Here is a 120857-nt window from a genome sequence, read left to right as displayed (position 1 = left end):
AGACGTTTCAGCACACGCCAAGCCTCACACGCAGATTCAACGCCCTCCAGGTGCTGTTGCAACTTAGCATGAACACCTGCTCTTAACATGCAGACCTCAGCTCTCATAGCTTTCTCCCTCTGCATTTTCTCCTCCAGAGAAACAGATTTTAGCTTGCCTGCATCTCTGTCCACCAGTTGCACTGGTTCCCTCTGGGAAATGTCCCAAACTTCCGTGGCCATGAACCACGCCCTCACCCTTTTTGTCCAGGTATTCCACGCTTGGACGGTGAGTTCCTCAAGCTGTTCAAACGGAGCTTGAATCACCTCCTGGCCATCTGCCATGTTCTCCTGTTCTCCCGACGCCCCAAGCTGTACTCACAGAAATCACCAGCTCCCCTGGCGTGGAGAAACGATTCCTTGCTGCTCTTAGCTCTCAGCAACACAGGCACTCTCTGCGTCTTGCAGCTTGCTTGTTTGCTTCTACCTCCGCCTTCTGCCGTCTCTGCTCGACACCGCAGATCAAAGCTTTTCCGCAGCCTCCCGTGACAGGTTTACAAGCGATGATTTAGGACATCCATAACCTATGGCAATTTGTTATCAGGCGTGACTCCCGCTAATTGATTTATGGCCCTCAATTAGCTCTTCACTGCCCGGCACACTTCTCCTGCCGCATGCTCTGCTCCGAGCTCTCCGTCACGCCATAGCAGAGTTTCGCACAGCGGTGTAAACTGTCACGTGGCTTGATTCAGCTTCCAGACAAACACACAGAGAGTCCAGGTTTGTCTATTTACAGCTTTTATTCCGATATTTCTCAGGAATTTCCAGGACTATTTGCAGCCATCACAGCACTGCATCCTTTCCCCACAGAGTACAGAGTGGGACTGGCAAACTTTGCCCAAGCTCCTCCCGAGCTTCCAAAATTGACGTCAGAATGGTGTGGCATCATGGGAAGAACTTAACCTGTTAAGTTCCAACTCCAAGTTTATCGTTTGAAGTTAAATGACGCAACAACTCCCAAGTTGTTAAATCACTCCAATCTGGGCTGTTGTCCAAACCTTTCTTTTGAGATTTAGTGACGCAGTGTCTTCCATGTTCTTGAGTTGTTACTATAGATTGTTGGGGAGACTGTTTGCAATATTGCAATGTAAATGAATTGTGTTCCACAGATATAAGTCATTTGGTGATAGATCAGCCTTCTCAGAGACCACACAATCTCCCCCCTCTGGGCCCTAGAGGGAAGGGCTGCTAGACATCCATTCAGCCTTCTCTCTCTCTCATAGTGAAAAACTTCTGCAAACAGCTGCACTATATGTTATCCCAAATGGTTATTTCAAGATATTACAAAGTCAGCCAGCAAATATTTCCTACTCCCCTCGAAAAAGGGGGGAATTCTCATCTTTCCGTGCTGCATCATATTAACAAACGCCATCTTGTTTCTTCTTTTATGTTTATCAAGTCTTTCATGTCTGAGTAAAGCTGCACAGTTGAATACTTAATTATAAATAGAAGCCCATCTGTACTCTTTTTTTAAAAAAAGTAGGTTTCTTAATGAGGCATAGAAAACCAATTGTAGATGTTAAGAAGAGAAAAAAGACATACCAAATACCTCTGTAATCCAAACGCCATGATGAGAATCTCTTTGAAGCCCGAGCTTAAACACCAGGGACTGTACAGTTCTGCAGGTTTTCTCTTAATCTTCTTCGGTCCAGACTATGTCTGTTTATTGTCCAAATCCAATTATTTTATCAAACAGATATTTCCGGCTATGAGAGTGACATCGGAGAATTCCAGCCGTGTCGTGCTCTGGGACGCAGTGTCCTGCCGCTTGCACCTTGATGCAAACTGACAATCTCGGACAATCTGCGGGTCTACAAGACATACAAGACAGTCCTCCCCCACCCTGGGGAGTCTGCCAGGGCTAATTACCCCCCTATCAGCCCTGAATTACCAGCATGGCTGGGATTCGATCGTATGGGAGTCAGCCATGTCTCACTGCCAGAAACAGCAAGCGAGGGACAACTTTTGTGATCCTGTCCAACACAATGCTATTTCTTCATTTTATCCCCGCCCCCCATAAAAAATGACCTCTACCAAAGGTTGGCATATCTGATGGGTAGGGTATAAATAAATCATCATCATCATCATCATCATCATCATGTGTAGTGATGACAGACTCCCTGTGGTTTGATTTTGAATTGGGTTTTGTCTTAGAATCATTAGAAACAGGACATCTGGTTTCTCTGAAAGTTCTCTTCTGGCGCCCCATGTGGGACCCATGCTTTCCTCCTAGGAAACAGTATGTGTTTTCGGCTGCTTGGTGCCCACCCCGTTCCACCAGCCTTGCCAGAGGCTTTCCTGGAAAACTTCAGATGTGTCTGCTTCTGCTGGTTCAAAGGCTGTAGTTCAGTAGCACAGGATTTGATTTGCAAGCAAAAGATTGCCGATTCAAGTCATAGTATCTCCCGCTGGGGCTGGGAATGTCCCTTGCTTGAGACCCAGGGTACTGAAATCACTCATCTTCCTTTCAGATGCAAACCATTGCACCGAATGTCCAGAAGATCAGCACTCAAACAAGGACCGAGATCAATGTGTTCCCAAGATTATCACTTTCCTGTCCTATGAAGACTATTTGGGGATTCTCTTGTCTTCCTTTACCTTGTTATTCTCCTTAATCACATGCTTGGTGTTAGGAATTTTCATTAAATACTCAGGAACTCCCATAGTCAAAGCCAACAACAGGGACCTTTCCTACATCCTCCTTGTATCCCTCTTGCTCTCCTTTTTGTCTTCCTTGCTCTTCATTGGCAAGCCAAGAAAAGCCACCTGTCTTCTCCAACAAATTGCATTTGTCCTCATCTTCTCAGTTGTTGTCTCTTCTTTGTTGGCCAAAACAATTACTGTTGTGCTGGCTTTTCTGGCCACAAAGCCAGGGAACAGGGTGAAGAAATGGCTGTGGAAGAGTCTGGCCAACGCTGTTGTCCTTTCATGTTCCAGTGTCCAAGTTCTCATCTGTATCACCTGGCTAGGGACCTCTTCCCCATTCCCAGACACTGATATGCACTCCCAACCTGCAGAGATTATCCTGCAATGTAATGTAGGGTCTTCTGCCATGTTTTATGGTGCCCTTGGCTACATGGGCTTCCTGGCTGCCCTCTGCTTCACGGTGGCTTTCCTAGCCAGGAAGCTGCCTGGGGCCTTCAATGAAGCTAAGCTGATCACCTTCAGCATGCTGGTCTTCTGCAGTGTTTTGGTGTCCTTTGTGCCCACCTACCAGAGCACCAAGGGGAAATACATGGTAGCCGTGCAGATCTTCTCTATGTTGGCCTCCAGTGCTGGGCTTTTGGGCTGCATCTTCCTTCCCAAGTGCTACATTATTTTACTCAGGCCTGGTCTGAATACAAAGGAGCATCTGACGACAAAAAGCAAATATGCCATCTGAATCTTTGTACATTCTTTTCCATTGTAGGGATCTGTGAACAGAATGGCCATAATAAAACGCAGCTACTTGCAGGTATAAAATGAAATATTCAAATGTCAAAAAGCTGTGGAGTGATGATGCCCAACATATGAGTCAAGAGAGGATAGGAGGTGACGGGAGAGTTAGTTTAAATCAGTATTGATTTCAAAAGTTTAATACGTTCTGTACTGACCACCATAAGACACAGAAGTCAGTTTAGTGCTTAGAAGCTAACCTCCTCTTTCTAAAATGACATTTCATTTTGATAGTGCTATCACGGAACTCCAGCAGGGTTTGCTCGAACAACCACCATCACATTCTTAACTATGGATCTTCCTCACTTCCCAAGGGCAAATGCAGGCAATTTTGCACAATTGGCAGGAAACCTGCACAGCTTAAGCCCCACCCAAGTGAATGAGCTGTTTTCTTAATAATTACTGATTCAGTGGAGCTAGAACAACAGAAATTCCTAATGGACTGGGCTGCTTGTAAGCAACCAGCTTTCAGGTGGAAGTGCTTATTTCCCAGGAACTCAAATCCAAACAAGGTACTTCATAAATATGTATTCATCCAGTATAGCTAATGTAAATATGATTGCTTATATTGCACTAAAACTTAATATCCTAAAAGAGTAAAGAAATCAGGAGTTGAAAAACTACAGAGAAGTGTTCATTTTTTGACTAAACCCTTAAAAACGTGCCCCTTGGAGCTTATTCACAAATAATATCTGGCTCACAACTCCTTCCACAGTCCCATAATTTCAGGCTTTTCACCTGTGGAGCAGCAAAACATGTACAATGTACTAAAAGGTAAAAGGTGTTTTTTTAACACTATTGACTTTGTAGATTATATAAGGCAGTCTCCAAGGTAAGTCAACTCTATCCTTTGTTGTTGTTTAGTCATTTAGTCCGACTCTTCGTGACCCCATGGACCAGAGCAGGCCAGGCACTCCTGTCTTCCACTGCCTCCTGCAGTTTGGTCAAACTCATGTTTGTAGCTTCAAGAACACTGTCCAACCATCTCGTCCTCTGCCGTCCCCTTCTCCTTGTGCCCTCCATCTTTCCCAACATCAGGGTCTTTTCCAGGGAGTCTTCTCTTCTCATGAGGTGGCCAAAGTATTGGAGCCTCAGCTTCACGATCTGTCCTTCCAGTGAGCACTCAGGGCTGGTTTCCTTCAGAATGGATAGTTTGATCTTCTTGCAGTCCATGGGACTCTCAAGAGTATCCTCCAGCACCAGAATTCAAAAGCATCAATTCTTCGGCGATCTGCCTTCTTTATGGTCCAGCTTTCACTTCCATACTCTATCCTAAGACAAGTAAATAATAATCTCTTTCGGTACAAGCAGCTTTTCCACATTCACTACTTCCAAAGTTTGAGTAAGGAAGCCACTGATTAGGTTAAATTGGCTCCTTCACATCTTTCCAGCTTTCTTATTCACATGAGCTTGAGCTTGAAGAATGTTAGGGGTTTCCTCCATAACTCTGACAAGCAAGTTATCAATGTAGTCTTCCAGCTCGCGCACCTGCTGATCTCGCTTTGCAATCACATCTTTCTGCTTCAAGACCAGCTGGATCAGCTCGCTGTGTGTCAGCTGACCATAAGCATAGGCGGGATCTGAAGGATCACATTTCTTTAGGAAGGAAGAATGAACAGGTTAAAGTCATTTTGATATCAAGCACTGATGCAAGGATCAGAAGGAAGGTATAGAAACCTTTGGTTTCTTTTTTAAAAAAAAGATATTTATTAAAAGTTTTTAAGATATGACAAGAAAAAAGAAAAATAAACATACAAAATAAAAAAACAGTTAAAAACACACATTAATTTTCAATAACATAACTTCCATACACTTATTTCCTCGGACCTCCTCATACCTCCCTTCTTTGTATTCCAGTTCGATTTGTTAGTTCAGCAAATCCTTACCATTAAACTTTTACCCATTTGTAAAACCTCCCCCCCTCCATATCTCTTAAAACATTACAGCTGGAAACCGCTTAGTTTCTATCCAACATCCTTCTAACATTCATTAATTTTACAATGTTTCTGTAAGTAGTCTTTGAATTTCTTCCAGTCTTCTTTCACCGACTCTTCTCCCTGATCTTGAATTCTGCCAGTCATTTCTGCCTTTATATCGGCTTCATTTTGGTTATCCAAGATCTTTGATGTTATGCTCTGGTTTTTTGCAGATGATTTGCTTGTTGTAGTATGCATTGGTTTCACAGGATGAAGTCTGAAAGAAGCACACACAATTAGTTCAGGCAATCCTATAGTACTTTGTACCTGAACAATTTTGTGCAGTTCTCCTTTTGGTCTGAAGGGACGTGGGTGGCGCTGTGGGTTAAACCACAGAGCCTAGGACTTTCCGATCAGAAGGTCGGCGGTTCAAATCCCCGCGACGGGGTGAGCTCCCGTTGCTCGGTCCCTGCTCCTGCCAACCTAGCAGTTTGAAAGCACACAGTGTAAGTAGATAAATATGTACCGCTCCAGCGGGAAGGTAAACGGCGTTTCCGTGTGCTGCTCTGGTTTCACCAGAAGCGGCTTAAGTCATGCTGGCCACATGACCTGGAAGCTGTACGCCGGCTCCCTTGACCAATAAAGTGAGATGAGCGCAGCAACCCCAGAGTCGGCTACAACTGGACCTAACAGCCGGGGTCCCTTTACCTTTAGCTTTACTTTTGGTCTTGCATGAAGCACCGCATGCACACATGTTTCTGCTTTGGCTTCTAAAAAGAATAAAGTACATTTTCCGCTTCTATGTACCTCTACTAGTGCAAGTTTAGATTTTATATTTACTGTTAAAACAGAAGATTTATTCTGCCCTCTTCTCTACACTTCAAGACTGATTTAGAAGCTCTCAAATGAAAAGTTTTACTTACCTATTTATTTATATCCCTTCAAGGACCCTGAATACGCCCCCCCATTTTCCTCACTACCACCCTGTGAAGTAGGTTAGACATAGAGATAAGAGACTGGCCCATCACTGAGTGGAATCCTAGTCTGACACTCTTGATGGTTCAAAACATCTGTTCCTCCCCCCACCATAAAATAGGGTTGGTTGCTTGGATATTTGTGTAGTTACCCAGATGTTTAGCAAGTGTAAAAAATAGAGTTTTCAACAAAGTTTATTGCAAAAGTTTGCCTTGATTTCTTTTTTAGTTAAATTACACCAGTGGAACACTTCAGAAATCTAGGTAACACAAAACCTGTGCCGCAGTAAACTGCACTGCACTTATGATCACAACTAACACCGCTTTTTTAAAAAGTTAAGCATTTATCCAACTGCTGCTTTCACTTATTTTGGCAGAACATGAAAAATATATTTAGTATTTTAACAGGACAGTGGGTTTAAAAAATAAAGTAAAATTAGTTTGTAGGGCAGCAGTTGAAGAAGGAGCAAAAAGGGTTTTCTTGTGTGTGTGTGTTTCTTGTGGCTGATTAGCTCTTTTCCCTGTGTAAAGGTCAGAGGGGGCAGGGTTTCTGTTGAGGCAGGGGATTAGCTGTGGGAGGAGCTTATCAGAGTTTGTAGGGCAGCAGTTGAAGAAGGAGCAAAAAGGGTTTTCTTGTGTGTGTGTATTTCTTGTGGCTGATTAGCTGTTTTCCCTGTGTAAAGGTCAGAGGGGGCAGGGTTTCTGTTGAGGCAGGGGATTAGCTGTGGGAGGAGCAGTTATATCCATCTTTTAGATTTAGGGGAGCTAGTCTCAAACGTTTGTTGGGGGAGACCTAGGTTTGTTTTTTTTTGTGTGGGCGAAGTTATTTGTCCTGTCTTCAAGCTTTTTATGATGGAGGACCTCTGTAGCCACCCCCAACAACACGATCTCAAGATGGAAGGGGAGGGAACAGCTGCAGTCGCCTGCGATTCCTGCGCAATGTTTGCCATCTTGCCAAAGGTTGCAGGCAGCTTCACCTGCAGCAATTGCATGTTGATTGCCCTTTTAAAAGACAAAGTCCAGCAACTGGAGGAACGTGTAGCTACGCTCCAAAGAATTAGAGAGCTAGAGCTCTTCTTGGAAGCAACAGAGCACACCGTCCCCACCAAGGAGGAGACAGGGGACTCCCCTGAGAAGGAGGCTAGTTCATCAACACAGGAGCCAGATATATGGAGAAACGTGACTCAAAGAAGTAGGAGGCCCAGGGTTCACTCTGATTGTTTAGAAATACACAATCGCTTTGAGGTCCTCTCCCCTAGCATGGAAGACGAAGAGCAGACTCCATTTGAGGATCTCTCCCTCATTACAGTCGATCAGGTATATGAAGACGAGCAGCAAAGTCAGTCCTCAGGGAATGTGCAGGCGACCTTGGAACGGACAGCTCACGGAAGAACCCCGACCAAACCCAAGAGGAGGCGTGTAGTGGTGATAGGGGATTCCCTACTGAGGGGAACAGAAGCAGTGATCTGTGGGCCTGACAAGATGTCTCGGGAAGTGTGCTGTCTCCCCGGGGCTAAGATCCAAGATGTAACTGAACGACTGCAAGGAATCATAAAACCCACTGACAAATACCCCTTCCTCTTGGTTCATGTGGGAACCAATGACACTGCAAGCAATAGCCTCCAGAAGATCAAAAGAGACTACGAGGCTCTCGGCAGGAAATTAAAGCAACTAAATGCACAAATTGTCATCTCGTCTGTCCTCCCAGTTGAACGACGTGGCCCAGGGAGAGAGGGGAAAATAGTGGAAGTGAACAGCTGGCTTCGCAAATGGTGTAAACAGGAACGGTTTGGATTCTTAGATCACGGACTGCAGTTTCTTGAAGATGGACTTCTGGCAAGTGATGGGCTGCACCTCACAACGGTTGGGAGGAATGTTTTTGCCAAAAATCTCAGAAACCTCATCAGGAGGGCTTTAAACTGACTAATGTGGGGGAGGGAGACAGTGCTCCTGAAGGTAGGAGTCTATCAATTAATGAAGATGATCATCCAAATGTCATAGACCAAATGGAGCAAACAGCACGCGGACCTAGTGGTGGGAGGAAAAAATCCTTAAATAAGAGACACGGGGGAATGATTAATGGACTTCAATGTCTGTACACTAATGCGCAAAGCATGGGAAATAAACAAGATGAGCTTGAGCTCTTGGTACAGCAAACTAAATATGACATAATAGGCATCACTGAAACCTGGTGGGATAAGTCCCACGATTGGAATGTAATAATGGGGGGATACAATCTATTTCAGAGAAACAGACCAGACAAGAAAGGAGGAGGAGTGGCGTTATATGTCAGGGATGTGTATACCTGTGAAGAGATCCAAGATTTAGAACCTCAAAGCCAATGTGAGAGCATTTGGGTCAAAATTAAGGGAGAGAAGAATAACAGAGACCTCATTGTGGGAGTTTACTATAGATCCCCAAGCCAAACGGAGGACATAGATGATGCCTTCCTGGAACAGATGGCCAAGCATGCAAAAGGAAGGGAGATAGTAGTAATGGGGGACTTCAATTACCCGGATATTTGTTGGACGTCAAACTCAGCCAAGAGCATAAGGTCAAACAGATTCCTCACTGGCCTTGCAGACAACTTCATTGTCCAGAAAGTGGGAGAAGCAACAAGAGGAACAGCCATTTTAGATCTGGTCCTAACCAATGTTGATGACCTGGTTAGTGGGGTAGAAGTGGAAGGATCATTAGGCGCGAGTGATCATGCTCTTCTGAAGTTTACTATACAGCGGAAAGGAGCAGCCAAGCATACTAGGACTCAATTTCTTGACTTTAAGAAAGCCGACTTCATAAAACTTAGGGAAGTGCTGGGTGAGATCCCATGGACAGCAATACTAAAAGGAAAGGGAGTTCATGATGGCTGGGAGTTTGTTAAGAGGGAGATAGTAAAAGCACAACGTCAGGCAATACCAATGAGACGGAAACATGGAAGGTGCCTAAAGAAGCCAGGGTGGCTATCTAAAGAACTTTTAACTGAATTAAGATTAAAAAAGGATGTGTACAAAAAATGGAAAAGGGGGGAAACCACCAAAGAGGAATTCAAACAAATAGCCAGCACGTGTAGACACAAAGTCAGAAAAGCTAAAGCACAGAATGAACTCAGGCTTGCTAGAGAGGTTAAAAGCAACAAAAAAGGCTTTTATGGGTATGTTCGTAGCAAAAGGAAGAACAAAGAAACAGTGGGGTCACTCAGAGGAGAAGATGGTGAAATGCAAACAGGGGACACAGAAAGGGCTGAACTCCTCAATGCCTTCTTTGCCTCAGTCTTCTCCGATAAAGAAAACAATGCCCGACCTGAAGAATTTGGAGCAAATGATTCAGCAAAGGAAACACAGCCCAGAATAACTAAGGAGACAGTACAAGAATATTTGGCTAGTTTAGATGTATTCAAGTCTCCAGGGCCAGATGAACTGCATCCAAGAGTATTAAAAGAACTGGCAGATGTGATCTCAGAACCACTGGCAGTCATCTTCGAGAAATCCTGGAGAACAGGCGAAGTCCCGGCAGACTGGAGGAGGGCAAATGTTGTCCCTATTTTCAAAAAGGGGAAAAGAGAGGACCCAAATAATTACCGCCCAGTCAGTCTGACATCAATACCAGGGAAGATTCTGGAGCAGATCATTAAGCAAACAGTCTGTGAGCACCTAGAAAGGAATGCTGTGATCACCAATAGTCAGCATGGATTTCTGAAAAATAAGTCATGTCAGACTAACCTGATCTCATTTTTTGACAGAATTACAAGCCTGGTAGATGAAGGGAACTCAGTGGATATAGCCTACCTTGATTTCAGTAAGGCATTTGACAAGGTGCCCCATAATATTCTTGTAAAGAAGCTGGTAAAATGCGGTCTTGACTCTGCTACCACTCAGTGGATTTGTAACAGGCTGACTGACCGAACCCAAAGTGTGCTCATCAATGGTTCCTCTTCATCCTGGAGAAGAGTGACTAGTGGGGTGCCACAGGGTTCTGTCTTGGGCCCGGTCTTATTTAACATCTTTATCAACGACTTGGATGATGGACTCAAGGGCATCCTGATCAAATTTGCAGATGACACCAAACTGGGAGGGGTGGCTAACACCCCAGAGGACAGGATCACACTTCAAAACGACCTTGACAGATTAGAGAACTGGGCAAAAACAAACAAAATGAATTTTAACAGGGAGAAATGTAAAGTATTGCACTTGGGCAAAAAAAATGAGAGGCACAAATACAAGATGGGTGACACCTGGCTTGAGAGCAGTACATGTGAAAAGGATCTAGGAGTCTTGGTTGACCACAAACTTGACATGAGCCAACAGTGTGACGCGGCAGCTAAAAAAGCCAATGCAATTCTGGGCTGCATCAATAGGAGTATAGCATCTAGATCAAGGGAAGTAATAGTGCCACTGTATTCTGCTCTGGTCAGACCACACCTGGAGTACTGTGTCCAGTTCTGGGCACCACAATTCAAGAAGGACACTGACAAACTGGAACGTGTCCAGAGGAGGGCAACCAAAATGGTCAAAGGCCTGGAAACGATGCCTTATGAGGAACGGCTAAGGGAGCTGGGCATGTTTAGCCTGGAGAAGAGGAGGTTAAGGGGTGATATGATAGCCATGTTCAAATATATAAAAGGATGTCACATAGAGGAGGGAGAAAGGTTGTTTTCTGCTGCTCCAGAGAAGCGGACACGGAGCAATGGATCCAAACTACAAGAAAGAAGATTCCACCTAAACATTAGGAAGAACTTCCTGACAGTAAGAACTGTTTGACAGTGGAATTTGCTGCCAAGGAGTGTGGTGGAGTCTCCTACTTTGGAGGTCTTTAAGCAGAGGCTTGACAACCATATGTCAGGAGTGCTCTGATGGTGTTTCCTGCTTGGCAGGGGGTTGGACTCGATGGCCCTTGTGGTCTCTTCCAACTCTATGATTCTATGATTCTATGATTCTATGATTCTAGAGGTAAAATATGAAGTGCTGGTTCCAGTTTATGATACCTTTATTGTCATGTCACAACAATGTGAAAATAGAGTCTGATTACTGCCTAAGCAAAACAAACCTTTGCTCAATTTTATTCCTTCATTGACATTGCTACAAGAAATAGATACAGATCAACAGGGAAAGATTTTCGCCTGTCCATAGGACACAAAATCCCTTACTGCGTTAAAAAGGGGAGGGAAGAATCAAAGCCACGCACAGTATAGCACTTGAGCCTTTATCTTTGCTCCTCCCCCCCCCCGCAATTCCTCTCACTGAGCTTAGCAGGATAAGTTCCGTCACTCTGCAGATTCTGATTGGGATGTGTTTCAGAGGGTGAAACCCATGCCTGGAGCAGCTTCTTCTTGCCAGAGGGATCCACTTTGGTACCCAAGCCCTCTGCTGTAGCTTTTTTCGTAGGCTCTGCTCTATTACAGCCAGAAGCATCAGATTGGAAAGAACTAATAGAGTGAGAAGAACTGGGCAGAGGGGAAAGATGAACAGGCTTAACAGAGAACTCAGGACTATCACCCTGTCTGGATTCTTGAGCCTTATCAGAGGAAACTGGCCACTCTCCAGGCACTCGGCTTGGAATCCTTGTTGACCTCCCCGTCTGCGTCTCCCGGCAGGATACAGGCTAGGTCACTATCAGTGATCCTCCTCAAACGTGAGAAGGACACACCACTGTTCTCCCTTCCCTGCCTCCCCCAGGGAGGGGAAAGAGACAGACAGAAATGTATTTACATGTCTTTATTTCTGTCTTTGCAGCAGTACAGAGAAACGTGTCTGCACTCATCAGACTCCAACAGTAGAGAGAAAAAAAACTCCACCCCTGTACTTCCAGTACAGGTCAGATGACACTCTGAGCTAACATCCGGTGCTCAGCACAGTGAATAGACTGCCCCTTTGTTTCCCCGGTACAGTCCCAAACATTCACATCCTGTTTTGCTTTTCAGCCACCTGCAGCTCACTCCCGCATTGCTGCTTTTCCGTAACACTCAGGACTATCACCCTGTCTATTTTCTTTTAAGCTGTCAGCATTCTTCTGCTCCAATCCCTTTACCTCATGGCTTGCATTTTCAAGGGCTAGTGCTGAAGGTGCAACCAATGGTTTGTTTAGTTCAAATCCATCATCAGGAGCACTTGTCTTCATGAGAAGCGATACAGTCTGCCTCCCACCAGTCGCCTTTTTATTTGCTGTCAGCTCTCCCCCCTCAATGGAGGACGGTAACTCTGAGGAACCATCTCCACTCCTGGACAAATCTCCAGAAACTGCAATCTTTTCAGTTGTTGTTGTTTGTTGTTGTTGTTTAGTCGTTTAGTCGTGTCCGACTCTTCGTGACCCCCTGGACCAGAGCACGCCAGGCACTCCTGTCTTTCACTGCCTCCCGCAGTTTGGTCAGACTCATGTTTGTAGCTTCTTTTCAGTACCCTGGGGATAATCACTCAGCTGCTCATCATCCAATCCCACTTCTGGAATAACAGAAAGGGTGGCGGGTTTTTACATTCAGATCTCCAGGGATCAAATTGCCAGGATCTATCTGATTAGTTAAACCTTCCTTTTGGGGCTTCTCTGAAGGCACAACATGAACGTGCTTGGAATCACCACGGTTCCCTGCTAAGGAGGAAGTAGAGAAAGATGCTGGAGGACTGTTAAAACTTTCAGAGTCCTCTCCCACTTTAGACACGGGAGGATTATCAATATCAGAAAGCTGAAAAGCAGAAGGCTCCAACTCAAGAACAGAAGTTGCAGGAACAGCCAGGGGAGACTTAGCAGAGTTTGAAGAATCCTCTATCTGGGATTCTTGTTCCCTTTTAGGAGCAAATGGTTTATTTTCATTCCCAGAAGCAGAAGAGGCAGCAGCAGCTATAAAGCATTCAGTATCTTGCTTGGATTTCTGTCCCCATTTCGTAGTGAACGGATTGTTGTCACTAGCAAACCTATCAGTGTCCCGAGGTTGCTCTTCTGGATCAAATTTAGAGACAAAAGGGTTGTTTTTATTAGAGTGATAGGAAGGAGAGAAAAGGGCAGCAGAAGGAGGTGCAGAAATAGCAGAAGTGGCTTTGGTTTCATCCTCTGAAGACACGCCCAGTCTGTAAAAAGGGACAAAATAAAACCTGAAAGTCAGTTGCAGATGCAACGTAAGACAGGCAGAAACATTTTGAAGACCAGTTTAACAAGGCTGCTGCATGTTAAGCGAATAGGAAAGGTGTAGGGTTTTAGCAAATGTTACGGAAATTACAGGGGGGGGGGGCACATCTTTAAAGTTACATATTACAAATATTACGCCTGAATGTATCCTTTCAACTTGACAGCTCAGGGAAGTCACCTAGCTTTAAAAATAATATAAAATCATCTCCTTTCCCAGTTTCCTCCATTCCAAAGCTATTTTCCCCTTGAAAAGGGACTCCAGGAAGTTCTCAGAGGTGACAATTGCTGGGCTCATTGTTAGCCAAAGGAAGCCAAATCTCACCACCTGACTCGCCTCAGGCTCCAGACATGCAAAGGAACTTCTATTGTACTTTTGGGTGGTGGGTACTTAAGACATATTTGTCTATGCTAATCTTAAGTCTTGCCCTGCCATGTCTGCTTATGCTAATCTTGTACCAAGGACTTGTCTGGACATGTTTGCCAAGGTTGAACTAGTGTAACCCCTGTCTACCCCTCCCCTTTTGTGACATGCGAGTGATGTAGCAATGATGCTGTACGAACTGTATTCTGGGATGTGGTGGGAAAGTTTTAAAAGTCTTTGTCACCCCATCCTCGGGGTTCAAATTTGCTCTTTGAACCTATTGTGCAATAAACTTTGGTCTACAGCTATTTGCTCTGGTTGGCTGGACTCCTTCCTTTATTCTGCAGGGACCCACGGGCTCTGCCGGACGAGGAGCTGGGTGACTGAGGAGCCTCACTCCTAGATTTTTCCATAACAGCAAACCACCCCCTTCATATTATAATTTACCTTTTAACAGCAGCAAATGCTTATAAAAGAAAACAACACGTTGCCTGAATGAAAGTATTTTGTACATTTAAAAAAATCTATCAGTAACATCTCTTTTCAATAGAACACCTTTTTAATCCCAATTACATTATAGTATTATCACAGTATTAGTAGTACAACGAAATATACAAAGCACCAAGCATACGGGAGTCAGGCAGGGAAAAGAGTGGGGCCTCTGTGACACACAGCTTCCATGCAAAAGCAACGTTTTATCCAAAGGTTGCATTCCACCAAGCCATAAAAATCGCATTTTAGATTGCGAACGTTTTTCGCCCCCCACAGCCAGAAAGATTCCTGCTCCAGTTTGTCTATCTCCTCCTTAAAATGCAGCAACTGGAACTGGACAAAGTACTGAACCCTGCTAATCCTACATTGACACAACACTCTGGCACATTTCCTCTCTCTCCTTCGAAGTTAAAGCATACCCTTATCCGCATTCCTTCAGAAGTCCTGCTATGACTCCCTAAATAAAGAAGAAGCGAAAATCAGATGCAACGGGTCATATTTAGGAGGCCTCTCTAGGCAGCGCCTGGCGCCAGCCCCCTCTCCCTCCCTCCCTCCCTCCGCGCACGTGCCCCACGCCCCAGCAAGCAGACTGCCCCTGGCAGCGGGAGCTCCACGGGAGGCCCCCGCTCACTCGCCCTCCCCTCACCGTGTGCATGTAGGGACAAAAATTAACTAAGCAGCTCCATTAATCAGAGTGACTGACTCACCACCTCTCTTGTGACACGGGTATGATGTTCAGGAACCACCATACCATGTTCTATAAAGAGATGCTTGCAAAGCCACAACTTTTTCTTCTGGATCTAGGTTTAAAGCAAGCATGTCTGAAACAACCTACAATTAGATTTTCACAGTTCTCTTCCACTCTCTCATGCCTAACTATGAGAACCATAAGTAGACCAGACAAACATTCATTCAAGTCAAACGCCAACTCAAAGAGGTATTTGTTGCTCAGGCTGGCTGACTGCCTCCACCCAACCCTTCTGTGGAGTTGGGAACTGACAGGGTTAAAACTCCGTGGTGTCCTGTATATGGGAGGAGCTTAACGCAGAGAAGTGCGTCACAGTCTGTGTCGCTGTTCAGACTTGCTTTCGCTTCTGCCTAAGACGCAGCTCAGCTCAGAGACTGCGTGTGTGCTTTTGGAGCACAGAGAATGTCGGAGGTTTCTGATGGATTTACTGCTTTGTAAATAAACGCTTCTAGAGATAAGAACCAAACTGTCTCCTGACTTGATTTATCCCTCATCTCACACGGACGCAGGACCGCTGCTACTCTGCTCCCCTGCCAGGTCAGCTCCCCAGCAGAGCCACACAGGGAAGCCTGACTGGACGCAGGATTATTTACCCAAACCTTCAAGAGTGGATACTACTTCTCACCCAGAGATACGCCAATCTTTACACCAAACGTTGTCCTAAACAGCATGCAAACCACTGCAATGTGGCCACTTCCTGTACCTCTTGTCAGAGTTGAAGGAAAATAATCAGACAACCTCGCCAACTGGTTACTAGTGGTCCCCACCAGTAACCAAAGTTATCCAGGCCACCCAAACCTGTCTTTAATTATTACCACAGTAGGGTGGAAGGAGCCATGCCTGAAGGATGCGGGAGATTCTTAGTGGGACAGGAGAGCTGGGGGAGCGGGGGGCAGGAATTACATCTGGCAACCAATGAATCCCTTTGCTTCAGACAGTACATAGGTAGACAAGTCTAAAAAGCCCAGGACACAGATTTTCACAATCCTCTAGTGGTTATGATGGCTCATTTACCAGAAGTAATGTATTTAGCATTAACTTTGGAAGTGTATACTCAATTCTTACCAAACTAAGCCACCTAGAGCAAAATATGTATCAGAAGGCTATTGCTTGCAAGCCTGTCTGAATCACTTGCAGAGACTCTCCTCCTGAAGAGAGGGGAGTGGTTGTGGGTGGGAGCCCGAGCCCTGCCTCTAGCAGGGGGCGTTAGCCCCCTGCCTCCCACTCACCCGGCTGGCGCCCACACCCATCGGCAGGCACCCAACCAGGTGCCTCCAAGGGGCGTGTACAGCAGCCTTAATACTGCTGCGCCAGCCCCTCCTCAGCCTCACTCTTCGTAGACCCGTCGCGATTCACCCACCCTCTACTCCCTTTGAGCTCAGGGTCTTAGTTTTCCTTGGCCTTGCTATGGACCTTAGGTTGGTCGCCCTGGTTGTCCGGGGGGGCTGGTAGGAATTTTTCCATTTGGCATTAGGCTTTTAGGTATTTTCGCCTACCTCGTAGCAATCGTCACAACTTTTGTGGTATTGGTGGGTAGGTTAGGCATTGGAATAATGTGTCGTGGTGTCGAAGGGCTAGGTGTGGCCATCGCGTATGCCTTCAATTTTTGGGTATTCTGTTAAAGGAATCTGGCGGTCGTGTATTCTGTCCGATGCCTGCTTGGCGGGAGGCCATGGCACGACCCTCGGTGACATCAGGGAGGGGAGAGCTTATAGTTGGATTAGCATCAACAGGCTCCACCTACTGGTGAATAACCCCCCCCCTTGTTTCAGACTCACCCCTCTCTGAGGGGGTGGAGTCAGCTGACGTAATCCAATGCCTAAGCCAATACCTTTTCACTTGCTGTAATCAATAAAGTTGTGGCCTTTTCTTGCCCATTAACCTTATATCACGTGTCCTTGTATATTCATTCCACTTTGGGGGGGATCGGGTCACCAGCCACGTGTCGCTGGCAAGTTCCACCATCTGGATAGTCCTTGCCACCAGCTGCTCCTTCTCTTCCACAAACTTGGTCAGGACGCCGAGTGAATTCTGGAAAATCTTGAAGCTGGAAAGATGAAACAAGCCATTTAGATAGACTTACTTGGGTTGGGAGATGTGGCAGGATGGAGAAGACAAATAGGTGAAAGAGGGACATGAGCTAAATAAAGCATTCTGTGAAAGGGCAAAGGGCAGAAGGCCCTGCATTTTCCAATGACACCAAAAAGGCAAGCTGAGCAGCTTGAATCAAAAAAGCAAGCATCTTCCATTAACCAGCACTATATGGGCAGGGCTGAATTTACACTATTCCTAACTTGTGTTCAACAGAATTCTGTTTGTTGGCTTCTTGCCCTTAATAATAATAGGAAGGATATCCAAGCAATTACGGGATTGGTAGCAGGAGCAGAATTCACAATTCTGAGAATTATTTGTTTAAAAAAGGAAGTTTGCTGCTAAAGAGAAAAGCCTGGAACTGCCTGAAGTGCCTCAAATGAAATCTCAGAAATCAGGGAGTTGGAGTATACATGCACATATGAAAATACCCATTTCTTCCATGATGAAAGCTCACAGCACACACAGGGTTCCTATATCCAAGCACTGACCCTGCTGAACTTTAAGAAGCTTGCTGTTTCATCGGCCTTCCAATCAATATACCACACAGTCCGTATGATACTTGTAAATTCTGTCTCTGAACGATGGAAACTGTGCACCAGCTTTGAGAAGTATTCTCAAGGAAAGGGCATAAGAACTTCAACATACCTGTTGAGGTGGGTTTTCACCATATCCATCAAGCTGAGAGTAGGCACATCCAGTGCCAGTTCCTTCAGGAAGCGTAGCTAGGTCTTTGCAAACAATCCCTTGTCTCCATAGAGTAGCAGGCAGACTGTGCCCATGGTCAGGGGCCAGTTGTACTGGCGGCAGGTCACAAAGACGCAACAGCCCACAAGTATCTCCTTCTTCTCCAAGCTGACTAAACTGAAGCAGGGACGTTTGATTGCCTGCTGGTAATAGGACACGGCTGTATCTTCAAAGAGAGAAGGAAGCCGCAGAACTTTGCAGAGATTTGACTCATGTGGGGGGAAATATCACAGCAGTACTTAAGAAATGTTTCCACATACACATTTATCAGTGACAAATCTAACTGCAGGGTAGGTCTTTGCCTGAATGAAGCTGCCCATATACTAAGATAATCTGTGGAGGCTCTGTTTCACATGCTCCCACTTTCAGAGGTTAGATGGGTGGCAATCATGGGTAACATATTTTCAATTGTGGTTGTGTAACTGGAGTGCCCAAACCAAGCCTACTTTGGCTTTTTTTGGATATTACGGATAACTTTTTTAAATGAAAGTCTTTGGGGGCTCTAATTGAGAATGGCTGTTAGTATTGCTGTTTCAACTTCATATTTGATTTTAATTTGGCTTTTAGTTATGTATTGATTTTTATTTTTTGCAGCTGTACACACAATTATAATGGCCATTTAATGATAATGGAAACAGACTGGTCCATGGTTAACCAGTCTGTCAATGATTCAGCTGAGATTTGATCAGGCAATCAAACTGAACTCTGGACTCTATGCACCTCTAAAACTCTAAAATGGGTTGTTTTGATGTTGGTCCCACAGCAAATGGGTAAGACTGTTTTAAAAATGCAAATTTCTCTTTGCTTTTAGAAAGTGAAACAATGCATCTCTTGTGGATGACAGGCACATTAATTTCCACAAAGCATCAAAAGAGTAATGCGGAATACGTACCTCGCTGTACACAACGGCTCGTTTGCTCATTCTGACCAGTACTCCGTGAATATGTGGCTTCTATGAGATAAAGACACAGATATCAGCCAAACTTTGGTCCAAGCTCTCAAACATGCACCCATTTTTAAACTGTTGAATGGTGTAGGGCCTGTCTATATTTGAGAACTGCTTGCAAGTCGTATCTCAAATCCTATGTATTTGTAAGATACAAAGAGTTTTCAGCTATTTTGCTATTATTTGCCTCACCTTGTAAATGTTCTTCATCAGCATATGTGGTTGTGAGAAGCCCTTCAGTCAGAATGAAGCCACAGTCTGCGCACACCAGCTGGTTCTGAGCTAAATGAGAGTCCTCTACGATTTCCAAGGAGCCACAGTCTGGACACTTCTTTTGGCTCGACATCTTAGCAGCCTGAAAGCATAAATCAAGTCCACAGTTGGTCACTGATATTTTGGTATTATTTAATTACTTCCATGTATTACATTTACCGTATATCCCACCTGTCCTTTGAAGAGCTCAAGGTGGTATAATGGTTCTTTCCCCACTCAATTTTTATTCTCACAACAATTCTGTGAAATTAGTTGGTTGTATTACTACTACTGGGACGCGGATGGCGCTGTGGGGTAAACCACATAGCCTAGGACTTGCGAATCAGAAGGTCGGTGGTTCGAATCCCCGCGCCGGGGTGAGCTCCCGTTGCCACATGACCCAGAAGCTGAACACCAGCTCCCTCGGCCAGTAAAGCAAGATGAGCACCGCAACCCCAGAGTCGGTCACGACTGAACCTAATGGCCAGTGGTCCCTTTACCTTTATTATTATTACTACTACTACTACTACTACTACTACTACTACTACTATTAATTGAGTTTATATACCATCCTATACCCAGGGCTTTCAGGGCGGTTCAAAGAATAGTATCAACCTAACCAGTTGGAAATACCCACAGAATTGTTGATTTTTTTAATCATTTACTAAGTATTAAAGTATATCAAATTCTATTCGAAAACCACAGTCACTGCCGGGATGTTAGAAGACATACCGTATTTTTCGCCCTATAAGACGCACTTTTCCCCCTCCAAAAATGATGGGGAAATGTGTGTGCGTCTTATGGGGCGAATGCACCGACCCCTCTCGCTCTCCAGGCTTCAGGAAGCTATCCGCTAGCTGTGGGAGACCCAGCTCTCCCACGGCTAGCGGAGAGCTTGCCTGCACCCAGAAGCTTGGGGCGCGCTGAGCTCAGCACACCCCAAGCTTCTGGATTAGCGCAGCGGTCCGCTAGCCCTGGGAGAGCCGCGCGGCTCTCCCAGGGCTAGCGGACTGCTTGCGCGCACCCAGAAGCTTGGGGCGTGCTGAGCTCCGCACGCCCCAAGCTTTGGGATTAGCGCAGCGGTCCGCTAGCCCTGGGAGAGCCGCGCGGCTCTCCCAGGGCTAGCGGACTGCTTGCCGGCACCCAGAAGCTTGGGGCGCGCTGAGCTCAGCACGCCCCAAGCTTCTGGATTAGCGCAGCGCACCTGGGGGGGAAATAAAATTTTTTTTCCTTTATTCCCCCCCCCCAAAAAAAAATAGGTGCGTCTTATGGGCCGGTGCGTCTTATGGGGCAAAAAATACGGTAATAGGACAAACAGTATGGAGAAGACAGAAAAACAAAGTCTTTTTATTTCCCTCAAAATCAAGGTGTCTCCTAGCTTGAAGGCCTACCATACTCTCACATTTGAAAAGTATCATCATAAAATCAGTCTGAGGATTCTACAATACAGCGTTACATTTCTGAAAAGAGCTACAAAGCCTACCAGAGATTTGTCTTCAGTTCTGTTATGCAGAATGCAGCTTTGATTAGGAGGGGAAGGAAACATTCTCAAAGTACTCAGCTCAAATTACATAGGGCCTGATCCTGTCTTGTCATTGGAAACTACTGTATTTAAAGACTATTGGTAGGGGTGGGGTGTCACAGTTTGTCCAAAATTGGAGGGAGACAGGATGTGGGGCTTAAGGTTTTTCCTCTCGCATTTGAAGCATCACCAGCATTTCCATTAGAGTTTGGTGCTAAGAAAACACCTAGCACCACGGACACTTTTCTGGTGGCCTGGCAAGACTTGCCCCACAGCCATTCGCTAAACAAGTGCTTCGTAATCATTCTCTTGCTTTATTATATAAGGGGCAGCGCAAGATATAATGCATAAGGTCCTCTAACTTCAGGACATCCCCTAATGCAAATAAGTTCATTTATTGGTATGCCTCTGTGTCTCCCATTTCTATAAGCAGAGTTTATTGTATTTAATCGTAACTATGTAAAAGCTTTCCAAAGTTGTGCAAAAGTCAATTCATTAAAATAAGGTGTATGTTCATAGACCTCTCTAAGTTTAAAATATAATGGGGCGCATGTAGATGTGTACATAGAGAATAGCTCGTTTTTAGTTGCCACTGCCCTTATGGTTTGTTTAAATATATTTTTCTGGGAATATAAGGGACAAACTCTAATGTTCATCTTTCACCTAATGAAATAAGCATCATGTGGTAGCAAGTTGTGGGGTGGGTTTCTTTGGTTTGCAAAGAGGCCTATGAATTCAAAAGTGGTGGTAACGCCGATCCAAAAAGAATAGCTTGATCCCAGCTCATCAGACGGCTGTTCTCAAATAAAGGGCCACTCTCCAGGGTCACTTTCCCCCTCCCTGAACTTTCTCAGAAGATGCAGTGACATCAGTGAGATCCTGCAAACATGTTTTCCTTCAGCACCTGTTCCTCCAGCCCCACCAAGAGAGTCCTTGACAGGGCAGAGGCGATGCTTCCCCTTGCAATTATCAGAATCACAGTGATTTATTCCTCTTTCCCCTGCAAATACCCAAGGGATCAGCCAGCCAAATGTCACCTTTGAGACCAATAACAGACATCTCAGAGTGGAGAGCAGCATGAGGCAACTTCAAGCAACAAGTTTGTATTTAAGTCTCTCATGTGTCACTGGGGGCTTTTGTGGCAGGCAGGGACTCTGCCAATGTGGAGGTCCCATATCGTCCCTCTGTTTTGAAATGTCACTGGGGTCTTGCTGGAGACTTTGGGCTTCTTCTCATTAGCTGCTTATGAAGTTAAGAGCAGTGACAATAGCGGCCACGACAGCTGTCAGACCCAGAGTGATGCTCTTTCTGCTGTTGCTGTTCCTTCAGCTGCTACCCAGTGCTGCCTCTGGGATGCTGAAGGCAAAATGCTCGTTGAACCTGAGGAGGGACTATCCAGATGCGCTGAACTATTACAAGCCAGGAGACCACATCATAAGCGGGCTCATATCTACAGTGCAATCTATGCTGTCAACGTACAATTTTAGCATGCCCCCACAAAATGTGGTTATACGGTAAGCACTTGAAAAGGAATCAGAATAAGGCTGTTAAACTCAGCTATGATTTTGTCCAATGCCCCATCAGTCCACAAACATTTCCTTAACATGTTTGAATATTGCGTACTCCCTCTTTACAGTGCTCAAGTGCCCAAATGTATTGGCCATCTGTCATGGATGCTTTAGTTCAGATTTCTGCACTTTAGGGGGATGGAGTCCTTTCCATCTCTACAATTTGATGATTTTTGTCTGTCTTTGCTTCGGTGGCAAGCAGCTGTTTGCCTTGTATCAAGCACACTTATGGCAGATTACGTGATGGCGATTTGCTTCATGCTTAGATCTGTGCGAAAGCTGTGGTGTCATTCTTTGAGTAAAATCCAGAGGCTGAAGATTAAGAAAGCAGGGATTCGATATGATTTCAGCGAATGGAGAATGACATGAGAATAATACATTGTTTTATGGTAGGACTGATGTCTCCTACTGGTATCTCCTGTCGTTGCAGATTGCTGTTCATGAGATAAATCAGGATCCTGGGATCTTGCCCAATGTCACCCTGGGCTACGACCTCTATGAGAACTATTTCAATTCAAGAATGACTTACGACGCGATGATAGATCTGCTCTCTCCTGGCAGGGCAAATGTTCCAAACTACAATTGCGGAAGACAGAGCAAGCCCCTGGTTTTCATTGAAGGGCTTGATTCGGATACCTCTGCCCAAATTTCAAGTTCGCTGGAAATTTACAAAATCCCCCAGGTATGAAAACAAAAGCATAGGCAGCCTGCAGGAAACCACTGCTTTGTTGCAGAAAATGCCAGGAATTGTTCAGAGAAGTAAGGGCTGCCCTTTCCATCAGAGGAATCACACAGCCCCTTGTTCCAGTTAATAGTAGGCATGTGCTTAGAGAAGCTCTCCCACCCTTAGTGAAGGGTTTGTCCAGCTGTGAGAAGAAAAGTCCCACAAAGAGAGTTCACCAGAGCACCCTTGTAAGAAGGGAAACAATCCTAGCGGTGCAGCAGCAACATTGCTAGCACATTTACAAAGCTAAGCAGGGCCCAGTATGGTTTCAAATTGGATGGGAGACCGTGCGTTGAGATTTCTGCATTGCATGAGGGTTGGACTAGATGACCCTTGGAGTCCCTTACAATTCTATGTTTCTATAAACAGAACACTTATGAGAACTACACTGCTTAGCAGCTTAGTGGGGAAGTACAAGGGGAAATGGGGCATGATAAAAAGACACCTTTTAGGGGTCTGCCTGGCACCAATAATTTTGGAGTAGATCTTCTGAGAAGAGTTCTTCAGATCCATTAAGGTTATATCTTTACTACCTTCTTCCAGCTGCATCTATTCCTTTCCTTTCCTTTCCTTTTTCCTTTCCTTTCCTTTTTCCTTTCCTTTCCTTTCCTTTCCTTTCCTTTCATTTCATTTCATTTCCTTTTTCCTTTCCTCTCCTTCCTTCCTTCCTTCCTTCCTTCCTTCCTTCCTTCCTTCCTTTTTGATTTGGCAGAAGTAGAGGGATGGCACATTTACACTTTCCCCTTTCAAAATCACCTATCAGTGTTACGATCCCTGCTTCAGAGCTGCTCCAAATACCCAGAAAAGTGTGGTGCTTTCTCACATTGCCAGTGGAGCCCTTTTCCACTGAGAGCACCAACTGCTCTGTGAGATATCATCACAGTTCAAAATGGCATATATAAATGTAATGCACCAGGTAGCTTCTCCGCAGTGCTCAGGTGAGAAGCAGAAAGTGAAATGAGTTCAGGTGGTAGGACCTTATGCTGAAGGCTGATAAATATAGGGCAGGAAAAGAAATCTATAGAACTGACCTCACACGGAAAATGTGAAATATCTATTAAACAGCTGCTTAGGAGCACCACACAGAGAAATGCACAGGACATGACCCTTCCTGAGCAGAATTCCAAGTTAATTGATAATATCAGCGCTTTACTTTCTATCACCTTTGGTGGACGTGCCCGAAGATTAAGGCCTTTTGGGAGATGATATATAATGAAATGAAAAAGGTACTTAAATGTACCTTCCCTAAGAAACCAGAGGCCTTTCTCTTGGGCATTGTCAGCCAATTGGTGTTAAAGAAAGATAGAACTTTTTTTATGTATGCTACGACAGCAGCAAGAATACTCATCGCAAAGTATTGGAAGACACAAGATCTACCCACCCTGGAAGAATGGCAGATGAAAGTGATGGACTATATGACACTGGCTGAGATGACTGGTAGAATCCGTGATCAGGGGAAAGAGACGGCGGAAGAAGATTGGAAGAAATTTAAAATCTATCTTAAGAACTATTATAAAATCGATGAATGCTAAAATGTCGAGGTTTTGAGAAAGAAAAGGAGATTACAGCGACATAAGATTAAGTTGAAGGAAAGATTAAGAAGACATATATTTGATAAAATTATTTAGAAGTTGCTGAAATAATTTTGGAAATTGGGATGCAGGAAGGGGAGGTATGGGGGAGTCCGAGAAGTGAGGGATATGAAAAAAAGGTTATGAAATTATACATGTTTGTATGTCTTTTTATTTGTTTGTATTGTTTAAAAAATTTTGTAAAACCAATAAAAAATTTATATATATATATATATAAAATATCAGCGCTTGCCCTGAAAGCAAAAGAAACTCTTCAATCTTTCCTTTCCTTACTAGGTAAGTTACATTTCCGTTAATCATGCTCTTGGCAAAGCACAGTTCCCTTTCATCTACCGGGTGATCCCAAATGAAGAACCCCCAAGCCAAGGGATTGTTCGTCTACTTCTGCATTTCAGGTGGACATGGATCGGGCTCATTGCTCCTGACACGGACAATGGAGAAAGGTTTCTGAGCACCTTGACTCCCGTTCTCATTAGGAGCAGTGTCTGTGTTGCCTTCTCACAAAAAATCTCACGAGAGGATTTCATTGTGCCCGATTTGCTTGACAAGATCCTGCACAAGATTTTGTTTTCCATGGACAGGAGAATCAATGTATTTCTGTACTATGGGGAGTCTCTGTCTTTGGTAGACGTATTAACGACAGTTGACGTGGTGGGTGCAACCCTGACTCCAATTACAGGGAAAATTTGGATCACAATAGCTTTGTCATACTTCAACTCCAACCTATCTCCCACAATGCTTATGAACAAGCACATCTATGGTTATTTATCATTATTTATCCAGACCAAAAAAAAATCGAAGCATAACCTGCCAGTTATATATCATGGTAATATTGATATGAATACAATCTGGGAAAATGGATATCATTGCTTATATTCAAAGCATGTGTTATCTGTGAAAGGCCAGAACCGATGCATTGCGAAGGAAAACCTGAAGAGCTACCCTCAAGATGTCCTGGAAAGAAGCCTTTTTCAAGACACTTACAGCATTTACAACACTGTCCGATCTCTGGCACGTGCCTTAAATGCTGCAGACTCATGCAGAGCCAAGTGGGTGGAGATGGTGGGCAGAAAGAGATCGGAAGGTGAAAGAATCCAGTCATCACAGGTATTCCTTTTTATTCTAGTGACGTGGCTGTATATGGTTCCACTTGAACTGACAATCAGTTCCACTCTGCAATTGACATTTTACTTATATAACAGGTCCAGTCCTTGGGGTCTCCAAGAACAATGTTGTTGTTCAACGTCTTAAGAAACGACTTGCATGAAGGAATTGAGGGGGTGCTCATCCAATTTGCTGATGATACCAAACTGGGAGGGGTAGCTAATGCCACAGAAGTCAGAATCAGAAATCAAAATGCCCTTAACAGATTGGAGAACTGGGCCCAAGCTAACAAAATGAATTTCTATAGTGACAAATGTAAGGTTATGCTCTTAGGCAGGAAGAACCAGATGAACAAATATATGATTGGGGACATGGGGCTTATTAGCAGTAGAGGAATTCTTGAAGAAACTGGGTATGTTTAGCCTGGAAAAGAGGAGACTGAGAGGAGATATGAGAGCCATCTTCAAATATCTTAAGGGCTGTCACATGGAAGAAGGAACAAGCTCATTTTCTCCTGTTCTGAAGGGTAGGACTCAAACCAATGTCTACAAGTTTTAAGAAAAGAGATTCCTTATGTATAAGGCAGCTTACTATCTTGGAGCCAGTCTCTGAGGTGCTTTCAGAATTAGAGGAGAACTGAGGCAACATTTTACCTATTCTGAAGTCACATTGACTCCGACTCCTCCTCGGCTGCAACATGTGAGCTTCTACTGGTGCCTATTTATCATAGAAACCTAGAATCATAGAATTGTAGTGCTAGAAGGGACCCCTGGGAGTCATCTTCCTACATTTCCCTGTAATGCAGGAATCTCAACTAAAGCATCTATGACAGATGACTATCCAACCTCTGTTTAAAAACATCCAAGGAAGGAGACTCCACCACTTTCCAAAGGAGTCCGTTCCACTATGTTCCACTGCTTGAAAGAGGGCCCCATTTTCCAAGACCTCAAGTAAATTGGGGCCACTAAAAAAAACAAAAAAAACTTGTGTGGCCACTATGGTGCTGACAACACCAAGGTTGCAGGTTCAATCCCTGTAAGGAACAGCTGCATATACCTATATTTCAGAGGGCTAGTTCCATATGATCTTCAGGGTCTTCCAGCTCTATGATTCTATGACCCTAAGCCATGTGCAACAGCCACGAGTCTTATTTTTTTAAAAAAATATATATTATTCATTTTTCTTTTTCATTCATTACACACATCTCATATTCATAACATTTGCTATGCATTCCTTCCTCCCACCCTTCCTAGGCTTCCCCCAACTTCCGCTTCTGGTTTGGTTCTCCTTTCACCCACTTTGCTGCCTCCTAAAAGAAAAAGTTACTAATAACATATTTATACAATAATATCAAACCTAAAAACATAAAAATAACAATGAATACACCATATTATTTCTCTATCTTCTACACATTTTCTAATACTAACAATGTGAATGTTTATTTAAATCCTGCCACCAAGTCTATCGGCTTTCTTTGTTTCTGCAAGTATAATATAAATGGTTCCCATTCTTTTTCAAAGTCACTGTTGCCTTTTTCTCTTAATCTGTCTGTCATTTTTGCCAGTTCTGCATAGTTCATCAACTTCTCTTGCTGTTGTTCTTTAGTTGGTATTTCTCCAGTCTTCCAGTTTTGTGCAATCAACATTCTTGCTGCTGTAATGGCATACATAAATAAAGGCCTTGCTGCTGTAATGGCATACATGAAAATAGTCCTCTTTTCTTTCGGTATATCTTGGCTTAAAATACCTAATAAAAAGGCTTCTGGATTTTTTACAAAAGTTATTTTCAACAACAGCCATGAGTCTTAGAGCATGAGTCTATTTTAATCCTTTTTCTTTCTATCCTACCTCTTTCTCTTCTTTCTTTCTTTCTTTCTTTCTTTCTTTCTTTCTTTCTTTCTTTCTTTCTTTCTTTCTTTCTCCCCCCCCTCCTTTTTGTCTGGATCTGTCTTTTTAGCTACATTAACATTTTAATTTGGATCAAGTGATATTTGATAATAATCTTTGTATCTCTCTTTAAAATTCTAATAAAGTTTATTCAAACAAAAAAGAAAGAAAAGAAAATACTTTGATAAATGCCAGGATTTTCTCTGTCCTTCTAGCTTCACCCTTACCTGAGAAACGTCAGATTTTATAATACTTCTGTGGACGGAGTTTATTTGGATGAGAATGGGCAACTGGCCGCTGACTTTGATATTGTGAACTTTGTGATTCTTCCCAATAACTCCCTTCATGAAGGGAAAGTTGGGCGTGTGGAGAAACAGGGATCCCAAGGAGTACAAGTCACCATCGACCAGGATGCCATTGTGTGGCCTCCTTGGTTTAACAAGGTGGGTTGAGCCATTCAATTAATGTTATTCTATTGATCATCTGTTAAGTTCTAACAATACTTCTGGTATTGTTGATTATTGAAAATACTCAGGAAAGGTTCTTCCATATTCACTCATTCTCTAAAAAGCATGGCGATTCCAAATCAGAGCTCCTCTGTTTTGAGCTACATGTTAAATCATGGGCAGGCAACCATTTTTTCTCCCAAGGGTCACATTCCCTCAGAAGGAAATGAAAGACGAATCTCTCAGGGAGCTGCAGGCAGGGATGAGGGTGGGATTGGTCTTCAAGGTGGGCAGAGCAAAACATGAAAGAATTCTGGATCAACAAATCTGGAATAAAAATTGCCTGACTTCATTTTTTAGAACGCAGGCTGGGTTTCTTTCCTGATTACAGGCTGGATTTCATTCCTGGAGAGAAACAGGGTCTCGCGGATGCCCCTTTGAAGGTCACCCTCTAGCTTTGCAAAAGTGGATGGATTTTTCAGATATCTTCTAATACCTTAAGTTTTACTTAAGGTTCCTAACAGACTTGAAGGAAATAACAAATACAGAGATGAGGCAGGGATCAACTTAGATCTGCATTCATAGTGGATCCACGAGGTCAGCAGATTCAGAATACCATGGAGCAGGTTAGGTTGAGAACAGCAAACTGAACCAGCTTCTTGCAGAGAAGTCATTAAACTGCATTTTTATACATATAATTAGCCAAAATCAAGGTCTAAACTGCTTATGATATCCTGTTGAAAATACCTCCCATAACCCCCTTACTTTCCCTTCCTATTACTTCCTGTGACTTTGCATGATAGAAATAGCCCTCACTATTGATCCTTTGTCTATGAGTAGATGGTGCCTCATTCCAGATGTAGCAAGAACTGTCAGCGTGGGTATGTCAAGGTGATCCGGGAAGGAGAGCAGCTTTGCTGCTATGATTGCGCTCCCTGCAAGGAAGGGACAATCTCTACCCAAGAAGGTAAGTGTCTCCAGAGGAAAGGGCAGCCTTTAAGGAATGGGTAAATTATATTTAGATATTTTTGGATGAATTAGACCTTTGTGGAGTTGAAAGAAATGGCCTTATGTGTAGACTGGTGGGTGTTTAAGGATCCAGAAATCCCAGGCACCATAATGTCATTTCTTTGTATCATCTCCATTACCAATGCCCCAAGTGTTTTACATGTGATTGGTTGCCATTTTGATGTATCCGCTAGCCCTTTGCAATTCAATTAACACATTAATCTGCATTACAGTGACTGGAACAGGCTATTAGTCTATTTTTCAAATGTAGTTGGAATGTAAATTTTCACAACAAAACATGTCTTTTGTGGAATGTAACAGACTAATTGCGCACATATGAATGATGCTGAAGTCATCGTTCTTCTTTTCAGATGCAAAGCATTGCACCAAATGTCCAGAAGACCAGCATCCAAACAAGAATCAAGATCAATGTGTTCCTAAAATTATCAACTTCCTGGCCTATGAAAAACCCTTGGGATTAATCCTGACTTCCTCTGCCCTATTCTTGTGCTTAACCACCATCTTTGTGTTAGGAGTTTTCATTAAATACAAGGAAACTCCGATAGTCAAAGCCAACAACCGGGACCTCTCCTACATCCTCCTTGTCTCTCTCCTTCTCTCCTATTTAACCTCCTTCCTCTTCATCGGCCGGCCAAGGAAAGAGACCTGCCTCTTTCAACAAATGGCCTTCAGCATCATCTTCTCTGTTGCCATCTCTTCTGTCTTGGCAAAAACCATCACTGTGGTGCTGGCCTTCCTGGCCACAAAGCCAGGGAACAGAGTGAGGAGATGGCTGGGGAAGAGTTTGGCCAACTCTATTGTCATTTCCTGTTCCAGTGTCCAAATTCTCATCAGCACTATCTGGCTGGGGTTCTTTCCCCCATTCCCAGATTCTGACATGAACTCTCAGCCTGGAGAGATCATCTTGCAATGCAATGAAGGGTCTGTTGCCATGTTTTATACTGCCCTTGGCTATATGGGTTTCCTGGCTGCCATCTGCTTCACGGTGGCTTTCCTGGCTAGGAAACTTCCTGGGGCCTTCAATGAAGCCAAGCTGATCACCTTCAGCATGCTGGTCTTCTGCAATGTTTGGGTGTCCTTTGTGCCTACTTACCTGAGCACCAAGGGGAAATACATGGTAGCTGTGCAAGTCTTCTCTATGCTGGCCTCCAGTGCTGGGCTTCTGGGCTGCATCTTCATTCCTAAGTGCTACATTATTATTCTCAGGCCTAACTTGAATATAAAGAATAATCTGACAACAAAACTAAAGATGGCATCTGATTCTTAGTAGATTCCCCCCCCCATCTTACACACCTGTGTTCAGCAAAGAAGTAAAAAAAAAAAAAAAAAGCTATTTCACTTGTGAGTGATTATTATGTGTTGCTATTTTAAATATTTTCTCTTCCCTTTACTAATGTCCCAAAGGCTATAGGTCATGGCCAATGAAGATGAGGCTATGGTGACCATGGAATGCCCACAGGTTCTATTGATTTAATATTTTGTAGGTATCAAATATGCAAAAAAACTGTGTGGTATGTTGCAGATCTCTCGCTTGTCATTCATAGTTGGCCTCTGATAAAGAAGTAAAATGTCAACGTAGAAACTATGTCACAAAATGCAATTCTTTCCAGAAATCAGGGCATGATGAGGATTGGTGTAAAGAGGGGTGGCCAACTCCCAAGAGACTGCAATCTACTTACAGAATTAAAAACTGGCAGTGATCCACCCCCGTTTGTGTGGGGTTCAGGTCAAAGTTGTTGACCTTTTTTTAGGGAGGAGGAAAGTCCTGTTTTTAAGGGTTTTGGGGGAGAAAGAGGAACAGCCACTCACCAACAAATCACTGTCAAGACTAAAGGCCTCACTGAGTAAACTCCATATCCTGTTCTGCATTTCCGTGGAGGGCAGGACGAGGGGACAGGGACGGATTCATTTTTAGCAACGCCAAGGAAAGTGACCCAGTGATCGAACGCAATCTACCAAAACCTCCCGGGGATCTACCAGTAGATCGCGATCGACCTGTTGGACATCCCTGGTGTTAAGGAAGCAGTGTACTGTGTGATACAGGTTCATCACAAAGGAGAAAAAGCACCTCTGCTACATAACCCCTATTGGGAAACCAATGGTATCTGTAAGAGACATGTTTTATGACTTTGCATGTCAACAGTTGTGGCATTCGTACGGAGCCCCCAGTCTTCTCACAGACCATTGACCCGTACACCACTAATCCGCTGCCACCAACAAGGTTCTCTCCAGTAAATCACTTAGACTCAGTCAGGTTCTTAAGTTAACAAAGAAGAGTGTCGTTTATTGCAAACACAAATATTGGGCCATTATAAAGAGATTTTGTGGTTCTTAGTTGATCGGTGATGTGGTAGTGTTATATTGTATTATTTATGCAAATTGATTTTCTCTGGAGTTAAAGATCTGACTGGGACAAACCTTGTTATGCTGAGCTCGTATTTTGCACAATTTGTATACGGTGTTTGTTTGATAATGTGTGGTTTGCTATGCCTAATAAAGGATTGACTTTTTAAAGCAAACACAAATAAACTTTAACTGCATTCAAAACTCTTTACCTTCTTAGTCTTATTTTAGTCTAACTCTTCTACCTCCCCTCACAAAAGAACCAACTGCACTAACTGTCTCTCTGTTTCCAACTGCCTTGCAACTGCTTTCCCAACTGCCTTTCTCAACCAACCAACCAACTAACTCAATCTCGGACTAAGCCCTTTTATAAACAGGTAGGCTCCGCCTCTGACTTTTCTATTGGTCTACCTATTAACCCTTTCTCTCCCCTGTACAGACATTTCCAAAAGAACGGGCAAACGCCACAACAGTCAATTGGTATTTAGGTACCAAGTCATTGTTTTGTGTAAGGGTTTGCTGAGGCCCCCCAAAAAAATTCAAGGAGGGGACCAGAACACCCCCAAAATCCACAGCAGATGTGTGCACATGCCATGAGACATGCTCACCTTAACTGAGCAGCCCATGTGGCATTCGGGTGGCATGTCAGCATGTTGGACGACATGTGCTCACAGCAAGAGCAGATTGTGCAATGTAAGCTTGATCCTTGTGTATGTTGTGCGGCAGCGCCCCCCTTAATCATGGCGGCAAGGTGGTGCTCTTGAGACTGAGGGAGGGAGGCAGGTGGGAAGTCAGGCAGGTGGGTGGGTGATGGGGGGGGGGAAAATATTGAAGGGACTGATCCCCTAGAAGAAATTTATTAGGGGGCAAGGGACCACGGACTCCTACAGTTGGCACCTATGCTAAGTTCCTCTGCTCTGCCTCCATGGTCTTAGACAGACAGCAGGAGGCAAGGGTGGTTTTGGGCTCAGTGCCTGCTTCCCACAGGTGTGGGAACAGAATACTCAATGATATGTATGTATGTATGTATGTATGTATGTATGTATGTATGTATACCCCACCCTCCCTGGCCAGAGCAGGGCTCAGGGCAGCTAACACTGGTAAAATTACAGTAAAAACATAATGGGGGGGGGGACCAATTTAAAATACAGGTTAAAATGCAATTTATAATGCAGCCTCGTTTTAAAAGTAGCTGATAAATCAAGACCATAAGGGGAGGGAAACATAAGGGCCAGACTGAGTCCAAACCGAAGGCCAGGCGGAAAAGCTCTGTCTCACAGGCCTTGCGGAAAGATGTCAAGTCCCGCAGGGCCCTAGTCTCTTGTGACAGAGCATCCCACCAAGTCGGGGCCAGTACTGAAAAGGCCCTGGCCCTAGTTGAGACCAATCTAACCACCTTGTGACCTGGGACCTCCAAAATGTTGTCATTTGTGGACCTTAAGGTCCTCCACAGGGCATACCAGGAGAGGCGGTCCCGTAGGTACGTGGGTCCTAGGCCACATAGGGCTTTAAAGGTCAAAACCAGCACCTTAAACCTTAAGCTGCTGGCCAGATCGAGCAGGCTCTTCTTGTGTTCTTACATTGGCCCGTATCCCCAGCCCCATCGAATAACATCTCACATCTCAGGTTACAGACGAAGCCGTCTCACCTCTGCAGCTACCCTATCTTGCGATCTCAGCTGGAGATCTTGAGCCACCACTGCTTCCCTGAGGAGACCAATATTGTTCTTGGTGACTCAGTTTCACATTTTAATGATGCTCAGCAATGTGTGGTAGGTCACATATACACCCTGAATGAATAGATTGATCCTGGCATATCACATGGTGAAGCTTTTTAATGTTGAATGTTTTATCAGGCTTTTGACTATAGCCGTACCTTGGATCTCAAACTCCTTGGCTCCCGAACACATCAGCTCCCGAATGATTGAAACCCGGGAGTGAGTGTTCCAGTTTTTGAACAATTTCTGGAAGCCGAACATCCAACGGGGCTTCCATGGCTTCCAATTGGCTGCAGGAGCTTCCTGCAGCCAATCAGAAGCAGCACTTTGGTTTCTGAACATTTTGGAAGTCGAACGAACTTCTGGAATGGATTCCGTTTGACTTCCAAGGCACGACTCTATGCTTGATGCTGCCCAGAGTGGCTGGGGCAACGCAGTCAGATGGGCAGGCTACAAATAATAAAATCACCACCACAACCACCATTCTCCACTAAAGGTCAGACCAATCTCACCTTTCCCCTCCCTGACCCTTCTCAGAATCCGTGTTTCCACCAACATGTTTTCCTCCAACTTTGCAGCTGCTCCTAGAGCCACACGGAGAATCCATGAAAGTGCAGAGCTGTTAATTATAATTAAAAGTAAATAAATCACAGTTATTTGTTACTCTTTTTCTGGTCAAAACTTCACTTGGAGACAAATCACAGTAATATCAAAAATGAGGCAGCATGACGCAACTCCATTTCACATGCCTGAAATGCCTCCTGCACATTGAGACCTTTGGCTGTGATTTGGGGCAGGCAGGGACTCTGCCAGTGGGAAGGTTTCATTCCATTCCTCTCTTGTAATGTCTCTGGGGCATGGATAATAAATCATAGAAATAATGATGGAAGATGGATGATTTTGGAAGATTTCTTGGTTAAAGGTCCAGCCTGCCCCTCTGACCTATCCCAATATGGGAGAAGTTGGGGGGCAGGATTCCTCCCCCCAACAAGTTCCACAACTGAACCCGCCCAGAAAGTCCAGGAGGCTGCAGAGGTGATGCATCCCATGCTAGTTATCAAAATTGTAGTGATTTATTCTCCCTCTCCTTGCCAATGCTCAAGGGCATTCCCAAAGATCACAATTTAGAGCAATAACAGAAACATCAGAATTGACAGCAAGGAGGTGAAACTTCTTGCAGCAACAACCCTGCGGCATAAATACCTCCTGCACCACCAAGAGCCTTGGGTGAAAATTAGGAAGGGGTGGGGAGCAGGGGGCTGATTCAGGTTGAGACGTCCTATGTGGCGCTGTAGCCATGACTAGATTCCCTCTGTGAGTCATTGCAGTCTCAGCTTTGCCCAAGGGTTTTGGCTGCTTTTCATAGCATGGAGAGCAGCCCCAGAGCCAGCAGCTGTGGCAGGTATATCCAGATTGTGCTGATGGTGATTCTCTTTTCCCGGACAACCTGTGAGATGCCGGTGGCAAAATGCCCCTTGAATTTCATAAACAACCAGACAGACCCCTTGAATTATTACAGAGCAGCAGACTACATCATTAGTGGGGTTGTATCTGCCACCAATGTCATTCTACTCCCGATCAAGTTCTCCAAGACTCCCTCTACGAGATATTACCCGTAAGTAATTAAGGGGCGTAAGTAATTGCAGGGACGCGGGTGGTGCTGTGGTCTAAACCACCGAGCCTCTTAGGCTTGCTGATCAGAAGGTCTGCGGTTCGAATCCCTGTGATGGGGTGAGCTCCCGTTGCTCGGTCCCTGCTCCTGCCAACCTAGCAGTTCAAAAGCACGTCAAAGTGCAAGTAGATAAATAGGTACCACTCTGGCGGGAAGGTAAACGGCGTTTCCATGCGCTGCTCTGGCTTGGCAGAAGTGGCTTAGTCATGCTGGCCACATGACCCAGAAGCTGTCTGCGGACAAACGCCGGCTCCCTCAGCCAATAAAGCGAGATGAGCACCACAACCCCAGAGTCATCTGCGACTGGACCTAACGGTCAGGGGTACCTTTACCTTTAATTAAGGGGCAGTGGTGGATTTGTTGCAATTCCTGCTGATTCTGATTTCATATGTTCCAATTGTGCCCCAATCTCTCTCTTTTTCTAGTCCTAAAACTGAACAATATCCCCTCTTTTGGCAGAAAGTTGTTTATTATTATTATTATTATTATTAGGATTTATATACCGCCCTATGCCTGCAGCTCTCAGGGCAGTTCACAGGTTAAAATCAGAATATACTAAAACCACAAAATACCTAAATTAAAATATCATCATCATCATCATCGTTACTTTTACTTAAATTTGTATGCGCAGCCTTCGCCTGAAGATCTCAGGATTGTTCACAGCTTTAAAAAACACAAAGCAAAAATTTAAAAATGTAAAAATTGTAAAAAAATGCATGGCAAGGGGTTGGACTATATCATTTCCCAGAATGCCTTTATTACCTCACAAGACCACCACATATGATAAAAGGTGCCTTCTTTTTCTTTATATTTCCAACAGATATTTGTACATGTCTTATACAATTTTGCTAACTTACAGGGAGTCAAATACCATCTGTACATCATTTTCATACAGTTTTCTTTCAGTGTACAACATGCCGAGAATTTCAAATCAGTTTTCCATAACCTTTCCCAATCTGAAAGTTGGATATTGTGTCCCCAAATCCCTTACTCAGTGTATCATTACAGATTTAACTTGTTCATCCTTTGTATGCCATTCCAAAAGCAATTCATACATTTTCAACAGTTTTTTTATTATTATTTTCCAACAAATCTTTTTCAAATCTTGAGGTCTCATGACTGAAACCCCTCTTCTTATCTGTCTTGAAAATATCATTTAATTGATGAAATTGTCGCCAGTTAATAAATCCCTTATCTCTTCAAAATCCTTCAGCTTTTTGGCAGTTTTTCAATCTGCTGGCATGCTCTGTATTTTGTATATATTTGTATTTTGATGTTTTGAATGTTGGCTGTAAGCAGCTTTGGGCACAGCTCATTGTGGGAAAATGACATATAAACATGGCATTTTTATCAGCCGGAGCTTGCCGGAACTCAGTCACGGCTCCTCTCAAGTGGGCGCCATTGCCATTATAAGAGAATGAGGGAGGCGTTCATGGTGACTGGTGACACCTCTTTTTCTAAAAAAATAGCAGTGCAGAAGTAAACTCAATCGATCAATCAAACTCATATGGCATACAATATATGTCGCTTCACTGACTGGTGTTGTCATTGAATAATGATGATGATGATGATGATGATATATTATTTATACCTCTCCCTGGTTTCCCCTGGTGAACTTTTGAAGTGCTTTTGCCTGTTGCACAGCTTAGCAGAGTATAGCAGAGTACTGCAGCGTTTCTTAGGCAACTCTTGAGATGTCTCAGGCAAGACGACAATCAGGAACAAAGCTGATGACTAGTAGCTTGATTCTTGTACTTCATTATATACAGCAGCAAACATACAAGTCTATCTACAAGTTACTATTTACAACACAACTTCTTCACTCTCAGGAACTCCTCAACACTCACCAACACTCACCACTCTAACAAGCAGTGTCATAGGTCATGCTGCCTATCTGAGGGACCTCAGCCAATCACAGAGCTGTTGCTGGGTCTCCTTATCTCTAGGCAGATTCCTTTCATGCTCTGTCTTCCCAGGCTGTGGAGACACTAATTTGCAAAGCTGCACATAAACCATGGATTCCAACATCCCCAGCCACTCTAGGCGGCTTCCAGCAAAATATTAAAATACAATAATTCATCAAATATTAAAAGATTTCCTAAACAGGGCTGCCTTCAAATGTCTTCTAAAAGTCAGATAGTTGTTTATTTGCTTGACGTCTGATGGGAGGGTGTTCCACAGGGCGGGCGCCACCACCGAGAAGGCCCTCTGCCTGGTTCCCTCACTTCTCGCAATGAGGAAACCGCCAGAAGGACCTCGGAGCTGGACCTCAGTGTCCGGGCTGAACAATGGGGGTGGAGACACTCCTTCAGGTATACTGAGTCAAGGCCATTTAGGGCTTTAAAGGTCAGCACCAACACTTTGAATTTTGCCCAGAAACGTACTGGGAGCCAATGTAGATCTTATGTTATGTGGTCTCAGCGGCCGCTCCCAGTCACCAGTCCAGCTGCCGCATTCTGGATTAGTTGTAGTTTCCAGGCCACCTTCAAAGGTAGCTCCATGTAGAGTGCATTGCAGTAGTCCAAGTGGGAGGTAACTAGAGCATGCACTACTCTGGCAAGACAGTCTCAACCTGTGTAGCAGATCAGAATTGACCTGGGCCTCCATGAGTAGCTGTGAGTCCAGAATGACTCCCAGGCTGCACACCTGGTCCTTCAGGGGCACCGTTACCCTGTTCAGGACCAGGGAGTCCTCCATAGCAGCCCACCTCCTGTCCCTCCAAAAACAGGATTGTCAGGATTCAACTTCAACCCGTTGGCCACCATACATCCTCCAACCATCTCCAGATACTCACACAGGACCTTCACTCCCTTCACTGGTTCTGATTTAAAAGAGAGGTAGAGCTGGGTATCATCCGCACACTGGTAAACACTCAGCCTAACCCCCCTGATGATCTCTGTATTCTTCTTCATGCTCAGGCTATGAACTAAAACATTAAGTTTGCTGGAGAGCCAGGTTGCTGGTGACCTAGTTGCAGGAGTAACGTTGGCCAGTGACGTTACCATGGATGAATGCAGATGTATCATTGTGACATCAGTGTATGATGTCACAGACAGAATGAGCTTCAAACACCAGCAAAGTGAGAGACAGTTAACAGTCAGAGCCAGGCTGAATGCTGTGGGTATTCGTCTAGCTGGATGGTCGTTAAACGTGGGACACAAATTTTGTTGCAGGTTATCAAACGTGCAGTTCAGGCAGCTCCTGCCCTTCATATTTGCCACTCAGAGAGTCAGCAGGGATCCTGGGCTCCTGCTCAACATCACTCTGGGCTACAACATCTACGAAAACTACTTTGATGCAAGGACGACTTATGATGCTACAATAGACCTTCTCTCTACTGGGCAAGCAAACATCCCAAACTACGGCTGCGGAAGGCACAATAACCTGCTGGCTGTCCTCGAAGGGGCTGACTCTGAAATCTCTGGCCAGATTTCAAATATGTTGAGTGTCTACAAAACCCCACAGGTAGGAAATGGGGAGTGCGGCTGGTACTGTGATACCTTGGTTCCTGAACTTCTTAGTTGACAAACAAATCGGCTCCCAATCACTGCAAACCCAGAAGTAAGTGTTCCGGTTTGAGAACGTTTTTCGGAAGCCGTACGTCCGTTTTGGCTGCTGCCATTGTTTCCGGGGCCAATCATCCAATCAGAAGCCACACCTTGGTTTGCGAACGTTTTGGAAGTTGAACGGACTTCCTTTTTTTTATATAAAATTTTTTATTGGTTTTACAAAATTTTTAAAACAATACAAACATATAAAAAGACATACAAACACGTATAGTTTCATAACCTTTTTTTTTCATAAACCTTGTTTCTCAGACTCCCCCATACCTCCCCTTTCTGCATCCCAATGTCCAAAGTTTTTTAGCAACTTCTAGATATTTATGTCAAGCCTCTGTCCTCTTAATCTTTCCTTCAGTCTAATCTTATATCGCTGTGACCCTTTCTTTCTCAAAACCTCGACATTCTAACATTCATCAAGTTTATAATAGTCCTTAAGATAGATTTTAAATTTCTTCCATTCTTCTTCCGCCGTCTCCTTTCCCTGATCACGGATTCTGCCAGTCATCTCAGCCAATGTCATGTAGTCCATCACTTTCATCTGCCATTCTTCCAGGGTGGGTAGATCTTGTGTCTTCCAATACTTTGCAATAAGTATTCTTGCTGCTGTTGTAGCATACATAAAGAAAGTTCTGTCTCTCTTTGACACCAATTGGCCGACAATGCCCAAGAGAAAGGCCTCTGGTTTCTTAGGGAAAGTACATTTAAGTACCTTTTTCATTTCATTATATATCATTTCCCAGAAAGCCTTAATCTTCGGGCATGTCCACCAAAGGTGATAGAAAGTACCTTCAGTTTCTTTACATTTCCAACACTTATTATCAGGCAAATGGTAAATTTTCGCTAGCTTGACTGGGGTCATGTACCACCTGTAAATCATGACTTCCAGACAGGATTGAGCAGATTATGTACTGACACCCTGTATTTCCAAGGCTGCTTTTTTAAGAAGTATAACCACATGTGAAGCAAATGTTAATGCATAGTGTAGGGTTTTGATTGCAAAATCACACACACACACACACACACACACACACACACACACACACACACACAATAAATGACAACAGCCATTTCAATAGCTAGTTGTGATATTTTAGGTTTGCAAACACCTCGGCTTTATCCTGAGATTCAAAACCTTCCTTTTCTCCACAGGTCAGTTACGATTTTGATTCTCCAGCTCTGAAAGACAAATCTCAGCTCCCTTTTGTCTACCGGAAGGTCCCAAGCGCTGAGACCAAATACTTGGGCATTGCCAAACTTCTGCAGCATTTTGGATGGAGGTGGGTTGGCCTCGTCGTTCCAGAAAATGACAACGGAGAGAGGCTCATGAGGACTTTGACAGAAGTGCTGGCGAGGGAGGGGATCTGCGTGGCCTTCTCGGAAAAAATCCCAGCACTCGTTTTGTACAGAAACATTTCCCCCATGATTGCGTTCCTTGTGCAGAGGCAAGTCAACGTCGCCATTTTCTCTGGGGACTCTCAATCTGTTTTTGGTTTAGCTTACGTCATATTCCGGGCTGTGAGGAGCAAGCAGCCCACGGCAGGTAAAGTTTGGATCATGACGGCTTTGCAGGACATCAACCTGAGTGCTCTTTACCGCATGTTTGAGATGCAAAACATCCACACTTCATTGGCCTTCCTAATGCAGTTCAAAAAGGGGACGAGGTATGAGAACGTCAAACCGCGGTTTGATAAGAAAGGATTTCGTTGCTTTCATTTGAAGTATGCGCTGACGGCAAGAGGTCAAATGAGATGCGTCGAGAAGAAGGAGAGCATTTATCAGGAGGTTGATGAAGGCAGCTTGACCCTGGACAGCTACATGATTTACAGTTTGGTCCGGGCTCTGGTGCTTGCCTTAAGGGCTACATTTGCATCCAGATCCCGGAGGATGGTGAGGGGAGGTGGAAGCGACTTGGTCTTCCAAAGGGTACAGCCATGGCAGGTATTCTTTTCTCCTTCACTGCTAACATTATTGCAAGTTCATTTAATACCTTGATTCTATGGGAGCCAGTGTGATGCAGTGGTTAAGAGCGGTAGTCTCGTAATCTGGTGAACCGGGTTCGCGTCTCCGCTCCTCCACATGCAGCTGCTGGATGACCTTGGGCTAGTCACACTTCTCTGACGTCTCTCAGCCTCACCTCACAGAGTGTTTGTTGTGGGGGAGGAAGGGAAAGGAGAATGTTAGCTGCTTTGAGACTCCTTAGGGTAGTGATAAACTGGGATATCAAATCCAAACTGCTGCTACTACTACTACTACTATTCTTCTTCTTCTTCTTCTTCTTCTTCTTCTTCTTTTTCTTCTTCTTCTTCTTCTTCTTCTTCTTCTTCCATTTGTGTTCCTCACAAGTTAGGTTGTCTGCCTTTCTTTAGCAACATTTAGCAGCCCTCTATCGGGAAGTTTTCAATGTTTAATGTTTTATGTTTTTGCATATGCTGGAAACTGCACAGAGTGGCTGGGACAACTCCGACAGATGGGCAGGGTCAGATAATAAAAATGTTCTTGTTATTGTCAGTTTGCTTTTCTTAGTGCACAAAGTACTGATCTGATGTGTAGTAATCTTTCCTATTCTAATTCATTCAAGAGGTTTCTGGAAGCTTCTCTGTACAAAAGAAGCTTCGTGGTTGTTTGGGTTATACCTTCAGAGAATCTGAGTACAGCTGGCTTGAACTGGTTTTATTATCTCTTCCAATTAAGGGCATATTGACTATAAATATGGGCCAGAAGGAGCCTGGGTCTCTCTTCCTCCTGGTGTGATGTTCTGTATATTGTATGCTTAGTTTATAAATTTTTGTAAGTGCTTCAACTGGCTTTTTATGAACTGTGCCAGTCCTGAATGTACTTGATTTGTGACCATTATGCTCATTTGCCTTCAGTAGCAAGTAAAAGGTCTATTTTTTGGGAATTCTGCTACGTGTTTAAGTTTTTTTTCTTTCCCAGAAGAGGCTGGGCAACAGTTGTTGTTGCTGTTGCTCATGAAACCTGATGAAAACATCATGAAAATTCTCAGCAATTTAGTGTGAATTTCTTCTAATTAACACATTTTTGTATGCGGTTTTGATTAATGTACACAAACCTGGAAGCAAGTGCTCCTAAATTAACATGTTGTGTGCTATTTTCATGGATATGGCACATTTCCCCCTAATAAACAAATGTTCATGAATGTTGTTTGGTTGGAAGAACCGCATTGCGAAACTGGGCTTAGTGCAGATTTGGAAGGCTGGCTCTGCTCCGGTTCTCTTATTGTTTTGGAACGTGCAAATTTGATAAATTCATCTTTGATCACAAACTGAAATTGAATTTCTCCTCCATCCCCAATAGGCTGAGAGTTAGTGAGGGCCCAAAGTTCTTCCAGTGGGCATCATTTCCTCCTTAGCTGTGGTCATTGGACCTCATAAGGCAGGAGGCAGGGGGTAAATGGCAGGCATAGTCAAATGAATGTTTCATCCCCATCCTCTTCCTCGATGAGTGTAGGAGTGCAAATATCCAGAGTGTGGGGTCAGGTGGGATTACTATGAGGAATTATAAAATATGCATCAAGCCATTGTGTCCACGATTAATGCATTGTGTTGACTGGGTTTGATACATTGACAATAATTTCTGATCAAATCCCACAACCCTCTGCATCTCTGGCCATTTTCTCTACTGCCCATCTCTCTTGCTTGACAAGTCAAGTCACGTACACTGCCAGTTGCTTCGCCAGGCAGGAGTCCTGGATCATCTAAGATAGTGGGCAAGCTTCTTTGAAGTAGCTTTCTGATATGTTAATCTTAGGATGTTATCTTAGGGCCAGGAAACAGGTTTCACATTAAGGTGATAATGATCACTGTCCTCCTGGCCATCCTCCTTATCATGTATATTGCTTGTTTACCACCTTTGGGGTTGCCAGGTGTCCTCCTCTGTAGTTCTGAAATATGTGTGCTTAATTAGTTTAACTTGTCCCCACATGGGTTTGTTGAAATGCTCAGAAGAAATCTGATTGGTTCTTACGAACACTCTGTAAAAAGTTCTTTTGTGAATAAAACGACCTGGGCCGAGGGGACAGAGATTATTATACGCACCCTTCCCAGAGTCTTGCTGGTTCAAGCCTCTGTGTGCATTCTTATTAATCAGAGTTCAATCCTTCCTTTACTTTGTGAACGCCTCAGATGAGTTCTACGAATGCAACATTCCAAAGCGGAGGAAGCTGAGAGGCAATGCCGGCCATTGGATTGGTTAAAAGTAAAAATGCGCACAGGGAGCCTGGCTGAAGGTTGGTGGGCTGGAGCCCCATTTGCTCTAACTGACCAGCCCCCATTGCTGTCTGCGGCACTGCATTCCAAAGGCTGCCCCTTGGACGCATGGCTAGACCAAAGAGTTCTCGCCAGTTCACTCTGCCCTTCTCTGCATGATGGGAAGGGCCACGGGCCACGCTGGGAGAGTCAGGACAGACAAAAGAAAGCACTCCTTCATGCAACCAATAGTTAATCTATGGAACTCACTCCCACAGAAGGCAGTGATGGCCACCAATTGGAATGGCTTCAAAAGAAAAACAGACAAGTCCACAGAGAAGCCTATCAATGGCTACTAAGCCATGATGACCCTGTTCTGCTTCTAAATACCTGCTGTGGAGAGCATTGCAGGTGTGCTCCGGTCCCGTTTGTGAGGAGAATCAGAGCTTACAGGTTTAAACAGCTCAGAGTAAGCGTCTTGCCCACTGGGGAGTTGTTTCCCTCATATGGAAATATGTTCTTTGTGTTCAGTCTCCTTTCAGTTTTGACCAAGATGGGAGACAAGATGCTGATGGGAGCCAGGGTGGTGTAGTGGTTAAGAGCGGTAGACTTGTAATCTCGTGAACCGGGTTCGCTTCCCCACTCCTCCACCTGCAGCTGCTGGGTGACCCTGGGCTAGTCACACTTCTTTGAAGTCTCTCAGCCCCACTCACCTCACAGAGTGTTTGTTGTGGGGGAGAAAGGGAAAGGAGAATGTTAGCCGCTTTGAGACTCCTTAGGGTAGTGATAAACCGGGATATCAAATCCAAACTCTCCTTCTTCTGTCTCTGGAGTTTCTGATTTATTGCTGCTGTACATAATAAAGCTTCTTAGATTAGTGAAGAAGCTGCGTACAGACTCTCTTTTCCTGCATGCTCAAACACAAAGCACATGGTGTGCCTACACTCTGCTACAGTCCAGAGAAGCTGAGCAGTGGCAGTGGAAGCATACCGGACCTCATTACTTCACACTGTTTGTGGGTTTCTGACAGGCATTAGTTTGGCCAATGGGAGAACAGGATGCTGGGCTGTTCATATTCTAGGACAATGTTTCCCAAACTTGGGTCTCCAGCTGTTGTTGGACTACAACACCCATCATCCCTAGCTAGCAGGACCAGTGGTCATGGGCAATGGGCACTGTAGTCCAAAAGCTTCTGGAGACCCAAGTTTGGGAAATGCTGTTCCACAACATGCTTGCTTATTGATGCTCAGAAATTTTGGAGGTCCAACAAGGCAGGTTTGCAATACCAAATGCTGCTGTTTTCTTTGCCATAATAGCTTCACCCTTTCCTGAGAAACTTCCACTTTGACAATACTTCCGTAGACGGGCTGCACTTGGATGAGAACGGACACCTGGCAGCCGCCTTTGATGTTGTGAACGTGTTAGTGCTCCCCAATAAGTCAATTGAGAAAGTGAAGGTTGGGAGTGCAGAGAGACACAACCCCTCAACAATAACGTTTGCTATAGATCCAGATGCCATTGTGTGGCCTGGGTGGTGTAACCAGGTGAGACCTACTTAATTTTCTTTCTTTTTTTCACTAGAAACTCAAAGCCAACAAGTGAAGGGGACAATGACAGACACAATAGTGTCCCTATTTCCTGGGGACAGTCCTGGATTTACAGAAGCCACCCCAGTTTCTGATTTGATCTCAGAATGTCCCACTTTTCCTTAGGACACCCCTATTTTCCTTGGGTGAAATTTTGGGGGGTATGGAGTTATCCAACCCCAGAGCCAATGAGATAACTAGACAATCTTTAGAAGCCATCTGAAGGCAGCCCTGTATAGGGAAGATCTTTAATGTTTGATGTTTTGTTATGTTTTTATATATGTTGGGCAGCCCAGTCAGCTGGGTGGGGTATAAATACTATTGTTAGTACTACCACCACCATTATTATCATCATCATGGAATAGGACATCCCTATTTTCATCAGAGAAATGTTGGAGGGTATGCAATGAACGTCCTTGCCTTGTGTTGTCCAATTTTATCTTTTTATAAGCCGCCTTGAGTTCCTGTCCGGGCAAAAGCCAGGGTATAAACAAATACCGTATTTTTTGCTCTATAAGACTCACTTCTTCCCTCCTAAAAAGTAAGGGGAAATGTGTATGTGTCTTATGGAGCGAATGCAGGCTGTGCAGCTGTCCCAGAAGCCAGAACAGCAAGAGGGATTGCTTCTTTCACTGTGCAGCGATCCCTCTTGCTGTTCTGGCTTCTGAGATTCAGAATATATATTTTTTCTTGTTTTCCTCCTCCAAAAACCAGGTGCGTCTTGTGGTCTGGTGCTTCTTATAGAGGGGGAAATACGGTATATAGTAGTATAGTAATGTTAGTATTCTTCCCCGTGTTGCAGTCATGGGATTATTTTATCACATGACAGTGTATGTTTTCATTCCACATTGTGGGAAGTGACGGAGACAGAATGTTTATATTACTGTGTTCCGTGATGTGGGACTGTTGTCCTTTGTTCTTTCTCTTTGCTGTCTGATGAGAAAGGGGAAGGAGCTAAGTCAGAACACTCCAAGTGTGTAAATAAAGTAGTTTAGCCAATATTGCTGTGCTGTTGAGTCTGTCACGCGGACTGCTAACACTCTGCTGATCCTAAAGTGTGCTGATGCCTCTTGGTTGCTGTAATGTTCGGGCTGGAGAAAGCTTTTGAAGCTCCCGAAGAATCGACCAGGAAAGAGAGAACATGCTAGCCGTGCATGTGTCTCTATCGGATTCCTACTCACGTGTAGGACGTTCCTGACAAGTAAAGGCAGTACAAACAAACAACTGGATCTCCTTTCAGCCTCTTGACTCATGTACAGAGAGACTGACTGGCCAACCTAGGCTTTCCCATAGTCTTAGCCATACAGTGGTACCTTGGTTGTTGAACGGCTTGGCTCCCAAACAAGTCGGCTCCTGAACACCGCAAACCCAGAAGTGAGTGTTCTGGTTTGCGAACATTTTTCGGAAGCCAAATGTCCAGCACGGCTTCCACAGCTTCCGCTTTAGTGCAGGAAGCTCCTGCAGCCAATTGGAAGCCGCACCTTGGTTTTCGAACAGTTCCAGGAGTCGGAGAATTCTTAATTTAGAATGGGGAACATTTCAAGACTATTTGAAGAACTATTGCAAACCAATTAAAACACTAGCAAGCTTGAATTAAAAACGAGCAGTGAAACAATTTGAGTATAAAGGATAAATAACAAATGTATTTAAATTGGATATGCAGTGATAAGAGATATGACATAAGCAATCGCGGAAAGGGGGTGGAGGGGGTCAATATTAATATTTGGTGATTTAAATTGGATGTGTAAATATGTACTGGTATAAGATTTTAAAAAATTAAAATTTAAAATTAAAAATTAAAAAAATTTAAAAATTAAAAATTAAAAAAATTAAATTTAAAATTTAAAAAATTAGTGCCCAAGTTCTATTGTTATAAAAGAAAGATAAAAACTTTTCTCTGTTCGCTTTCTCCACCCACTTCCTTCCTTTTATGAACAGACCCCGCCTCATTCAAGGTGCAGCAAAAGCTGTCGCCAGGGATACACCAAGGTAATTCATGAAGGCCAACCCTTTTGCTGCTACAGTTGCTCACGGTGCATGAAAGGGACAATCTCTGCTCTGGAAGGTAAGAGGGGAGCCCCTGGAGAAGGCAAAGAGAAGGGATTCATATGTCAGCGCCAGCATTTCTGATTATGTACACACTGATGGGGTCGGGGTGCCTCCTTCTTCCCGTTGAAGTGAGGTTGGACAGCTATCTGCCAGAGGTTCTTTAGTTGTGGTTCCTGCATTGAAGGGGTGTGACTCAGTTGATACCTGGGTCCCTTCCAACTCTTCAGTTATATGAATCTATTATTCTAACTCCTACTGGACACTAAATGGCTCGTCACATCTTCTCACTCCTTCTCCTGTTGCATGTAGGACTTCTTAACATAACAGAATGTAATACAGAACAGAGATAATAGTGATATATGAATGATGCTGAACTCACTGCTTTTCTTTTCAGATGCAGACCACTGCACCAAATGTCCAGAAGATCAGCATCCAAACAAAGATCAAGATCAATGTGTCCCTAAGATTATCACCTTCCTGTCCTATGAAGAGTCTTTGGGGACCCTCCTGACCTCCTTCACCCTATTCTTGTCCTTAACCACAGGGATTGTGTTAGGAATCTTCATTAAATTCCTAGACACTCCCTTAGTCAAAGCAAACAACCGGGACCTCACCTATATCCTTCTTGTCTCCCTCCTGTTTTCATTTTTGTCCTCTTTCCTGTTCATTGGGCAGCCAAGGAAGATGACCTGCCTTCTCCGACAATCTGCCTTCAGTGTCATCTTCTCAGTTGCCGTCTCTTCCGTGTTGGCCAAAACCATCACAGTGGTCTTAGCCTTCCTAGCCACAAAGCCAGGGAACAGGGTGAGGAGATGGCTGGGGAAGAGTTTGGCCAACTCCATTGTCATTTCCTGTTCCACTGTCCAAGTTCTCATCTGCACCATCTGGCTTGGAATGTTTCCACCATTCCCAGATTCCGACATGCACTCCCAGCCTGGAGAGATCACCCTGCAGTGCAATGAAGGGTCTGTTGCCATGTTTTACATTGCCCTTGGCTACATGGGCTTCCTGGCTGCCATCAGCTTCACAGTAGCTTTTTTTGCCAGGAAATTGCCTGGGGCCTTCAATGAAGCCAAGCTGATCACCTTCAGCATGCTGGTCTTCTGCAGTGTTTGGGTGTCCTTTGTGCCCACCTACCTGAGCACCAAGGGGAAGTACATGGTGGCTGTGCAGATCTTCTCTATCTTCGCTTCCAGTGCTGGGCTTCTGGGCTGCATCTTCATGCCCAAGTGCTACATTATTGTATTCAGACCTGAACTGAATACAAAAGAGCATCTAATGATGCAAACATCTGACAATAGGAACTAGAAATGGAGACAAGTTCTGTCCCCAATGATATCTAGACCAGAACCATAGCTTCTGATAAGGCCAAATCTTTATCTAGGGTGGCTCCAAGACGTTATTCCTGTTGTGAAATTAACAAGGCTGTGGTGTAGGGTCTCCTCTGCAGTGGCTCCAGCGTTATGGAATTTCTTCTTCAAGGAGGTCCACTAGAACTCAATGTTCCAGTGAATCTTTTAAAACCTTCCTCACTCACACTGAAGCTCCTTCCACACTCTGTGCATTTATATGGTTTCTCCCCTGTGTGGATCCTGCAATGAGTATTTAATTCTGATGTGTCTAAATGTATGTTTTTAAAAATATTTTTTTAAAGAATTTAAACAAAACATACTATCTTAAAACATATCATCCTTGATTTTCCCCCCCTTCCCCCTTCCCCCCATAAAATGACCCACCCTCCCCTCCCCCCCAACTTCCCTCAGCTCCAGTCTCTGATTTCTCTACAAATGCATGTTACAGAATTGTATGAATCCTTAATTTATCTGACTGGTTATTGTCAATAAAAAGTTTGTGAGTGCTTATTCAAAACCTGCCAAGGAGTCCGATTCACTTTGTTGTTTCTTTAAGTACTTTGTAAAAGGTTCCCATTCATCTTTAAAGTCACAGTTGTCCTTGTCCCGTAGTTTATGTGTCAGTTTTGCTAATTCTGCGTAGTCCATCAGTTTCTCTTTAGTCGGGGTTGTGTCTAAGTGTTTTAATATACACTGGACTCATTTTTGTTTCTGTCATCCGCACCCTGAGAAGTAGAGGATTTCTTCTTCCCATTCTTTGCCTGTTTCCTCTCATGCCTGTCTGGGTTTTCTTTAATTTCCAAACATCTTCCTTCCTGCTTCCTTCTTGCCTGTTTCTGACCACATCATCAGATGCTTCATATAATCCACATTGTTCTTCCCATCATCTCCTGGAAGGGGTAGACCAGGAGAAGAAAACTTATAATGCTTGTGGGTTTCCTAGAGGCATCTGCTTGGCCACTGTGAGATCAGGATGCTGGACTATAAGGGCCATGGGCCTGATCCACCAGGACTCTTCTTATGTTCTTTCATCTGCTCCATCTGAAGCTACACACACACACACACACACACAAACCGCATGCACCCTTCAGCAGCAACCTGCTTTATGAGTTTGCTGCTCAACTGGCTGCTCAACCCTAATGCTGTTTGATTTTGGCCAGTTGGAAAACTAAAATGCACCAGAGAATATAAAACACCAAAAATAAATGGTTGGATTCGCACCACATCCCACCCCAGAAATGCCCGCAGAGATATGCTTGGGACATGACTGGAATCAAAAATAGGGTTCTCTTTTATTTTATCCTGTAGAGGGAAATTGAAGCCATACAGAAGGGTCCCAAAATGAAAAGAAAAAACAACAAAGGAGGTTCCTGAGTTTGTAGCGATCCCCTCTTCTTCCTTTTGTTATTCCAGGTTTTGCCAGAGCAGGCTGCAGTTCAGACCTTTGGGACTATCAAGGGGTGGAATAAACAAATTGGGCCACACACTTCCGCTTGTCCCATTTCTAGAAAAAATCCCTTTACCCCACTACTCTCCCTTGGATAACCCTCTCTTGAGCGCTAAATCAGAGCAAACCTCAGGATGGAGAAAACCCAATCAATGTTTGCTCCGACTCAGCGGTAAAAAGTGGCTTTTTCCCAGGGGAAAGCAGAGATGTGGATGAGCCTTGCATTTGGAGAAATCCTTCTTCCCTCTTCACAGCCACTGCTCTGTCCCAGCTGCTCTGTCCCCCCTCCTTATCCGGTGGAAGGAAGATAATCATAATAATAATACTTTTTTATTTATACCTTGCCCTTCCCGGTTCAGAAAACTGGGCTCAGGGCAGCTAACAACAAATTAAAAACACTTAATTGATGCAACAAGAAACAGCATAAAATGCAGTATAAAACGTGAGTAACAATAAATTCAGAATTAAAAAATCAATTTAGGGGGGAAATCCATCCAATAAACATTAGACGATCACCAGGGCTAGCTGGCTAAATTAGCCCTATTTGGGTCAGCGAGGAGAGCAGACGCCAGCAGAGTCCGCCTGGGAAGCGATGGGCTGCATTCTTCATCATTCATTCCCCTGTTTAGTTTCGGCTGCAGTGGAGGAAAGAGCATAATAATCTCCTTTGGCCAAGCATTCACCCACAAGTGTCCCAATATGCTCTGGGGAAACAGAGGCAGGAGATCCAGATGGCAACCCCCCTCCAACCCCCCCCATATGCCCAACTACTGCCATTTCATGCCCTTCCCCAAACCTGGCAGCCCAGGTGTGGCCCCTCAACCTGCCCAACAGGAGGCCTGGCCTCCATTCAAGTCGCTTTAATCCAGGACGCTAAATCCTTGGTTCCCAAAATGGGCAGTACCATGCCCTGGGGGGCAGTGGGATGACTTGGGGTGGTGCTAAGAGGCAAGTGGGCAGCAAGGGGGGCGGTGCTGGAAGTGTAAATGACTATCAGCCTTTAAAAATCTGGCAGCACTGCATCAAACTCATCCGTTTTGTTGAATCAATGAAAGAGTTGAATTGGGTTTTGCATAAACATGCAATTCATTGCCACTGTTTTGAATTTTATTGTGTTATTGCCTTCATTCGTGGGTCGTGAAAACTGCTGTTTTGAATAATGCTTTTTATAGGGTAGGGTAGGACATAGCTGTCAACTTTTCTTGCGAGGAATCCTATTCGGAATAAGGGAATTTTCCTTTTAAAAAGGGAAACATTGACAACTATGAGGGGAGGATGATTTTTGGGGAACCAAAGGGGCAGAGGCCCTAAAAGGTTTGGAAACCACTCCCCTCTATCATGTCCTACCCCCCGAAGAAAGCTGGATTATGGTCTGGGGTGGCCTTTGGTAGTTTCGAGCCAGTTCAGATTTGCACAAGGCAATCTCTGTTCATACTCTACCTGTACTGCAGGGGGCGCTGTACTCTGCATCAGCACCTTCATCTGGAAAGAGAGGGAAGCAACAGAGAAAGATGGTCAGGCCAGCCTCTGCCCCCCAGAGCTTTCTCCATCACCACTTTTAGACAAGTGGGTGGTTTTTCAGGGGTTGGTTGCAGAATGCTCATAAAAGCAGCTATTGCATGACGGTTCTGAATTTTGCTTTGGGAGTTAACTAAGAAGTGGGATATGTGAACCTTAATGGTCTTCAATGTGGGGGGCCTTTCTCACCTGTTTCATAGTAATCATAGACTCTTGCCACAGCCGGCTTTAAGTTCTGGACAGGCACATCCTGCTCCACAGTGAAGGTGTAGCTCTGGGTCATGTTGGTCACCTGTGGACAAGCAGGTGGGATCATCACTTGAGATACAGAATCACAAGACGGCTGAGATTCTGTGTCCAGGGCAGCTGTCTACTCGCTCCATCTGGTGCACAGGCTGAGACCTGCCCTGCCCACAGACTGACACACCAGAGTGGTGCATGCTCTGGTTATCTTCCACTTGGACTACTGTAATGCGCTCTATGTGGGGCTACCTTTTAGGTGATCCAGAAACTACAACTAATCCAGAATGTGGCAGCTAGACTGGTGACTGGGAGTGGCAGCCGAGACCATATAACACCAGTCCTGGAAGACCTTCCTTGGCTCCCAGTATGTTTCCGAGCACAAGTCAAAGTGTTGGTGCTGACCTTTAAAGCTCTAAAGAGCCTCTGTCCAGTATACCTGAAGGAGCGTCTCCACCCCCATCGTTCAGCCTGAGGTCCAGTTCCGAGGGCCTTCTGGCAGTTCCCTCACTGTGAAAAGTGAGGTTACAGGGAACAAGGCAGCCCTGTTTAGGGAAGTTTTTAATATTCTGTTGGGAGCCTCCCAGAGTGGCTGGGGAAACCCAGGCAGATGTGCAGGGTATAAATTATTATTATTATTATTATTATTATTATTATTATTATTATTATTATTAGTTCCAGATATGAGTCAACTGGCAGCTAAGACAGACCTTCACACACCCAGCAAAGAAATGGTGGAGGGCATGAACAAAACTTTGTCTTTTCTCTAGGACGGCTTCTCCAGAAGGTTCATTTCCCCGTATCTGATCGGCCTCCTTCTGCAATGGGTGTATAAGGAGCACTGGTGGGATTGTTTAGGGCTTCTGGTTTGTCAGTGCCTCTCACACACACAGTTACAATCTTCCCCATCTGATGCCCTGCACATCTCCAGCGGCTGCAATGAGCAGCATTCAGAGCGGTACCCTGAATGCCAAGCCTTCTCTCCCAACAAACTCCAACCTTCTACGCAGGAAGGAAATCTCCTCCACAGGCTCCCCCCCCCATCCCTCTGTCCTTGAGGTGAAGAAGAGGAAGGGTTTGAACAGCACCATCCTCTCTTCCCTCCTCTCACATAGCCAAGTGATTGTGGAATCACAGAATCAATATTGCAGTACTCCCATTATGCAGTTTGGAGGTGCAATGGCTGGTTTGCAATGAGAGAGAGAGAGAGAGAGAGAGAGAGAGAGAGAGAGAGAGAGAAGCTCAACCACTGCCCTGGTAGCTTATCCATGTTTCCAAAGGAATGAGTGTGAGGAGCAAATCCCACCTTCCTCTCACTCTGCCCCCCGGTGCACCCTGATAATAATAATAGTAATAGTAGTAGTAGTAGTAGTAGTAGTAGTAGTAGTAGTAATAATAATAATAATAATAATAATAATAATAATAATAATAATAATAATAATTTATTTATACCCTGCCCATCTGGTTGGGCTTCCCCATCCACTCTGGGTAGCATCCAACAAAATATTAAAATACTGTAATACATCAAATATTAAAAGCTTCCCTAAACAGGGCTGCCTTCAGGTTTCTTCTAAAAGTCTGGTAGCTGTTTTTCTCTTTGACATCTGGTGTGAGGGCGTTCCACAGGGCAGGTGCCACTACTGAGAAGGCCCTCTGCCTGGTTCCCTGTAACTTGGCTTCTTGCAGTGAGGGAACCGCCAGAAGGCCCTCGGCGCTGGACCTCAGTGTCCGGGTAGAACGATGGGGGTGGAGACGCTCCTTCAGGTATACTGGACCAAAGGAGAGATTCTCCTGCCTCCTGTCTCTGCCCTCTTTTGTCAGGGACTGGACAGAAGAGGAGGGCTAGGGATCGCCTCCTCTTTCTCTCCTGCATCCATTGGAGGAGGAGGGGGTGGGGGGATCGCCCCCCCTTTCTCCAGCAGTTTCAAGAGAAGAGAGAAACAGGATTGAATTACAGCAGAACGCAGAGCTGCCAAGTTATGAGGTGTTAGGAGAAGGAGGGGGAGAACTGGCAACAGAGACAGAGCATAGAAGCACCACCATCCCCACGGACTCTCCGCTCACTTAGAATTCAAGGGCAAAGGGCTCAATGACATTTGTCTTCTGAGGCCCTCCATGGAGCCAGGTACTGTCGCTGGGGAGAGACGGGGAGGAGCTCAAAGCAAGCAACATCACTGTGGAGTTCAGGGCTGGGTTCTTTGTCTTGCAACACAATGACTGAATAAAACCATAAATACGAACTTTCTTGTTTCTTCCTTGATTCTCCCGGGGGAGGAGAGAATTGCCCAAGCCTGACATCTTTGCTCACCTTCTCCAAATACAGCAGGACGTGACTGATGCTCATTTCCGTGCGCTGGACCAGATTGTGGCTTTCCAGCTGGTGGGCGCAAAATGAAGATTGTTGTTGTTTCTTTATTTCATAAAATTCGTACACTTATTGACTGTAAAAAAGCAACCTCAAAGCAGTTCATGAAAAAGATAAAATCATGATTCTCTGAATAAGAAACATCAGCAACAATAGTTTGAAACTTTCAAAAAGTTAATATAGCAGTAGACTGCTATAACAGATTAAAGCAGATTAAAGCTAAAACAGATTAAAACTCGCATTAGCTTCCTAAGCCCCTGGGCTGGTTTGTCAAAACAAGAATGTTTTTAACAGTTGCCTGGTGTCAAGAGGCAGGGAGTTCCACAGTGCAGGTGCTGCCACACTAGAAGATTGAGTTCTTACAAATGCAGAACGGGTATTATGCGGCAAATGTAACAATGCCAGTTCTACCAGTCGAAGGGGTCGAGTGGCCATATATGGGGAAAGGCGATCTCTGAAGACTCAGGGAGAGCAGCATAGTCTACCTTAAGGTGAGGGCAAGGAGAGCCTTCTCTGTAGTCCTGGCAGATGAGGTTGAGCTGTGTGGTGTCCTGGGCTTATACGCATTCATTCATTCATTCATTCATTCATTCATTCATTCATTCATTCGACTTATTAGTCACTTGCCACCCAAAGGTCTCCAAGTGACTTACCTAGTGGCTAGTGGACATTGCAAGCTAGTACAACATTCGCAGCCCCAAGATATGATTATGCCCGTTAGGTCAGCTGACTTTAAAACCAAAACGGGATTGGACAATCCCATGGCCAATTACTGTATCCATCAGCTGTGAAAGCTCACTGGCGCCTCTGTGAACAAAGGTTGCAGGCCTCAGAGTAGCAAAGTTTGGAGACAGCCTAACAAACGCAAGGAGAAGTCCCATTTGTGAGACACCCAGAGGGATCCTCGTGGCTGTTTTTGGAGAGAGGATGCCTGGGGTAGGTAGGCAATATGGCAAAGGCAGCTCTTTTCTTCTCAAGTCTCCTACAGCCAAGGAAGTAGGCTGCTGTTTGTGGCGGGGCCTTCACACACAAACGAAGCTCTTACCTGCTTTACGGATGGCTTCACTGGGACGAATCCTGAGAGCATCTGAACATCGACGATGGCCATGTTGGAGGCCAGTCGGTTGCCGGTGTAACTGAGAACCCAAAGAGAGAGGGGAAATAATCACACCACTCTTCGCCCCTGACAGCCCACCCCGTAACCATCTATCCATCTTCTAATACAGCCTTTCTCAACCTGTGGGTCCCCAGATGTTGTTGAACTACAACTCCCATCACCCCTAGCTAGCAAGGCCAGAGCGCAGGGATGATGGGAGCTGTAGTCCAACAACATCTGGGGACCCACAGGATTGAGAACCTCTAATACATCCTGATTGTGGGGTGGTCCAGATTCCCAAATAGCCTTGGCCAATGAAGGGGACTACCTGACATTGATGGCAACGTCAAAGGTTTTGTGGGCTTTGGGTCCAGCGCAGGTCTCTGGAACTGTGCGCACCTCCAGCGTGAACGGTGCCTCTTCCTGGTGTGGATGCACGTTGTATTTCAAAGTGGTCTGGAAAGGAAACAGGGCTCTAATAATAATTAGTAATTTTATTATTTATAAATAACTCTGGGTGGCTTCCAGCACACATAAAAACATAGTAAAACATCAAACATTTAAAAAATTCCCGATACAGGGCTGCCTTCAGATGTCTTCTAAAAGTTGTGTAGTTCTTTTATCTCCCTGACTTCTGATGGGCGGGTCTTTATCTCTCTCTCTCTCTCTCTCTCTCTCTCTCTCTCTCTCTCTCTCTCTCTCTCTCTGCATCAGGCATGACCTAGGTTTCCAACAGTGACTTGGACACCAACTCAGAGGGTAGGAGGCCTCTGGAACCAGGAGGGCAGTAGCACAGCCAACCAAGGTGTCAGGTGTGCGTGCAAGAGCCAGGCCCTGTGACCAATAGGACTTTGCAGGACTTGTTCTGAAGAGGCAAGGTGCGGCCACACAGGTGAGGCCAATTGGTAACTCAAAGCACCTGGTGGCAAGAGCTGGGAAGGGATATAAGGTCAACATTCGGCTCTTTGCCACAGTGACACGCTTCCTGCCTTGCTGTGTTTGGCTTTTTGCTTCCTGATCCTTGAACCTTGGCTTCTTGACTCCCTGCTTCTTGATCCTCGGACCCTTGACTTCATGACTCCCAGCTCTCTGACCCTTGGGCTCTTGGCTTCCTGACCCCCGTTCCTGCTCCCACCTGGTCATTTTGCCCCTGGTCCTGATGTCCCCTGCCAGGATTTCGATCACCTGTGAACCAGACTGTGACACAAGGGGCTAATATGGATCTTGACATCACTGAGCCCATCAACCAATGCAGCCCCCTAGCCAATACCCCCAGGTGGGCCAGAGTCCTCACACCTGAGGGCTGTATGAGAGTTAACAGAGAGAGGACACAGGCCCCAGCTTCAGGCTGGAGGTCTGCCCCTTTAAGGGTGGAGGGTCTTAGAGACAATATAATGGTTCGGTTAGCATCTAGCCTTTGCTGGGACAACTTATCCCTTCATTGGCACATCTCTAGGATTCTGAATGACCTATTTCCATTCCCTGGCTTGCTAAGTTGTGATAAGCCCTTGCTTACTGGCCATAGAACTATAGTAGAGTTGGAAGGGATCCCAAGGATCATTTGTCCAACCCCATGAAATGCAGGAATCCTAGCTAAGGAATCCCTAACGGATGGCCATCCCAACTCCATTTAAAATCTCCAGTGAAGGACTGCCCACTACCCTCCAAACAGCTCTTACTGTCAGAAAGTTCTTCCCAATGATTAGTTGGAATCTCTTTTATTGTATTTTGAACCCATTGGTCCTACCAACTGGAGCAGCAGAAAACAAGCTTGCTCCATCCTCCATGTGACAGCCCTTCAGTTTGTTTGAAGTTGACTATCATGTCACCCCTCAGTCTTCTCTTCTCCAGACCAAACATACCCAGCTCCCTCAATTGTTCCTCATAAGGCTTGGTCTCCAGACCTTTGATCGTCTTGGTTGCCCTCCTCTGCACACATTCCAGCTTTTCAATACCTTTCTTAAACTTTGGTGCCCATAATTGGACACAATACTCCAGGCAGTGGTACTATTACTTCTCTTGATCTGGACACAATGCTTCCACTGATGCAGTCTAGAACTGCATTAGCTTCATGGCTAACACAATGTTGACCCCTAGATCATTTCCAAACATACTGCTGCCAAGATCGGGGTCCCCCTATCCTTTTGTTCTTGCTACCTGCTCGGGGCAACTGCCCCAACTTGGTTTCTCCATACTCCACCAGAAGGAGCTGGGCTTCGGCCCAGTATACCTGAAGGAGCGTCTCCACCCCCATCGTTCTGCCCGGACACTGAGGTCCAGCGCCGAGGGCCTTCTGGCGGTTCCCTCATTGCGAGAAGCGAAGCTACAGGGAACCAGGCAGAGGGCCTTTTCGGTGGTGGCGCCCGCCCTGTGGAATGCCCTCCCATCGGATGTCAAGGTGATGGACAACTACCTGACATTCAGAAAACATCTTAAGGCGGCCCTATTCAGGGAAGCTTTTAATGTATGATATTTTAGTGTTTTTTGGTTTCTGTGGAAGCCGCCCAGAGTGGCTGGGGAAACCCAGCCAGATGGGCGGGGTACAAATAATAAATTATTATTATTATTATTATTATTATTTCTAGGGCAGGGCAATGTCTTCCAAAGCAAAGCTGCCACCACCTTGTGCAACCTCAACAGTCTCGTGGGCCACCTGATCTTTGTGCCAGGCAGTGCTGGCCCAGGCAGTTGTGTTGCTGGGATCCAGAACACCGCATGTCACACTTTCTCTTTCCCAGGCACCCATCCCGGGTGGGACACTCACTCACCTGGACGTGGGCACAGCCTTCCCCCGTGGCCGTGCTGACGTAGTCCCCTGGCACTCTGGGCAGAGCTTGGCACTGGAGAAGCAGGCGGTTGGTGCTGTCCACATGGAACTGCCTCAGGACGCCCCCTGTGGAGCTCAGGGTCACTTCTGGGCCCATGCTGCTCTTGAAGTAGGTAACGGCACTGTAGAGGGAGAGGGCCTGGAGGGCAACCACAGTGTCCTGCAACACAGACCAAGGGGAAGGTGGGCATGGACCTTGTTGTAGAGAGGACAGTCCTCAGTTTGAAGTTGTCCCCTGGTTGAAGTCCATGTTGGGAAAAAGCACCAAGGCAAAAGCCAGCTCCAGATGGCTGGAATGCAAAACAGGATGTTATGTTTTGCAGCTGTACTGTTGGGGAAAAGGTGGAGCCTATTCTCTGTACTGAGCACCGGATGTTAGCTCAGAGTGTCATATGACCTGTGCTGGAAGTACAGGGGAGGAGTCGTGTCTCTTCTGATGGAGTCTGAAGGGAACAGTTGCATTTCTATGTACTGCTGAGTGACAGGAATAAAACATGTAAAAAGGACTCCTGTCTGTCTCATTTCCCCTCCCTGGGGGAATGCAGGGAGAGAGAGAAGCAGAGGGTGTGTTCTTTCTCACGACTAATGAGAAGAATCGCCGGGTTTGTTTACCTAGCCTGCCGGGGGTCGCAGACGGAAGGTAAACACAGTATCTCGCTCAATTGCCTCGGGGGAGGCCAGGTACCTCTGACTGTGAGCCAAGATACTAACAGTCCAGTTAGTTGGCAGGGGGTTGGACTCGATGGCTCTTGTGGTCTCTTCCAACTCTATGATTCTATGATTCTAGTAGAACTGCATAGTTGGAAGGGCTCCCTAATTGTCATCCATCTTGTCATGAATCCTACTCCTTGTGATCCAGAGCAGATTCCAATGTACAGTTAGCAACTTAAACACCTTGCCACTTTTGCCATCTAGGCTGCGTCGCTGGGCAGGGCCCCACCCAGGCGTAGCTCCACCGACCAATTAGTGTCAGCAGGAGGCGTGGCCGTGGGAAATTTAAATCGTGGCATGGCCAGAGAACCCCCTCTCGCGCCCTTCACACCAGCCATTTGGTATACACCTACCTTGTAGCAATCGTCACAACTTTGTGAGGTTAGGCGTTGAGTAAGCCTTTGTTTGGATGGAGGGAGGTTACTATCCACTAGGGAACTGCGGGTCACCGGGCCTTGGCACACAAGAGTTGCCCATCCGGACAGCAGACTAGGCAGGCACAGAGGTCACGGTCCTCCTTGCTCTAGTCTTGCATTTCTATACATTACAGTAATCATTTCCACATTTCCATCTCTTTCTCTGCACAAGTCTGTTGTCCTCTTTTGTTGGGAATGCATTTCCACTTTGTGGAGTAATAATAATAATAATAATAATAATTAGCAGCAAATTCCACTGTCAAACAGCTCTTACTGTCAGGAAGTTCTTCCTAATGTTTAGGTGGAATCTTCTTTCTTGTAGTTTGGATCCAGTGCTCCGTGTCCGCTTCTCTGGAGCAGCAGAAAACAACCTTTCTCCCTCCTCTATGTGACATCCTTTTATATATTTGAACATGGCTATCATATCACCCCTTAACCTCCTCTTCTCCAGGCTGAACATGCCCAGCTCCCTTAGCCGTTCCTCATATGGTATACCCCAATCTGCCAGGGAAGAAGCTGACCGAGGGGGATATCAAAGGTCACCTCAAAGTTATTGTGAGAATTTGGGTTCTTTGGGGTTTGCATTCTCAGCCAAGGCATCCAAACTTTGGCAACATCCTCAACGGGCCCTGGACTTTCCATTACCATACCCCAATTCCCTATGATTGAGAGATCTTTTTTTTTTAATTGACTTAAAAAAAATTATACAGACAGCAAAACAAAGAAGTCTAAATTAACATTGGCTTCTACCGATAAGAAATAATAATAACTATTACAATAATGAAAAAACAAAAAGTACATTTACTTCCACTTTTAAACTTCTATTCTGGTTACAATATATTACTATTCTATAAGAATCTATTATATCCTTTGCTGTCCCATATATTATTTTATTTCCCAATTTCAACCTAACCCTCCCCTCCTCCCCACTGCTTCCCTTCACCTGTGTGAGATCTTCCCATCATAATATATATTTTTCTAGTTGCTTTGATAAAATAACTTGAAAACGGTTAAATTATAATAACTTCTTTTGTCCTTACTCGCTTAACAATTGCCTATTAAGAGTTCTGCTTTAACACCATATTTCTTTGTGTGTTCTCCTATGCATTCCCATTCTGTATAGAATTTTTGATTGGAATTTTTGATTGGGTTTCAAGGGTTTGCAGCAGCCCTGACAGCTTGCTGTGCCTTCCCATCATTCCTTGCAAACTTTGGTCTGGATCCCAGGAAGGAAGGAAGGAAGGAAGGAAGGAAGGAAGGAAGGAAGGAAGGAAGGAAGGAAGGAGGCTTACCTGAGTGGAGGAGAAGCCCCCAGTGGGGTTCTGTTGCCGGCTGAGCCACTTGACAATGCGGGTGGCTGTCCCCAGATCTTGCCGGGATGGCGTTGGCTCTTTGGTCATGTAACTCAGGAGGGCGTAGGCTGTCATCTCCACCTCCGCAGACGGAGCCCGGGGAGGACCAAAGAATGAAAGGTGCTTGTCCACCTCTTTCTTTCCAGGCCGCTGCCAGTGAAGGGAGCCATCCTCTTCAGGGAGGGAAGGAGTCGTTAATGTTTGGGTGAGCAACCCAGGCACCACTAACAATGGCGGTTCTGTGGAATGTGGGAAGAGGGCCAGCAAACTGTTTGGATCCTGAGAAGAAGGCGGATCTTTGGACTGGTGGTTTTGTCTGCATTGCCAACTATTCATGCCCACCAGGGAACGAGGAGCCAGATTTTCAAGGGGAGAATAATAATAATAATAATAATAATAATAATAATAATAATAATAATTTATTATTTATACCCCGCCCATCTGGCTGTTTCCCCAGCCACTCTGGGCAGCTCCCAATCGAGTGTTAAAAACAATACAGCATTAAATATTAAAAACTTCCCTAAACAGGGCTGGCTTCAGATGTCTTTTAAAGAGAAGATAGCTTCTTATTTCCTTCACATCTGAAGGGAGGGCGTTCCACAGGGCGGGCGCCACCACTGAGAAGGCCCTCTGTCTGGTTCCCTGTAACCTCACAATGAGGGAACCGCCAGAAGGCCCTCGGAGCTGAAGAAGGGTTGAGTACTACACCCTTCCCTTCCACCCAGAGATCCCTTCTCACCTTCTTGCACGGCTTTCTCGTAGAGTAACTGCAGCATTTTCTGCCTCTGATCCTCCTTCCCTGCCAGGGCAAAGGAATAAGCCAGCAAGGCCAGGCTGTAAACGTGGATCTCTTTCGCCTCAGCCGCCGTCTCCAGGCAGAACAGGGCATTACGCACGGTGGGATGCTGTGGAGAGAAGGGAGGGAGGAGAGGCTTAGCCCAAGCCATTGTAGCTGTTTCAGAAGGCCTGGGGGCAACCCGTAGGTGGTGGCTGGAATAGCAGAGTCAGGCCCACCCGCTGCAGGAAGCTGGGCAGAGCAAAGACATAGGAACATCAGAAGAGTGCCTTAGATCACACAAAGGACCCATCTAGTCTGGCACCCTGCTCTCACAACCAGCTGCCTCTGGAAAACCCCTTTCATTTTTATTCATTTATTAAATTTCTTTACCTTTTCTATGCTTTTCCAGCTGCACTGGCTCCCGGTGGAGTACAGGGTCAGATTTAAGGTGCTGCTTTTGACCTTCAAAGCCCTTCATGGCCTAGGACCCTCGTACCTACGGGACCGCCTCTCCCGGTATGCCCCACGGAGAGCCTCAAGGTCCATAAATAGCAACACCCTAGAGGTCCCGGGCCCTAAGGAAGTCAGATTAGCCTCAACCAGAGCCAGGGCCTTTTCAGCACTGGCTCCGGTCTGGTGGAACGCTCTGCCTCATGAGACCAGGGCCCTGCAGGATCTGATTTCTTTCCGCAGGGCCTGTAAGACAGAGTTGTTCCGCCTGGCTTTTGGCTTGGAATCAACATCATCCCCTTCCCCTCTTTCCTTTTTCCTTTCTCCTCCTGTGATGGAACTCCTATTTGGGGACTTCCCTGGCTTTTTTCTGGCCCACGTAGGACCAGTCTGGAAAGTTAGCCTTGGTGAAGACTTGATTTTTCATCCCCCAAAAAGTTTTTGATTTGAGTTTCCATTGAAAGGAGGCTGTATTTTAATGTTTTAATGTTGTATTTTAATCTTCTTTTTAAGTTGTATTTCAATCAATTTGTTTTTATATCGGGTGTTAGCCGCCCTGATCCTGGTCTTGGCTGGGGAGGGTGGGGTATAAATAATAATAATAATAATAATAATAATAATAATAATAATAATAATAATAATTATTATAGAGTTTGTAGGGCAGCAGTTGAAGAAGGAGCAAAAAGGGTTTTCTTGTGTGTGTGTGTTTCTTTGTGGCTGATTAGCTGTTTTCCCTGTGTAAAGGTCAGAGGGGGCAGGGTTTCTGTTGAGGCAGGGGATTAGCTGTGAGAGGAGCTTATCAGAGTTTGTAGGGCAGCAGCTGAAGAAGGAGCAAAAAGGGTTTTCTTGTGTGTGTGTGTTTCTTTGTGGCTGATTAGCTGTTTTCCCTGTGTAAAGGTCAGAGGGGGCAGGGTTCTGTTGAGGCAGGGGATTAGCTGTGAGAGGAGCTTATCAGAGTTTGTAGGGCAGCAGCTGAAGAAGGAGCAAAAAGGGTTTTCTTGTGTGTGTGTGTTTCTTTGTGGCTGATTAGCTGTTTTCCCTGTGTAAAGGTCAGAGGGGGCAGGGTTTCTGTTGAGGCAGGGGATTAGCTGTGGGAGGAGCTTATCAGAGTTTGTAGGGCAGCGGCGCGCGCCTAGCGGCGCGCGCAGTTATACCCATCTTTTAGATTTAGGGGAGCTAGTCTCAAACGTTTGTTGGGGGAGACCTAGGTTTTTTTGTGGGGGGGGGGAGTTATTTGTCCTGTCTTCAAGCTTTTTATGATGGAGGACCTCTGTAGCCACCCCCAACGACACGATCTCAAGATGGAAGGGGAGGGAACAGCTGCAGTCGCCTGCGATTCCTGCGCAATGTTTGCCATCTTGCCAAAGGTTGCAGGCAGCTTTACCTGCAGCAATTGCATGTTGATTGCCCTTTTAAAAGACAAAGTCCAGCAACTGGAGGAACGTGTAGCTACGCTCCAAAGAATTAGAGAGCTGGAGCTCTTCTTGGAAGCAACAGAGCACACCGTCCCCACCAAGGAGGAGACAGGGGACTCCCCTGAGAAGGAGGCTAGTTCATCAACACAGGAGCCAGATATATGGAGAAATGTGACTCAAAGAAGAAGGAGGCCCAGGGTTCACTCTGATTGTTTAGAAATACACAATCGCTTTGAGGTCCTCTCCCCTAGCATGGAAGACGAAGAGCAGACTCCATTTGAGGATCTCTCCCTCATTACAGTCGATCAGGTTTATGAAGGCGAGCAGCAAAGTCAGTCCTCAGGGAATGTGCAGGCGACCTTGGAACGGACAGCTCACGGAAGAACCCCGACCAAAACCAAGAAGAGGCGTGTAGTGGTGATAGGGGATTCCCTACTGAGGGGAACAGAAGCAGTGATCTGTGGGCCTGACAAGATGTCTCGGGAAGTGTGCTGTCTCCCCGGGGCTAAGATCCAAGATGTAACTGAACGACTGCAAGGAATCATAAAACCCACTGACAAATACCCCTTCCTCTTGGTTCATGTGGGAACCAATGACACTGCAAGCAATAGCCTCCAGAAGATCAAAAGAGACTACGAGGCTCTCGGCAGGAAATTGAAGCAACTAAATGCACAAATTGTCATCTCGTCTGTCCTCCCAGTTGAACGACGTGGCCCAGGGAGAGAGGGGAAAATAGTGGAAGTGAACAGCTGGCTTCGCAAATGGTGTAAACAGGAACGGTTTGGATTCTTAGATCACGGACTGCAGTTTCTTGAAGATGGACTTCTGGCAAGTGATGGGCTGCACCTCACAACGGTTGGGAGAAATGTTTTTGCCAAAAGCCTCAGAAACCTCATCAGGAGGGCTTTAAACTGACTAATGTGGGGGAGGGAGACAGTGCTCCTGAAGGTAGGAGTCTATCAATTAATGAAGATGATCATCCAAATGTCATAGACCAAATGGAGCAAACAGCACGCGGACCTAGTGGTGGGAGGAAAAAATCCTTAAATAAGAGACATGGGGGAATGATTAATGGACTTCAATGTCTGTACACTAATGCGCAAAGCATGGGAAATAAACAAGATGAGCTTGAGCTCTTGGTACAGCAAACTAAATATGACATAATAGGCATAATAGACACCAAACTGGGAGGGGTGGCTAACATCCCAGAGGACAGGATCACACTTCAAAACGACCTCGACAGATTAGAGAACTGGGCAAAAACAAACAAAATGAATTTTAACAGGGAGAAATGTAAAGTATTGCACTTGGGCAAAAAAAATGAGAGGCACAAATACAAGATGGGTGACACCTGGCTTGAGAGCAGTACATGTGAAAAGGATCTAGGAGTCTTGGTTGACCACAAACTTGACATGAGCCAACAGTGTGACGCGGCAGCTAAAAAAGCCAATGCAATTCTGGGCTGCATCAATAGGAGTATAGCATCTAGATCAAGGGAAGTAATAGTGCCACTGTATTCTGCTCTGGTCAGACCACACCTGGAGTACTGTGTCCAGTTCTGGGCACCACAATTCAAGAAGGACACTGACAAACTGGAACGTGTCCAGAGGAGGGCAACCAAAATGGTCAAAGGCCTGGAAACGATGCCTTATGAGGAACGGCTAAGGGAGCTGGGCATGTTTAGCCTGGAGAAGAGGAGGTTAAGGGGTGATATGATAGCCATGTTCAAATATATAAAAGGATGTCACATAGAGGAGGGAGAAAGGTTGTTTTCTGCTGCTCCAGAGAAGCGGACACGGAGCAATGGATCCAAACTACAAGAAAGAAGATTCCACCTAAACATTAGGAAGAACTTCCTGACAGTAAGAGCTGTTCGACAGTGGAATTTGCTGCCAAGGAGTGTGGTGGAGTCTCCTACTTTGGAGGTCTTTAAGCAGAGGCTTGACAACCATATGTCAGGAGTGCTCTGATGGTGTTTCCTGCTTGGCAGGGGGTTGGACTCGATGGCCCTTGTGGTCTCTTCCAACTCTATGATTCTATGATTCTATTATTATTATTACCACCTTTCATCCAAGGGATGTGTCCTGCATCTCCCCCACTGGAATGAAGAAAACACATCTTAAGCAAACCAGGAAAATTCTCAGCTCTCCCAGGATAGTGAAACAAATTCCCGCCACAGAACGCATGAAGGCCACTTGCTAGACTTGAGTTAGAGAACATCTGTGGTTGACTACAGAGCCCGTCATCCCTGAGCATTAGCCATGTTGGCTGGGGCAGATGGAAGTTGTAGTCCGACAAGATCTGGAGGGTCATGGGTTCTCCTGCCTGCCCTCTGCACGAGAAAGAAGGCTGGTTGCTTTGCTTGAGAAGGAAACATGCACCCCACTTGTTTGTTGGTTGGGAATTTGCCGAGAGACATTCAGCTGTGATTGTGGGGGGCACCTCCTGCCTGCCCTGCATGACTGTTTGTTCCACAATGGGCTTCGGGAACGAGAAGACAGATACTTACATCGAGAGGCAGGTGGCTCTCCAGCAGAGCAGCAGTGATGTAGGCAGAGAGACTGATCTCGTCATCCACCCCACCCTGTAGGAAGGAAAGTGGAAAAGGCCTCAGCTCCATGGGGTGTGTGAAGGTCCTTCTCCGTCTCCCAAGAGCTCCTCCCAAGATCCACCTTCTCCAAAACCCACCTGATACTAGGATGCACTTCTTCTGGCTGTCCACCATACTTAGAGCTCTAGTCCACATGGGTCTCCTATCATGGATGGTTTCCATGCAAATGGTCCCATTCCTACTCTCCACTCGAGTTCTGCACTGCTTCCCGCCCAGGTGCACTGGGTTCCGCCCCACATTGGGGGTGCCTGTCGTGTATGTATGATGTCACACATTGCTGGGCCTTCCAGAGAGAGTTATGGTCCTCCCACAGCTGTGATGAACCCCACTGGGCCTTGTCGAACCATGTGATGTCACATGTGCAATGCACTGGGTCACCCGGCCGGGCACCCACACTGTAATGTGCTCTACGTGGGGCTACCTTTAAAGCCCTAAATGGCCTTGGGCCAGTATACCTGAAGGAGCATCTCCACCCCATCGTCCAGCCCAGACACTGAAGTCCAGCGCAGAGGGTCTTCTGGCGGTTCCCTCACTGAAGGAAGTGCAGTTACAGGGAACCAGGCAGAGGGCCTTCTCAGTAGTGGCACCCACCCTGTGGAACACCCTCCCATCAGATGTCAAGGAGATAAAGAACTATCCGACTTTTAGAAGACATCTGAAGGCAGCCCTGTTTAGGGAAGTTTTTAATGCTTGATGTTTTGTTGTATTCTGTTGGGAGCCGCCCAGAGCGGCTGGGGAAACCCAACCAGATGGGCAGGGTATAAATAATATATTATTATTGCATTATTATTATTATTATTATTATTATTATTATTATTATTATTATTATTATTATTATTATTATGGCACCCCAGAGATGGGATCTATGTTCCCACCTATCTTCTCTTCTCATGGTATCTTCCACACTACAACTTCCTCAGTCCAGAGGCCTCAGAAAGAGCTCAAGAGAACAGCGTAAGATAATCACACCATGACAATTTCCAACTTAATTCAGCCCAAAAGGCCAACACAAACCACACTGGTGAATTTTTGTTTCTGAGGTTGCCCCAGCATCTGGTTCTGACTGCATTCTCTCCCTCTCTCTGTACCTTCAGAGCGTTGTTCCACAGGGTCCCGATGCTTCTGAAGCAGCCATTCTCTCTCTGCCTTGCAGCCAGATACGCCTGCGCGTCCTGGATGTGTTTTTCTTCCACAAAGATGTAGGGTCTGGCTCGGGAAAAGGACTTGAGTGTAAATGCCGTCAGCCTGCAAGAAACCCACCGAGCACAGCAGAGTCAGGCACCAGTGCCAATGCATTGGGGGAAACTTGAAAGGTAGAAGCCCAGAAATGCGCCCTTGGATAGGACCTCAGAATGAATGATATTGGATGCAACACCAGGAAAGCATTTTCACGTATGAGACAAAAAATCGACAGCTTAAGCTAAGGAATACAGAATTGTATTAAGATAGAATATATCCTGGGGTAGGGATCGTGGAAATTACAGGCTGGTTAGCTTAACATCTGTCCCAGGAAAGAATTGTCAAGGATAAAATTACCAAGCATATAGAAGAACAAGCCTTGCTGACGTAGAACCAGCATGGCTACTGCAAGGACAAGTCCCGTCCCACAAACCTATAGAGCCCTATGAGAGTGTCAACAAGCATATAGATAAAGGTGAGAAAGCTGACATAGTGTATTTGGACTTTCAAGGCAATTCAACCAGGTAACCTCCCCCTGCTCAACATGCATGTATATGCCTGGCATAAATGAGGCGGCCTCTGTCAATCTCACCAGGTGTTCCCTGGGCTCCGGTTATCTTGTCCAAAGGTGCTATAGGAGCCATCATAGTGCTTGTAGTTCAGTTGCCTCTGGTAGCCTGAAATGGAAGGAGAATCGGGGTGGGGGGTTTTTTGCCCTTTTTTAATCTTCTTGATAAAATTTGCAACTGACCCAAAACTCAACAGAGGCATCTTCTATGGAAAGAAGCAGTAAAGCAACAACAAAGCACAAGGTTGAATATTTTCTTGAGACTTACAATTCTGAAACCTGATAAACAAGGACTACTTTTCTATTTTGCGCCTATCATTTTGTGAATTATGTCTGTTTGTTGTTGTTTAGTCGTGTCCGACTCTTCGTGACCCCTTGGACCAGAGCACGCCAGGCACTCCTGTCTTCCACTGCCTCCCCAGTTTGGTCAAACTCATGCTGGTAGCTTCGAGAACACTGTCCCACCATCTCGTCCTCTGTCGTCCCCTTCTCCTTGTGCCCTCCATCTTTCCCAACATCAGGGTCTTTTCCAGGGAGTCTTCTCTTCTCATGAGGTGGCCAAAGTACTGGAGCCTCAGCTTCAGGATCTGTCCTTCCAGTGAGCCCTCAGGGCTGATTTCCTTAAGAATGGAGAATAATTCCTCCATTCTTAAGGAAATCCATTCTTAAGGAATTATGTCTACTTCTGCAATAATAGGAGAGGAGTGTGCTCTTTATGGCAATGCTACATTCAGTGTTTTCCTAAATGCTACCTAAAACTCGTCAGATATGCCATTTTGGGGAAAGGAAGTAGTAAGATTGCATATCATTTAACATTTATTTTTTATCCATTTTTTTAAAAAATTAAATCTGTATACCGCCCTTCACCCAAAGATCCGAGGGCTTTTCACAGTAAAAAAACATACAAAATAAAGACACAAAATACATGATAAAAACAAGAACAAGACAAATTCATAACCCCATTGATAAATGCTGCTGTCCACTCACCCCACAGAGAGGCAGAAAGAAAGTGGGTACAAAAACACACACCTAGTTCATTCAAGGGATCTGAGTAGAACCAGCAGAATTAATCCGAGCCTTGTAAAGCACATAGAGTTGAAGGAGGAAGTGAGAAAGAGCACCACTCTTCCAACTTCCTCCTTTGGCTCTATGTACTTTTCAGGGGGAGGGACGCGGGTGGCGCTGTGGGTTAAAGCACAGAGCCTAGGACTTGCTGATCAGAAGGTTGGTGGTTCAAATCCCCGCGACGGGGTGAGCTTCCGTTGCTCAGTCCTTGCTCCTGCCAACCTAGCAGTTTGAAAGCACATCAAAGTGCAAGTAGATAAATAGGTACCGCTCCGGCGGGAAGGTAAAAGGCGTTTCCGTGCGCTGCTCTGGTTCGCCAGAAGCGGCTTAGTCATGCTGGCCACATGACCCGGAAGCTGTACGCCAGCTCCCTCAGCCAATAAAGCGAGATGAGCGCCACAACCCCAGAGTCGTCTGTGACTGGACCTAACGGTCAGGGGTACCTTTACCTTTACCTTTACTTTTCAAGGGAGGAAAGGTTACTCAGCCACAAAACCAAGGGGACGGTGATGGATGCTCAGAGGCTATGTGGGCATCAAGAGAAGACACGCCACCCTCAGTTTCTCAATAGTTTCAAAGTGTGTCCTGAACTCAAAGCCCCAGTGATTAAAATTGGTCCCTACTAGCAATCCAACAACTAGTGTGGTAGTTAATTAATGTATTGATTTCAGTCCAGTAAAGCCGGCAGCCATGCTTATAAATATGTTCTGAGTGAATCCACATTGTTCCTCCCGCCCTGCAGGAAACAACAAATGTAGAATTCTCCCCGTACATCCTCTCCTCACAAGTTTTTCTCACCAGCCACTAAGTATCCGATGGCCTTGGACTTCACCTTCTCAGTCAGCTGCTCAGTCTTGTTCAGGTACTCCAGGATGTAGATGTTGGGGGCAAAGAGGGCCATGTTCTGCTCCCCACAGCCGTAGGGCATCTGAAGAAGCTGGTGGAGGTTCTGTATAGCTGATCCGAGGATGTCCCCTGGGATGTGGGAAGAGGAGGGGAGGGAAAAGATTGGTTGGAATATGAGGGGATGGTGCAGAGCCACCAAGTAGAAAGCATGACAAAAGAAAACATCAAAGCAATGCAAATTTCCATAAGGAATAATAATAATAATAATAATAATAATAATAATAATAATAATAATAATAATAATAAAATTATACCCCGCCCATCTGGCTGGGTTTCCCCAACCACTCTGGGAGGCTCCCAATTGAGTGTTAAAAACAATACAGCATTAAATATTAAAAACTTCCATAAACACAGATCAGGAAATCACGGATCAGGGAGTGGGAGGGGGAAATAGTTCAGGTGGAAATGTACGTAATGAAAATGCTGTGGAGGAGAGAATGGCCAGATGGAAGCAGATAAATATTAAGTGCTAATAAGATAGAAATCTATGCAATGTGTATTAGCAACATAACACCTGCCTCCCTGCCTTGTATGTTTAATCTAACAAGTGCAAGTACAGCCGTACCTCAGAAGTCGAACAGAATCCATTCCGGAAGTCCGTTTGACTTCCCAAATGTTCGACTTCCAAAGCGGGGCTTCTGTTTAGCTGCAGTCAATCTGAAACCGCAGACGCCCCATTGGAAATTCCGCTTCCAAAAGAACATTTGAAAACCGGACCGCTTACCTCCGGTTTTCGATCATTTGGGAGCCAGAATGTTTGACTCCCAAGGCATTCGGGAGCCGAGGTACGACTGTACACTGATTAAAAGCTATTTGTTATTTAAACTTTAAAAAGAGAGTGTGTTTTGCGTAATTTTTATAGAACGGAAAAGGGAACTAGTTAAAGGGTTAAACAACCCGGTCTCCTCCCTTCACATAGTTCTGTAAATGGGAACTAGAGTCTAATTCCCACATATTATCAGTGCCAGATTACATGAGAAATGACTGGGCTCAGATGGAGACATAATTAAGGAGGCAAGGAGGGGCCAGGCCAAGAAAGAATGTGCTAGAATAAGGGAAAAGACAAGAATAAGCGCAAATATTTACAGCATGTAGCATTGAGTTCCAGAAAGATACATTCTTTTCCAGCATACGCCATTTCATTACCCCTGCCACTTGATTTCCCTTCCCAAACGTTTGCTAGCATCCCATGCCCATAGTGCATGCTCAGTCCTCATTGAGCTGTTCCATTCCACCCCAGCTCTAGCCCTTAGCTCTCCTTCCACAACTTTGTTTGCTACTTCTGCAAATCTTGGGTCTCCTCCTAGCCTGCTGACTGTCGGAGCCTCTGTACGACCCAGCTGCAAAGGCTACTCCTCCGGCTCTCCTCTGACGGTGATTAATGACCTAAGCCTTTGAATGAGACTTCAGGCATGCTCCCCTTTAAGCAGAGTACCCAGACAGCAGCAGAAGGAGACATGAAATATGTGCTACATTGCTGCTTTATTTCTGACTATGCAGGACAGAAAAGAATATGCATCTGCTCTCTGTGAGAGACAGAAAACAACAGGAACAAAGAAACAGGAAACCAGTAACTTCAACATCCGTCTCCCGTGAGACAGTCTGGAATGTCAACAGAGTCTTGTGACTCCAAGAACTACACAGTGGCATAACAGAAATCTAACACTGACATCTATGTGGTCGGTGCTGTCTTGACTTCATAAGCAACTGCACTCAGCCCAGGACATTGGAACTGGAGAGAGCTATTCACATGAGGAAGGGTGAAGAATGGGCCAGATGGTGTGGAATACAGAGCATTTGCACAGGGTCTCCGTGAAGCCCGAGTCCCAGAAAGTTTTGATGACTTACCCAGCACACAGAAGGAGGCTCTGGCTGAGCCCTCCACCACATTGCCGGGCAGCTTTAAAGAAACAGGTTGTGATGACCTCGACTTCTCTGGAAGCAGAACAGAGGGAGTTTTGATCATTCCTGTTGCCTGATATTACAGCCTCTCTTCCAGTTAGCGGGAACTGCAAGCCTACTCTTCGTTCCCTTCCAGGTTTGAGGAGCGATGGGCTGATAATTTATGGCCGGTTTCAAAGGAGTTTTGGAAGCAAGAAACAAGAAGACCCTCTCTTGGGCTCAAGGGAGAGGGATGCATTGTATTTGACTTGATATGCATAAATATTATTGCTTGTAATAGTTGCCATCCTGCAAGCAAAGAGTCGTCTTCAAAGTCTTGTGTGTGGAGTCTACTTCATCACTAGGGCTTTGAGGGTGAAAGCACTGAATCACTCTACATGACTCAGAAAAATAGCTAACAAAGGTTGTGTAATTACTACTATAAATAATAATAATAGTAATAATAATTGTCACTTTGCTTCACTCTGTGAGAAAAGCAACTAATTTGTTAACTTTTTTTTTAACCAATGACTGGAAATGGTTTATTGAATATTTACAGATAAATTATAAACAGATAAAAACATTGCCAGGATTATTGTAATAACCTGCAGTTTTATAAGAGTATATATTAAAAGAAGATGAATAAATGAGTAAATTAAGTGAATTTGGACATGCAGAAGTTATAAAAAACTAATTTAAGGAACTGCTGAAAGAGGGGGAAGGAAGTTGAGTTTTGAAATGTCAAAATGATTGTAAAATCAGTGAAATGTATAAACTGAAAAGTATAAATAAATAAATAAATAAGAGAAAAGCAACTGATGATGATGATGATGTCAATGATGATGTTTCTGTATGTTGCAGTTGTGCCCTTTCCAGTTATGTGAGATTCATGCAGAGACATGGGTAGGGATTCCTCCATTAGCCGTCACTTACCAACTGCACATAGCAGGTTGTTGAAGACCGCGTCCCTCTCAACGCCTTCCGGCTTCATGAGAGGAGAGGAAAGAAAAGGAGAGGGGAGAATGAAATAAATTCTGCATTCTAGCAGTGTGCAGAAAGAAATACAGTCATACCTCGGGTTGAATGTGCTTCAAGTTGAGCTCTTTTGGGTTGTGATCCGTGGCAACCCAGAAGTAAACAAGCGCGTTACTTCCGGGTTTCACTGCTCGTGCATGCGCAGATGCTCAAAATGACATCACGCGCATGCGCAGAAGCAGGAAAACGTGACCCGTACACGTGCAGTCGCGTCTTATGTTCTATTCAGTATGCGAACGGGGCTCTGGAACTGATCCCATTCGCATCCCGAGGTACCACTGTAGTCTGGTTGGAAGGATAAAGAAAACTTAAGGTGTATTCACCAAACATTCTAAATGTTATTTGGTTATTACAAACCCTAAGGTCCCTGTATATGAATTTTACATGCAGCCAAGATAGAGCCAATAAGTTAACACACTGGCACATGCTAGCTCACATTGACTGAAACTTGGAAAATAAGCAGGAAACAGACCCTGAAAGGAAAAAGTTTGCCTTACTATTAAGAAATCAATATTTTAAACATCAAACAAAACAACTCTGAGCTTTTTTTTGAGGGAAGCTGACCAAAGTTATTGAGCTTTTTTGAGTTGCCTTATTTCAAGAGCCCAAGCCAAGTGTATAAAACGACCCCAAATTTTGGACTACCTTTTTTTTTAAGCAAAATTACCGTCTTATACACAGGAGAATACAGTCATTGCTGAAAGAGAAGGAATCAGTAAGGAGGAAGTTCCGTTTCTCTCTTTATTCCCCAATGATTCGGGCAACGTATTGCAAACATTGTTGCTTTGCCATGCCCTCCAGCCTTCCTCCAGTGACAATGGTGGGAGGAAGAAGCGGGACAATCCGGAATCAAATCAAAAACCAGGACGGCTTCTGTAAATCCGAGACTGTCCTTGGACACTTGGAGGGTCTGCTTTACTCCCCACAAAATCACACTTATGAAACCCCAAATCAAGATTAAAGCAGCCCTCGTACCCAGGGGCATAGGAAGAGGGGCAGGGCGGGCGGACTGCCCTGGGTGCCCTCACTGAGGGGGGTGACATTCGGCGCGCCACCCGCCTGTGATTCCCAAGCCTACCCTCAGCCGTCGGGGTAAGGGGGGAGTTGCGCCGCTTTGCCAGTGGCGTTTTCCCCTTCGTTTTGACAACTTGGGGGAGGCTTGGGAATCGCGGGCAGGCGGCGCACCAAATGTCCACCCATGAGCGGCTCACTTCGTCCCCAGCTGCAGGGCACGCATGCTGCTCCCGGAACCCGAGCAGCGATCCTGTGCCTGGGAGGGCACCCTCCACGCCATGCCCCCCTCGGGAGCGTGCCCACCCTGGGCAATGCAGACATATGCTCTGCTGCCACTCGTACCTTGACCAAAAGGGATTTGATCACCGTGTCCTTCTGCCCTTTGTGGAGTGTCTCCACTATTTCGTTCCCACACAGCTGTTCAGAGTTCAGGGCTTCAGCGCTCGCTGTGAAGTTTATTTCTCCTAGAAGAGAAAAAAGGGCCGCCCTCATTCTATTTTGTTAATAGCATGGTTCACTTGCAATCCTTTCCATTCTTATTAGGTTATTTAAAGTTGGAAGAGAAATCAATGCATACCCAAAATGTAGGCAATAGCCAAATTTGCCATGGACTCTAAAAATACAGCACAGTCATACCTCGAGTTGCGTTTGCTTCACGTCGCGTTTTTTCTGGTTACTAGCGCGGCAAACCCAGAAGTGTTTACTTCCAGGTTCACCACTTTGTACATGCGCAGGAGCGATCTGCATGCTTCGCGCATGCGCACTCTACCGCATCACATGCACTGCTTACGGACTTTTCGCGGTGCAAATGGCACCCCAGAACGGATCACGTCCGTAAGGAGAGGTACCACTGTATTTGATCAAGTTGCTGGACTATGCCGAAATGGCTAAAATGACTGAAAGAATCAGAAATCAGGAAGACCAAAAATTTAATAAGGAATGGGGAAAATTTATAGTTTATCTTAAAAACCGTTGTAAACAGTTAAAATCGTTAGTAGGATTGGAGTAACACTTGTAGTTTAATGGTGAATTTTGGACACAATGGAGATGTAAAAGATTTGGATTATCATAAAAGATGCAGGAGGAAATGATTAACAATAGGACCCACAAAGGGGAGGAGGGAAGTCCAGGAGTTCTTTGGAATCTTGTTTCTATGTTGTATGTATGTTGGACATCTGACTGTAAATTTTTAATCTGAAATATATATATATATTGTATTTACATGCTGGAAGTGCGCGCACGCACATGCACACACAAACTTATACTGCAATCTAAAGGTGGTAATTCTGTAGGAGGAATCAGGATTCCTTGCATTTATACATATCCCTGATCTAAGGGTTTGGTAAAGGTAAAAGGTAAAGGACCCCTGGGTGGTTAAGTCCAGTCAAAGGCGACTACAGTGGTGCCCCGCAAGACGAATGCCTCGCAAGACGGAAAATGAGCTAGACGAAAGGGTTTTTCGTTTTTGAGCTGCTTCGCAAGACGAATTTCCCTATGGGCTTGCTTCGCAAGACGAAAACGTCTTGCGAGTGTTCCGATTTTTATTCGCTTTCCCCCCTTTTTCTAAGCCGCTAAGCCGCTAATAGCCTTTTAGCCGCTAAGCCGCTAAGCCTTTAATAGCCGCTAATCCGCTAAACCGCTAATAGCACTAATCCGCTAAGCCGCTAATAGGGTTGCTTCGCAAGACGAAAAAACCGCTAGACGAAGAGACTCGCAGAACGGATGATTTTCGTCTTGCGAGGCACCACTGTATGTGGTTACGGCGCTCATCTCGCTTTCAGACCGTGGTGGTTACCCAGTTCCTAGCATTGCTGCTTACCCAGAGATTTGGGAGTTACCGTCCACGAGACCGTTTTCCTTTCGTTGGCACACAGGCAGTAAGAGTCCTCCTCCTTCTCCACAGGGGAAGCCACAAACTCAGCAGAGGGAGCCAGCGAGATACTGACCTGTCCATGAACAGAAAGGCGTTAGCGGGGAGGGAACAAAAGTCTCTCGCCACTCAAGAGACTGGGGTGCCTGCAGCAATATGATTCCGTGCCTAGGCGATCCAAATTCTATGCCAAGGAAAAGAGGGCGAGGAGTTTTCGGGAATCGGGAGCCAAGCTAGGGCGTTCCTCACCCTGACGCAGCGCTGCATGTAAGTGAAGACAGTGGCCTTCAGGGTGAACGCTTCGCCCCGCACCACAGAGTAGGGCATAGTCAGATCAAGGAAGAATGGCTGGAAGGCTTTGAGAGAGGCAGTCTGGGCCAGGCCAAAGCCCACATCCGGGGACAAGCAGAAAGCTCCTGCCTTCCACTCGGTGATGGTGTCCGGAATGGTCACGGGGATGTCAATCTCGCCTTGGGACTCGCCGCTGAGGGACAGAAAAGAACAGGAATCAAAGAATCATAGAGTTTGAAGGGGTCCCAAGGGTTTTATATATATGTATATGTATATACATATACGTATACATATCTTTTCAGATATACACATTCCATTGATTTTACAGTTATTTTGACATTTTAAAACTTGACTTCCTTCCCCCTCTTTCTGCGGTTCCTTAAGTTTGTTTTTAATATCTTCTGCATATCCAAATTAACTTAACATATTTATTTATCTTCTTTGAATATATACTCTTATGTAACTGCAGGTTATTACAATAATCCTGCCAGTCTTTTTATCTGTTTACAATTTGTCTGTAAATATTCAATAAACCATTTCCATTCTTTTATTAAAAGTTTGTTATCTTGATTTCTTATTCTTCTGGAAAGTTTTGCCATTTCTGCATATTCCATACGTTTTCATATCCATTCTTCCTTTGCTGGGACTTCTGCTTCTTTCCATTTGGGCGCAAGTAACATTCTTGCTGCTGTAGTCGTATACATGAATAAATTTCTATACAATTTAAGTAGTTCTGTCCCTATAATTCACAAGAGAAAGGCTTCTGGTGGTTTTTTTACAAACATTATTTTAAACATCCTTTTCATTTCATTGTATATCATTTCCCAGTAAGCCTTAACCTTACCACAAGGTAAGTAAGGTTACCACATGAGTTTGGATTTGATATCCCGCTTTATCACTACCCGAAGGAGTCTCAAAGCGGCTAACATTCTCCTTTCCCTTCCTCCCCCACAACAAACACTCTGTGAGGTGAGTGGGGCTGAGAGACTTCAGAGAAGTGAGACTAGCCCAAGGTCACCCAGCAGCTGCATGTGGAGGAGCGGGGAAGTGAACCTGGTTCACCAGATCACAAGTCTACCATTCTTAACCACTACATCACACTGGCACCACACATATGATAAAAATAACCTTCTTTCTCTTTACATTTCCAACATTTATTTGATTTAGTTTTGTACATTTTTGCCAATTTACTCGGTGTTTGATACCATCGATAGGACCCCAAGCCTCATCTAGTCCACTGAACAATTCCCAGCTAACAAATCGCCCACAGATGGCCATCCAAGCTCTGCTTAAAAGCCTCCAGGGAAGGAGAGTCCACCACCTTCTGAGGAAGTCCATACCAAACAGCTCTGACCACCATAATGTTTAGTCAGAATCTCCTTTAACTTGAATCCATTGATTTCGGCCCTGCCCTCTGGAGCAGCAGAAAACAAGTTTCATAGAATCATAGTTGGAAGGGACCCCAAGGGTTATCTAGTACAAGCCTGCTGAGAATTCCACTCCACTTTAAGGAACAGACATGTGGAATTGTTGCATGTCACCTGTCTGTTTACATTCCAGCACAGTATGCTGGGAACTTCCGTTTGTGTATAGCTTTTGCTTTTTCCCGTTCTCTCTGAGACGGCATGAGAGACGACATGTTTCTTTGTCCTGATTTATGATTAATAAATCTGTAGTTTGTAGTATGACTTCACAAGCCTCAAGCCTATTCTGTGTGTGCAGTTCTATCTGCTGATAGCGTGCCCTGGTTCTGAAGCCCGGGTCGCTGATTTACGTCAGAGCAGAGGTCGATGGAAGGAGTCGGCTGAGCTGGGGCTTGCCAGCTGGCCTCCCGATCCTCTGTGTTGACAAAGCCCCAGCAATGTTTGATCCATCTTCAATGTGACAGGCCTTTATTTTTCTGAAGATGGCCGTGCAGGGTGAAGAACATTTTCATAGCTCCCTCCTGCAAGCCGTATCTTCATTTCCCATCACCAGGGAAATCCTGTAAAATGCACATCACTTCCAAGTATTCGAGGTACTATCAAGAGCCTTGTCCTTCATTAATTTGCCTAATTCTCCCTAGGGTTATGGCTTGTAATAGGGCAGAGATTTTGTGGGGTGGGGGCTGTGTGGCCTTCCCGTTGTTGTTGGGCTCCAACTCCCATCAGCCCCGGGCTGGATGGCCTGTGAGCAGGTATGATGGAGGTTGTATGGCAGTAACACCTGGAGGGCCACAGGTTCTCAGCATTTCTTTCAAGGGATTTTCGCTACGGACTCCCCCAGCACCACCACTGCCCTATTGATTATATTGGTTTTAATTGACACCGAAATGGGAATGCTTATGTGTAATGGTGAAAGGGTTTAATGCTGGAAAATTCCACTGCCGTACTCTAAGGGACTCTGAGCCTTAACTGAGCTGATAATGGAATGTTGTTTTCTGCAATCTAACATATGAGTGTTTAACCTTAGATCACATGAGAGGTATTGAATTGAATTGCAACTTCGCCATCTTGGAAGGGTGGTGGCTGGAGTCCTTTGTTCCTGGGCTCTGTGAGAGTGAGGATGTAGATGAAGCTTTCCAGATAAACAGCCCCAGGCAGGATGCAGGTTGTGGGGAGAGACAAACCTCTGTTTCTAGGTCTGTTGAAATTGTTTGACATTTTGTAAGATGCTGAGCCTATGTCTTGGACTGGCATATGTCTTAAGGAGTTGTTTGGATGTTTTTGTTTTGTTTTGAAGAAAGTTCCGCAAACAAAGCTTTCGTTAAACAGTGCTTCATTTCCAAAGGAGCCCGTTTTTATGCATCCACTCGCTTCAAACTGCATAATATTAATATCTGCAATATGCGCACCCCACAAAGTCTGAAAACCACTACTTACTTCACTATCCACGTGTTCCAGAGCCACGTCTCGGGAAAGTAGCTCCTGACAGTCTCCTGCTGTCTTCCTGTTCTTGCAGCTTCTTGTGCAGGAATGCCTGGAGCTCCTAGCCGTCTACTCAGAGTTTCAACCTGTAGGTCAGCTGCTTGAAGGAAGACAGAGCATAGATGATAGCCATTGTTATTCGGACTCAATGAACAGAAAGCCCTCTTGATTTCAGTAGGTACACTCTGAGTGGGACTGTTGGATATTGCCCTGCATTATGTACTTTATTTCCACAGGGGTGACCAGAGGAGAAATGACCACTGGGAGGAGAGCAGAGATAAGTAACACCACAGTGCATCTGTAACAGCAACACCGAGACCTTCCTCTGCTCCAGCTGCAATTAAACATGTCTCTCCCATACAGACACAGCAAGTCCTCTAACTCTCCAATGGTTTGACGTCACACTCCTACATTATCTCTTGAGGCAAACAGATGCCAACTAATTTATTTATTCAATTTCATTTTGTTTTTCTTTGTACTCTCTATCTCTCTTTGTGTATGTGCGTGTGTGTCATAAATTGTGTTTCATACACAGCTGTCTTGTGTGTATGTGTCTGTGTTTACAATCTAACCCCCAACCTGCATAGAAGCACCCAATTTCTATTTGGTTCCATTTAACTTTTAAGCCATTTCGCTTTTTAAAACAAAAGGTAGAATTCTGCAAATCACCATGTGTCCTCCAAGGCCTATACAGTGGTACCTCGGGTTAAGTACTTAATTCGTTCCGGAGGTCCGTTCTTAACCTGAAACTGTTCTTAACCTGAAGCACCACTATAGCTAATGGGGCCTCCTGCTGCCGCCGCGCTGCCAGAATCTGATTTCTGTTCTTATCCTGAAGCAAAGTTCTTAACATGAAGCACTATTTCTGGCTTAGTGGAGTGTGTAACCTGAAGCGTATGTAACCTGAGGTACCACTGTAACCATGTTCTATTGCTGCTGAGTGACTAATTAATCTATGCCATTTAAATAGCATGATATTTTACCATAACGATAACGGTGGCAAATTCATAAGGCCCTATTAGAACAAAATACACTCTGAATCTAGCTTTGGGCAAATACTGGTACATTGGAACCTCGGTTCCCGAACGCCTCTGTTCTTGTATGTTTTGGTTCCCGAATGCTGAAAACCCAGAAGTAAATGCTTCCATTTCCAAATGTTTTTTGGAACTTGAACGTGCGACACGACTTCTGCGGAGTGCAAGATGCTCTTGCAACCAATGGGAAGCCATGCCTCGGTTTTCGAACATTTCGCAAGCTGAACGGGCTTCCGGAATGGATTTTGTTCAGGAACCGAGGTTCCACTGTAAACTTTCTATTTACAGCATGCAAATGCCAGAAGGGATGAGGCAATTGAAACTCTTCCTGAAAACCCTTCTGCCAAGTATCTTAATATTTTTTCTAAAATATAGGGCTGTAGAACTAGGCACTCAGCAAAAGTTTTAGTCGTTGCCTCAAGGCCCTTAGGGACGTAGCGGGTAGCTGGATGTACATTTGCTGGTTTCCCACAAGCAACCCTTCAGCCAATGTGAGAACAGGATGCTAGAGAAGATTTGCCATTGGCTCTTCCTAAGCTGTTATCGTTCCTCTTAAATTTGCAGAGCTCATAAATCTTGTGATTTTCAGGGCATTAGGAAGATGGAACGAAGGCTAATTGGAGGAAATCCCACCCCTACTCCCACAATTGCCACCAACATTGCCACCAGGTTCTTACTGGCATATACTGGTATATCTTCTCTGCAAAGGTTAGGCTTCTGTATCGTGGTGCTGGTAAAAACTTTCAAGCCAAAGTCCTGCAAAATGAGAAAATGAGCCAGTATGAACCCTTCTCTAGAGTGTTATGCCTTCCCAAACAGCATATGTGTCTCTGTTCCCGAATACCTGACCAGGAGAGTCTCTACCTAGTCTGGATTAACCCTTCAGGAGCTGAAAATCCTCCTCTGCCCACTGCCGGGTGGTCTGGAAGGATACAGGGGGATAGAGAAACATTTTTCTCCCTCTCTCATAGAATCAAAGAATTGCAGAGTTGTAAGGGTGTGCGGTTCGAATCCCTGCGACCGGGTGAGCTCCCATTGCTCGGTCCCTGCTCCTGCCAGCCTAGCAGTTCGAAAGCACGTCAAAGTGCAAGTAGATCAATAGGTACCGCTCCAGCAGGAAGGTAAACGGCGTTTCCGTGCGCTGCTCTGGTTCGCCAGAAGCGGCTTAGTCATGCTGGCCACATGACCTGGAAGCTGTCTGCGGACAAACGCCGGCTCCCTTGGCCTATAGAGCAAGATGAGCACTGCAACCCCAGTTGTCCATGACTGGACCTAATGGTCAGGGGTCCCTTTACCTTTACCTAAGGGAACCCAAGGATAATCAAGTGGCCATCCAACCGCCTGCAACACAGGAATCTCAGCTAAAGCATCCAGGACAGGTGTCCATCCAAACTTTGCTTTAAAACCTCCAAGGAAGAAGAGTCCACCACCTCTCATGGGAGTCCGTTCCACTGCCAAACAACTCTTGCTGTCAGAAAGTTCTTCCTAATGATTAGTCAGAATCTCCTTTCTTGTAACTTGAAGCCATTGGTCCAGTCCCTACGCTCCAGAGCAGGAGAAAACAAGCTTGTTCCCTCTTTCATGTGACAGCCCTTGAAATATTTGAAGGGCTCCTCAGCCTCTTTTCCAGGCTAAACATGCCCAGCTCCTTCAACCGTTCCTCATAAGGCTTGGCTTCCAGACCCTTGAAATATATTTTTAAAATAAAATAAAAAAATAGTCCAGTAGCACCTTAGAGACCAACTAAGTTTGTTCTTGGTATAAGCTTTCATGTGCATGCACACTTCTTCAGATACACTGAAACAGAAGTCACCAGACCCTTATATATAGTGGGAGGGTGGGGAGGGGTTTTTCTCAGGAGGGTAGTAGGAGATGGGTGACTGACTCAATGGGTATGGTAAACCTGTTGTGTGTGTGTGTGTGTGTGTGTGTGTGTGTGTGTGTGTATATATATATATATATATATGCAGGTTTTGGTGTCTTCGGGTGTCTTCCCGTGTAAGAGTTGGGGTGTCTAGGCTCTTACACGGGAAGACACCCGAAGACACCAAAACCTGCATTCCTGTACCCGTGAAAATCTACGAAAGCAAATATATATATATATATATATATATATATATATATATATATATATGCTTTCGTAGATTTTCACGGGTACAGGAATGTAGGTTTTGGTGTCTTCGGGTGTCTTCCCGTGTAAGAGTTGGGGTGTCTAGGCGACGTTTCGACGAGGTCTCACTCGTCATCTTCAGGCTGGTGCTTTCGGTTTCTTGTTACTAGAACAGAGCAGGATCTCAGTGTTTGAGTTCCTATAAATACTGTTGAGGGGGTGTGGTGTATAGCCTCCAACGTTCTGGGCAGAGAGGAAGTTCCTAGGTTAATGTGCCTTTTCTTCTTTTGTTCATTAATTACTTGAGGGATATCTTGAGTGATTACTTGAGTGATATTCTGAGTACCACTTAGGAGGGTCATTAGGTGTGGATTAGTTGCTAAAGCTTTCGTGTCTTGACCTCTTGACCTTGTAAAGAGTTTTTCTGAGAAGATGGCTGTACTGCACTTAGTTGTGCTCTGGCTTGGCTTCGTGTATAGGGGCGAGCTGTGGTTTTGTGCCCTGTGCCAGCCAGATCTGTGTAGGGATTGCAGGGGGGTGCAGCATCCGGAGGTGCCACTATGGTTTGGCTACTGGATGGTGTCTGTAATTTATCTGTGGAGAGGGTCTGGGTTTGGGTCTGGTGTGGTTGATTGGAGATGGCGTTCTGTGTGCCTCTGGTTCTGGTGTCGGTTTTTGTGGGGAGGGCTAATTTCCAGATGTCTGGCAGGCGGGACGTGTCGTCACGCTTGTTCATGTTGTGAGGGTGTTTCTCTATCTCGATGGCTTCCATGATTATTCTCTTGTGGTGATGTTCCATGTTAAAGAGCAATTTGGAATCTGCAAAATTAATTTCGTGTCCTGTTTCTTTCATGTGTTGGTAAAGAGAGGAAGTTTTTTCTTCTTTTTTGACGGCATTCTTGTGTTCTGCGATACGTGCATTTATTCGTCTGTTTGTTTGTCCAATGTACGTGGCTGGGCAGACTTTGCAGGGTATTTCATAGACCCCTTGGTTTTCTAACTGGATTTTATCTTTGGGGTTTCTGAGGATATTGGCTATTTTTTGGTTGGTGCAAAAGGCTGTTTTGATATTGTGTTTATGGAGGATTTTGCTAATTTTATCTGTAGTGCCCTTGATATAAGGAAGGAGGGCCATGCCATTGTTTTCTTCTGTGTCTTGGTTTTTGGGGGGTGTTTCTTTTTGGATTAGCTTCGTAACCCTGTTTTGCTGGTATCCGTTGGCGATTAACACATTTGAGAGATTCTGTAACTCAGTTGTCAAGTGGTCTTTGTCAGCCAGGCGTTTGGTTCTGGAGATGAGAGTCTTGGCTACGGAGTTTATTTGTGCAGGGTGGTGGTGTGATTGTGCATGTAAGTAGCGGTTGGTGTGTGTTTTTTTCCGGTAGATAGTGTGTCCTAGGGAGCCATCAGGTTTTTTGTAGATTAGGACGTCAAGGAAGGGAAGTTGGTTGTTGGCTTCTATTTCCATAGTGAATTGTATTTTGGGGTGTAGGCTGTTGAGATGTGTGAGGAAGCTATCTAGTTTTTCCTTCCCGTGTGGCCAAATTACAAAGGTGTCGTCAACATATCTGAGCCAAAGTTTGGGTTTGTGTTCTGACTTGTCTAAAGCATTGGTTTCAAAGTGTTCCATGTACAGATTTGCGATGACCGGTGAGAGGGGTGATCCCATAGGTGCTCCTTCTATCTGTTTGTATCTTTGTCCATTGTGGATGAAGTACGTGTTGGTTAGGCAGTGGTTGGTCAGGTCCAGGATGTATTCGGGGGGATTGTATTTGTTTTGAATGGCTGTCAAGGCTTCATTAATGGGCACTTGTGTGAAGAGAGATACAACATCGAAGCTCACAAGTAGGTCATCGGGATGTAGGTTTTGCTTCTTTATTGTTTCTATGAACTGGAAGGAGTTTGTAACGTGTGAAGCGATAGATTCTGCATAGGGCTGAAGTTGCTTAGCGAGAAATTTAGCGAGATTTTGTAGAGGTGAGCCTATGGAGCTGACTATTGGTCTGAGTGGTGTTCCTTCTTTGTGTATCTTGGGGAGACCGTAGAGTTTGGGGCATCTGGATGATTTTTCTCTGGGGATGATTCTTAGCTGGATTTCTTCACTGATAGGAGAGGCTTTTATTTTGGATTTGGTGGTTTTTTCCAGATAGGTGGTGGGATCTGTTTTTATAGGTTGGTAGGTAGGGTCTTGGAGTAGATTTGATAGTTTTGCTTGGTAGTCCGATGTGTTCATCACAACAGTGGCATTACCTTTGTCTGCTGGGAGAATGATTATGTTGTTGTCTTTCCTCAGGTTGGTGAGTGCTTTCTGTTCTTCTTTGTGTAAATTGCTTCTGGGTGGTTTGCTGGAGCAGAGGATGTTGGTGACTTCAAGTCTGATTTTATTGGCTTCATCTGGGTTGATTTTGGTTAGGCTAGCTTCGACTCCGCATATGATGTTTTCCGTGGGGATGCGTCTCGGGGCGACTGCAAAGTTGAAACCTTTGGAGAGTACTTTGGTTTCAGTTGAGGTGAGGATCCTGTCTGATATGTTATGTACTGTTTGTTTCATGGGTTGTTGTGGAGGGTGGCTGGGCTTCTGGCGTTTCTCTAGTTTGTGGAGTTTGTTGGTGTGTATGTCTGTCTTATGTGAGGACTCTGTTTCAGCTCTCCAAACGGCTAGTTGTTTGCATTTGTCCCAGAGTGCAGGGTGGATTTTGTTACAGAGTTTGAGGTGAAGAGTGAGCAGATCTTTGTTGGTTTGGTTTAGTAGGTATCTTTTCTTATGTAGTTCGTTTCTGATTAGGGATAGTTCAGTTCGTTTCAGGATCCTTTCGGTAGCTGGGGTTTTAGAGTGGAATTTAAGTTGGAAGCATGTGGGAATTAAGTTGTTGTCTCGGCAGTTGCGTAGGAACAAGAGATCACATAAGATGGTGGCTCTTCGGATTTCTAGTTTCTCGTAGGTTCTTGTCAGCTGGAAGGTTTCCTCCCCGTAGAGGTGAGATATTTGCTTTCGTAGATTTTCACGGGTACAGGAATGTAGGTTTTGGTGTCTTCGGGTGTCTTCCCGTGTAAGAGTTGGGGTGTCTAGGCGACGTTTCGACGAGGTCTCACTCGTCATCTTCAGGCTGGTGCTTTCGGCTTCTTGTTACTAGAACAGAGCAGGATCTCAGTGTTTGAGTTCCTATAAATACCAAAAACCAAGACACAGAAGAAAACAATGGCATGGCCCTCCTTCCTTATATCAAGGGCACTACAGATAAAATTAGCAAAATCCTCCATAAACACAATATCAAAACAGCCTTTTGCACCAACCAAAAAATAGCCAATATCCTCAGAAACCCAAAAGATAAAATCCAGTTAGAAAACCAAGGGGTCTATGAAATACCCTGCAAAGTCTGCCCAGCCACGTACATTGGACAAACAAACAGACGAATAAATGCACGTATCGCAGAACACAAGAATGCCGTCAAAAAAGAAGAAAAAACTTCCTCTCTTTACCAACACATGAAAGAAACAGGACACGAAATTAATTTTGCAGATTCCAAATTGCTCTTTAACATGGAACATCACCACAAGAGAATAATCATGGAAGCCATCGAGATAGAGAAACACCCTCACAACATGAACAAGCGTGACGACACGTCCCGCCTGCCAGACATCTGGAAATTAGCCCTCCCCACAAAAACCGACACCAGAACCAGAGGCACACAGAACGCCATCTCCAATCAACCACACCAGACCCAAACCCAGACCCTCTCCACAGATAAATTACAGACACCATCCAGTAGCCAAACCATAGTGGCACCTCCGGATGCTGCACCCCCCTGCAATCCCTACACAGATCTGGCTGGCACAGGGCACAAAACCACAGCTCGCCCCTATACACGAAGCCAAGCCAGAGCACAACTAAGTGCAGTACAGCCATCTTCTCAGAAAAACTCTTTACAAGGTCAAGAGGTCAAGACACGAAAGCTTTAGCAACTAATCCACACCTAATGACCCTCCTAAGTGGTACTCAGAATATCACTCAAGTAATCACTCAAGATATCCCTCAAGTAATTAATGAACAAAAGAAGAAAAGGCACATTAACCTAGGAACTTCCTCTCTGCCCAGAACGTTGGAGGCTATACACCACACCCCCTCAACAGTATTTATAGGAACTCAAACACTGAGATCCTGCCCTGTTCTAGTAACAAGAAGCCGAAAGCACCAGCCTGAAGATGACGAGTGAGACCTCGTCGAAACGTCGCCTAGACACCCCAACTCTTACACGGGAAGACACCCGAAGACACCAAAACCTACATATATATATATATATATATATATATATATATATATATATATATATATCGACTGCTTTAGACCAACATGGCTACCTACCTGTTTCTAGACCCTTGATCATCTTGGTTGCCCTCCTCTGTACATGTTCCAGCTTGTTGACATCTTCTTAAATTGTGGTGCCCAGAACTGGACACAGTACTCTCATGACATTAGAACTCATGGGCATCCAGTGAAACTGAATGTTGAAAGATTCAGGGCGGATTCAAAAAGCAGTTATTCACATGGTGCCTAGTTCAACTGTAAGGATGCAGGTGACGCTGTGGTCTAAACCACAGAGCCTCTTGGGCTTGCCGATCAGAAGGTCGGCGGTTTGAATCCCCGCGACGGGGTGAGCTCCCGTTGCTGTGTCCCAGCTCCTGCCCACCTAGCAGTTTGAAAGCATGCCAGTGCAAGCAGATAAATAGGTACCAGTCCGGTGGGAAGGTAAACAGCATTTCTATGTGGTCTGGCCTCCATCTCATTGTGCCAGAAATGGTTTAGTCCTGCTGGCCACATGACCTGGAAAGCTTTCTGTGGACAAACGCCGTCTCCCTCGGCCTGAAAGCGAGATGAGCGCCGCAACCCCATAATCACCTTTGACTGGACTTAACCATCCAGGAGTCCTTTACCTTTACCTTTTATCTAGTTCAACATTGAAACTCGCTTCCACTGGAGGGAGTGATGGCCACAAATGTGGATGGCTCAGAGGATCAGACAAATTAGGGGGAAAGGCTATCAGTGGCTACGAGCCATGATGGTGATGGTTTGCCTCCCCAGTTGGAGGCAGTGATGCTTCTGAATACCAGTCGCTGAAAACCACAGGAGGGGGAAAAGGGCTCTTCCGCTCGGATCCTGTTTGCAGGCTTCCCACAGGCATTTGGTTGAGCAATGTGAGAACACTGGACAGCAGACTCTTCTTAAGGTTACATAATCTCTCTGCAGAGGACAATAGCTTTTGGTGGAAAACGAACTGCAGAGGAATGGAAACATTGCTGCGTGCGACGTATGCGGGGTGGAATGCAACACCGTGCTTCCTTACAGCCCTAGATTTTGGGTGGCTGAGCTGCCACTGTCACGCGGTGGGTCCCTACAATGTGCCCTCCTCTTCCTGGCAGACATTTCACTCCCCGACAAATCACAGAATCATAGAATTGCAGAGTTGGAGTGGACCGCAAGGACCACCTAGACCAAACTCCTGCAATGAAGGACTCTCTCGCCCACATGGGGCTCAAACCCATGACCCTGAGATTAAGGGTCTCATGCCAATGCAGCGCGTCCTTTGGCACTCACCTTGAGAATGTCATAGGCATCACCTTCACTCCGCTGAAAAGATTCATATCTGTAGCTGATGCCTCCCACAACAATATTATCCCTAACCGTGCAGCGACCAAGGTACGGTTCAAGCAGGTTGTGGTGCTTGTAGGTGTAACCTCGGAGGTCCTTCACGGGGAGCAGATTATAAACCTGACCACAAAAGTAGCCACAATTAGGCATGTCCTAAAATGCCCCTGCTATTTTTTATTTTTTCTATATATTTTTACAAAGTAATAAGCATAAATAAGTAAGAATAAAAATGTGCACCTCGCCACGGAGACCATTCCATTGTTACTATCCAACCACCCACAATTTCAACACCTCTTGCGATGGTTTGACCCCTTTCCGTTTTAACAGTACAAATTCTACAAACGCCTTCCATATCTCCTCTAAATCACCTCTCCTCTAAAATGTCCCGGCGTGGCCACTGCAGAACAGCTCTGACCACCAGAAAGTTATTCCCCATATTTAGTTGGAATCTCTTTCCTTGTAATTTGAAGCCACTGACTCGGGTCCCACTCTCTGGCACAGCAGAAAACAAGCTTGCCCTGTCTTCAGCCTTGAAGGTAGCCATCAGATCACCTCTCAGCCTTCTCTTTCCCCAGGCTAAACATACTCAGCTGTGCCTCACAAGACTTGGTTTCCAGGACACAGTTTGGACAGAAAGGAATGGGTCCATTCAACACTTTGCCAAACCGTTTCAAAAGTGGATACAGATTTTCTATGCATCCCCGGTCCTCAGTTTATCAGTCCAGCATATAACTGGAATGAAACTTAGTTTTTTAAAATTGTTGTATGCACCCCAGTCTCTGAAAAACGAGAGACTCCAGAGGTTCTAGTGGTTATCCAGAGTCTGGCTTCCTTGAGAAAGGAAGTGTTTTGGAGATATATGGCCTTGCCCCTGCGATTGAGGGGGCCAGAGCCATACAACGTCAGTGTTAAGATAGTCCGTTCCACCTTAAGAGGAACAGGCTGTTGTGTGTCACATGTCTGTTTACTTTCCAGCACAGCTTGCTGGGAACTTCCATTTGTGTATAGCTTTTGCTTATGCTGTTTGCTTGGACACGAAGGGGAGCAGACATGTTTTCCCTTTGTCCTGATGCTGAATAAAATGCCTGTAAATATGTTTTACACAGCCTCTAATCTGCCCTTCTGTTGCGAAGAGTTCTTATCTCTGCTGAGTTGCGTGCCCAGCTTCTGAAGCTTCTGAAGCTCTGGGTCGCAGATTCATGCTGCACCAAGGACCGGAGATTGCCCGGCTGCCGGCCAGTGGGCTGGAGCCAGCTGGGGGCCTGCCAATTGCCCCCGTTCCCTTGGATGCATCCCAACAGTCAGCACACCGGACACACATGCCACACGGCTCATGTACATGGCATCAGCCCACCCCATGGCACAGAAGCGCAAAAGTGGCTCTGGGAATGTTACACTTGAAGACAGCTTCAAAAGCAGATTTGACTCACAGTCTTAGGGGACATCTCAGCTTCGGGCTTCAAGAGAAAGACACTCTTATCGACAGCATGGACAGCACAAAGGGAGCCTTTGGAGGCAGCAAGATGGAGGTGAGTTTTGCTGGTAGGGAGGCCTTCAGCATCAGAGAACCGCAGATTCACCTGGAGGCATAAAGGGCATTTGAAAAAATTGTGAAAGCAGGTTATTTATTGGGACGGAGTGATTTTTGAAGCTGTTGTTAAAGTTGCAAAACAATAAAGCACAGAACGGAGCAATGGATAATTTCTGAAACAACAAGGGGGTATCAACCAAGGCATGGTGGAGAACAGCAACAACTGGGAAAAGGCAGACATAACATTTTACAAGGACAGGAAGAAACACCACAAAATAGTTGTCACACACAGGAAGAAAAAGGATATAGTTGGGGTGCCTCACTTGTAGATTTATAAATCATTTAATGTGTCACCACAAATGGAAGTTATTAATATTGCAGTTGATGGATAAGGGATTATTATTTTGACTGGAATGTAATTGAAATTAATAAGATTTTGGAACGCAGAAGTAAAGAAAATCATCAAACCATCAAATCTTGCATGCAGGGGGCCACCTAAATTATATAATTTGGTATATGAATGATTGGCTGGGGAAACCCAGCCAGATGGGCAGGGTACAAATAATAAACTTATTATTATTATTATTATTGCTTTTAGTAATTGTATTGCAATTTGGTATTGTTATAATGAGGCTATTATTGGATTGTAATTGAAAAATTCATAAAAATTATTATAGAAAGGGCATTTGAAGAGTTCATTCTATTACATGACAGCACAGAGATAATCCCTTCTGGGATTTGTTTTCTCAGCTTGGGTTGCCCTCCTCAGCTGCCAACAAGTTAATATTCTGCTGGTCCAACTGGAAAAAACGGTGCTCTATGGACTACCAAGTGAGAACTTTGGCAAAGGTTTATGCCGGAGAGGGAAGAGAGAGCCTCATGGCCATGTCTGCTCTGGGCCTCAGAGAGTCCCCACAACCTTACCTTGTTTGTGAAGCAGTTCTCCACGGTGAAATCTGCTGAATGGGCCACTAGTTCTCTACTGGGCAAAATCGTGTAGAGAAGCAAACGGGCCAATGGAGCAGTGTCCATGTCAACAGAGAGGTCCAGAGAAAACACCCCTTTGGCTGGTAGATAACGAAATGTTAAAATAGACTTGAAATGATCCTTGCATAGTTTTGCCCCTAACAACAAATCTGCCCCTAGCAACAAGCTTTCTGCTAGCAACAGGTCTTCCCCAGCAACAGGGTTTCCTTAGCAACAGACTTCTTTATTAGACAGGCTCTGAAGGAGGAGGTGTGGTTGCTACTCTGCTCAGATGGCTGCAGAGCAGGGAGGAGGAATGATTCTCTGTACAGTGGTACCTCGGGTTAAGTACTTAATTCATTCCGGAGGTCCGTACTTAACCTGAAACTGTTCTTAACCTGAAGACCACTTTAGCTGATGGGGCCTCCTGCTGCTGCCGCGCCGCCGGAGCACGATTTCTGTTCTCATCCTGAAGCAAAATTCTTAACCTGAAGCACTATTTCTGGGTTAGCGGAGTCTATAACCTGAAGCATATGTAACCTGAAGCGTATGTAACCCGAGGCACCACTGTACATAGTTTTACTTTATTTTCCTTAGGCCAGCAGTTGTATAAGTTGTAATGTTAATTCTTCCATCGATACTTAAAGCAGACCTGGAATGTGTTTATTCCCACAGGTGAGCTGAACTGAGGAAGTATATTCTGGGAGACTTTCTGAGTGACATTGCTGACTGAAAAGGGAACCCCAAATGACTGGCATAGCGCACTGACACAAAATTCCCAAGGAGGAAGAGAGGGAGGAAGAGAACGATTACAATTCATGAGTGTAAAATTATATTGTCTATGAGTATAAAATTGAGGAAACTCTGAAACATGTCATGCAAGAACCGCAAGGGCACATGGAAGCATATGTGGTGGCACTGTACTAAGGTGTGGGTTTACATCATGGGTAGGCAAACTAAGGCCCAGGGGCCGGATCTGGCCCAATCACCTTCTAAATCTGGCCCGTGGACGGTCCAGGAATCAGCATGTTTTTACATGAGTAGAATGTGTGCTTTTATTAAAATGCATCTCTGGGTTATTTGTGGGGCCTGCCTAGTATTTTTACATGAGCAGAATGGGTGCTTTTATTTAAAATGCATCTCTGGGTTATTTATGGGGCATAGGAACTTGCTCATTATTTTTTTCCAAAATATAGTCCGGCCCCCCACAAGGTCTGACGGACAGTGGACCAGCCCGCTGCTGAAATAGTTTGCTGACCCCTGGTTTACGTTATCACCTTGGTTTATTTAAAATTTGAAAGGTCCCCAAGAATGGAGGAAATGGGAATAGAGTGCCACTTACCTTCTCTGTGCTCCACAGGCAGAACATGGGTCCCTGATCGCACAATGACCCCCTTAGCCATCACCTGCATGGAAGGCGGAAAACGCCTGATAAAAGCATAAGAACACAACAGCCTGCTAGGTCAGGCCAATGGTCCATCTAGTTCAGCATCCTACTCTCATTTGCCTATAAGCTGGATGAGGATGGAGGAGGCAAAATATATGGTTACACTGATATGCCAGCAGTTCTTACAAACAGGGAGCCAGTAGCTTCCAGAAACAATCTCTCTCCTGGTAGTACAACATGAATTGCCATTACGCTTGAGCCTATCTTTGCAATTAGAAATCAAACAGTTTGGCAGCTGAAAATGGATTTGAATGAGCACTATTCAAAGTCCTTTCCTTAAAAAAATCAAAAACCAGTCAGTTCACAAAGGCCTGTCAGAATAAAACAGCTGGCAGACGGACGACAAGGGAGCCAGTCTAACTTCTCTATGAAGAGTAATAATAATAATAATAATAACTGTCAGGTGCGGGTGGTGGTTGCTCGTGAGTAACCAGGCAGGACTCTGACCTGTCTTTTACAGGTTTTATTATGCAAACTATTTACAATGCAGAACCACAAAGTTCATGTCCGTCTTAGTCACTTGCAGAATCCAGGAGTGGCCCCTTCTGGCTTCTCCCCCGGCATAAGAACTTCGGTACCCCAAGCCTCCGCCACCCCTCTTTGTGTTTCACCCCTCTGCGCAAGCTGGGCGACGGAAGGGGCCTGCATCCCTCCTGACCAGCCTGGCTAGGTAAGGCGCTGGGGCTCTCAGCAGCACCCTCGAGCCCTTTCCTCGCTTGGCTGGCCCCTTCCCCTTGTTCTCCACTGGAGGTGTGGCTTTTCCCACCGCTGAAGGAGGAACTGCTCCTCAGGAGTTCCTCCCGGCCTCCCTGCCCTGTGCCAATGGCAGTCCCCTGATGATGATGATGATGATGATGATGATGATGATTATCATTATTATTATTATACCCCGCCCAACTGGCTGGGTTTTCCCAGCCACTCTGGGTGACTTCCAACAGAATATTAAAAATACGCTAAAACATCAAACATTAAAAACTTCCCTAAATAGAGTTCCAAACGTTGGGAGCAGCCACTGAGAAGGCCCACCCCCAATTCCCTACCAAAGAAAGCCCACTCTGTCCAGGCTTACCAAATAGTAAAAGACCATCTCCTCCTCTTTTACGACAGCTGAATTCAGAATATAATGGACCCGGAGTGTCTGAGTCTGACCACAGCTTAAGGTCCCAGCAACACGCTCAATGTGGAGGTAGCTTTGGCTTGGTGAGTAAAAACGCCCCGCTGAATGAGATGTGCCCTGGTGTTGGGGACTGATCCAGCCTTGTTCACACGCAGAGTTCGATTTATAAGTTGCCTGGCAAACAGAAAGAAAGAGGAAAATGGCGGGTGCTCAGGGACTGGAGAAAATAAATCCTTGTTGTCCCTGTATTAGGGAATCATTGGTGCCTTGGGGACTGTCAGGGAACTGCCATCGGAGGGACAGGTGGTGGAAGGGCTCACGGAGGTTGGGAGAGACCCAGCAGCGGAAGCAGGAACCAGCAGGGGGAGAGGTGGGTCTCTGAGGGAAAGCGAGCAAGAGGGAGGGCTCAGGGACACGTCCAGCGAGAATAGTGGGGAGGTTTCTGGACCTCCCATAGGGAGACCCACTCCTCGCCGGAAACTGTCACGCCGTGAGTCCAGAAGACGTGTTTCCGTTAAGGAGCTTTTATGTTGGAAGCGATTCCGAAAGCAGCCACTGTCGGAATCTGCGAGTGACTAGAGGAGCCATGTCTGAGGGGCTCCGTCACAGACAGAGGTTTGTGGACTTGAACAAACTCTGAGGGACTACGATTTTACGCACAAGCAGCTCATCATCCCATCACAGCATTCCGACAGTCTTTGAAAGCAGCTTGTGCAGGAGAAGGCATCATGAGCAACCCAGCCGGAACCGGAGAAGCAGGAGCAGGGGCGAGTCCAAGTCTGGAGGAAAGGTACCGGGTGTTGGAGGTCCAGCTAGCGCTGCAGACGGCGAGGCTTGAGGAGAGGAGGGCTCGGGATGCAGACAAAAAGGGGAAAGCCACCCAGCTCGCCAGAAAGGTACCAGGATTGGTGCAGAAGTTTGGGGGGAGCCCAAGGACCATAGGAGTGCGCCAGGAGGCGAGAGCATTGGAGAGGCGGGAAGGGAAGGGGGAACGTTGGAAGGAGTTCCGCATTCCAGACATTCCAGAGCCAACTTTCCCGCCGGCAGAGCCGATGGAAATCGGAACAGCGCGCGTGCGCGCAGTTTCAAAGCCCAGTGAGGGGGGAAAGAAGGAGGGAAAAGGCGCCCGGAAATGCTATCTCTGCCAACAGCCAGGTCACTTTGCCAGAGTCTGCCCCCAGAGGAAGGAATGGCAAGGGATGGTGGGAGCTGTTGAGGGAAGAGAGGAAGAAATATCGGAGCAAGTAAAAGCCAACACCTGGCTGCCACCGTCAGGGCACAGCAGCCAGGCCAAAGAGCAGTGAAAGTGCCCACGCCAGAACCTCCTAAACCCGCCCTAGTGATAGAAGTGGCGCTAGAGCTGCCAAACGGACACCCTCTAAAGATAAAGGCGCTGTTGGACTCAGGCAGCTCCTGCAATTTCATGAGCAAAGAGTTTGCAGCTGAACACCAGATACAGACGATCCCTTTAAGCAACCCCCTGCAGGTGACCACGATCGATGGCAGGGAGCTGTTGGGAGGAGAAGTCAGCTTGCAGACCGTCCCAATGATAATGAAGGTGGCAAGGCACACCGAACTCATAGCGTTTAATGTGGCCACCTTGGGATGAGCTCCCATTATACTGGGGATGAGCTGGCTAGCGTTACATGATCCGCTGGTGGGCTGGCATCAGAGAGTGGTTTCCTTTGGTTCAGCACATTGCTTAGAACACTGCAAAGAGGGAAAGGGTTTGGCAGGGGCCCAAGCCACCCTAGCAGGGACTGAAGTAACGGAGAACGTGAAGGTACCACGACAATACGCAGATCTCCGCGACGTCTTCAGCGAAAGGGAAGCTGACCAACTACCCCCGCATAGACCCTTTGACTGTCAAATCAATTTACTCCCTGGGGCACAGCTCCCAGTAGGCAAGTTGTATGCCATGTCAGACAGGGAGATGTTAGAACTAAGGGAGTTCATTGACAAAAATCTGAAGAGGGGTTTCATCTGAGAGTCCAGAGCGGTGGGAGGCAGCCCAGTGTTTTTTGTGGATAAAAAAAACACGGACAAGCCGAGGCTGGTGTGTGACTTCAGGGCCTTGAATGCAGTGTCAGAACCAGTGGCCTTCCCTATGCCCAGGATTGACGACATTTTGACAAGGGTGCGGAAGGGAAAGATTTTCACAAAGCTGGACCTAAGGGGGGCGTACAACCTGATACGAATAAGAAAGGGGGATGAATGGAAAACCACCATGTTCACCCCTTTAGGGGCATTTGAATATCTCGTTATGCCCTTCGGCCCACAAGCAGGCTCCGCGTGCTTTCAATCCTTTATGAACCACGTCCTGGGGCCTTTGCTTTACAAGAATTGTGTGGCCTTCTTAGATGACGTGTTGGTGTATTCTGAGAATGAGGAGCAGCATGTGAGAGACGTCAGAGAAGTGTTGAGCAGGCTGCAAGCCAACCAGCTGTGGGTAAAACTGGAGAAGTGTCAGTTTCATACCAAGGAGGTGGAATTCCTGGGGTATCGCCTGTCAGACAAGGGATTGGCCATGGATCCCGGCAAGGTCCAGGCGGTGCTGGAATGGAAAACACCCAAAACAAGGAAGGATGTGCAGAGGTTCCTAGGGTTTGGGAACTTCTATCGTAAGTTCATCCGAAACTTTGCCCACCTGACGGCGCCCATTACGGACTGTCTCAGCAGTAAGAAGAAATTCGTTTGGACTGAGGAGGCGGAGCGAGCATTTGAGGAACTAAAAAGGGCCTTCGCCTCGGAAGAACAACTCCTGCATGTGGATTTACAAAAACCAATGAGAGTGGAAACTGACGCATCAGACAGAGCGATTGGGGCGGTGCTTCTGCAGCCAGGGAAGGAGGAGTCAGAGTGGAGACCGTGTGCCTTTTTTTCACGAAAGCTGAACAAATCCGAGAGGAACTACACGGTGTATGACCGAGAACTACTCGCCATTCATGAGGCTTTCCGGAGATGGAGGCACCTGCTAATTGGAGCACAACATAAGGTGCAAGTGTGCACTGACCACAAGAACCTAGAGTATTGGAGGACGGCACGAGTGCTCAACCAACAGCAAGTGAGATGGGCCCAGGAGTTCTCCAAATTTAACTTTGAGATTTGTTACGTGCCAGGCCCAGAGAACATTAGGGCGGACGCTCTCTCACGCAAACCTGAATATTTGGAGGGGGAGGGAGCACCCGAAGAGAGACATGTCATTCCAGAGGACCGCTGGGTGTGTGGGGTGGCATTGGTGGGAGAAAGAGAACTGGTAGAGGGAACGGAGAATGATGAATACGCCCAGGACAAACTCAGGGGTCTCAGGAGGGAGGGAGACAAACCCGGAGGTTTTGAGGAGAGAAACGGGGCGTTGTATTACAAGGGAGCGCTGTATATACCTGAAGGAGAGTTGAGGGGGAAGGTACTCAAGCAGCTGCACGATAGCCCCACAGCGGGGCATTTTGGGCAACACAAAACTATGTGGTTGGTTACCAGGGAATTTTGGTGGCCCAAGGTCAGGGAAGATGTACGGGAGTATGTGAGGGGTTGTGACCAATGCCAGCGAGCCAAAGGGGAGAGGCAGGCGCCGGCGGGGTTATTAGAACCGCTACCCACACCTGAAAGACCATGGGAAGCAGTGTCAATAGATTTCATGACTGATCTGCCAAAGTCCAGAGGGAAAACAGCCATCATGGTTGTGGTAGACCTGTTAACCAAAATGGGCCACTTTATAGCCTGCTCACATGCTGTCACGGCAGAAGAAACAGCGAAATTGTTTGTAGAAAATGTTTTTAGGTTGCATGGCGCCCCCTTGAGGGTGGTTTCAGACCGAGGGAAACAATTTACTTCCAGGTTCTGGAGGAAGCTCATGAGCTTACTGCATGTAGAGGTCAATTTTTCGACTGCCCGGCATCCTGAAACCAACGGGCAGGCGGAAAGAGCCAATGGCATCCTCCAGCAATATCTGAGGTGTTATGTCAATGACAGAGAGAATGATTGGGTGGAGAAGCTGGCGTTGGTGGAATTTGCCTACAACAATGCGGAGAACGTGTCCACAGGGATGAGCCCCTTTTTGGCTAATTACGGGTGCCATCCCAGGGCTTTCCCAGGGGGGGAAGGGGAGAGATGGAGCGTCCCGGCTGCCGAACAGTTGGTAGAAGAAATGGAAGCGATCCATCGTCAGCTCCAACTCAACTTAGACAGGGCCAAGGAGGAGTATAAGAGGCAGGCAGACACAAACAGAAGGGAAGGTGAAACCATTAGGGTGGGGGACCAGGTGTGGCTGTCAACCCAAGGGTTATCATTCAAAGGGGGTTGTAAGAAGTTAAGACCCAAAAGATTGGGCCCATTTGAAGTCACGCAACAGGTCAACCCAGTGGCTTTCAGACTCCGGTTACCGAACCACATGAAGCTGCACCCAGTTTTCCACAGGTCGTTCCTGTCACCGTATAAAGGGGACAGAGAAGGGAGGTTCACCCGGGGACCAGCAATGGAGGAAAGGGAACACAGCAGCCATGTGGTGGAGATCCTAGATTCCAGGTGGAAGGGAGATCAAGTGGAGTATTTGGTAATGTGGGAAGGGGAACCGGAGTCGGAAAACACCTGGGTCATGGCAGAGGATGTCAATGACGAGGTCTTAATAGAAACTTTTCATCAGAGGTTCCCACGTAAACCTCAGCCTGTAGCGAGGTTCCGGAGGGAATACTTTGCAACCACAGATGAGGAAGAGGAGTTGGAGGGGTTCACAGATTCCGAGGAGGAGGAGGATTCAGAGACCTGGAACGGCAACCGATGGAGGGAAATGTTCGAGACGTCTGAAGATGAAGAGGATTCTTTTCGGGGTTTTACCTCCTCACCGCCCAGAGGAGAGGGAACGGGAGGGGGTGACGGGGGCCCTGGAGGGGAGGTGGATGTCAGGGAACTGCCATCGGAGGGACAGGTGGTGGAAGGGCTCACGGAGGTTGGGAGAGACCCAGCAGCGGAAGCAGGAACCAGCAGGGGGAGAGGTGGGTCTCTGAGGGAAAGCGAGCAGGAGGGAGGGCTCAGGGACACGTCCAGCGAGAACAGTGGGGAGGTTTCTGGACCTCCCATAGGGAGACCCACTCCTCGCCGGAAACTGTCACGCTGTGAGTCCAGAAGACGTGTTTCCGTTAAGGAGCTTTTATGTTGGAAGCGATTCCGAAAGCAGCCACTGTCGGAATCTGCGAGTGACTAGAGGAGCCATGTCTGAGGGGCTCCGTCACAGACAGAGGTTTGTGGACTTGAACAAACTCTGAGGGACTACGATTTTACGCACAAGCAGCTCATCATCCCATCACAGGGACTATGAGATCAACTTTGTGATATTACACCAGTTCGAGATTCATCTCAGACCTATTGGCGTGCCCAGCAACCAACACACACCTTTAGGAGACAATAAGAGTCAGACGTATCAACCCAACAGCCATTTCTGCTATCACATACACAGTCCCAGCCCTTGGGGGTCTTTTTCTAGTCCCAATACATTTCCTGGATTCAGAAATGGAAATGAAATTAACAGGAAATGACAAACCCAGAAAAGGTGATAAAGGAGAAAGAGAAAAGAAAAAAGTAGGTGCCACAGGAAACTGAATCTCAAAGCATTTTTTAAAATTTCAACCGATCCAATTGATATTGGAGAGGTTGGGCGGCCATCTGTCCTGGATGCTTTAGCTGAGATTCCTGAACTGCAGGGGGTTGGACTAGATGACCCCTGCAGGTCCCTTTCCAACTTTAAGACTCTTACGATTCTATGATATTCCCGTGTTTTGTGCTTGCGAAGAATAAATCTGCCTTATTTAGTTCTCAATCCCCTTGAACACTCACCTGGATCCTGAGTTCAGGAGCTGTGAAGTTATCAGTGTCTATGGAAAAACGGGCTCGTCCCTGGTCATCAGTTACGTACTTGGTGCTGGTTCCAGTTAGATGTACCCTAATCTGAATTGTTTGATTGGCAATTGGCACTTTGGCAGCATCCAAAAGCTTCACCTAGCAGGGCAAAAACAATACATATAGCAGTTTGGTCTGATGATGATGATGATGATGATTACAGTGGTACCTCTGGTTGCGAACAGGATCCGTTCCAGAGCCCCATTCGCAACATGAGCAGAACGCAACCCGCGTCTGCACGTGCACGGGTTGCGCTTCTCCGCTTCCGCGCATGCGCATGATGTCATTTTGAGCGCCTGCGCATGCGCTAACAGCGAAACGCAGGAGTAACCCTTTCCAGTACTTCTGGGTTGCTATGGGGCGCAACCTGAAAAGACATAACCTAAACCGAATGTAAGAAGAGGTAAGGTAAAGGTAAAGGGACCGCTGACCATTAGGTCCAGTCGTGACCGACTCTGGGATTGCGGCGCTCATCTCGCTTTATTGGCCGAGGGAGCCAGAGTATGGCTTCCGGGTCATGTGGCCAGCATGACTAAGCCGCTTCTGGCGAACCAGAGCAGCGCACGGAAACGCCGTTTACCTTCCCGCTGAAGCGGTATCTATTTATCTACTTGCACTTTGACGTGCTTTCAAACTGCTAGGTTAGCAGGAGCCGGGACTGAGCAATGGGAACTCACCTCGTCGCGGGGATTTGAACCGCCGACCTTCTGATTGGCAAGTCCTAGGCTCTGTGGTTTAACCCACAGTGCCACCCGCGTCCCAAGAAGAGGTATGACTGTATAAAATTTTATTTATATCCTGCCCGCCCTGGCCAGGGCTGGGCTCAGAGCAGCTAACACCAAATATGAATTTCAATAAAACATAACAGAAAAAAATACAACAACAAACAAACAGTTAATTAAAATACGGCTTAAAATACAGCTTAAAATGCAGCCTCATTTTAGCAGTAACCCATATGAATTGGGAGGGAGATGAGTGGTGGAGCTAGCTATTCCGGCGCCCAGAGTGGTGTGCACCTGGGGGCGGGGCCAGCCGCCCATGTGGGTGAGGTGAACGTCCCGGGGACAGGGTGAGCATCCCAGGGGGACGAGGCAAGCATCCCAGGAGGTGCGCTGTGCTGCCACCCGCACCGAGCATCCTGGGGAGTGCGTGTCCCAGGGGTGTGCCGCCCGCGCTGAGCATCCCGGGGGGTGGCACAGTGATGTCACCACCCTCGGGAATGACACCCGGGGGGCACACCCACCGCACCCACCTTACTCCGCCTCTGAGGGAGATGACTGTCTGTAGGGGGCGTTCTATAGGTTCAGGTGGGTGAGGATGGAGAAGGTTGAGGACACACAAATTGCATCAGGATTCCAGAGGTGGCACCTCAGAGGTCAGGATGGGAGATGAGGGGTGGGGGCTGAATTGCTAACCACCCTGGCCCATCCATCCTCCTGTTCCAGTGCATACGGGGAACATTTGTCTTTAAAACAAACATTCAGCTGTGGGGTCGTGCGCAGTGGGGATCTCTCAGCCTGCCTTACCTGCCCAGTAAAGGGGATGCCAGACTTGTAGTAAGAGTCCACATTCTCAAAGGTGATTGTGCTGAGAGTCGTAATGATCATGGTGGAAGCCGTGCCTGTCAATTCCACCCCTGCCAAATAGCCAAAAAGAGGTAGGTACATATAAGCACACATGGTGGGACTGCTCAGAGGTGGCTGAATTGTGGAATAAGGCATTTGCTGAGATCTCTTTGGTAAACAAACAAACAAACTGCTACTCTATCTTTCCACCTGGCAATTTTGAACCTATATGGAAACAGAATGGGATTTGAAAAGTAAATAACTTATTTCTCATCTCCTAAGAGCAGCTCAAGGCTGTGTTGCCAAATCCTAGAATATCCTTAATCTTAATATTTGGGATTGCTGGTGTTCAAGGGTTTCACAAATTGCCCATCTTGAAAAAGTACCCAAAGGGCAGAGCTTGAATCAATAATTTCTTTCTGAATTTCTTTTCAATATGTGGCATGATTTTCTTATGCAAATATTCTTATACAAATATTGAGGCACATGGTTGGTGCCGTTTGCATATGCAAATGTCTGATCTATATGGAACCTTTATTCTCAATAAAGATGGGACTCACAGGTGGAGAATACTTTTATTTTTATAAATCTTTATAATTGTAAAGGGTATCCGTATAGGAGATAAAACTTTGTTATCCTTTTTTGGAGATGTGCTGTATCTTTGCATTTCACCCTTCTAGGCTGTGACGCTTCATGGTTTGCGTTACCAATTCTTAGTTTTCTTTCTTTTTCTTATGTTTGCACTCATTTTGTTAACAAATCAATAAAAAAGTAAAAGGGGGGGGGGAAAGGAAGGTGGGTAAGCGAGGGAATGTTCTGTCCCTCCTGTCTGCCCTCACAAGCTCCATTGCCGGCTTCTGCTTTGCTTAAAATGCTGCCCTTCTTTTGTCAGGCTAGACAATTTCTCCCTTTTGGCCAGTAGCATTGTCTACCCATAGTGGCAGGAGCCTGATCCTTTCAATGGGAGAGGCCAGGGACCATAATAAGCCCCTGGACCCTGGTCCTTCCTTGGTTCACACATACCTGTGCCTAAAAGTACATGAAAGAGCACCTTTCCCAATATCAACCATCTCGGGCCCTACTTATGAGCAGAAGAGGCCCTCTTGGTTAGGCCAAACGCTGAAGGTGTCTGTTTTTTGGTGACTCATGACAGGGCCCACTCTGTGGTGGCTCTCTGATGATGAAATGCCTTCCTAGGGAGGTGTATCAGTCTCCTTCATTAGTAACTTATAGGCAGTCCTTTTTTTCTTTAAAAAAATGTTTAGGGGTACTCTCATTTTGGCTGCTCCCCCTCGCCCCCTTCCTGCCCCCAACCCCTGGACGAGGGACTCAAGGCGACAGCGGTGGCGCTGAGAGGACGGGAAGGCTCCCAGCAATGGCAGGGTTGCTTGAGCAAGGAGGGGCAAGCAATCGCCGGCTGGCGCTAGCCCGGCAAGAGGAGGAAGAGGAGGAGGAGCAGTAGCGTCGCCTCCACCGCTGTGGTGGTCACGTGGGGTTGCTATGAGGAATTATGAAAAAATGAAGCAAGCCATTGTGTCAGCCATTGTTTTGACTGGGTTTGAGTCATGTGACATGATTTCTGATCAATCCAAGCCTCTACATCTCTGCCCCATTTTCTCTATGCCTGACAGTGACGTACACAGACTGGTTGCTTCACCAGGCATCCTGAGTACATAAAGATAGGAGGTAGCTTTGATGTAACTTTTGTTAATCTTGGGGTCAGGAAACAGAGTTCACATGCAGGTGATAAAAATGCCTGTCTTTCCCGTTTACTGCTGCCTGTTTATGACCTCTGGGGTTTGCTAAATGCATTCCTCCTTGGTTCCTGTTTTATTTAGCCTAAATATGTATGCATGCTCAAGTAGTTCTTTGTAGTTAAGAAGCTTCCTCTGATCTTTTTTTATGATTTAGTATTTTTATTTTCTTATTGTTATTATAAATTTTATTAGTATTTTCCACACAACAACACAAAACAATATCAAAAAATAACAATACACAAAACACAAAAACTGACATTCAAAAAAAGAATTCCATATCTTACAAGTTAATAATATAAACACTAAAAAGAAAAACAAACATTGACTTCCACCAATCCCACAGCACCTCCTTTACCTCTCATTGTGTCTTCCTGTTTTCCTTTTCAGCTTCCTCTGATCTGACTTTCTTCCCACATGGGGATTTTTTGAAATGCTCAGAGGAAAGCTGATTGGTTATTACAAATGCTGTGTTAAAGTTCTTTTGTTAATAAAAACGGCCTGGGCCAGGGAGTGGCTATCGCACTTGCTCCCAGAGTCTTGCTGGTCAAGCCTCGTGTCTATAGAATTAATCAGGATCCAGTCCTTCTTTTGCCTTCAGAACCCATACACCATGGCCGCCCCAGACTCCCTTGCCTGGGCACCAGCAGAGAGAATGACAGAGCTCCAGTCTGCCCTGCTACTGCGAAGACAGCTGGCATGTCGGTTGGTCCATCGGTCGGTCAGGGCAACCCAAAATGTTTAGGGGTACGCGTCCCCCTGCATCCCCCCGGAAAAAAGCACTACTTATAGGAGACATTGCAAGACCAACCCTGTTTGTCCTAAGCATTTGTCGGCTGAAAAACCTGCCCCTGAAACTGTTAGGTTTTCAGAGCGGGTGTGAAATATACTCTGAATCAAGACTGGATTTCATGCTCTTTATTCAGCTCATAGTGGTGAGGAGGAATGGAAGTTCCCCCAGAATGTCTGCTTTATATACATTGTTTACACAATGGGCCCCACGTGATTGGCTAATTCCGGGATTCACCTGTAGGCCAATCAGGTTGCGGATTCACTTCCACCTGGAGCTGGATTGGATGGCTCCTGTGGACCAATCAGACTGCTGCATTCTGGACCCTATTGTTCTAGGACCAATCAGACTGCTGCATTCTGGACCCTATTGTTCTAGGACCAATCAGACTGCTGCATTCTGAATCCTATTGTTCTAGGACCAATCAGACTGCTACATTCTGAATCCTATTGTTCTAGGACCAATCAGACTGCTACATTCTGAATCCTATTGTTCTAGGGCCAATCAGACTGCTGCCTTTTGGATCCCATTCCACTCAGTACATAACAGGGTGATTGCTTTTAGGAGTTTTGAAACGTTTCCAGAAGATTTTTCTTAGCTGAATGGCTTTAAAACTGACATGCTGGGCTCCTTTGGAGGACTGGTGGGAGATAAATTTAATAAATAAAATAAAATACCTGTGCCTTCCTCTTCGATCTTGCCTTCCACCTTTAGGTTCATCTCATATCCCTCCCGCTTCAGATGAAAAATCTTGGTTTTCACCACCTGAGAGAGGCAGCCATGCCCATTTGCCTGAACCGGAAGACAGAGAGTTGTAGCAGCTACCAATGAGAATTGCGTCATTACACAAAACAAGGTGTTTGAGGTCAAGCCAGTCAGGTTCACACAATAGCCACTGATCTAGGCACACTCATTCATTTATATCTGTCTGTTTATACAAGGCGAGTAATATTTCAAGAGGAAAAATCTGGACATTTGTTGAGCTTTCCTTGGGCGATCGCCAAAAAAGTTGATGATCACTCGCTCTCCCCCCAGTTACCTGACATCACCAAGCAGCCCACGGCAGATCGAAAGCCAGAGCCAGAGCTGCCAGTACACGAAAAAATACACGAAAAAATTTAACAAAATTTAACCCCCCCCAAACTAGGACATTTGCTTTTATTTATTTTTAAATCCCCCCCAGATGGGCATGTAGGCCCCCCAGATACTTTCTGGACAAAGGGATCAAATGTTCTTCAGGTTTTTGAAGAGACTTCAGTGAGGAACAACAGGCACCAACAAAATGAGCAAATATATATTCCTGCAGCCATATCCACCATTTCAATCATTTTAGCTTGTCTGATGGAATTATATTTCCCTCTTCTTCTGCTGAATGCCATTCCGGGGTTTCTCCCAGAGCCTTGGGACTCCCCTTGAGTAAATCAGGGTGAATGCCCAATTAAAACAGGTCACCCGGGAAGGCCAACTCCCCAAAAGTATTTTAAACTTCATTTTCAGCGTCTGCTTTGGGTCTCACCTCTCCACTGAACTCTTCACATATTCCTTCCGACGCTTCTCTGTGACAGCCCCCTCCGGAACTGGAATAAACATGCCAGCCTCTGTGTTCATTATATTTCCGGCAAACACGGACCTTCACCTGCCCAGCGACAGGCTTCCCGTACGTGTACCTGTAGTCAGGAAACAGCCACAGCATCGCTTGAAAGATGACATCAATATACAGTGGTACCTTGGAAGTCAAACACAATCTGTTCTGGAAGTCCATTTGACTTCCAAAATGTCTGGAAACCAAGGTTCTCTTATGGTGGGAATGGTGCCCACCTGAGAGGTTCCGGAATGGAGTTCAAGGGAGTTCTGGGTGAAATAAGCCCGGCATAAGCGGCCCAGCATTGTGAGGAATTCAATGCAACTATGGCAACCAAAAAAACGAAGATCATGGCCACTGGGCCCATCACCTCCTGGCAAATAGAAGGGGAAGAAATGGAGGCAGTGAGAGATTTTACTTTCTTGGGCTCCATGATCACTGCAGATGGTGACAGCAGCCATGAAATTAAAAGACGACTGCTCCTTGGGAGAAAGGCGATGGCAAACCTAGACAGCATCTTAAAAAGCAGAGACATCACCTTGCCAACAAAGGCCTGTATAGTTAAAGCCATGGTTTTCCCAATAGTGATGTATGGAAGTGAGAGCTGGACCATAAAGAAGGCTGATCGCCGAAGAATTGATGCTTTTGAATTCTGGTGCTGGAGGAGACTCTTGAGAGTCCCATGGACTGCAAGAAGATCAAACGTATCCATTCTTAAGGAAATCAGCCCTGAGTGCTCACTGGAAGGACAGATCCTGAAGCTGAGGCTCCAATACTTTGGCCACCTCATGAGAAGAGAAGACTCCCTGGAAAAGACCCTGATGTTGGGAAAGACTGAGGGCACAAGGAGAAGGGGACGACAGAGGACGAGATGGTTGGATGGTGTTCTCAAAGCTACCAGCATGAGTTTGACCAAACTGCGGGAGGCAGTGGAAGACTGGAGTGTCTGGCGTTCTCTGGTCCATGGGGTCAAAAAGAGTCGGACATGACTAAACAACTAAACAGCAACAACAACAACATGGCAATCATTCCATCGGAGCTAGGGTGGTGCGGCCAAGGCTGGTGAAGGGGATTGGAGGAGAGGTTAGCTGGTGCTAGCAACATCACCCAAGTTCTCAATTCACGTGGTCCCACATCTCTGGGAGAGAAGCCCAGGCTGCTCTCACTTACAGGCCACAGACGGTCACATCGAGTTCCTCAGCCAAAAATGTTATCTCCTTGCGTGCCTTCACCAAAACTTTGAACTTGGGCAGCACTGTAAGAAGGAAAGGAACACGGGGGTGAAAAACAACATAATCAGCCTGAGCACAGAAAGGAGGCAAATGCGTGCAGCATTAACACCCCACAACAGATTTTTTCCCCCATTAGGTTTCCAGGGAAGCCCCAAAACCAGAGGTGCCATCTTCTCAAGATTGGGGGGCCCAACGCGACATTCTGACATCAAGCGGGCGATCTCACAAGGAGCCAGGGGCAGAGCCTCTGAACCCTCTGAACACTGAGGGAGTTCGCCCCCCTCAAAAAAACCCACACATTTGGGGGGGGGACGACGAAAGTGCCTCAGTCCCTAGGAGCTGGCGCATATGCCCCGAACTAAGTTTTGGATCCAGCACAGAGCAAGACCTGTTCCTGTCTCCAGCCCCCAAGATCCGCCCTACTCACACAGGCAACTCTCCCATACCCAGCCACCCATGTGAACCAGGAAGTGACCTCTCCAGACAACAGAACAACTCTTCATGCTTTTGTGGCTGCGATCTCCTGGCTGTTAGGCAGATGAATGTGCATGCATACTCCTTCCATTTCCCTCTGTGCAGCCCTGGGCACTGGCAACTCATGCTACGCCACTGTTTGCGGGGTATTGGGGGGGCAGGGCGGAAGAAAGCCCTGGTGCACTTGCTTCCAGTAGCAGGACCAGTTCACTGAACCTGGCCATAGGGCCAGATATTTTGGGAAGCTGTTCACTATGCATTTGCACGCCTCTCGAGCTATCTAAGAACCCAATTTTGCATGATCCTTTTGCAGGCTTATGTCTATGTTTCAATCCAACTGGGCACAATGCAGGCCAAATCTTTCCAAAGATTTCTTCCACTGGTTTCAAAACTGCACTGATCTGTCAGTTTCTATCAGAATTCCTGAGTGGCGCTGCCAGTGTGCAAGAAAATACCCCCTTCCACATGCTGTCCTTGACACCACGTTCCCCAGACCAAGTGATTCCTCTCCTTCCTTCCTCACCGTATTCCTTCACCTCAAAGAGACGTTCCGCCTTGTTCCCGGAGGCTTTTTGCACCACCACTTTGTAGGTGCCTTGCGGGGGCTCAGAGGAAAGTGGAAAAGAGAGCTGGATCAGGCCCATTGTCTGCTCCACATTGGTCCACTGCAGCAAGCGGTTCCTCTTGGGGTCCTGGGAGCCACAAGAGAAGAGGGGGATCACGGAAGAAGCCGTTTGTCAGGGAATGGTCTGAGGCAGAGTATGGGGGAGTGCATTCGCAGGCAGATCAGCTTTCCTCAGAAGAGGAGCTGGAGTGGGAAGATTCACACACACACCCTTGTTTCCAGCAGGCTCAGAAGCAGGGAGAAATAGAGAGCAGCTTTGGCAGGAGTTACCTAGCTATGAGATAACGACCAGAGAAACAGAAGGGAGGGGACAGATAGCAGAGATGTCATTAGAGAGTGTGGGGGACCCTCCTGTTAGGATTTTTATCGATCCAAGCTGCTCCAGCGAGTGGTACTATGATTGTATACATCATGTGAGTGTCTGAGAGAGCGTGAGAAAGGAAGTCTGTATTATCTCTTCCTTCTGAGTACTGTTGGAAGTTTAGTTTCACTTCTGTGTGTGTTGCAGTTTTGTACTGGTGTTCAGAGAGCACAGACATACTGATGGAGTCTCTGTATATCGACTGTAAATAAATTAGTTTAGAACTACAAACTGAGTCTTTCTTCTGCTATGATATGCCAGAAGACTGATGTGCTCTTTTCAGGAGAGGAGGGTCACCTATCACCGGTCTCTCTGGACTGAAGGAGATTTATAGCCAGAGAGGACCACTGGAGAGACGCCCCAAAGACTTGGGAAGTTGGCAGCCATGCCAACACCTCCCTCCCCACAAGCTAGGAGATCCAAACATATTTGAGAACAAAGGATGCAGAGAGGAGGAGGAGGAACTTCCTGTTGGAGCCTATAGCGGAGGACAGAAGGGAGGAGATTTAGAGGAGCCAACTGCTCTCCTTGGGGAGGGATGTGGATTTTGGCTTACAACCTGATGCCTGAATAAAAAGGACTATAAAATATAAAGCACTCTTTAATTCTTATCTGTGAAGTTACCAAAGGGGGAGGCAGACTCTCCACGCATGACACCGCTCAGGTTGAAAGCTGGGACGGGGTCTAAGCTGCAGCTGCCCCAAAATGGGACCATGCTGAGCCATATCAGTGTTGATATTTTCACCCCTCCCACTGACAGAATCTCCTGATCTGATGTTTTGAGAAAGGAGGGGGCGGAAACTGCTCTTCTCCTCTTCCGCTCCTGGCTGACTGACTGATTCTGTGTGTGGAGAGAGTCTTGTCTACGTAGTGACCAGATGGCTGAGTGGGAGATGTAACACTTAGGCAAGCCAGTAGTTTGTTAGTTTGTAGTAGCTATTAGAAATAAAGGGATACGGGTGGCACTGTGGGTTAAACACAGAGCCTAGGGCTTGCCAATCAGAAGGTCGGCAGTTCGAATCCCCGCGACGGGGTGATCTCCCGTTGCTCGGTCCCTGCTCCTGCCAACCTAGCAGTTTGAAAGCACGTCAAAGTGCAAGTAGATAAATAGGTACCACTCCAGCGGGAAGGTAAATGGCGTTTCCATGCACTGCTCTGGTTCGCCAGGAGCGGCTTAGTCATGCTGGCCACATGACCCGGAAGCTGTACGCCGGCTCCCTCGGCCAATAAAGCAAGATGAGCGTCGCAACCCCAGAGTCGGCCACGACTGGACCTGATGGTTAGGGGTCCCTTCACCTTTACCTTATTAGAAATAAAAGGAGTTATGCTTCACAGCAAGCTTCCACGTTATTTATACTCTGCCTGAGTCTGGTGCTCACAATGCACAGTTGTGGGTCCCGTGCGCTGGGACCTGTTTTCCAGGGTTGGAAGGTCTCAGGGCAGAACCAGTTATTGAGCCCAGTTGCTGACATTGGTTGAAAGGCATACTGACAATCAGTGGTTAAGAAAACCTGTGGCTCCTGCAAAGGCTTCCTGGGCTATTGGTATCTGGATGGATGTTTGAACACTCTTAAGGAGGTGGGGGCATTGCTAACCAAGGATGGCAAAACAGACTGAGGTCTATTTGAGGAACCACAAAAACTAGTTAATTCCCCAGGAGAGGGGAAAGTGGGCAGGAAAAGATGCTCTTCTAATGTCTTCTAAGCAGTTTGCAAGTACAAAATCAATTTTAAAAGTACAAAATCAATTCCAAAAGCCACACATAATTTAAAATACATGCTAAAACAGTTCCTTCAAAAGCACTAACAATATCCATCATGGTTACACCCCAGAGATTATAGTTCCATGTTTTAGTCTCATAAATCTGTTATGGGGTGTTAATGCATCCGCAGGAAACAGTAGCAGGAGACCCTTTCAGGTGGTTCGCAATCTAACGGAACCACCTTCACCATCAGAGCCTGGTAAGGACCCCAAGATCTCCTGCAATGATTTTGCAAAGTCGCCCAGATTCGGAAAGAGGTAGACTCCACCGTGGGAAGAGGGCCTGGGCAGGAGAATGCTAGAGTCCTGTCTAGCCAGGTTGCGTGGGTTCAGTTCCAATCTGTGACCTCCAAGGATGTCGACAGGCTGCTTGGATGAGTGAAATATTTAAAAAAACAAATGATGATGATGATGATGATGTAGCACAGGAGAAGGTCCTAGCCATTTCCCTCATGGGCCAAATAGTCTTTTCAGCCGCACTTAATGGTCCCTCCAAAACTGCTGCTGGGTTTTTTCTTTTGAAGAACCCCACAAAGGGGTTGCAGGAAGGGATGAACTTAGGCGCGTAACACTTGTTAAGGATGGCAAAATTAAAACCCTCAGGGGATCTGAGCAGCTTATGGGGAAGCTATGGAATGAAGCAGCCTCTGGATATTAGGAAAGGTGGTCTGAGTGGGGCAATATAACAGCCGCTCTGGTGTGATGATGAGAGGTGATGGAGTAGAGGTGGGGAATTAGACACTTACCTGGATGTAAACCAATGGAAACTGTGGAGTAAAAAAAAGAGGGGGGGTCAGAGACAGCAGTGAATGGTGTTACCCCTCCCAGCACCACACAAACCTGCTCCCACCTTGATTTGTTTGTTTCCAATATCTCTAAGCTCCTTCACCATAATTCACCAGTTAATAATGCTGGATACCCAGCTGAAGTCTAATTTATGCACGAAGTGGTTAATGTCATAGAGTAAACTGTCCTGCCAGGCCTAGGTAAGTCACTCCACTTCACTTTGGGAGGAAGACTTTTTGTCCTATTGTTTTCTTCATTCTACCATGTCAATCCCGGCCTGTAAAAAGGTCTGAGCTGGTTGCTCCAAGCTCACAGTGAATGACTTTTTTTAAAAAACAAAGCCATCCTTGTGTTCCTATATAAACAATTTAGGAATTTTCATCACTTTGGAACTAGCCTGTAATAATAATAATAATAATTTTATTATTTGTACCCCGCCCATCTGACTGGGTTGCCCCAGGCACTCTGGGCGGCTTCCAACATATATAAAAACACAATAAAACATTGCACGTTAAAAGGTAAGTCCTACTGTCTATGTTTTCTGAAAGCTGTATGGAAAAACACATGAACCTGACCTTTGCAGAGTTTGTAAGTAAACCATTTTTAAAGTGTTGCCTTTTTCTACACTAGGGGAAGTGGAAAACTTTGGAAGGAACTTAGAAGGGCATATTTAAAGCTCTAGAAGCTTATATTTCCACGCCTTGAATTGTGTTGTGATTTTAAATCTCTGCAGGGGTTTCCTCATCAAAGAGTACTTGCTCCTAACCTGGATCTTTGCATAAAGGAATTCTCCTGCTTGTACTCATTTTTCCTTGCCAATCAACAAATAAAACAACTCATCAATAAAAATAGCATAGTGCTTAAAAGAAACAAAGGCCACAGGTCAGAGCATATACATTCCCATCAGGTGGGCAAGTCCAGTAGAGAAGGTCTTGCTCTCCCCAACTGGGGAAGAGTAAAATGCCCCCCTGGGGTATGTCAAGCAATCTCTACCCTCCAGCCCTGATGCTGCCAGGCCTGGTTCTGGCAAGAACCCTACAGAAGGGGTTCGTGTGAGATGGGTGGAGAGGAAAGATGGGAATAAGCCCAAGCATCCTTGCATTACGAAAGTCCTTCCCCTGCAAACATGCAATGTTCCATAACAGCAGCCACCTCATCCCAACCTTTGGATTCAGTTCTTGGAGATGTAATATACTTCTCCAAACCTTGAAGTTCCTCATAAGCTGCCAGTCCCCACCCCCTCGTGCGCATGCATGTTGCTGTTTCGAGCTTTATGAAGATCAGCACTTGCAGCCTGAACATCGGAAACAGAGAGGTGGATATGGGGGGGGGTGCCATGTTTGTTTAACTAACTTAAGGGCAAAGTGTCCCATCCCTCTTTGTAGGCCCAAAAGTCTGCATGGATCAAAAGAGGTTTACCAAATGTTCCAGAGGCCGGCATGGCGCACGTGATGACGAAACTCACCGTCTCGTTCAAGGGTCGGAAATCTTCGTCCACAGACATGATGCGGAACCGAACTATGAAAGGAAGAAGGAGGGGAAGGATTTACATGTGACTCTGCTACTCTGTGTGTCACAGCTCAGGAGCAGAGCACATGGAGATGGTACTCAGTTCAAACCCCCTGGAAAATCTCTGGTCAAAAGAGGAATGTTTGGCAGCTGATGCCCTGGCAAGTGTGGGATGTATCATCGCTGAAGCAGTCAAACACAACATTTCCTGTTGCCTAGAGTGGACACACAGGGGAATGTTGCTTCAGACAGGGAGGACTGCCTGTCATACCTGCTCTGGAGAATCCTCCCCCTGTGTGTGAACAAGTAGATGGATGTGACCCTACCAGACCCTATAAGAGGGCCCGCCATGCAGCCATCTTTGGCTTTTTGGCTCTTTCGCCATCTTCCTCTCTGCTGGCTCTTAGCCAGCAGCACACGGCTCATTTTTACAAAGGATGGAAGCCACGAGGTAGAGAGTCTGAGGCCTAGCTCAGAGACTTCTTTTCTCTACAAATGTAACTGTAACCACAAGATAAAGCCTGCCTTCAGATTACTACTGTGAACTGAATGTAAGTACAGTCATGCCTCAGGTTACAGACACTTCAGGTTGCACGTTTTCGGGTTTCGCACCATGCCGAACCCGGAAGTACCGGAACGGGTTTCTTCCGGGTTTCAGTGCTCAAGCATGCGCAGAAACACTATATTGCACTTTGCGCATGTGCAGAAGTGCCGAATTGTGACCCGCGCGTGCACAGCCGCGGTACTGCGGGTTGCGAACGCTGCGGGTTGCGAACGTGCCTCCCACACCGATCATGTTCGCAACCCGAGTGTCCACTGTAAACCTTACTCTTACTTTTAAAGAAGACTGCCGTGTTATTATTATTTTAAGAGGGGAAACTTACCAGGAGCAATTCAGACTGGATTGCTTAACTAACGAATCCATCAACTTGCTTCCAACAATCTGCAAGGGAATGTGCTTTGCTGCTTGCTCACTAGCGTGAGTCAGGACGGGTAATATTTAATCAATATATCCTCTCCTACTTTCTTCAACATTCCCACAGCAAGAAGGGTCCGCTTAATAAAAAGTATTTGGAAAAGGGAAGCGTGATCTGTAGGGGATTCTCCCACTGTCACTGCTGCGACTGCAGCCTCTCACTTACCTTCCTGTCCTGGCTTGTAGATGGGCTTGTCTGTCTGGACAAAGACCAAGCTCTCCGGGTTCCTGACCAGCACCTGTTTCCGTTCGTGGGATACAAACAGCATCCCCCTCCAATCCACTGCCACCTCCACGGTGAGCGTGGCCTCAGAAGCCTCGAGAGAGTTACTCAATCTGGGGACCTTGAAGAAGAGGGAGAAGGCGGAAGGCAGGAGCATTAGAGAAGAAAAGTCACTCGATCCAGGGACAGTCCACATACATATTGGCCTATTCCGAGCTCTTTTTACTGAATGGTGACACAGACCATTCATAATTTACAAAGATTCTTCACAACTGTGAGCAGGGCAGTGGGGTAGGGCAGGGGTCAGCAACCGTTTTCAGCAGGGGGCCGGTCCACTGTCCCTCAGACCTTGTGGGGGGCCGGACTATATTTTGAAAAATAATAATGAACAAGTTCCTATGCCCCACAAATAACCCAGAGATGCATTTTAAACAAAAGCACACATTCTACTCATGTAAAAACCCTTAGATTCCTGGACCGTCTGCGGGCCGGATTTAGAAGGCGATTGGGCCAGATCCGGTCCCCGGGCCTTAGTTTGCCTACCCATGGCATAGATCAATGGGTTAGTGCAGGGGTCTGCAACCCGCCGCTCCGGAGCCACATGTGGCTCTTTTACACCTTTGCCGCAGCTCCGGGGCGGATACTAGCGAGGGGAGGAGGCGCATTGTGCGCCCTGACACTCCCCACTGTGGCGGGCGCTGTAATGGCTGTGACGTCGCATGGGGGCGGTGCGTGCATTAGTCACGCACCGTCCCAACGTCACCTTCCCGCCCGCCCGCCACATTGTAAGGGGCATGTATGCTGGTCACTGCATTGAAAGGGGGCGTGTACGCTGGTCACTGTTTTGAAGGGGAGTGAAGAACACACACACACACAAAGGTAACTTGTTAATTTAACATTTATTTCTATGAGGAGGAGTAATTCTGAGGGGTCAAACAAAGAAATAATAAAAAAGTGACAAAAAAGTTATTTTTATAATGACGAGTTTTGTGGCTCCCAGTTTTTTTTCCTTTGGAAAAGGGTCCAAGTAGCTCTTTTTGTCTTAAAGGTTGCAGACCCCTGGGTTAGTGCATCCAGCTGTCAACCAGAAGGTTGGTTGTTCGAGCCCACCTTGGGGCAGCTGTGGGCGGGAGAAGAGGACTGCACCATCGATTTACAGCAGGGGGTTGACGGAGGTCACAGTTCAGAGATAGATGATGAGAGTTGGGAAGTATTAGAAAAAGGGGGAGAGGAGACAGAGGCAGAGCTGACACGTTGTCACTGGAGAGTATTTCTGACCCTTCCCCTTCTTCCAGAACGTAGCATTCATTAAGAGCGCAGGAACAACAGAATCAGAGACATTTGGCCACATGCGGCCACCGTAAAGGGAGATGCTGTTGCTCAGAAGGAGGAGCCCAGTTGGAGCAACGCCATTGTCAGGGCTTGTTGCATTCTTTTGTCTCTCGCTATTATGAATGAATAACCTCATTTAAAAAGTCTATGCATTTGTTTTCTTTGGCAAGTCTTGTCCTACAATGCCTCTGGGTTGTGGTTTTTTTACAAATGTCAAATTTATTCATGTATGCCACAACAGCGGCAAGAGTCTTGATAGCACAAGGATGGAAGAATGAGGAAACCCCGACAAAGGAACAATGGCAAGAGAAATTGATGAACTATGCAGAACTGGCGAAGTTGACATCCAAATTGCGAGACAAGGACAACTGTGACTTTAAAGCAGTGTTTCCCAACCGGTGTTCCGTGGCACACTAGTGTGCCGCGAGACGTTGCCTGGTGTGCCGTGGGAGGGAGGCGGGCGAGTCAGGCGGCGAGGGGCGGGGCGGCGGCAGCGGCGCCGGCGAGGAGCTCCCTCCCTCCCACATCCCATCGCCGCTCTGCCGCACGCTAGCTCTTGACTGCTCTTGCCGCTCTTGCCGCACGTATAGACGTGTCTTATTTCCGCCCTGGAGGAAGGAGCAGGTCAAACGCCCTACAGAACCTGCAAGTTGCGCCCTGCGTGTCCATCTACCCATTTTAAAGTCTACGGTGCCATCCGGCTTCTGCCCTCCCGAAGTCCTCCTCTGTTCTGAAAGAGCCCTCACTTCCGGGTTCTGTCTGGCCGTCTTCCTCCCGCTCTGTGGTTGGCTGGGAGCGGCCTGTGCGCGACAATAACAGCAGCATCATGGCCGGCATCAAAGGTAGCGCCACTGTGGCGGTTCTGAGGGGTGGCATGGAAAGGGCCTGGGAGCAAGGCGGAGCGGGGGGGGGGTCTTCCGTGCCAGGCCCGGGAAAGGACGTCGCCCCTCTGCCCTGGCGGTGACATCCCAGCCTTTGTTGTAACACTGGACAACCTCCTCGGCGAGGAGCGAGCTCCCTCCCACACCCCATCGCCGCTCTGCCGCACGCTAGCTCTTGACTGCTCTTGCCGCCCTTGCCGCACGGCTAGGCTAGGCCGGCCTACTGGGCTGTCGCAGGCGGAAGGCCTGCGCATGCGCGAGGTTTTCGCGCCTTCGGGATTGCCTTCACGCCTTCCTCCTCCCGGGTCCTTGAGAGCGCGGGAAGCGGCAGCGCGAGACCGGCGTTGAGCCTGGCAGGTATTGCGCTTGCCAAGGCAGTCATTTGGGAAATGAAAACTTGCAAAGCAAGCAACCAGTTCAATCTGAAGTACGTGTATGCTTAATATCCTGTATCTGAAACCTGTTCTGCCCCCTCCCCCACACTTGGTGCCATTTTCATCTACACATGCAGCAGAGTAAGTTGACCCAGAATAGTACCAATTCAGATGGCAGATGGGAGAATGACAGTGCTGAATGCTTTCCCATGTAGAACAGTCCCTGCAAATAAAAACCTAGCATATTTGGAAGAGGGATGCTAGCCTAACCATTACCTTCTATGCTGTTACTATTTTTTTATTTATTTTTTTACATAAGTAAAAAGTGACCTTTCCCCATCTGGCATGGTGGTGTGCCTCGAGATTTTTTTCATGAAACAAGTGTGCCTTTGCCCAAAAAAGGTTGGGAAACACTGCTTTAAAGAAGAATGGGAACTTTATGCAAAGTATTTAAAAAGACAACAAAACGAATTGGACTCCTTGGCAGGTTTTGAATAAACATACACAAATTTATTGATTGACAACATGGTAGATAGGTAATATAAGGACTGATATAATTTTATAATATGCAGAGAATAACATGTGCTGAGAAATCAGAGAGAGAAGCTGAGTGAAGTCTTGGGGGAGAGGGAGGGTTTGGTGGGGAGTCGGGAAGAAGGGGGGGTTACATAATGAATATGATATGTTTTGATATATTGTTATGTTGAAATTGTGTGTGTGTGTGTGTGTGTGTGTGTATATATATATATATATATATATATATATATATATATATATGACTCTGCCTTGTTTTCTCTGCTCTTGCTGCAGCTGAGGGAGGAATAGCTTTCCTGAAGCCTTGACACCCAGCTAGTTTGGGACTGAATTCAGGGAGGGATAGGTAATCCTTGGGTTGACCAAGAGCAGGGCAACCAGGTTGGAGGGCTTCGGATCAAAGGCCACAGGTGGGGATGGGCAGGTCCTCCTTAGGATGGAGTCCAAAATCCTGGAGAGCTGCTGCCAAGTCAGTTCTGAGCTGGACAGGCCAGTGTTCTGACTTGGGATACGGCAGCTTCCTACGAGACCACAACAATCCTGCTTTTCCTTGGAAAAATGCCCAGACATCTTGATCAGCAACAGAAAGCAAAGTCAGTAAGGGAAAACATTTTATGGGGAGTAGACTGAGTTGGGTGCCAGACCCTCACCTCTCCCCAAATGCTCCCAGGGGCTCTTGCGTGGCCCTAGCCCCCTTGACAGGGGTGAGGACAAAAGCATGGCAAGCCCCTGGATTCCTTTAATGGAATACCCTTGCAGCAACAGCACTGGAGGGGCAGGCACAGCCAATCCATACCCCTTCACCAACCAATTTTTCCTAAAACCAATGGCTAACCGCAACCTTGCAAGTTGTGACAATTTGCTACACAGTAGGCAAAAACCAAACGGCACCAGCCAAATGGACAAAATTCCTACCAGGCCCCTGACCCAAAAGCAGACGACCCCATGACAGGCATAGCAAGGTCAAACGCAAAAAAACCCCTAAAATTAGGGAGGGTGGGCAGCTGATCCGATGCTCGCAGCGAAAAGAGGAAGCAGTGAATATATTCAACCCAGGCTGTCACTCAAAGGCAACATCAACTCTCCAAAGCAACCTGAGGAGTCCAATCACACTTTGGGCCGACCCAACCAACTTGCCCAGCAACAGGGGTGTCTGGTTAACCCCACCGCAACCCGTGCTCCCCATGAAGGAGAACATGCTTAAGTGAGAAAAACTCACCTGGAATGGGATGCACTGGAACGGATTTGTCTTGGACACCACATGGCTGGTGCGAGTCTCTGCTAGATTTTCCAGGGTGATGTTCACCGTTACTGACTTGTTCAGCTGCGTCACATGGACACAGATCTTCTCGGAGGTTTCTGCCTGGAGGACGAAGGGTACCAGCACCAAGTGATGCCTGGGGGGAAAGGGGAATGAGGACATAGAATCATAGAATCTTAGATATATTTTTAATCTTTGTTGGAAGCTGCCCAGAGGGGCTGGGGAAGCCCAGCCAGACGGGCCGGGTACAAATAATAAATTTTTATTATAAATTATTAATATTAGAGTTTGAAGGGACCCCGAGGGTCCTCTAGTCCAACCCCATGCATTACAGAATCTCATCTAAAGCCTCCATGACAGATGGCCATCCAATCTCTGCTTAAAAACCTCCAAGGAAGGAGAGTTCCCCAGGGAGACCATTCCACTGCCCAACAGCTCTTGCTGTCAGAAAGTTCTTCCTAATGTTGAGTTGGAATCTCCTTCCTTGTAACTTGAAGCCATGGGTTCGAGTCCTACCCTCGAGAGCAGGAGAAAACAAGCCTGTTCCTTCTTCCATGTGACAGCGCTTAAGATAGCTGAAGAGGGCTATGGCTCATTGCAGGTGGCTACAACCCATGTTGTTTTGTTTAAGATGAGACTTTTATGTCCCTTCCAAAATAACAGAAATGCAATACCGCGCAGAGTAGCACCAAATACAGCAAGAGTACTATTAGCCCAGAAATGGAAGCAAGAAGAAATTCCGACGAAAGAAGAATGGCAGACGAAATTAATGGACTATGCAGAATTGGACAAAATGACAGGAAGAGTTTGAAACCTGCGGGACCAGAGATTTACAGAAGATTGGAAGAAGTATATGAATTATTTGAAGAGCAACTGTAATCAACAAATTACACTAGTAGGACTACAAGAAGTTTTGTAAGGAGAAATATACAAAGTGTTACAAAGTAGAAAAAGATAGAGATACTGGTTATAAGTTTGAAATGTAATAGGGAAAATGAGAAATGCACGCTAAGACTGGAAAATTTTCAGACAGGGCTGATGGAAGTCAAAAACATTGAATAAGATGTAAAAGTATGTTTAATTATTGTTGAAAATGGGATGTTAAAAAACTAATAAAAAGAGAGGGAGTAGTGCCAAATAGAAAAGAAATGTGGTCCCTTTCCAACTCTACAATTCCATGGTTCTAATGTATATAATTAAGCGAATTTTCTTTCGAGAAGTTTGTGGAAAGCATAGGGAGAGAAGGGGAAGGGGAAGATGTCCAGGCAAGCAGCTTACGGCATTGGTGCCGAGATGTCCCCCTGAAGAAGGAGCAGCAGGAAGAGAAAGGCGCTGGGTCCTCCAAGGATCTGGCCCTTCCCCATCATTCAGCTGTGGGCAAGCGAGATGGTGGCGGCGGAGGCTGCTGCTGTTGCTGCTCCCACATCGACCTTCATACTGGCTCTCTTTGCAAGGCGGAGGAGATAAAAGAGGCCAGGGGGCTGGGACTGTGCTGGAGCAACGGGGAAGGGAAGCTGCAACACCCCACAGAAGGTGCCTTTGCCAAGCAAACAGAGTAAAGAGGTCACTGGCCTGCATTTCAACCAGGTGCAGGGAAGCAATGCCAAGTGCCGGGAAGAAGATTTGTTTGGCCCCAGATTTATCTTTCTGCAGAGTCACGGAATTGCAGGGTTGGAAGAGACCGAAAGGCTCACCTGGTTCATTTATTACCAAAGTGGAATCTCGGTTTTCAAGCGTCTTGGAAGCCGGACGTGTCGGAACCCGAACGCCGACAACCCAGAAGTAAATGCTTCTGTTTTCAGACGCGCCTCAGAAGTCAAACGGCTTCCAAGGTGAGTTTTTCAATTTTCTCAGTGAAAATTGCCGGCAGACCTTTGTGTCTTGGTTGTCGAACGTTTCGGAAGTCGAACGGTCTTCTAGAATGGATTATGTTTCACAACCGAGGTTCCACTGTATAATAATAATAATAATAATAATAATAATAATAATAATAATAAATAAATTATTTATATCCCGCCCTCCTCAGCCGAAGCCGGGCTCATTATTATTATTACCTTTTATTTTGACAAAGCAATAATAATAAATAAATAAAAATAAAAATGTGCACCCCACCACTGAGAACATTCCATTGTAACTATCCAACCTCCCAAAATTTCAGCACCTCTTTGCGATGGTTTGACCCCTTTCCATTTTAACAGTACAAATTCTACAAATACCTTCCTCAAAATAATTTATCCTGCATATTCCCTGTCTTACCTTTTTTTTAAAAAAAATAATATTTATTACTTTTCCAACCATTTAAACACTACAAAAAAATAAACAATACAAAAACAATACCTAACACTAACACATTAAACTAACAAAACAAAACAAAAACAGTTTAAAACACATCAAACAGTTTCAATATCTTATCTTTCATTCACTTATTTCAATGACCTCACACCTCCCTTTTTGTATTCCACTTCTATTAATTGTTTCAGCAATTCCTTTCCATCTTCCTCTGCTTTCTATCCTTTAATTATCTTAACACATTCTAACCTTATTTTTCCCTTTAATACTCTATTAGTCTATTTATACTTAATTCCTTATAACATTTCTACTAAAGCCATATAACTTCATTCCAACTTTTTCCTAACATTCATTAATTTTACAGTATTTCTGTAAATAGACTTTAAACTTTTTCCAGTCTTCTTCCACCGACTCTTCTCCCTGGTCTCGGATTCTGCCAGTCATTTCCACCAATTCCATATAGTCCATCAACTTCATCTGCCATTCTTCCCAGGTGGGTAAATATTGTGTCTTCCAGTACTTCGCGATGAGTATTCTTGCTGCTGTTGTTGCATACATAAAAAAAATTCTATCCTTCTTTGACACCAATTGGGCAACCATGCCCGGGAGAAAGGCCTCTGGTTTCTTCAGAAAGCTATATTTGAGTACCTTTTTCATTTCGTTATAGATCATCTCCCAGAATGTCTTAATCTTTGGGCATGTCCACCAAAGGTGAAAGAATGTACCTTCAGTCTCATTACATTTCCAACATTTATTGTCGGGCAAATGATAAATTTTTGCAAGCTTGACTGGTGTCATGTACCACCTATAAATCATTTTAATTAAATTTTCTCTTAGGGCATTACATGCCGTAAATTTTATATTCCCTGTCTTACCTTAATAGCACATGTTAATTTCTCACGAATAGCCAAATCCCATACCTCTTTATACCATTCTTCCATTTTATATTCACTTTCCACTTCCTAGCTATAATAAGTCGCGCAGCTGTCATTAAATTTGTGAGCAAGTCCTTTCTAGACTGCGAGCCTTCCACTCTATTGTAAATTGATAATAATGCTACTTCTGGACTTTTGGTCAGCTTTAACCCAGTGCATCTAGCCCACTTTTATGTGTTTTATGAGAGCCAGTGTGGTGTAGTAGTTAAGAGCGGTAGTCTCGTAATCTGGGGAACCGGGTTCGCGTCTCCACTCTTCCACATGCAGCTGCTGGGTGACCTTGGGCTAGTCACACTTCTCTGAAGTCTCTCAGCACCACTCACCTCACAGAGTGTTTGTTGTGGGGGAGGAAGGGAAAGGAGAATGTTAGCCGCTTTGAGACTCCTGAAGGGGAGTGAAAGGCGGGATATCAAACCCAAACTCTGTTTCAAGCGCTCTATTTCTCCAAATATCTGGCACAGTGGAACGAGGAAATTTATGCAGTACCAGACTCCCTCCATCATCAAACTCGCCCTGAAATTGGGCTATTTGCAGTAAGGAACGTGGTGAGGAAATACAGCGGGAAATGTGGGGCAACCATTGCTTGGCTCAACGCTGTATTGCCTTCTCACAAAGAAGTGAACGCTCAATAAACAGGTAGTACGGAAACAGCTCTCCTCTTAAGGTGTTCAGTGACTCTTTTGTAAGGGCCTTTTCACCCTCTTCCAGGATGGACAGGTGGGGCTGTTCACTGAAGCAAGGAAGCGGAAGCGTCAGAGTTTAGAAATATCTAAAAATATATATATCTGCATGGTGCCTAGGGAACAACTTGCACCTTAATATCAGCAAGACAAAGGAGATGCTGTTGGACTTTCGGAGGAAGAGAGGAGAACTAGCCCCGCTGTACACTGGGGAGGGCTGTGTGGAGAGAGTCTCTTCCTTTAAATTCCTAGGAGTTTACCTCAGTGAAGACCTTACTTGGAAAATAAATACAACCCAGGTGGTTAAGAAAGCCCAACAGAGACTCCATCTCCTCAGAGTATTGCGGAAGAAGGATGTCAATCAACATTTGATGATCTCCTTCTACAGGTCAACAATAGAAAGTGTCCTTTCATACTGCATCACGGTGTGGTACGCTGGTTTGAGATCAACTGATAGGAAGTGCCTATAGAGGGTGGTGAATACAGCACAAGATATTATGGGCTGTCCCGTGAATCCGCTGGATGAAATAGCGGAAGAACGTTGCCTCAAGAGAGTTAGGAAAATTCTCAGGGATGATTCTGGCCGGCACTTTCTTGATCCCATGCCCTCAGGCATCAGATTGCTGCTATTAATGTTTGATGCTTTATCATTTTTATATGTGTTGGAAGCTGCGTAGATGGGCTGGAGCAAGCCAGCCAGATGTGCAGGGTATAAACAAACAAACAAACAAACAAACAAACAAACAAGCCATGGTGGCTCTCTTTGCCTGCACGGTCATAAACGCTCCTGCATACCAGTCGCCGCGTGGGCCAGATCCAGCAAGGCTCTTCCTATGTATTTCCTTCTTTCACAATTCTCTTTTTTAAAATATTATTTTATTAATATTACACAATACATATTCAAACAGAAAAAAACAATAGAGTTGACTTCCCCCATTCCCTTCCCTGTTTCCATTGTTTATCATCATATCACATGTCCATTTTAAATTATAAAATTATTAAAATTACTTATTGCCCAGTCATAATATCTCTACCAGTATTTTAAAAATCCTGCTCATGTATTAACCTGTGTACATTGCTTCTGTATATATGCAATAAAGTCCTTCCAATCTTCTTTAAATTCTCTGTCGTCTCTTCCTCTTAGTTTCATTGTCATTTTTGCCATTTCAGCATATTCCATTAATTTCACTTGCCAATCTTCTCTAGATGGGACACCTTTTTCTTTCCAATATTGTGCTAATAGTATTCATGCGGCTGTCGTTGCATACTTGAAAAAGTCTTTTTGCAGTCTTGGTATATCCACTACTGTAATACCTAGTAGGAAAGCTTCTGGTTTTTTAACAAAAGTGGTTTTAAACATCTTCTTCAATTCATTATAAATCATTTCCCAGTACTTCTTAACAATTTTGCAATCCAACCACATATGAGAAAATGTCACTTCTGCTGATTTACATTTCCAACACTTACTTTCTTTATTTTTATACATTTTTGCTAATTTTACTGGAGTTAGATATCTGTACATCATTTTCATATAATTTCCTTTAATCGCCACACATGCAGTGAATTTTATTTCAGTCTTCCACAATTTTTCCCAATATTCCATCTGTATATTGTGTCCCACATCTTGTGTCCTTTGTTCACAATTCTCAATGATGTGTCGGTGGATTCCCATGAGGCAAGACACAGTGATAGCATCAAGAACCTTTATTGAACTACATAACTGGGAAACAGGGGCAAAGCAACTGCTTATACACAATCCTGAAAGCCTGGGACACTC

General features: G+C 45.8%; 3 protein-coding genes and 2 pseudogenes across 5 annotated transcripts; 2 read left to right on the top strand and 3 right to left on the bottom strand.

Annotated features, from left to right (window-relative positions):
- Nucleotides 1-4762: 4762 nt before the first annotated feature.
- Nucleotides 4763-11856, bottom strand: LOC308578819 (rab11 family-interacting protein 1 pseudogene; annotated as a pseudogene). The gene is made up of 3 exons: nucleotides 11601-11856; nucleotides 11480-11505; nucleotides 4763-5069 (listed from the first exon to the last, which is right to left on the bottom strand). The product of its transcript is annotated as a rab11 family-interacting protein 1 pseudogene (transcript).
- Nucleotides 11857-16283: 4427 nt separating this feature from the next.
- On the bottom strand, nucleotides 16284-24071 carry LOC308578809 (transcription factor IIIB 50 kDa subunit-like; annotated as a pseudogene). Its single transcript, XR_014013411.1, has 6 exons — nucleotides 23959-24071; nucleotides 19054-19216; nucleotides 18804-18867; nucleotides 17817-18134; nucleotides 17013-17124; nucleotides 16284-16349 (listed from the first exon to the last, which is right to left on the bottom strand). The product of XR_014013411.1 is annotated as a transcription factor IIIB 50 kDa subunit-like (transcript).
- A 686-nt stretch (nucleotides 24072-24757) lies between these two features.
- LOC308581053 (vomeronasal type-2 receptor 26-like) lies at nucleotides 24758-31000 on the top strand. The gene is made up of 5 exons (XM_081183499.1): nucleotides 24758-24795; nucleotides 25421-25626; nucleotides 27725-27952; nucleotides 28796-28922; nucleotides 29335-31000. Exons 2-5 carry the CDS (start codon nucleotides 25579-25581, stop codon nucleotides 30249-30251), a joined length of 1320 nt encoding a protein of 439 aa, XP_081039625.1. The 5' UTR covers nucleotides 24758-24795; nucleotides 25421-25578; the 3' UTR covers nucleotides 30252-31000.
- Nucleotides 31001-37002: 6002 nt separating this feature from the next.
- On the top strand, nucleotides 37003-47831 carry LOC308580424 (vomeronasal type-2 receptor 26-like). The gene is made up of 5 exons (XM_081182021.1): nucleotides 37003-38181; nucleotides 39429-40217; nucleotides 43801-44028; nucleotides 46009-46135; nucleotides 46514-47831. Exons 1-5 carry the CDS (start codon nucleotides 37720-37722, stop codon nucleotides 47425-47427), a joined length of 2520 nt encoding a protein of 839 aa, XP_081038147.1. The 5' UTR covers nucleotides 37003-37719; the 3' UTR covers nucleotides 47428-47831.
- A 908-nt stretch (nucleotides 47832-48739) lies between these two features.
- On the bottom strand, nucleotides 48740-116540 carry LOC308578801 (alpha-2-macroglobulin-like; the record flags this gene model as incomplete). Its single annotated transcript, XM_081179372.1, has 36 exons — nucleotides 48740-49553; nucleotides 50359-50400; nucleotides 50626-50728; nucleotides 52985-53053; nucleotides 54087-54177; nucleotides 54466-54593; nucleotides 56906-57124; nucleotides 59384-59616; nucleotides 60183-60348; nucleotides 64596-64670; nucleotides 65786-65942; nucleotides 66469-66553; nucleotides 68308-68484; nucleotides 70264-70350; nucleotides 71230-71281; nucleotides 72688-72809; nucleotides 74165-74291; nucleotides 74465-74699; nucleotides 77368-77512; nucleotides 79124-79202; nucleotides 86150-86323; nucleotides 87634-87783; nucleotides 88659-88858; nucleotides 90019-90106; nucleotides 91217-91438; nucleotides 97094-97255; nucleotides 98683-98792; nucleotides 101943-102057; nucleotides 102782-102932; nucleotides 104018-104102; nucleotides 105077-105245; nucleotides 108047-108067; nucleotides 109552-109604; nucleotides 110738-110915; nucleotides 115135-115312; nucleotides 116455-116540. The coding sequence occupies 36 exons, from the start codon at nucleotides 116538-116540 to the stop codon at nucleotides 49528-49530; spliced, it is 4560 nt and encodes a 1519-aa protein (XP_081035498.1). The 3' UTR covers nucleotides 48740-49527.
- Nucleotides 116541-120857: the final 4317 nt, after the last annotated feature.

Source organism: Podarcis bocagei (genome assembly GCF_964188305.1).
Source record: "Podarcis bocagei genome assembly, chromosome: 2".
Classification (NCBI taxonomy): Eukaryota; Metazoa; Chordata; class Lepidosauria; order Squamata; family Lacertidae; genus Podarcis; species Podarcis bocagei.
The sequence above is the reverse complement of the archived record's forward strand: the minus strand, read 5'-3'. Positions and strand labels throughout refer to the sequence as shown.

What these genes read in the sequence shown, in the direction of transcription:
- LOC308580424 (XM_081182021.1), top strand. Translation starts at nt 37,720, where the DNA reads ATGGATGAATGCAGATGTATCATTGTGACATCAGTGTATGATGTCACA. An exon ending in AAAGGGTACAGCCATGGCAG is followed by an intron (nt 40,218 to 43,800) that starts GTATTCTTTTCT and finishes TTGCCATAATAG; the next exon opens with CTTCACCCTTTCCTGAGAAA. An exon ending in GACAATCTCTGCTCTGGAAG is followed by an intron (nt 46,136 to 46,513) that starts GTAAGAGGGGAG and finishes TTTTCTTTTCAG; the next exon opens with ATGCAGACCACTGCACCAAA.
- LOC308581053 (XM_081183499.1), top strand. Translation starts at nt 25,579, where the DNA reads ATGGTGGGCAGAAAGAGATCGGAAGGTGAAAGAATCCAGTCATCACAG. An exon ending in AAAGAATCCAGTCATCACAG is followed by an intron (nt 25,627 to 27,724) that starts GTATTCCTTTTT and finishes CTGTCCTTCTAG; the next exon opens with CTTCACCCTTACCTGAGAAA. An exon ending in GACAATCTCTACCCAAGAAG is followed by an intron (nt 28,923 to 29,334) that starts GTAAGTGTCTCC and finishes TCTTCTTTTCAG; the next exon opens with ATGCAAAGCATTGCACCAAA.